This window comes from Thamnophis elegans, chromosome 4 (genome assembly GCF_009769535.1).
Source record: "Thamnophis elegans isolate rThaEle1 chromosome 4, rThaEle1.pri, whole genome shotgun sequence".
Taxonomy (NCBI): Eukaryota; Metazoa; Chordata; class Lepidosauria; order Squamata; family Colubridae; genus Thamnophis; species Thamnophis elegans.
Window position 1 is genome coordinate 82,442,123 of NC_045544.1, and position 144,179 is coordinate 82,586,301.

The 144,179-nt window shown below is 37.3% G+C and overlaps 1 protein-coding gene across 1 annotated transcript; it reads left to right on the plus strand.

Annotated features, from left to right (window-relative positions):
* Positions 1–27,992: 27,992 nt before the first annotated feature.
* PLB1 (phospholipase B1) lies at positions 27,993–105,420 on the plus strand. The gene is made up of 42 exons (XM_032216054.1): positions 27,993–28,061; positions 28,257–28,323; positions 30,217–30,275; positions 31,750–31,823; positions 33,655–33,698; positions 35,457–35,565; positions 38,411–38,462; positions 39,496–39,576; positions 42,932–42,997; positions 45,823–45,923; positions 47,734–47,815; positions 49,512–49,616; positions 51,410–51,505; positions 53,250–53,321; positions 54,631–54,754; positions 56,564–56,622; positions 59,117–59,190; positions 61,364–61,407; positions 63,894–64,002; positions 65,868–65,919; positions 66,458–66,538; positions 68,696–68,761; positions 69,576–69,676; positions 71,183–71,264; positions 71,554–71,658; positions 73,207–73,302; positions 73,715–73,786; positions 75,989–76,066; positions 76,503–76,563; positions 77,617–77,675; positions 78,031–78,098; positions 79,049–79,092; positions 80,887–80,986; positions 84,062–84,113; positions 88,654–88,734; positions 90,467–90,532; positions 91,437–91,531; positions 93,230–93,311; positions 95,186–95,290; positions 97,528–97,623; positions 102,866–102,940; positions 105,202–105,420. The coding sequence occupies exons 1-42, from the start codon at positions 28,035–28,037 to the stop codon at positions 105,418–105,420; spliced, it is 3,381 nt and encodes a 1,126-aa protein (XP_032071945.1). The 5' UTR covers positions 27,993–28,034.
* The last annotated feature ends 38,759 nt before the right edge of the window (positions 105,421–144,179 follow it).

Consider the following 144,179-nt stretch of genomic DNA (forward strand, 5'->3'; position numbering starts at 1 on the left):
AAAATCTTTATCTTATCTTCTCAACTTAATGTATTTTCTGTATATAAATTCTTCATATATTTCTTATCTGTTCATATAAATTCTTCATATATTTTCTGTAATACTCCAATCTGAAAAATGATATCTGGCTGGGAAACAAAATCAGCCATGACTATTAATCCAATTTAGCATACAAGAAATAAGCACAGAAATACTTTTATCCATATGTTCCACACAGCTGATACATTTGCACCGATTTGTAGTTTGCAACAATTACACTTAGACATCATTTATTAAGTACACTGAAGACATATGCATATCACCAATATTCATTTTATGTTGTAGTTGTAAAATATCTCCACTCCTCTTTTAAATTTAAGACTGGAAAGGCAACCCCCAAGGAGCAAAGCTATTATCATTTCTCTGAGAAGCAGAAAAAAATCAACTGTTTCCCAACTTGCCTCCAGAAGTGTGAATGCTCCAACATTGGATGTTTTTAAGAAGATGTTGGATATCCATTTGTCTGCAGTGGTGTGGGGTTTCCTGCCTAAGCAGGGGGTTGGACTAGAAGACCTTCAAGTTCCCTTCCAACTTTGTTATTTTATTCTATTCTAGATGGAAGAACATAGCCAGTTTTGACTGATCTCAAACCTGGGAGTTAATAATTGCATGGAAGATAACATAGGAAGCAAGGTTTAATCTGGAAATCTGGAGTTGCTATGTCTAAGAACTTATATTCCATCCACAATTCATATAAACAGTGCAAACATTGCAAGAAATTAGCTGTAAATCTATAGATAAAGGTTCCACTCGCACATATGTGCTAGTCATTCTTGATTCTAGTGGGCAGTGCTCATCTCTGTTTCAAAGCCAGAGAGCCAGCACTGTCTGAAGATGTCTCCATGTGGCCAGCATGACTAGATGCCAAAGGCGCATGGATGTTGTCACCTTCCCACCAAAGGTGGTTCCTAATTTTTCTATTTGCATTTTTACATGCTTTTGAACTGCTAGGTTGGCAGAAGCTGGGACAAGTAACAGGAGCTCACTCCGTTATGTGGCACTAGGGATTCAAATCGCCAAACTGCCGACCTTTCTGTTTCGATAAGCTCAGCATCTTAGCCACTGTGAGAGAGCAGGCTGAACTAGAGTAGGCCTCAAGCCTGAACCAAACTAGGGTCTCATGATATTAAGCTTTAGCTGTTCATATATAGAAATTGCAAATATTCGCTTTTAGGAAGTCTGCACATAAAAGCTGCTGTAGCAAAAGTCTCTATTTTAATATATCTGCTGGCTTGACTGTAAAAACTGTCTGAAAGGACACAATTTACTTCCTCAAATGTATGCTATGTTGGCTGTTAGCTGACTATGTATTATTACTTCCTGTAGACATAATTTTACTGTAATTCAAGGGAACATCTTGGGGGGTGTATCCAAAGTCTAGCAGTTGGCTTAGCTAAAAGCTAAGGACTATAAAAAGGAATTTCCTGATGTCATTTGGGGTTCAGGCCTTTGTTTCTGGACCTGCGCAATAAACTATTCCTTCCCTGAAGAGCTGGCTTGCGTGTCCTGTTTTTTTCTACAACAACTGAGCCATCACATTCCTTTTAAATCTACAGGTAGATCTACAGAAATCTGTATCTTGGTATCTACAGTTATCATACAGGTTTTCCTCTTCTTTTAAATTCTTAGGAGACATAGAAATGTAATTCTGTTTTGTAATTATGTGACATTATAAAGCAGAAGATTGTAAATACAAATGACCAAAGAAACATACACTGAGAAAGCAGATCTGCTTCGATCTGATTTCCCATAATAACCATATATAAAAAATGGGAAATTGCCAAGTATCGTAGGCTGCTTGTTTAAAGAGTAATTGCTCCTTTTTATTCTTTCTTTAAGAAATTATGAAGTACATAAGACTCTTCTTTTTACCCGCGGGACATTGAAATGTTAATATTTTATCACTTTGCTTTTTAAAGTTGCATTTTCAAATGAGACAAGGGCAATACATTTTATGACAGCTGAGTCATCTGCTCACCAAGTTATAAAAGCTGGCAGAAGAGAAGGCAATTTCTTGGCCACAGAATCATCATTTGGTAAAGCAAAGTGAACACCTTTCCAGCCACATTCATTCAAAAAGGAGCAAAGCATGAAGAAGCTGAAGTTCTTCCTCTGGCTGCCCTTTTTCTTAGGTAAGGCATTTTTCCTTTATAAACTTTTCCAGACATAGTTCAAGGAGCAACTCATTTCAGCAACTCATCTGAAAGCCAAGACTGATAAGAACATCTCTGATGGTTTACATGCTGAAGCAGAGAAAACATAACTAAAACTAATCTAGGGTAGTTAAATAGATAATATATTTGAAAGGAGCAACTTTATATTATAGTGCCAAGGTGTGTTTTGTGCTGACGACAAATGTAGGGACATCGGAGGGATAGTTGTGAAGTGTAGCTTCCTAAGACAGATGTTTTCCCCATCATGATTTTGGATCGCCAACCAGTGTTGGGATAAAATGCAGAAAATGCCCAGGGGCATAGCGTTGTTTAATTTATCTTCATTATTAGCAGTATGAAAAACCAGGCAAGCTTTCATCTGACTAAAATAAAGCACTGAGTAGCTAGTAGCTGTAGACCATATTAGAAAATAAAGTAATGTTGTACAAAAGCAGTTTTTCATGTGTAAAATTTGGCCAACTTAACTAACATTATATTTAAAGTGGGTGACTCAAAGGTGCTTTTCCAAAAAGCAATTGGACCTTCTTGAGGTTTTTTTCCTTGAAAATGTTTCGATTCTCATCCTGAAGAAGCTTCTTGGATGAAAAATGAAATATTTTCAAGAGGAAAGAGAGAGGGATGGAGGAAAGAAAGAGAGAGGAGGAGAAAGAAAGAAAGAAAGAAAGAAAGAAAGAAAGAAAGAAAGAAAGAAAGAAAGAAAGAAAGTCCAGTTGCCTTTTGGAAAAGCATCTTTGGGACAATCATGACCTGGGATGACTGAGAATCTTCGTAAATATTTAAAGTAAGTCTTACTCATTTAAAATAATATATGCATTAAATATATCATAAATGTGACTGCCAGCCAGTCCTTCTGGCTGGTTGAGTTTCAGTACTATCAAATGCTACATCTGTGTACTTACATTAAAACTGATGTGGTATCTCTTCAAAGTATTATTAATTTTATTGTACTGGGTAAATACTAAAACCGGCAGACACAGTCCTGGTAAAAGTTTGATATAGTTCTGCAATTAAGAGGTTGAGAGAAGTTCATAATAATCAAATTTCAAAATGTTTGTTGTGGGCAACCTCTATTTTTACACATTCTGTGCAGTTGTGCCCTCCCCTGCGAGAAAGAGCAACAAGATCAAATGCAAGTTCCACTGATACTTTTTGTGTAAATGTTTGGTATTTTAATTAGATGGTGTTATTGGAAGCATTTTTAAGAATGCACAAACCAATCATTAGCAAGTGTATCTATTGAAACCTGTCCTGTTATTTGTGTAGAAGCTGAACGTTTACAAACACAAAGCAATCATATGACTCAATCACTATGAATCAAAAGAAAGTCGCTGGAACTAGGAAATAAATTAAACAAACAAGTATCTTTTTTCTTGAAGTGACTGCAGCTCATATTCTGACAACCAAGGATAAAATGAAAGAAGAAATTGAACTGGACGTAAGTTATTGTTTTTGTACAATTGCAAGATGAAAAGGGATTTGTAACATCACTCAAACATGATCTGTCATTCAGATGTGGCTATTTTTGAGCACAGAAATAAAGCTAGAAAAGACAATGTACTCAGGCCTCTAGCTTTCTAGTAATTGAATTTGACTGGCTCAGCAGATGAATTAATTCCTATTTATTAGCCTCTACTAATTAAGCAGACAATCTAATTTAGGCTTGTAAAGTAGGTACATATACCACAGTTTTTCCCACTCAAAGCAGGTGCATCATTATGTAGAGTAAATAAAAAAAAGGAAAGCAATGGGGAAGGATATTGTTCATATTTGGTTCTGAATTTTCTGGTTACCCTGCTTTGTTTAATTAGTAGCTAGCTCTCTGTGCTAAAGAAAGATACAGTTGCTAGTCCAACTAGCTTAGTATATGAAATCAAGAGAATCACAATGTTTTTCTCATCTGAGATATCAAAGTGGTTTAGGTGGACCTCGTCTATCTAAGCTTCAATTAGTGGTGGGATTCAGCCAGTTCGCACCACTTTGGGAGAACTGGTTGTTAACTTTCTGAACAGTTTGGTGGACTTGTTGTTGGAAGAAACCATTAGGGCAGAGAACTGGTTGTTAAATTATTTGAATCCCACCACTGGCTCCACTATCAGATCTTGATTAGTGAAGAGAATCAGAATCTTCACTGTGCTTAGAATATCAACTCCATGCTGCAACTGTTCTTGAATACTTAACAAAGGTCACCACATTGAATAGGCAACTATGAATTCTGATTTTAAGACTTAAGAATTTATTTTTTCCCCAAGGGGTCTCCAAACTGTTCTAAAGGGTGGTTAAAATTACTACAGGCTGTCTGGTACCATAATACATTAGTATAAACAAAACATGGATTAGAAGGTAAAAACCCAAAAATTCCCTTGTAAAATAAACAATGAAACATTAAACATAAAAAATGTAATTATTTGGAAAGTATCAGGATATTGATGATGAACACTGTGCTAGCAGACAAAAAGGCATGGTGCACAGTGGTTAAAGTGTAATATTGCAGGCTAACTCTGTCCACGGCAAGAAATTTGATGCTGACTGGCTCAAGGGTGACTCAACCTTCCATCCTTCCGAGGTCAGTAAAATGAGGTCCCCAATTGTAAATTTGTAAACTGCTTAGAGAGTGCTTTAAAGCACTATGAAGTGGTACAGAAGTGCTATTGCTATATTTGATAAAGAATGTAGACAACCATTGTACTGACATGTCCATGAAGAAACAGTCTTTTAATGTTTTAAGTGACATGGTCTATAAAAAAAAATTTCCTGGAAGAGAGGATGAGCTTTCTTATTTTAGTGTTGTGGATCTGATTGTCCATTATAGCATACTGAGTGTCCTTTCGATCATATCGTTTTTCCTGCAGCCTCTAAGGAACTACAAGTTACAAAGTTCTCATCAAACTTCATCTTCAGGTATTTGTCCCAAGGAGCATATTCAAAGTAAAAGATAAGTTATCTTATTGAGCATAAGAATGTGGCAGTCAGGTTACTTATGCCATCCAAGTCCTAGATAAATCACCAGGGGAAAAATACAGTTCAGACCAAATGAAAATGAATGAAATAATGGATTGTTATCCCTTAATTATATTTTGTTTTATTAGGATAAAATATTTCACCCTTATTATTTAGAATTATTTCACTCAAATGTTATCTGCTTTGCACATAACATTTAAATGTCTGTGTGCACAAGCACAACATATACATATATCTCAGAGGTGACATTCAGCAGGTTCTGATCAATTTTGGAGAACGGGTAGTGGAAATTTTGAGTAGCTCAGAGAACTGGTAAATACCACCTCTGCCTGGCCCCGCCCTCATCTATTCGCTGCCTCTCAATTCCCAGCTGATAGGGCAGAAATGGGGATTTTCTTCTGGAATGGGGAGGGAACAGAGATTTTACAATATCCTTCCCCTGCCATGTCTACCAAGCCACACCCATGAAGCCATGCCATGCCCAGCAAGCCATGCCCACAGTTCCGGTAGTAAAAATGTTTGAATCCCACCACTGATATATCTACTTTTGGAATAAAGCAATATGCTTGTATAAAAGTAATTGTAATGTTTTGGATTTGCTTTTATTTTAATTTTATATAGAGATAATGAAAACTACTGTCATACTTGGTTAACTGATAGCCTATGCTTTATTTCTTCAGCTCACACACTGCGACCATCAGACATTCAAGTAGCTGTTGCTATAGGAAGTTTGGGAAATGTGAGTATAGCAGTGAATTTTCTGGAAAAGGGATTGTGCAGAAGTACAGCAGTCTTTAACCAGATAGAAAACTTGCTAATCAATTGAATCAAAGCAAAGTTGCCAACTTATGAGTTGGCTCCTGCTCCTGCTCCTCCTCCTCCTCCTCCTGCTCCTCCTCCTCCTCCTCCTCCTCCTCCTCCTCTTACCAACTACTTGATCTGCAACATTCCTAACTTTTCTCTACCTATAAATCTGATAGTTTTTTCTTTAGTGAATTAATGACATCTCAAGTTCCGTTTATCTAAATGGATTTATAAAACTTCCTGCCTTTCTCCCATGCTTTCCTTTTTTCAGGCATTATCTTTTTCTGTAATATTGTCATGTATTAAAGTGGTAGAAAATCTTAACTCCACCATCTGGTATGTATTCTGCTTTAATTTTCCTATTCAATACAAAGTTTTTTTTTTTTTTTTTTAGATTTTATTAAGAATTTATATGCCGCCCTTTTCCCTGGAGGGACTCAGGGCGGCTTACAATAATGAGGGGAAGGGGGTGCAAGACAAGACTTAAAGGAAAAAAAATCGTGAATAAAAGAAAATTATCCATAAAAACACAACATTCATTCAACATTCGGGCGGGGTGAGAGTAATCCTATCCCCAGGCCTGACGGGATAGCCAGGTCTTCAGGGCTGTGCGGAAGGCCTGGACTGTGGTGAGGGTACGGATCTCCACGGGGAGGGTGTTCCATAATGTCGGAGCTGCAACTGAGAAGGCTCTCCTCCGCGTAGTCGCCAGTCGGCACTGACTGGCGGATGGAATTCGGAGGAGGCCTACTCTGTGCGATCTGATGGGACGCAGGGAGCTAATTGGCAGGAGGCGGTCTCTCAAATAGTCAGATCCACTACCATGGAGCGCTTTATAGGTGGTAAGTAGGACCTTGAAGTGCACCCGACGATCAACAGGTAGCCAGCGCAGCTCACGGAGGATTGGTGTTATATGGGCGAACTGTGGTGCGCCCATAATCACTCGCGCGGCCGCGTTCTGAACTAGCTGAAGTCGTCGGATGCTCTTCAAGGGCAGCCCCATGTAGAGCACATTGCAGTATTCCAGCCTAGAGGTCACAAGGGCTCGAGTGACTGTTGTGAGAGCCTCCCGGTTCAGGTAGGGCCGCAACTGGCGTACCAGGCGAACCTGGGCAAATGCCCCCCTGGTCACAGCCGACAAGTGATGCTCAAAACTCAGCTGTGAATCCAGGAGGACTCCCAAGTTGCGGACCCTGTCTGAGGGGTGTAAATTTTGCCCCCCCAGCCTGATTGTTGGAACATTAGCCAAATTTTTGGGAGGAAAACACAACAGCCACTCGGTCTTTTCCGGGTTGAGTACCAGTTTGTTAGCTCTCATCCAGTCTTTAACAGCCTCAAGGCCCCGGTTCATCACGTCCACCGCTTCATTGAGTTGGCACGGGGCGGACAGATACAACTGCGTATCGTCCGCATATTGATGGTACTTAATCCCGTGCCTCCGAATAATCTCGCCCAGCGGTTTCATGTATATGTTAAATAGTAGGGGGGACAGAACCGAGCCCTGCGGCACCCCATAGGTTAGGGGCCTCGGGGACGATCTCTCCCTCCCCACCAACACCGACTGCGACCTGTCCGAGAGGTAGGAGGAGAACCACTGTAGAACAGTGCCGCCCACCCCCACCTCCCGCAGTCGTCGCAGAAGGATACCATGGTCGATGGTATCGAAAGCCGCTGAGAGGTCGAGGAGAACCAGGATGGACGCGTGGCCTCCATCTCTGGCTCTCCAGAGATCATCGGTCAATGCGACCAAAGCGGTTTCAGTGCTGTAACCGGGCCTGAAGCCAGACTGGAAGGGGTCAAGATAGTTAGCTTCCTCCAAGGTACGCTGAAGCTGTAAGGCCACCACCTTCTCAACAACCTTCCCCAGAAAGGGGAGGTTGGAGACTGGACGATAGTTGTTAAGAACTGCTGGATCCAAAGACGGTTTCTTCAGGAGGGGCCTCACCACTGCCGCCTTAAGCGCGGTGGGGAGGTGTCCCTCCCGAAGAGAGGCGGTAACAACCGCCTGGATCCAGCCTCGTGTCACCTCTCTGCTGTTGGTAGTCAGCCAAGAGGGACACGGGTCCAGTATGCAGGTGGAGGAACTCACAGCTCGCATAGCCTTGTCCACATCCCCAGAGGCAACATCCTGAAACTCAACCCAGAGATGGTCTACCAAGTTATTCCCCTGTGTCCCGGCTGGATCTGCGGGGGTGGAGTCCAGTTCCGATCGAAACCGAGCAACTTTGTCCGCCAAGAACTGACTATATTCCTCAGCCTTACCCTGCAGGGGGTTCCCCGTCTCCCTCCTATTTAGGAGGGAGCGGGTTATCCTAAACAGGGCGGCTGGGCGAGACTCGGCGGACGCTACCAAGGAGGCAATGTGTGATCTTTTGGCGGTTCTCAATGCCCAAATATACTCCTTGGTGCAAGCTGTCAACAGTGCTCGGTTCGATACGGACCTGTCGGACCTCCACTGGTGCTCTAGGCGTCTCCTCCGGCGCTTTATCTCGCGGAGCTCCTCGGTGAACCAAGGGGGTCTCCGCGAGCCGCTGACCCGGAGGGGCCGTAGTGGCGCAATTCGGTCCAGAGACTCCGATGCCGCCGAGTGCCAGGCCGCAGCAATAGTCTCCGCCGAACTGTGGGCGAGAGCGTCTGGAATGACCCCAAGCTCCGTCTGGAACCTAACAGGGTCCATCAGTCGCCTGGGGCGGAACCACCTGGTCGGTTCCTCCTCCCCACGGTGGGGGTTTGGCCTCCGGAAGTCTAACCTCAGTAGGTAGTGGTCTGACCACGACAGGGGAATGGTCTCATTTCCCCTCAGACCAAGATCATAACTCCACTGCTCCGAGAGGAATACGAGGTCGAGTGTATGTCCCGCCAAGTGGGTAGGGCCTCGAATTACCTGGGTCAGGCCCATGGCTGTCATGGAGGCCATGAACTCCTGCGCTCCGTCAGAGTGTTCGCCGAGCGAAGGCAAATTGAAGTCCCCCAGAACCATTAATCTAGGGAACTCAATTGCTAGCTCGGCTATTGACTCGAGGAGCGCAGGGAGGGCCGCTGCAACGCAGTTGGGAGGCAGGTACGTTAGCAGCAAACCCGCTTGACCCTTGAGGTCCAACTTCACTAGTAGGGACTCACACCCGGCAAGCTCCGGAGCAGGGATCCTACGAGGAACTAAAGACTCCCGGACTACAATAGCCACACCGCCACCCCTTCCCTGGGCTCTCGGCTGATGAAGCACCTGAAACCCGTCTGGGCACAGCTCTACGAGGGGGACTCCTCCCTCCGTGCCCAGCCATGTCTCAGTAATACATGCCAGGTCTGCCCCCTCGTCTACAATCAAGTCCCGGACGAGGGGAGCCTTATGAATAACAGACCTGGCATTTAGCGACAGCAGCCTGAGAAAGTCTCTTCATTAAGCTTTTTTATTAAAAAAAAAAGTAGGAACCAACTTTTGTTCCTTCATCTCAGCAGTTCTTCTGATGCAAATTTGCATTCTCTTTTAACTTCTTCTGCCTTCTTTTTGTTATTCATTTGTGTTCTTGGGGTTACAGATCACAGTACTGGACCAGGAACAGAATTTATTGCCACCATTGAATTCTCCTTCAACTGTAGACTTAGGAACCCAGGTCTCTCTCCTTTTTCTCACCTTTTCTTTCCTGGTAATAGTTAAAACAAATGTTATCATCTTCCTTTTTGTCTTTATTTCCAGGTGGGAGATTCTGGAAAGGAGGAAGGAGGCATTTTCCAAAGGTAGTACCTTTTGCTAGGTTCTGGAGATATGTTATTTTCCATTCATGTGCTCTGCTGAGTTCCAGATCTTTCTTTTAATAATAATGGAAAAAATCTGCCTGAGGCAGGAATCGGTATAGACGAAACACAATATTACAACAGGAGAGGCCATCAACACTTTCTACAGGCCCAGTAAATGGAGCAAATATATGATCAGTCCAGCTGGTGAGCTCTTCCAATAGAGGATATCTAAATAGTCAAATATATACCATAATATTAGAATAGAATAGAATAGAATAGAATAGAATAGAATGGAACGGAACGGAACAGAACAGAACAGAATAACAGAGTTGGAAGGGACCTTGGAGGTCTTCTAGCCCAGCTCCCTGCTTAGGCAGGAAACCCTACACCACTTCAGACAAATGATTATTCAACATCTTAAAGACTTCCAGTGTTGGAGCATTCACAACTTCTGGAGGCAAGCTGTTCCACTGATTAATTGTTCTAACTGTCAGGAAATTTCTCTAAATTGCTTCTCTCCTTGATCAGTTTCCACCCATTGCTTCTTGTTCTACTTTCAGGTGCTTTGGAGAATAGTTTGACTCCCTCTTCTTTGTGGCAACCCCAGAGATATTGGAACTTAGATATTAGGATAATGTTTCCTTCATTTCTGTCTCAATACTCAACAGGGGCAGTAATGCATATTGGATTAGATACATTGGCATATTGGATTCATTTTCGACAATGGTTTTTTTAAAAATGAAATTTACCACCACTCCTAAGTAGATTAACTAGTAGGAAAAGAGGTGCCATGGCCCAGGTTAAGGATTCAGATTCTTGAGTTCCAACTGAACGTGTGGTATGTCAGCCTCAGAAGGAATCACATGAGGCTGATCAAACACAGGCAATATTTGAGCAGCTGGAAGAGTCATGTGAAGTGACTCCCAATTGATGGACCTGATGTTTTGAGAAGAGAGCAGAACACCAAAAGTCTATTAGGCTTCTTATCAAACAAAGAAGTAGACTTTTGTGACAGCTAGATGCAGCTTATGTAAGAATCTGCTCTGCCTCTCTTCTCTTTGTTGGAAGCAATGTCTCACTTCTGGCTTGTATCCTGTTCTTGAATTTCTGACCCTCAGAGGGGCCAACAACCTTGACAAAGAGCTTTGAAACTTGGACTCAATTTTGAAGGATTCTTCTGAATGATCCTGTTTCAAAACAAATTTTGCTTTGTTGATACTTTTTTACTTCTTTGATAACTCTGTCCCCTGAAAGTAAAACTGATAATCTCCTAAAAGAGCATATGTGCTTAAATCTGAAACCCGACAGCAAGAATTTCTCTGGCCTTTCATTGGAAGTTACATTTTCCCATCCAGATAGCACATTGGATGATCAAAAGGTTAAGGTTATCTGACATATTCTATGTAGCATTTAATTTGTCCTCCTACATTGAATAACAGCAGTTAAGATTTTAATAGTGGAAGAAAAATAGATGATTGCTGGACTCAACAATAATCCCTTTTAGGAAATATAATTCTTTCCTAAACACCACAACATAAATATAGACATTAAATGGGGGTGGTGGGAAAAAGGCAAGGCCTAATACAAAGCTAATATACCCGGGATCCATTATTCTGTATGAAGGAATAATTAATTGATATTTCTATTTGTAGCTCAGAACAAGACTTTATTCAGGGAAGCATGAGAATACTTACAGGTATGCCTTAAATACTTAGAATTATTTTGTTACTCAATGATTAGAAAATTTGAAGAAAGGAAATGGTTCTCATTGTTTAGCCTCAAAGAGAAATGGTTTTCCCTCCTTGTTTAGCCTTGATCTTGTTTAGTCTTGTGATATTAGATAGTTAAAGCTGATGCCAGTCTTGTTGATAATCTAATCCAGGGGTGTCAAACTCACATCATTACAGCTGCGTCACATAACATATCAGGACTCCCCCCCCCTTTGCTAAACCGGGCATGGCTGGGAGTTAGACAGCCCTGATATAACCCATTCCTTTATTGTGTGCAGAAAATTTAGAACTTGACCAATAATTCAATTATGATCCATGAGCATATTGAAGATGGTCTGTTGGAAGCAAAATAACAATGCAATAATAATATAAATCCTATGCACTACTTTTACATTATACTCAGTTAGATTAATTGTGGTGTAGTTTGTTGTGTGGTATAATATTCTGTGAATTTAATTGTAAATGTGCGGCTAAAGGGTGGGGATCCAAACAGAAATAATTGGATATGAAACCTTAAATGTTTACCATTATTTGTGTGGTGGTTTGTAGAAGCTTTTGATGACAATGAATAGATCATATAATGGAAAAGGCTGAGAGCCTCAGCTTGAGCACGTCAAACAAATCTCTCTCTAGCCTTTGTTTCCAGACATAGTCTCCCTAGAGAAATAGTTTTACTGAAGTGTACTTTCTAAGCTCATTTGATCTAGTCCTGATATGAGGGGTCATGGAAAACAAGTCTTTATTTTTAAGTGACATTTGAAGGGGTATAAGAAGCATCCCATGATGTCTGCAGGAGGAGTGGCAGAACCTGAGGCCAGAGTTAAAAGAGGGGTCAGCTTAGAATCCACAAGCAAACTAAGTCCAACCTCCCTTGACCCTCCTTATTTAAATCCAAGCAAGTGTGTCCTGTTTGTTGAGAAGATTCTGGTGCATAAATTTGATAAGCATTAAATCAGTTTCATTGGACCTTTAAGTATGACCTGATCTTTCACACCTGACATTATCCTCCATTAAGTCTTTTTCTCCAGGCTGAATTTGTTTGTATCTTTTAATTTTCCCACATAAAACTTGTTTTTATTTTATTAATTTTTGCTCACCTTTACCTTCTGTCAAATTCATTAAAATGTTCATTTATATCCTTGGAAGTGCTGATGAACCACACACTACCACCTCATCCCCAGTTTTGCATTGTCTGTCAATTCATTATGTATTCCACCATTTCTTGGTTGAATTTAAGAATAGGGAAACTTTGACCCTTTAGCTATTGGTGAACTCAACTTTCAGCAACTCCTCCTACTGAAAAATTGTGCCCAAAATACAGTTAGATGTCATCCGCTTTTCTTTAATATGACGAAGAAGCATTAATTTGCACTGTGAATATGAAGCAATTATATTTATTTTGTCTATTGTACATCCCTTTAGCATCATTAAATAATATAAATCTCATTCTTAGCAATCTCAAAAAGCTATGCTTAGTTAAATTTGGTTAGTACTAAAATGAGAGGTGATTTGAAAATTATAGGGTTGCAAATTAAGAAGAAAACCATGACAAACTATTTCCAGAATAGTTTCATGGAAAATGACATTGTAGGGGCAGTGAAGTCTTCAGGGTTAAGTTCAACTCAAAGGAAATGTTACTTCATTATATTACAATTATCACTAGCCATGATAAAATTCCCATTCTAGTTTTTCTTCTGTATCCTTTTTTTAAACAAACGGTTCCATAATTTGTTGCCAAATGGTTTCATTGTCACATGTGCACAAGCAGTTCCAGAAAACTGAACCAAGTTTATGTCTTTCAGCTCTTATTAGGATGTACAATCCTTCTGTGCAATATTACTCTCCTTTGGGAAACAGTGAGGTTTTAACAAGAAATGGAACTATGTAAGTTCATGTTTTATGTAGTGGGCTGCCTCTTGTTCACCTGGTGTGATTGTTTCATTGATGAATGATGCTGTAGATGAAAATTACGCAGGAAATGAAGGACATATTTTTGAAATTGGAGTCATTACCTATTTATTTGTTTGCTGCATTTCTCTGTAATGCTTTTGCTTGCTTTTCTTTTGGAAAATTATCAGAAGCATTCTATATTAAAAAATAATTTATAGGGAAGCTAATTAAATAGGGAAAAACAAAGAAGTGGTTAAAGTCATTAAGATGCTAAGAACAACCTTTTTAAAAAAAATAACCAGGACTGTTAATAAAAAAGAAATTGTCCAGAGAGCCCTTGATTACAACTAATCATTTAGCAACTGTTTGAAGTTACAATCACCTAGGAAAAGTGCTTTAAAGCATTTCTGACTGTTATCAAATATCATGCTGTTGGTCCCACCCATCCATTTACCACTTTTCAGAAGCTTGGCAACTGGCTCACATTTTTGACTGGTTGCAGAGTCCCACAGTCACGTGACCATAATTTCTGATTTGGCCAAAAAAAAAAAAAATCCCCTTTAGTAAAAGTCCTTTAGACTTTCTAAACACTGAACACTCTACTCATTCTTTCTTCTCTTGGCTTCTGAAAACATCACTTAAGAAAGGGCCATTTGGTACTTTGAAATAGCCTGGATTCTCTAGATTAAAATTCATCTTTCTGACTGCAAAGAAATAATATTTACCTGCTTAGTCATTTCTCTCTTTGTTTTGTGACACAGTGATCTTTTGGATGAAGCAAAAGAACTTGTAGAGAGCATGAGAAAGATCCAGGTATGTATATTGTAACATATAATCTGCTTATATTTACTGTATTGTCTCTTGAATATTCAATGTTGACTAAAAGTATTTTCATCCTTGTAGCATATACATCTATTAGAGCCAACACGTCTTTCCTGTGCATTCAGGCAATGGTTCTACCAACATTTGTTGGTTTCTCATATCACACTGGTGTGATAGGATCAACCCTAATTAATTGTAACTTGAAATTCTGCTTTGGAGTCTCTGGGTGGAGGCACTGGCATTTTAAGTTCGAGTTAGGACACCAAAATGCTAAAGACACAAAGATATAGAAAACCACCAGTTAGGTTTATAATAATATTCTGTTGTCTTTTGCTTTGTCTTGCTTATATTATGATGGTAAAACCTTAAAAATTAATATATTTATACAAAAAAGCAGCATTTAACTCTTGGTCTTATGGAACTAGGGGACACATTCCTATTTTTCTTTTAATTCTGAAAATTTTTCTAATTTTTTAAAAGGCCAGCTTTATTTACCTAAAATGTACTAGGATAAAAAAATGGAATCATATATATTAACATCTAGTCCTCAAATGATGGGGAATTCTGAAGACCTTTAGCTTGATGGAAGCCATTCATATCATAGAAGCATTTTTTAATGAGAAACTATACTGTAGACACTTCCTTCTTATCTAGGCATCATTCAACTTTTTTCATGACAGGAACTTTTAGATTAGAGCCCCAAAGATGCCTTTTCAAGGGGGAATTCGACTTTCTGGTTTTTCTTTGAAGATGTTTTGCTTCTTATCAAGAAGCTTCATCAGTTCTGGGTAAGAAGCAAAACTTCTTCAAAGAAAACCAGAAAGTCCAGTTGCCTCTTGAAAAAGCACCTTTGGGACAATAATAATAACTGAGAATCTCCATCGACTTTCAGATTATAGTTTTTTTCCTAACATTTAAACAGGTGCTATTTTTACAAAGTTCATACTATGATGAAAAAATAGTTGGAAGAAAGAGTATTAGGTATGTTCATTTATTTATTAAAATAATAATAGTGGGAATAAAATATGTTTAAAAATGAAACACACTGCTTAGTACCATTATTGTAATCTGGCCATTCGGAAATATTAAGGACAAGTGTATCAGCTGTTCCCCTTAACCTCTTCAGCTTCCTTGTGATGGGTTGTGTTCTTTCCCCTTAGTTGTTTGACTATCAACATGACTGGAAGCTAATCACAGTTTTTCACCTGTGTTCTTCGCACAACTCTGACTCCCAGGTAAATTAGAAAAGTAATTTTGTTTATCCTTGCAGTCTGAGAAAGTAGCAGGTAACTAGCACTGATATCACAATGTTGAAATTCAGCAACAAATGATTTTCAGCAGTATATTTGGGTTTTTAATTTCAAAAAAATGAATAAGGATGTATAAATAATATATAAAATATATTTAAACTTATGCCTACTTAGCCCCTAAATTCTTTCATGCTATTTCATTTGTTCCACTTCTGATGTTCTCATTGCATTGTTGTCATGGCCTCTAAAGTACATTTTTAATTTTTTTTTAAATGTGCCAAATCGTGAATAGATTGTCTCTCTGCCTAATTTAACAAGTAAGACTTCACAGGACATTATGTAAACTCAATCACAAGCCTTGGAAAAGGTATACAGTTTTTGTCTTCACAAATACAGATTAAAAATATGTTCAAAATATGATGATTTTAGCACAAGAAAAATCGAACAGAGTACCTGTAAAAATATATATGCCCCAGTTAGAATTAGGGTTTAGTTCTAAAATTATTGAATATAAATTATTTAATGTAGGAAAGGAGACGGTTAATCCATAACCATCTTTGTATTGATTAAATTAAGAAATGGAGGATTCCCACTGTTTTCAAAACATGTTTACTTGAGATTCCTTTCCATCCTGGTGGACATATACCAGAGGAATATATTATTCTCAAATGTTTGATTTGGAGTGAAAAAAGTAGCATTGTTGAACATTTTCTCATATAAATTGCTTTATTTTGAACAGGATATTTCCCGCCTCAACAGCATAAAGAAACTTGAAAGAGTATTGGATTTTTTATACAGAGAAGTATGAACATTTCCCAGATTCAATAATTTTGAAAACTGGAGTTATTCCTATAGAAATGTATAGCATATGCATATGCCTATATCTGTGACAGGCTAGTGTAATATAGTAGGTAAGGGAATAGGGAACCCAGTTCTTATAGGCATGGAAGGCAGCTGGGTGATTTTGGGCCAATAATTCTCCTTCTTTCAACCCTAGATTGAAAAGTTGAAAAATACTTATTTATTTGGGGCTAGCAAAATAGAATATGGTCTATAACCTTTAACAAAGGACTTTCATCATAAAGATATATATATATACATATATACATATATACATACATATATATATATATATATATATATATATATATATATATATATGTGTGTGTGTGTGTGTGTGTGTGTGTGTGTATTTATCAGCACAAATAAAACATATATATATATATATATATATATATATATATATATATATATATATATATGTTTTCTGAGGTTTTCGCGGGTGTTAGTATGTAGGTCTCTAGTTGTTCGGGTTTTCTCCCGCGTAGAATTGGAGATGTCTTGGCGACGTTTCGACGAAGTCACATTCGTCATCTTCAGGCTGCTGCTGACTACTTCAGGTTTGGTGTTTCCACTACTCCTGGAAACACCAAACCTGAAGTAGTCAGCAGCAGCCTGAAGATGACGAATGTGACTTCGTCGAAACGTCGCCAAGACATCTCCAATTCTACGCGGGAGAAAACCCGAACAACTAGAGACCTATATATATATATATATATATATATATATATATATATATGTGTGTGTGTGTGTGTGTGTGTGTGTGTGTGTATGTATGTATGTATGTATGTATGTATATATATATATATATATATATATATATATATATATATATATATATATATATATATATATATAAATATAAATATAAATTATACACACAAATATATGCAGACGTACAGATATTCTTCTCACTGTTAGATTTGTCCCAAGATGGTTTATAGTGTAACAATAAATATGAATATGAACTCCATTCAAACTTTTGAACATGAAATATCGCTATTTTTACAATAAAAACCTGTAAAAATGATTTATAGTAAATCTGTTGCCCATGCAAAATATCCCCTGTGGGAAAAATGTTTGGTTGCCTAATTTATTCAAAATGAATTACAGAGGCAGTTCTTTTTCCAATGTTGCAACATGTATTGGTGTGCATGGAACATGCTTCCCCTTAGGCTGGGGAAAGTTGTTTTAGAGTTTACAGAAAGGGAATAAGATCCAGCTCAATCTGACACATTCTTCTCATTATACTCATACTGTCCATCACCTCTGTTGTATTTAGGTTTGTCTACAGATAATTGCTGCTAATATTATTTTACAGTCCAAAAAGCTTAGTTTCAGTTATGCCCATACATAAATGACATGTTTAACCCAGTGGCGGGATTCAGCCAGTTTCACCACTTTGGGAGAACCACTTGTTAAGTTTCTCAGCAGTTTGGCGAACTGGTTGTTAAAAGAAATCATTAGGGCAGAGAACTGGTTGTTAAATTATTTGAATCCCACCACTGGTTAAACCTAGATACTCTCTTGATCCACAACACACTAAACTTACACTAATCAAATAGGTTCGGTATATGCAACCTGCTCAGAAACCTAACCAAGAATAATACCAAACAACCTGTGGATTGAGGTGAATTTATTTGGTAGGTTTTCACCTGATTTAAATAAATTAGTGGTATGAATATTGTTTGAGTTCTTTCATAGACTAAACCAGTATCCATTGTCCCAATAAAACTTATTTTACCATTCTCTTCCATTCTGAAATAGTGAGCAAAGGTACAAGGTCAGAAAAGTTTATAGAAATGATTGGTGGTAGAAATCCTTTTCTGTAATAGGAAACTATTCAAATAATTCATTTGGCTATTTTTCTATCACCTCAGGTTCCTAAAGTCTTTGTAAATGTGGTGGATTTTACATTACTCCCAATTGCAACACTTTCACACAAAGATCAGAACTATGTCAGGTAACCCAAATTTCTTCTATTTATAAATTGAGACATTTTTCTGCTTCCATTTTAGATATGTATTGTTGTTTTCTTTATTTTTTCCCTAGAGGTTTGTCCAAAAATGCTCTATATGATTTGGCAATTCACTAGACAGTTAGGCTTTGCTCATAAACGTTTTCCCTTGGGGCCATTTTGCCTATTTCTTTATTACCTTAAAACGAACCACATTTGCATGTTGATTAGCACCTGGTAGCTGAGTCTTCTCTAGTGTAGCGCCTTTCTAGAATTCCCAGGCAGTTGAGGAATTCCTAAGTTAGGGATGCTTATTCTACTTTCTTAGAGATGCCAAACACAAGTTGTGTAATTTTCCAGTAGAAACCACAATGACTTACTGTGAATCATGATGTTGCATAAATGACAACTTACGCAGTTTGCATGATAATGGATGATTTTCTGTAAGCTACTGAAAGACTGTTTGATTACAGCATGGTGGAAACGTGTTTAACAAATATGATTTCCCTCATTCTGTCCGTCTGGACACTTTGCTCTGTGGTATCAGATATTGGACTATGATTGAGTAGGTGCAGGTTCAAAGCTATTCAGAGCCATAGAAGCTTCTCCATCAAGTTAGAGCCAGTCACTTTCTCTGCAGAGGAGTATTCTTGTGCTGGAGGAAAATGAAAGGAGAGAGAACTATTTTGCTACATTAAGTTCCTGCTTAAAGTAGCATACATAAATGGAATGGAATAGTACGTAGCATTCCATAAATGGAACAAATGGAACAAACATGTATTTGTGATAGATTGTTTTACTTTAAACATAAATGACTGAAACAAAAGCAACAAAAAATGAACCCCATAACATATTTTCTTCTAAGCAGAAATGAGTCTTAGAAGCTATAAATTGACATTAATTGTGCATGATGATGCCATTTCTTATGTGTACTTAATATAGCACATTGGAACATTTTTATCAATTTTGAGCATCTTGGCATTTGGGAATCTCAGAACATTATAAATAAATACCTACATAGGAGATAATACTAACAAATGCACTTTTATTAAGTAATTATCATGTCAGAAAATAATATCAATCCTTTAAAGAGGAAAAGTACATGCAAAATATTTTGAATGTGAAATGTTTTGAACTTGAAGCTTCCTATTTCAAGTAAAAACAGTTGTTCTGAATTTCCTGGATATATTCCCATTCTGTTCCCGAACCCTGGAAGTATTCCAAATTGAACAGCTCTTTGAATAATTGATTGGAATCAATGAAACAGCACTGGAATATTTCCAAGAAGAACACATCATCCAATTTTGAGATTGAGATAGTTTAAATTCAAAACATTTTGCACACTCCAAAGGAAAAGATAGACTAGCTGGTTATGCCAAGAAACTGTCTATTGAAAACACCCATTCTTCCTTTGCTAGATTTCAAGAGATTTCATGTTTTAAATGGATATTTTATTATGGCCTTCCATATTTTTACTTTGCTTTCTGTTGATATATTCTAGGAATATAGTTCCTAATTCATGCATTTGTTTCAAAGACTGTTCCAAATTGGATGAGTCTGTACAGAAATGGGTGTATCAGGTGAGTAACATATTAGATTTAGTGAAAAGAGAATGTGTCTCCCATTGTATATTACAAATAGACAACTTGTTTTTAGTGTTTCATATCCCTTTCTCATGGTATCATCCACTTCCATTAAGGAGTCTATCACGACCAGTTTGAGAGTGTTTGAAACAAGATTGTCACCAAATCACCATCAGTTGCCAATGATGAAATTGACTGCTAAATATGTTTGATTACTTAGAGTTGGCAAGAGCGTCACTGGGATGTCCTCATTTCTGAAATGCCTCCAGGATATGGAAAGTCTAGTATGAAATCCAGTAACTAGGTTTATGCTTTTCTTAAGAAAATGGATTTATGTAAAATGTTTCATAGCCAGTGGGACATTTTTAACAGTTATTAAGGAATAGATTATTTTCCTTATTTCATTTATATTTTGACTATGTACTTCTATTATTCAGATTTATTAGGCACGATAAATGGGTTTTATTTAAATTAGGAAAAAATTTATATATTGTACTCAATTCTCTGTAGTTTAAAAAGAACCTCTTTTTATCCCTTTCTATAGGATGCTTTGGAAAAGCTATTGGCATCTGAAAAGTATGCCCTGAAGAGAGATTTCACTGCATGTCTTCAAATTTCATTTGAAGAAGTAAATGTGCCGCTCGCAACAGTAAGAATTGCAATTTTCTTATTATTTCTGAGCCTTCTTCTCTTCTTCTTCTCTTTTCTTTTCTTCTTTGTTTTCTCTCTCCCTCCCTCCCTCCCTCCCTCTCTCTGTATGTGTGTGTGTGTCTGTGTTTGTGTCAGTATTGATTACTGGCAACTGCAGTTTTCTTGGTAGGATCTAAAAACTGGTTTGTCATTGCCGCCTTCTAGGACTGAGAGAGTATAACTGGCCCAAGATCATCCAGTAGGCATTGTACCTAAGGTTGGACTAGAACTCACAATTTCCCAGTTTCTATCCTGGGGCATTAGCCACTTTATATTAATGCTAAGCAATTCCTCCTATCTACCTCTCTCTGTGTGAGCACAGCAGTCAGCAAATAGGGTATAAAAGGTGAGGGTTTTGTCTCCATTTCCTCTGTCTCTGCAGTAGCTTCCATCTTTACACTCAATGTCCTGCCTTGCACCTTTCTGCTGGTGCCTGGTCTTGCACAATGCCTGTTCAGGAGTCTATGCGGTATTGGCTCATCTAGGAAGAAAGTGAGTGGAGCAAGCATTAAGGAACAGTAGGGCTAGCAACTGGGGGGCAGAGCACAGGGAAGGAGTAGTGTGGAGAAGGCTTCTACCAAGCCTCCCTTTTCTAGCAATCAGTGCTGCTACTGCTAGTCACTATGGTCCTGGTCTTCTGAAGTCCAACTGTACTACTTATGAACATCCATTCTTGTTTCAAGTCAGAGGATTTAAGGTTGAAAAGTTAGATTAACCATCAGAACATTAGTCAAATATTATTCTATGCGGTTCAGTTCCTCAACCCTAGGAATTCTCAGATCTTTATCTTTTAGAGCAATAGCAATAGCACTTAAACCTATATATCACTTCTTAGTGCTTTACAGCCTTCTAAGTGTCAACATATTGTCCCTAACAATCTGGGTCATCATTTCATTGACCTCAGAAGCATGGAAAGGTGAGTCAACATTAAGCTGGTGAGGATTGTTTATAGAGAACTATATACCTAGTTTTAGGAACTATAGCACTTATCTGCAAGAAGATTTGGGGAGAAGATCATGAATTCTAGGTGCCAAGTTGTCAAAACTTCACTGGGAGCACAATAGAAATGAATATTACAACCTTTTATCACTGCAAAAAATCAACACCTAAAAGGCTGAAAGTAACATTGATTCTCCATATGATGGACCGAAAAGCTTCCCTTTTCCAGATAAACAATTATGCAGATACCAGTAATTTTCTTGAAGGATTGTTTATAAATTAAACATAGTCATTTTCCTATTTTTCTATTGTTAAGGAAGATAATATAGATGTTAATCATTTAATTGTACAATGCAAAACACATATAGGATATGTGTATAATTTATGGAGTATATGTAATACATATCAAATGATATGTTTGTGATTTTTTTAAAAAAATGTATTCAGTTCTCTTCCATTCTTAATATGTTGCAGGTGAATCATGATATTGATTATTCAAAAAAGGAAGCACTACTGAAAATATCAGGGGGAGAAATTGCTGCTGTAGGAATAGGACTTTGGAACAATATGGTAAGAGGCATGAAAATATATGGAAGAATTCACAGTGTTTTTCATTCTAAGGAAAAGCTGCAGTAGCAATGGGCATAGCCTTTTTTTCATGATGAGGCCTTGAGATAGTTACTAATCAGAGGCATATCATAATGACTAAGCAAGAATTTGAATTCAGGTGACCATAAAGCAAATCTGTCCTTTTGACTACCTCCTTAGGTATAACTTCTTCAGCCTGATTTCTTTTCAATGCATTGTTTTTCAATTCAACAGTCTCATAAAGCAGATATCAATGACTTCTGCTGTAAACGATGAGCTCTAACTTTCTTTTGGATGTGGACACCCTTCACTTTAATGACCCCATTTATCTGATATGGTAGGACAAAAGTTAAATCCTTGAATCAAGGTTGCAATCTTGGATGACAAGAGCTGCACTTAGTTATCTTGATCGATCTTTCTTTTATCCATAAACACACATAATGATATCAAAGTTCTTGTCTCAACCCTCCATTTATTGCAAGTCAGATGCCCTGATAGGGGGAACAAAGGGTAGTATCCTAGATTATTAAATTTGATTTGCTTTTTTTTAAAAAAACATGACACTTGAATTCTAATTCTAATTTAAAATCTGATTTACATTTATTTGCACTGGCAAACAGATTGTTGAATCTCTCTCTCCCTTTTTTAAAGCCCAATTAAAAAGTTTGCAATCTACCCATTCCAGTATTTTAAAAGAAAAGCTTTATTGCTAAACTATAAACTCCACATTTCCCAAGTGGGAAATGTTTCATCTTTTGCTCATCTCTCCCTTATAAGCCACTTCTCATTCTTCTTTTCATAATTCTTCAAAGTTTCCCAATGAGCATCTATCTGGGTGTTTCTGTACTAATGGCTTCAAATAGTATTATTCAAAAGATGATGTACCCCTATCAGGCCTGGAAGCCATTTTTTGCATTGGGCCTTCAGGCCTGTCATATTTTCTGCTGTGGGAAAATAGGAGGGGGGATTATATGGAGTATGGGAGATATATAGTCTAAATAATATTCCTTTCTCTTGCCCTGCACCTTGATTGGTGTAACTGGGAGGCATCTCCAGTTGGGACGGTGCCTGATTGGACCATGTGATGGACCTGTGGGTGCTGGACAGGGACTTGAACTTTCACTTGGGTTGGGAAAACCTGGAAGTTTTCAGATTCGGGTTTTCCCAGATGTGCCAGTATGACATCTCTAATAAAATGGAACTTTGAGGAAACTCAAGCCTCGGAGTCTTCTTTCATTGGGGGTGTTAGAATCCTGATATCACTGTCCCATCTGTTGTTAACACAATTATTGGGGTAGGAGAAAAGCCAGGGAAACCGTGTAGAAATAAAGAAAGCAGTTGTTAGACCAAGATATTGTCCACAACATGCTACAAATGAGGCAAATTTTACAGATCTTGAGGCTACCCTTGAACAATTCTGAAATAAGAGGCAGAACACTACTTTAACATGGCCTAAGAACTGTTGTGCTTCACTATCCAGGTTCTCTTATTACCAGAAGAAATGATCAGGGGTCCCCCCCCTTTTATGTATTGTTTGCAAGGGTGTAACCATACAAGTGAAATGTCTGATACTGCTAGAATTATTTAAAAAAACATAAGAAAGATGACCTTATCAGGTCAGCATATCTAACAAGGTGGCTTGATGCTGCAGAAAAAATACTCCATAAGAAATAAAAATAACAGAATAACCAAATTCTTGTAAATTCTTGTAGACAGCATGTTTTTCCTTAGTTATTTATTAACTTTCATTTACTTATTTATTACATTTTACACCACCAGCCCCGGGGGACAAATGTCTTGTTCTATGAATATAATAGAGAAAAAAATAGAAAATTATTTTACATCTCTCTATATCAGTGGTTCTTAAACTGGGGTTAACATTCATTCATGTTAGGACCAGTTTAGTCAAGTACTTCAACTAAGAAACATCTATTTCTTGTATCTTCTGCACTCAGAGAAGCAAGGCTATTGCCCTTGTAGTAGGCTTACAAGTCAATCCTGCAAAGGAATAACTGGATGACTGATCAACTGAGCAAATCTCACTTATGGTTTTCTTTCTAATTTTTTAAAATTTTAGTTGACTCCAACTGGTCAGAAGAAGCCCTATCACTTCACAGAAGTACCTGATCCAAAGTGTCCTTCTCAGGTAGGAGAACAATATTTCCTAAACATAGCTTTAATATTATCTCTTTTTCCAGAGAAATACTTTCTCTCACTAGGGTGGGCAACATGTGTGTCTCTCTGGTTGCTGGTTGAACTACAACGTCTTGTAACTCCAGCTAATATTTGATGTTTCTGTTTCAGCAACACTTACAAGATTGGTTTCCACTCTTGCTTAAAGATTTATATCTAGTACCTTCCAGATTGTGGATAGTAGAAATTATTCTCCAACACATCTGATGGCCATTGAGTTCAGGAAAGCTGGTTAAAGAAATTTAATGCAGTCTTTAAAATCTGCATTATTTCTACATATAGCAGATAATGTTAAATTGCCTGGAGTTATTGGGTGGCCAATACATTTTACAAATACATAAAATAAATATAAAAATGTTAGAAGAATTCATTATCTGTAGACCCAATATGTATATCCAAAGTGATATACAGATAAAACTTTGTTTCTTCCCCCATTTCACAGTACACTTTTCACTAAAAAGAATTGCACTATGCCCATAAAACATGTAGCAAATGTGTTATAAATGTATATTTAGAGGCATTTTTTTTAAAAAGAGTAAATCTGAATAGATTTGCATGCACTTTTAGTGCATTTTAGTACATTTTAAATAAAAATCTATGTTAAGACAAAAAAGGACAAAATGGATAAAATGCAACCCCCAAAAAGAGATGCATCTCTAAATTATGAGTACCTATTCTGTAACGTAATTTCCTTTTTGGAACAAATAAATTGGCATATTGTATCCTTTGACCAGCATGACCTAATAACACTGCAATATAATCCAAAAGCTAATGAACTGTTATAATTAATCCTAAAGATTAAAGGAAAGCAATAATTTTCAAGAAATATACCCCTTGCTGGGGAGCAATTACAGGAGAAAACGATTATGTTTAAATCTTGATCCCATTTTTTGCAGAAGCATCTGATTGGCCACTGTGGGGATGCGATGCTGTCTTGTTCTGTGAAAAAAACTCCATAGCAACCATTTTGGGCATAACCATTCTGTAGCCATTTTGGACTAGCAATCCTCTGCAGATAGTCCTCAATTTACCACCACAATTGAGCCAAAATTTCTGTTGCTAAGTCAGATAGTTGTCAAGTGTGTTTTATGACCTTTTTTGTCACAGATCTTAAGTGAATCAGTGCAATTGTCAAGTTAGTAACATGGGTTGTTAAGTGGCTTCCCCGTTGACTTTGCTTGTGAGAAGGTCACAAAATGTGATCACTTCAGCTATCATAAATATGAATCAGTTGCCAATCAGTATCCAAATTTTGATCATGTGGCTATGGGTTTGCTGCAATGGTCAGGAGTGTGAAAAGTGGTTATAAGTCACTTTTTTCGGTACTTTGAACCGTCACTAACGGAATGGTTGTAAGTTGAAGACTACCATAATGACAGAACAATGCCAGGGGCCATCTCTCTTCGCGTTTCCCTGTGTTTTGTGTCAGGCAGATGTTTTACACTACAGAAAGAAACCACCAGGTAGTGTTTGTTAATCATGACCTGAAAGTGAGACAAGGCCAGCATCACTGGGGGATGGGGTAAAATTGGGGCTGTTTGATTATTCTAGTCATGAAGCAAATACAACAGGATGGCAATAACCACCAAGTGTTGTGATGAACATAACTTCCAGAAGAGGAGCAATGAATTCCAAATTCAGGACAACTGAACTTTAATGCCATGTCATTAAACACTGCAAGAACCCAAATTTTGGCATCCAGGATTGTAGCAGTTTCATTTAAACAAAAAACATTTTGTATGAGAACACAGGAAGTCAGGCAATTGCCTGCCTTGCTGAGAGTAATATACAATAACTGACAGGATCCTCTAGATTTTCAGGCAGGACTTTTCCAACCTCCAAAGAGATCCTGAGTTCTTCATGTGCAGAGCATATATTTTACAATTGAGCTTTGCTGCTCTCCAGCCATTATGGTCAGAATTGCCGCAACTGAATAGACAGGAAAGGATGTTCCAGACTCATGTCGATGGGCTTTCAAATGTGTCCCCAAGGACATTTGTTCATCAACAGGCATTGCTTCTTCATGGTGTTAGTGTGCCATTGAAAATGGAAGAAAGATATTTTGAGCTCAACTGTGCTTCCAGGTTAATGTACATTTTACATTTGCTATTCAATTCAAGGTAAAACAGAACTGCAGCCTGATTGTGTCTGAAAATTTATTATAGTTGCTTGTTTTAGCAAACCTGTCTCCTAGGGCTGGTGTTCTTTAAAAATAGAATAATAATGCAATAAAATAGAAACAAAATTACACAATTTTATTAGCACAATAAAATCACAAATTCGAGGTCCCACATGATAAAAATTAAATGCCGAGTCAAAGTAGTAAATATGAGGTTATAAGCTCAGTCATGGAATAAAATAGTGGTTAAGCCGTTAATGGTAGATTAAATGGCAAAGATCTGAAATGATAAGATTAGCTTGAATTTCCTGATGGGAAGGGTTCCACAATCACAGGGCCATCAGCAAGAAGCATTTCCTCTAAAAGTCTTCCCTCTGAGCTGAGCTTGAAATGAGTAATTGAGAAATTACTTCCTTGCATGCCTTTTGTGCTTCTGCATGCACAAGAAGTACATTTAGGTATTTTTTGACTTACTACCACAATTAAGCTCAACATTTCTGTTGCTAAGTGAGACAGTTGTTTAGTGAGTTTTGCCCCATTTTGAACCTTTCCTGCCAAAGTTGTTAAGCGGACCACTGCAACTGTTAAATTAGTAACATTTTTTCAGTGCCTTTGTAACTTTATATGGTCATTAAACAAATGGTTATAAGTCAAGGTGTATCTGTACTGAAGTCTAACACATAAAGAGCTTTATAGATCTAAATTACTACTTAGGCAATAATTGGAAATAAACCAAGTGTCACCACAAGTCACATAGGATATTATAATAGAGCACTTGATACCAGTTAAAATCTTGCCATCAAGTTCTGCATTCATAGGGGCATGTCAATTTTTTCAGCTTTCATTTTCCAAACATTAGGGTGCTCAAAAGTTGTGACATGCCTTGGGGATTGTAAATATACTTTTGTTACTTTAATGTAATTTAGATGTGCTTGGTAAGTAACTACCTAAATATCATAACTTTTTAACATTTTGTTTGTTGCATTAGCCATAATTCCTACTTATTCTGAGAAAGAGATGGGCAATACATAATTTGATAAACAAACTGACAAAATATTCCTACTATAGCCCTGTGTAGCAAGGCTGCTGGCAAGTCAAAGAATTCAGCAGCTGCACTTTCCTAGATTTTTTCTGAGAAATAATAATCCTGTAGGGGTAACAAGCCACTTTCATAGCCAGATTCAGGAACAAACTGCATTTCATTGAAGAAAGTTTCGTTGACAACACATCTTGCCTAAAAAGTTCACAAGGCTAATTTCAGTTACAATTGCTTTTTTATTACAATTTAGCATTTTTTCCTAGTCCAGATGAACTACTGTGTTTCACAGGTAAAGTGAAGAATTGTGGTTTGGAGAGTTAAATGTATAAGAGAAGCATTCTCTGTGTTATATTAATACCCATCTGAGTTTTATATGGCATGCTCTGTCCCTTCCCAAGTGTACCTCTTCTGTGTCTGGGCTCCTCTTACTGACCAGTAGCCCTGACTTTCTCAAAGATCTTGATCATCTATGGAGGAGTCAAATTGTAAACAATATACTTCTAGTACTTGGAGCTCTCTGTAGATTGATCATAGAGGTTTTCCATCAGTTGAAAAGATTGTTCTCGTGGCTTTATCTCTGGTGCCAAATGATTACTTAATTTAACTGCTTTCACTATCTTATCTTTTCAGGAGTACCCGTACATCTTCACATACAAGAATAGCAATTACTCACCTTTTCCTGTGATGTCATGGACTGAAGCATGTTGTCAAGTATGGAAAACATTGGTTGCACAATATTTTATTATTACTGATTGGAGATGAAAGGAGGTTTGGCACAACATGTTTCATGCCTCATTCTTTCCTAAGGAGGAACTCTACTTCTCCTATCTGTTCAACACATTCATCTTTCCCAGTACTGGAATACTGGAGACTGTGTATAATTCATTGTTCTGTGTTTCTTTTCAGAAAAGGAACTTTGGAACTACTATTCCATGTTCTGACCGTAGCCCCTCTAACACAGTTCCTGAGTCAGGTAAAGATTCTGTTCATGCAGTTATTATAGTCTGCAAAGTCTGGAATCTCTCAATATTTATTAAGACAAAAATGGGAATCTTATTTATCTGTGAACTTGAGGAGCTCAAGGCAAATATGTTGGGATCCACACAACATTTATCATCCACACTTAGCAGAATTATAAGCAAAAATTCAAGGTCTTTTGATAAACTTTATAAGATAGAAAGCATTCAGCATACAGGGGAATGAATATGAGTAGTTTCTATAATAAAGAATAGTTGTACTGAGAATGGGAGATTTTTTTTAAAAAAGTTTATTTCATTTATATTCCCACTGCAATCAGTAGTACATACAGTATCTGTACATACAGTATATATATATTGGTGATTTGAGTTTCATTGAAATAGTCATGCTGGATGTCCATCCATCCATCCAACAATTGGATTCTCATTTTTCTTATCAAATACTCATTGAGAAAATGTGATCCCCACCATAGAATACTCATGAAGAACTTGATATTTAATATGAGATATGAGGATAGAAAACTGAGTGCATAATGTCATTACAGACCACATTTAATATTTCAAGGTCTAATAAATTTACAACGCATTGAGGCTCATATTTTGAAAGCATAATCATAGGTGATTCCTATAGAAAAGACACAGAGAGGATTATCAGCCTGTGTTTACATTGGAGTTTTTCAACCCTGGGGCAACTTTAAGATGTGTGGACTTCAACTCCCAGAATTCTAGCCATGTTCTTCAGTTCTGGGAATTGAAATCCACTCTTCTTAAAAAAATGCCTTCCATAAATCTATTTGTAGAATAGATTAGTAGTTGTGTGGATTTAATACAAGTGTTTATTTCTAACATTATCATAGTAGACGAGGACCATCAAGTATGAAGATAAGGCCTTGACAGGTTGTGATGGCTGAAGATAATGGGAGTTGTAGCCCAGAGATATCACATTAAGGAAGGTTTCTTTATTAAAAAAAGAATGATCAATTATGATACAGTTTACATAGAACTGTATATGCTAGATATAAATGTTTTTCTACAGTAGTAAACTAAAGAACAGAGGTGGATTGCTCCCGGATTGGCCTGGATTGGGTGAACCAGTAGTAGCGGTTGTGGGAGGCTCCACCCACCCGCTTGGACGCTTCTGTGCATCCAAGCAGGTGTCTCTCCTTGATTAGTTTCTTCCATTGCATCTTGTCCTGCCTTCAGATGCTTTGGAGAATAGCTTGATTCTTTTTATTTGTGGCAATCCCTCATATTGGAACACTGCTATCATGTCTCCCCTAGTCCTTCTTTTCATCAAACTAGACATGCCCCGTTCCAGCAACCGTTTTTTATATGTTTTAGCCTCCAGTCCCCTAATCATCGTTTTCTAAGGAATATAAGATGGCTTCCTTTGATATATTTTAGGAATCTAAGTATTTGTAGGAATTTTCCCTTCCAGTTCATTTATTCTTTACATGTTGAATTGCTAATTATTCAAATGTGTTCCTTGCTTTATGTTATATATTGGTTTTCCAATTATTTTTATATAGAAAAAGAGAACTGAAAGGGTAATTTGTATAAAAATGTAGCTTTTAAAGAACAATCTGGCTTCCTGTGAAAAGTTTCTAAATAATTTGATGACTGCTAGAAACTAAAGCCATTTAATTTACTTGCTTTAAAAAAAATACACCATGCAAATTGTTTCTTGAGAAATAGCTAGGAAATAATGGAAATAATTAATTTCTTTGGAAGAAGAATTGGGGAGAATATGGTGTTTTGATTTGAAAGCTGAATTTCAAAGGTTAGCTGAACGTAACTTTTAAGTAACATCTCAAGTTCTTACAAGTAGAAATATATTCCAAATCCTAAAGATTTTCTAAAACTTATAGCATTCTTTTTCTTTTTTATAGTTCATAATTTGAGGCCAGGAGACATAAAAGTTATAGGTGCCCTTGGAGACTCATTAACAGTAAGTGTGGATCACCAAAGGTACAGTAGTCTATCAGACAGAGCAATATAAAAAGCATTTTTGAATTCTAATTTGAAAAAGGAAGAACAAATGATTTTCAAGGCCAATTGAATTTTCAATGTTTCCTTCTGCTATAGTGCCGATGATACTGAGTTATTAATCAACTTCAGACTAGAAATGCCATCTCTCTTGGCATTGTTTCCTATTTGTACATGGTAGCTAATATAGCATAATGAACACTGCAAACATTTTTCTAGCAATGAAAAATAAGCATCCTGACTGTGTAGTAAATAACCTGTCTGGCATAAGTTTATCCTCAGTAAATGGCAACTCTCCAAGCAATAAACAGACACATACAGATAGTTCTCAACAACCACAATTGAGCCCAAACTTTATGTTGTTAAGTGAGAAATTTGTTAAGTGAGTTTTGCCCCATTTTACGATTTTCCTTGCCACATTTGTTAAGTGAATCACTGCAGTTTTTAAATTAGTTACAACATTGTTAAGTGAATCTGGTTTCCCCATTGACTTTGCTTGTCAAGTTGCAAAAGGCGGTCACATGATCCCAGGACACTGCGATCCTCATAAATGTGAATCAATTGTTAAGCATCCAAATGTAAATCATGTGTCCATGGGGGTGCTACAATGGTGCCATTTTCAGTGCTGTTGTAATTTTGAACAGTCACTAAACAAATTGCTGTACATCAAGGACTACCTGCGTTTTACTGAAAAGCCCTGTGAAGTTTAGATGTGCTGCTACTTTGCATGCAAGACAGATCTGACCTGTGAAAGCTCTGTGTGTATGTCATAACACTAAAAAAAAGTCTGACATGAGCCAGCCGAGATACGTATCTGCCACTGGTGTGTAATCCAGACAGTAGCAATGCCAGTGTATGGGTGTTGACTATAACCCTTATTATTTCTTCTCTTTCACCATCTTCTCCGGGGAGCTTAGAGTAGTCTATAGGATTACTCTCAATCTAGTGGCAAATCCACAGTAAATTGTTTAGCTTTATCATTGTTGGGACTATGAACCTGGACAGTATGTCAATTTGGGACTGAGGCGTAGGATTAGTACAATACTTAAAGCCACATTATGTATTTCTTCTTTAAATTCATTCCTTTCACCTTGCATCCATTAATTTTAGGCTAGTGAAAGCATTTATTAGTTGGATCAAAATGGGTTACAATTTTGCATTTCTGTGGAATCAGTATTCTTGAGAGTGGAATACTATTGAATTTCTTGTAGGATTTATTTCTAATTTGTTTGATTCATAACCATCTCTTCACTTATTTTATTTTAACTAAGAATTCTTAAATTGAGCCAATTTGTTTGTCAATCTCCTTCATCCCATTATGAAGAGGCAAAATACTTTCAGATTTCTGAAACTCAAAGCTTGGGAACGTGTTCTTTGAATCATACTTGGTCAACAGGCATCCCTCTAATCATTAATTCTATTTTCTTGGTTATCAGTCAGCAGTTGGGGCTGGAGCTTCACCAAACAATCTTATTGAATTGCTGATAGAATATCGAGGTGTCTCATGGAGGTGAGTGCTCTAACCTAAGTACTTTTGATTATCCAAAATCCGCAGTCTGTTTTGTTTCCATGGGTGTTAAAAATCAGTTTGCTACCTGTTCATATAAACTATAAGAAGTACGTTTCTAATCTGTTTTGGAGAAATCCTCAAATTTTTATGCTTACAATTTGGCTAAATCTCCTCGCTAACAATTTAGAAGTATTCATAATAATAGGTCAACATAGATCAACTGACAATAGCAGATAAATGCTTAAAGAGAGCTATACATTAGTTCTGCTCAGAAAAGTTGCTATTGGTTATAGATTGAAATTGTAAAATCTGTACCAGTTTTTAATGTAAAATTTAGCAGAGCTGTTGGAAAGTCTATCCTGTATGTCCCTTGGAGACACCCAGCTGCTATTTCTATTCCTCTGGATAGGGAAGCCTTATGATTAAGCTTCATATAAAATTATTTGGGTGATTTGCCTTACTATAATCTATATACCAATACAACTCCTGTATCTGTAATCTTTAACTGACAGATCATTGCATTATAAGATAAAACGTTTTCAACCAAGAATCCTCAAGTGGGCTAACTTACAGAACACTGGACCCATTATTTCCAAGGGAATGAAATTTGAAATTTATGGGTGCTTCAACACTGCCACACTGCTGCAATCACATGGTCCTCATTTTCAAGAATCCTGGACAGTTTCTGGTCATTTGTGCAATCCCTCCCTCCCTCTCATCAAGCACAGTCACATATCCACCTGGGGAGAAGTGAGGACGGGAAGGGAAGGGAAGATTTATGTGACTTTGCCAGCTTCCCCCCAAAAGAAATTCAACAAGGAAGCCAACAAGAAGTTGGAAGTCACTCCTGTTCCTACTGCTTTTTCCCCTGCCTGTGATCATTCAGTTCCCTGTTTAGGTTAGGAAATACCTCTGAAACAATGACCCAATGGATCATGGCTTATCAAGTTTGCCTTTGAAAACAAAAAATGTAATTTTAGATTGAATCAATATTTAGGGGACAAGTGAAAAGGAGAAGGAAAGTGGAAGAACCGTTTCCCCCCTCTGCTTTCCTCTCCCACCTGCTTTCTCATGAGTACCAAAGTCTTAAGGTTGATATCCATGATGGAGTCAAAAGTGGCAAGCTGCTGGGATGAAATAATAGAAATATAGTTATATAAGCTAACAAGAAGCAGAATTCTTCAAAGAGGAATGTATAATATACTAAAAAATAATCAAAAGTAATTGATGGAAAACAGTCCTGCTCAACTCTGTATTCTTCTGTAGAACACTTCAAGCTTCTGATTTGGATGATCTTCAAATGTGGTACCTTTCTTTATCTTGGCACAATAGATACACAGATAAATGAAGCAATTACATAGTGTTTTTAAGGGAAACATTCAGATATTACTTACCGTAAAGATGCCAGATTTCTCATCATGTCCTATATAGCAGGTTGATATAGTTTATGAGTTCCAAACCCCTCAGCAGCCTTGTACTGAAGCCTGACAGTTACCTTCCATTTTATTTGGATAGTGATCCTAAGTAAAACAGCAACTGAAAACTGAAAATTGAACAGCCTTTGGGTCTTCAGATTCTGGGAAAGTGCTGGCTGAAAGCATCTGATGCTGTAGCTTTGCTGAAGCTGAATTAGTCAAGAATTCTTGGTTCTAGTCTGGAGCCAAGAACCACGAAGTGCCTTAGATAAATGGGGTGTTGAGTCTCAGGTCTGATTCCACAGTTCAAATAAAAAGAGATTGTTAAATGTTTGAAATATCACCACTGATTCCAAATATATCCTTCTTGTTTGCTTTCTTTTTCTTGTTTTCCTTACCTTGTCCCAACTCTGCAGCGTTGGTGGAAATGAAAACCTAACAACAGTCACAACGTTAGCAAGTAAGTATCTCTTTATTAGAGGTTGGCGTATTTGTAAAACTCTTTCATAATTTAGGGAGCAGACTTGAGAAAATGTTTAGCAAGTTGTTAGATGAAACCACTTTGCATTCCAGAATCCAGGACTGGTAGGAATATAGGAAACAGAAAGCTGCTGAAACTAAATGCTCTAATTTGCTGTCGTGTTTGCATTTATCATTTCGTAGGTTCTTGGTAGGTTCTATATAATTATTCTAGAGAAACCTGCAATAAGAATACCCCTAATGATTTAGGCTTCCAGGAGTATGTTAGACCTGGAGCAATCCTTTTAAAGGGATTGCAACCTGTCACCATAACACACTATATTAGTGTCACAGTTTCTGAACTGGAGATGTATTTCTTTGCAAAGATGGCAACAGACAGAGAAGCACAGCAGGTATACTTTACTATACAAGGTGATTTACAAAAGATATTTATATGGGCTAAAAAATGCTGGTGTCAAGGTTTCCTTCCACATCCAGTCCATCTCTCTCTACCCCTTTTGCTTCCTTCCCTTTCTCTTCTTCTTCCTCCCCATTTCTGATCTTGACAAGAGGGAAAGGGAAAAGTAAGGAAAGGACTGGGAATTATTGTAGTTTGCTCAGTATGGCTTCATCTTCTCCAACTCAGCCAAAATACCTAATGTTTCTCTGTTGAAGGAAAAACTTCTCAGGTTCTTTGGTCCATTTCCCCCCACCACACCCAAAAAAACACCCCAGGACCTTTTTGCCAGCAATTGTCTTTTTCCACATCACCTCATCTTTGGAGAAGTTGCCATCTGCAGCCAGCTGGGGCCCTTCTTCCCATTCTTGGACTTTGCATGGACTTCTTGGCCCTCTGGGTCTTCATTTCCTTTCTTTCAGGGAACCCCCTCCTTCCCTCCAATTTTTGGTTAGATTAGCAGCATGTCCCACATCAATTGAAGAAGTGGGTGTCCCCCTAGGGCTCTAGTCCCCACTTACATACTTATTTGTACTAATGGACTCCTAATCTCCTCATGCCAGCCCTGACTACTGGCCAGGTCAGCCCATTAGGTCTGTCAGACCAGCTGCCCTTCAAGACCAGAAGTGAACTGCTCTTTTCTTTTTTCCTTCACACCAATAACTGGCTCACACCAGCAAAACAGCAGACATGATAGAACACTAAAACCCATATGCCACTCATCCTTAACTAAAATAAATTGCGCGCCCAATTTCCAGTGGTGAGAGCCATCTAGCTCCCATCTTTATTTGTTCATCTAATCCATGACTGAATCCATACACTGATTCATCACCTGCCTGGCCATATAATCAGATAATGAGCAGATATGGATTTGGATATTATCAGTTTTTAATAGATCCTCTTAACATTTCTTGATAGCCTCTACCACCAGTTTCATAAAAATACCCAAAAGCATGATGACAAAGACAAAAGCATGATGAAAGCAAAGACTTTTAGGAGCCTACAAATGACAGTGTCAAGCAGAAAATTCCTAATGCTATTTTCAACAAATGTCTGATCACAATCATTATACCGTATAATAATGTACAATAGTTGAAATCTTCAGAATTGGTACTGCAAGATATCATGAAAATTGAGATATATTCCTCTATGTCCATAAACTTTTTTGTACCCATATTAGGCTAAACCCAAACTGACAGGTATCCAGCTAGAGTATATCACCAGATTAGTTTTGAGGGTATTTGTTGTTGTTGCATCCAAGTGAAAAAGAAATGTATATATCTGCCTGCCATTCTTTCCTAGACATTATTCGTGAGTTCAATCCTTCTCTAGTGGGCTTTTCCATTGGCAACGGAAAAGAGAACAAACCTAACTCTTACTTGAACCAAGCTGTGTCAGGAGCTCATTCTGGGTAAGCAACCAGAAAGTGGGGATCAATTAATATGTTTGTCTTGTGAGAGTAATTTATTATTTCAATAACAAAAGTATTATTTTAATAACACCTGAATATGCAGAGATAGAATTTTGTTTTTATTACAACTTTGTTTTTATTACTCTATTATTTTATTAAATAATTGTCCATTTTTGAAGAATTGGGGCAGGTTAGTGAGTGTCAAGTTTACAACTTGGGAAAGGGTGGTTTTAGCTACTTCACTTTTTTAAACGTTACAGTTGGCTCTAATTTATCACTGTAATTTTTCTGCCAGCAAAGAGCTTTATATTTCCACCTTTTAAATTTGCTTTACTATTTCTGCAGATAAACATAGCAAAACTTCATTCCCAATACCTTTACAACATGTAATTCTGTTTCTTCCATCTTCTTATTCTATAAGACTCCCTCCCCCTTTTTGTCAGATTGGAGGTATGTGTGTGAAAAAAGCAAAAAAGCAAAAAAAACAAAACAAAACAAAACAAAAAAACCCAGCAAACTTTAAAATCTCAGGCTTAAGGACCTAAGGGAGCAGTGCTGCCAAACTGCTTGCTCAAAAAGGTTTTTAGCTGATTAGATGAATCAGTTCTCAAGTTGCTCCTTATTAATGTAACAATAAATTTCAAATCCGTGTAATTACCTATTTTAATACTTATATTTCAACTTCCAGTTATCTAGGGCCATTTTAGAAGAGGAGTTGATCAAACATAAGGCATATTATGGTGTCTGCTGATGCAGTTCTGAGAGGCAACATTCTGTAGATTTCCAACTTAGGAAACCTGCTGTAGTAAGACCTGGAGACTGTCATTTCTTTTTACCTTACCTTATCTCCAGAAAGGTGATTGGAAACAATCAGGATATAGCTCTATTGTGAATATGCCTTCCTTTATGCTATTTAAACTGTTATTGGAGATTTCAGAGTGACCAGTCCTTTAGAATAGCTCTAAACCAAGATTTGCTGGCTGAAAGCTAGTGGGAAGGTCAGAATTCAATTCAGATTAAAATAAACATTAATTCCAAAACCATGGTTTGTTTAAAAGAGGTTTTTAATCTCTAGTGAAGCACAAATGAGGATGTCAGTGCAAAAGGGCATTGGAGCCTATAGTCTATCATAGTTTATAACAAGAGGAAAAAACATAATTTCCTCTTACAACTGGACCACAACAACATGTAGTGAAAGAAAAGCATTAGCCTCCTTGTGGATACACCACATAACAGCTAAACATAGGGCATAAGAAGGAGGGGGGAATGTTTAGAACCTGTGCATCATTCATCTGAAAATTAATTCAAGTTTAATCAGTTGCCAAAATTATACAATTAAAAGTCTAAAATATATTTGGTCAGATAACAAAAAAATAGCAACCACCTTTGGTGGGAAGGTAACAAGCATTCAGTGCACCTTTGGCATTTAGTCATGCCGGCCACATGACCAAGAAGACATCTTCAGACAGCGCTGGCTCTTCTGCTTTGAAACAGAGATGAGTACCTCCCCCTAGAATCGGGAACGACTAGCACATATGTGTGAGGGGAACCTACCTTTAGTTTAATTCTGCCCTTGGGAGTAGTGCCACAATCATCTTGGAGTACATGGGATGATAATTAACATTTATCACAGAATTGTGTTGTGGAATACCAATTCTGTGCCTGATGAGTACAGGAGACAATAGGTAAAGAGAACCTCAATACTGAGTTGGCACAGTGCTGATCAGATCCAAAGTTTATACAAAGACATACTGTAAATGTATAGAAAAGAGTACAAGCTGAGTTTAATTATTTGCAGCATTACCTACAAGTGAGGTTTTGCATTAAAAAAAAAAGTAAAGTGCTGGTATTTCTAACATAATATATTTGAAGGGTAGATGTGGGGGGGGGGGCGGGAGAGGAAAATAGCTGTAGACATAAATATATTATAATAAATATGATAGTAATAATAATAAGTAGTTATAATATTGGTGAGAAACTGTCAGGAGATATGTGAACTATGGATATAAGAGAGGCATACTTAAGCAGTATTTGACCATATGTTTTTCATTTGTGCATCATGTTAATGTGAGAACATTTATATTTTGAATTCTCTATTGATATTGTCACTCTGCATATCATAAAGGGCAGGGACAGCTTCTGGTGAGCATTATTAAATATCAGCTATCATAGCAAGGATTAACTATCTTTGAAAACAAAACAAATACCTCTTTTTAAAATAGTTCCATGAAGATGTTTTAGCAAGTATTTACAGTATCCTTGACAAAGAATCTTGTCTGAAACACATCACATTTTGAACCATAACATAGCATGTGGATTATTTTTCCTTTTTCCCTTTTCTTCTGTCTATAGCACTACAAGCAAAACACAGGATGCAATAAATCTACTTTATTTGGTAGAGACATTTTACAGAATCCTGTTGCAATCTCTCATGTAGAAACAAAGAGCAGACTCATTGCTCTGTATTCTGTATGTAGAAACACATACGGGATATACACCAGACTATACAAAGAGAGATCCAATCCGTAGGTGTACACAGAGAGATCCAATTTGTAGGTGCATTGCATGAAAGGTGTCAGTTGCCATGTTGCTCAATCAAAAAATTGGTTACATAAGTTTGATAAAGTAACCTTTTATGGGTCATTTATATTAGCCTCCTTGCCATTATTCATCCTTGTCCATACATTCCAAATTGCTTCATTGCTTCATTGTTTGCTTGAAAAATTCATCTGTGAAATAGGCTCTATGAATTACAGTATTATTTCTGCTTTGTGTTTTCAGAATGATAGTCTGAACTGCTGTGTTGCTCCCAATATTTGCTTGCCTCTTTTATTTTATTTTTCAGTGAAATGATACAACAGACCAGAAAGCTAATAAATTTGATGAAGAATGATTCTGTGAGTTTCTGCTGATATGAACTTTTTCAACAAACAATTGTGACTTTTTATTGTTGACAGAGGTTCTGTCCTTTTCTATCTTATTAGTGGCTGCTATCTTTAATTGTTTCACTGAGAAAAGAAATAGATTTGATTCTGTTTAACAATTTAAGGTCTTATTGGTAGCAACATACTACCAACTTTGGCTGATCTCAAAAATCTAGAGTTGGACTTGAATGGTAGACAATAGGAGATCCTAAGATCATAAGAAAATTACAGAATAAAAAAAACCTATTCTGGAAAGAGACAATGACAAACACCTGCCATAAACTATGTGATGTGTCTATGAAGTCATCTGGAGCTGAGTTTGGTTTGAAAGATAATTTATTTAAAATAGTTTTAAATATGCTTCATGATTTTTTGGCATTTCCAATTAATCAGGCAACATATTTTTGCAAAATTGTGTAAGGTAGTAAAACTACAGGAAGCAACTAGATGCCATCTCACAAGAAATAGACCACTTTTGATCTTGTACATAACAAAATGTCCCTAATTAGATTTGAAAGCATACATGAAGTCCCCACTCTCCTTAGTAGTTTTGTCCCCTCTGACCATTGAACAGGCAATACTGAAAAGTGAACCCTAGATTTCCATAGGCAAAAGCTAACATTTCCCACTGCAGTGTTGCTACAATACACTAGCATACTAATTACCATCAAATCAATTCAATATACTTCTTAAGTCTGGTGTTGTAGAGCCAATTTCATAATGAAATAGCATCCTAATGAACCAGGCATTCTTAGAGCAGCAGTGCTTCATAGCAAGTGGATTTCAAAGAGGTTTCTGTGAAAGAAATCTGTGATTTTTCATTTTGCATAACAGATTAGTATATTAAAACGACATTTAAGATTGCTTCCTTGGTTTCCTAGCTACATGCTGGTCTAAAAAAAACAAATTGACTGTTCTCCTAAAAATTATTCTATTAACTCTTTCTAAGATGTTAACGCAAGTATTTTTATTTATGTCTATTCTCTTCCTTTTCCTCCTAATACAGAACATAAATTTCCAAGAAGATTGGAAGATCATAACCCTTTTTATAGGAGGAAATGACCTTTGTGATTATTGTAATGATTCTGTAAGTTTCCATATATTTTACAATTACTCCTAATATATTTTCCCCAATTTTTCCCTCCCCCATTTTTAAAAAAAACTGTATGTGATCTAAATGCTTATTTCTAGATATGTTAGTAGGAATTTTCCAAGTGCTCAGTGATGTGTGTGTGCATGTGTGTGTGTGCATGTGTGCATGAATGCATGTATGTATATATGAATATGTGCATAGAATCTGTCCTTCACATGGCTTCATTTAATATTAGAATTGTTCCATGTAATATCATGCCTGCTGAATAACATTGGGGTTGACAATAGGACATGGTAAGATATTCATTTATTTCACAGGAAGCTATTACAAATATGGCAAAAAGAAATCAGAAAGATTCTGGTAGTATCTTTTCCAACTTGTATTAAATGGCATGTGTTTTCATGAGAAACCATAGACTAACACAGCTTGATTCCCATAGGATCACAAACAGGCAAACTCTCTGTCCTAATAACAAATTGAGGCTTAGACTTTACACTTTCACTCAAGAAGAATTACACTGGGATTGACTCAAAACCTGCTACTGACCCTTTCTTAGAACTTTTGTAGCTAACTCAGTGGAAACACTACATTGAACGGCAGCCATTCTTCACTGGTACGATGGGCATTTTAGAGAGGGTGATAGTGGGCCATTGCTGAATCAGTATTTTGAAGAAAAACAAGTATATGTCTCCATGCAGGGCCTTGAGGTCATTCAACCTGAAAGTGTTTTTTATCTCCTGTAATTTCATATCTTTGATAATTTCCACTGATTAGTATATCAGTGCTACTTCATTTTATAGATAATTTTCTGTTGATAAAGGCAGATGCCAACAGAGCTGATAATAAACAGGCAAGGTTTGTACCTTTCTTAATTAATGACAGTTTGGATCCCTAGATCTGCCATTTGTGTAACTTGGATCAAAACACTGACATTCTTTTCCCTTTTTTATAGTTAATCATGATAAGATGGTAGTAAAATGCTTATTTATGAATGCCTTCAAATGATAAACTTTCTTTCTTTTGGCTCTTATCAACATATTGAGAAATGTAATTAAATATGTATTTCAGGGTTGGTTTTCATAGATCTACTTTGGGAATGGTTAGATAGCATTTAAATGTTACTTCTAATTATTATTTTTAGCAAATTTTTAAGGGCTCCTGATTTCTCCAACCTTTCAAACTCCAATGTGTTATAGGTTTAATTCTATTTTGGTCATGATCCATGTCATGTGCAAACTGCAGCAAGATTGGTGGTATGGTACATATTTACATGAAAGTTTTGCTCAGCTTCTAATTTTTGAGTATTTTTATGCATTAGTTTCAGGATAAGCGAATTAAACAAATAAGAATAAGTACTACATTAATCTTTGCAAAAGGTCAAGTGAAGTAAATAAAATAATCTTATTTTTTAAAATTAAATAATTTTATTAAACATATTTCAACATTAAAAACAATACACTCGTTATAGTATTTCTGTATCGATGTCACTCATATTAACAGTAGTTATATAGATTACTATACTATGAATTATATACTCATTTAAATTATAACAATATTTACAGATATATACATTTCCCTCTCTTTTTAATATAAATCTTACATATTCCTTATATAGTAGCTTTACGTCTATCTTCCAGCCAATTGTACCATGTACTCCATATTTTAGAATATTCCGATTCTTCTCTATCTTTTAATTCCACGGTTAACCTATCAATCTCTGCACACTCAAGTATCTTTCTTATTATCATTAGATCGGAGAGGGTGTTGTTCTGTTTCCAATTTTGCGCAAAAATGATTCTAGCTGCAGTTAATATATGTAGTATTATGTATTGAAATTTTTAACTCATGTTTTCCCTTAATACGCCAATAGGAATATTTCTGGTTTCAGCTCCATCTTTTGTCTTGTAATTTCTTCTAGGCATTTCTTTATTTTGAGCCAGTAATCCCTGGCTTTGGGACATGGCCACCATATATGGTAGAAAGTTCCTTGTTTATAGCTGCATCTCCAACATTCAGGCGGACGCTTTGGAAACAACAGAATAATTTTATTTTAATAACAACCCAATAACGATTATATTCTAAATATACATTAAATATTATAGATGATCATATTTTGATCTGGTATCCTGGAAATTCAGTCCAAACTGTCCCATACCTGGTTTCTTTACATAGTAAATTTTAAGTAGTTCTCATATGTTCTGTGTCATGCTTTGCAAACACTACATCTGGCATAAATGACATGGAAAGGGGTCTGTTTTTGGAGCTGGGTGGTATACCTTCTCCTTCTCCTCTCCTTTCAGGATTTGCAGCTAGCATTGGTTTTCCCTTTTGCTGAAATGGTGTCAAGAGCTAGTCGGGCATGAACAGACAGGTGAAGGTTGAGGAAGCAAAAGCCTTTTCAGCTCTTTTCCTCACGGTCTGATTTTTGCCCTCTGTGAGGGAGGACAGAAGAGAGGCAGGTGATGCTGGTCAGGAAATAGCAAAGTAGATGTGGTGCAGCTGTCATATCTGGGCTTCAAAAATGTGGCTAACTGCTAGATGACAAAGAGATATGGTCAATTCAGTTTTCTGTCATCTAATGGTCATCCATTTTTGCATAATCTAGACATGGCAGTCATAGAATGGCTGAATGGAAGGACAACAGACAACACAGAGAAGTCTAAGTGAGTGAGAGATGTATGAGACTCATAGGTTATCTTACAGCTGTACCAGCTTTTCTTTTCTCTCCCTTCTCTTTCTTTTCCATACTCACTGCTGTCAGTCTGAGACATCAAAAAAAGAACCATGGTGATGCCATAGAGACTTTTCTAAAATTTCTAGGCAGAAATGCTCATAGAATATAAGAAACAATCTGGGCAGGGATTCTCTTTTTACAAAATAGTAATGATTGATTTACTATTTAGAAAATTCTGTTTGTCTCCAGACTATATTGTTCTTCAGACCGTTCTTTTCTGAGGGTGCAGTTTAATGGTTTCCTGAGGCAAGCCCTCTGAAATGAAAGTGATGTGAGGTGTTCCAGAGATGCTCCAGTTGCAAAACAAGTTTCATTTGGAATGTTTTGTTCAAAACACTTTGAACTGCTTTTTTTCACTGCCGATCTAACATGGTTCATATCCAGATAGAAACTCGTTACTACTTTTGATCCAATTACTGTGTCTGGGCGATTCAAAACAACTGGATTATGTCAAACATATCGTGGAAAGAAGGTCATTATGTCATTTGTGAAAGATGCATATTAGTATACATTGAAATTTTCAATTGCCAAATGTGCATAAATAGTGATGTGATAAGAAAGAGCAACTAGCAGCTTATTTTGCACAAAATTCATCGTTATCCTTTTCTTTTATAGATAAAAAGTTCTCCTGAGTACTACATAATGAACATACAGTCAGCGCTGGATTTACTCCATAAAGAGGTATCAAAGGGGTCTCTGCTAAAAGGGGAAATGATTGGGTGAATTATTAGAATCAAAAGTTTCTTTAAGACAATGATTTCCAAGTTGCAAGGATTGCCTGCAAGAATACTTCAGAGGAGTACTGTAACTTTATTGTAACTGCGAATATAAGGGGCCCAGATCTCATAAGGTCATCAAATATTGCAAAAAAAAATGTTCCCACTGAAAATCTGGTGAAATTTTGGCATTCTTTATTTCCATTTTTTTAAAAAATATATTCAATTCATTTGCATTTGCATTATTGATTCCTATTTTTGAAATGCTTCTCAAAAGTTTTTCAGAACTGCCACCATTTTAAATGTCTTTACAAACAGAAACTGGCATACCCATGTAAAAGCAGTAGCAAAGCTCGTTAAAATAGAGGGCAGGTAAATGAGCACCTTTGCAGAGAGTATTTCAGAGCAGATCCGAAAAGAGCAAAACTCAGATGGAAGACACATTCCAAAAGGAATGTGTGCTTAAAATCTTGGTATTGTTATAAGCCAGGGGTGTCCAATCTTGGCAACTTTAAGACCTGTGGACTTCAACTCCCAGAATTCCCCAGCTAGCTAAAGTTGTTAAGATTGGAGACTCCTGTTATAAGCCATGAGAGGGAAGGGAAGTCCCTCAGACACAGGGTTCCTAAGTCCTGAGTCCTACAAGTCAGACAGAGTACTTTGAATTGGATCTAAGTTTTCTGATTGTGATATATAGTCCTCAAAGCAGCCATAGGCTCTATCTATGGCTGTCACATGCTTTTCAGTATGCTCTGCCCCTCAATCTTTAATTGCACTTATGGATAAGCATGATTCAGATTAGCACTCATAGATATATATGACTGCCAACTGAAATCATTCATCTGGAGAGCTTTCCTTAGAGGTCTTAATAAAATCATTCAGAGAGAGAGAATTATATTTATAACTTTCTGTTTTCCAAGGGATCTTTTCCTTAAAACTTTGTCCACTGAAGCAAAAAATAGTGAGCGTCAATCTTCACTATTATGAAGATTGGGTTTAGAAGGTTTTTTGGCTTTCCAAGGATTGGACACACCATGGTATAGCATAGGAATTCTGCCTTTAAGGCAGGTGAAAGAGATAAATACAATGAGGCCAGGGCCAATATAAGGAGAGGCATTAAGGTAGCTAAACAAAAATATAAACATAAGGTGGAAAACCATCTAGCAGAGAACAACCTGAGGCAGGTGTGGCAGGGGCTGCAGCACCTAACCAACTATAACGGCAATACAATAAAGACAGTCAATGCCGAAGCCTCATTGGTGGTGGAGTTGAACACCTTCTTTGCCCGCTACGAGGTCAAGTGACCTTACCCTGTAGCCCCAGCCCACCGGCCCTCCAATTCTGAGCCACTCACCATGCGTGAACACCAAGTGAGAGCTGTATTGAAGGCCCTAAATCCCAATACAGCTGTAGGTCCAGATGGGGTATTGGGGAAAGTGGTAAAAACCTCTGCTGAATACATATACCAGTATGTATGTGGGAATGTGTGCTAGTTATTACTTATTTGGGTTTAGCGATTTCTTTTTTATTTATTGAGTTGCTGAGATGTATTCTGTGGTTTTGGAGGTGGGTGGGCTGCCCCAAGGGAGGCTCAATTTCATTGTATACATGTTGTGCATTGACAATAAAGGTTTGATTGATTGATTAAGCAAATCAACATAGAATGCTTAACTGTAGCAACAACTTCCCCCAACAACAAGCTATTGTTATAAACTTCCTCCTTCTTGGACTTCCAAGTTGCTGTTGCTACACAAATGTATCTTTAACACTCAGTCCTTTATACTCAGTCGTGTTCAGTTCAGTCAAATGCCCCAAAATCTATAAAATAGCACATAACTTTTGCCTTTTCCCAAAAATTCTTCTGAAAGTTAGGATAAATTACTGATAGTTAAAGATCAGGAGCTTTTTCAATGTGGGTGCTACTCTTCTAGTTGCTGCCAAGCTCCTGGCAAAGCTCCAAGTGGGACTCCCACTAGGATATGCTATTCGCTGTAGCTTATGGTCCAGATAGTTGAATCAGAGTCCCCTTGCCTGCTTGTAATAGCTGCCAATCTCCAGATATTGCCTGAGATCCAACCTAGAACTAGGGATGGGTTCCGGCTGCTGCTACTGCCAGAGACACGCCCCGCACATGCTTGATGTGTGCTACTAATTGCTTTGCGCATGCACAGAAGGCAAAAACAAGATGGCAGCACCTACGGTGCTCCCAAGAGAACCAGTTCAGATGCTTGGCAAACCTGGGTTGCTGCCGGTTTCAGGTCGCCAATTTACTATCAGTTCGGCCAAACCAGTCCAAACTGGTAGGAACCCACCTCAGCCTAGAACTAAGAAGAGGTTTCCTGACAATGAGAACAATTAATTAATGAGAGAGCTTAGCTCCAGAAATCCTCATTTCACCTCACCAGAAATTTTTAAGAAGAGACTGGACAGCCATTTGTCCAGAACGTTATGGAATCTTCTGCTATGGGCAGGGGCTTGGACTAGAAGACCTCCAAATCTTTGTTCCAACACTCTGTTTTAGCATTTGCTTTTGTAAACTAAGGGCCTGAGTGGGGAAAATTTCAGGGTGTGGCTCAGTTATCACAATCAGCTGCAAACACCAGCTTGGATGCTTGTAAGTAAAGTTGTGAGTTAATCAATGGATGGGAATATTGGGTGAGAAGTGTTTCTGCCTGGCTATAGTTACTTTTCCCAACTTCACTGCCTCATAGAGTCATCTGGCAGTTCTTATATACTACATTTGTAAAAGAACCACTTGGCTCATTCTCTTTTATGCATATCTCTTTCCAGGTGCCTCATACATTTGTGAACCTGGTATCACTACTTAATGTGATACCTGTGAGGAAACTGTATCAGGAGACGAGCATTTACTGCCCAAGATTGATTATGAGGTTTGAAATGAATTGATATTGTGCTGGAACTGGGAAAAATTCCCAATATCTGTGCTGATAATGGCTCCTCTTAAACTTAAGCAATTGCCTTTTATTCATTCTTATTGTTGCAATATGGAAATATAAACCGAATATGCGCTATCTAAATGTATAGAAATAGTCTTGGAAGAGTCATAGATTATTGGAGGGGGGTTGTCATCAAATCTGCTGCATAGAGGAGGGGTGTTAAACTCATGGCCCACAGGGTGGATGCATCCTGTGCTGGCCACGCCCACTCACATTTTCAGTGAAGGGGAAAAAAGTTGTGATACATCATGTGACAACATGATGCCATCAGTTTGATACCTTGCCATTGAAGATACAAAGGTTTACAGTGGAAGAGAGATAGGCAAATGCATTTCCCAATTATTTTTCTGATGGCAGGAATATTTTGAACAATCCATTGTGAGGCTTCTATTCATAGAAAAGAGCAATGACTCAAATCCAAGAAGTATAGTGTATTACAAAAAAGCTGTACTCCATGAAATCATATGTGATACTTACACAATTCAATCGGAGGAGTCAATATTGTTTGACCCAAAGGTGCTTTTTCAAAAGGCAACTAGACTTTGTTTTTCCTTGAAGACATTTCACTTCACATTCAAGAAGCTTCTTCAGCTCTGACCAAATGGTGGAGGATGGAAAGATTTATATTGCTTTCAGTTGTCTCCTCATTGGGATTCTTTCTGAGAGTCATGGAGGCCACTTGAAGGTTTATCTGTAATGCAAATGGGTGTGGAACCTTCTTGGAGCTGCTGAAAGGACTATGTTATATAGAGAGATAGGTGTTGTTGCATTTCTCCCCCTTTGTTGGGAGACGGCTGCTCAATCTTAATGTAGATAGTCCCTTTGACCCCTCTTTCAAACCAATGGTCCTTTCTGTCCACAACGTGGACTTTGCTGTCTTCAAAAGCTTTGCTGTCTTTCAAATACAGATGGACTGCTGAATCTTGTACTGATGGATTTGTTCTGTGGTGTCATGCTTTTGTAAAAGTGGTTGTTATGTTTCTCCAGTGTAAAGATCTGAACATGTCTCATTCATTGTACTGCAGTGCTTTCAGCAATTCCTAGAAGGTTCCACGCCCATTTGCATTATTGAGGGCACAGATAAACCTTCAAGTGGCCTCAATAACTCTCAGAACAGAAATGGTTCCTATCGGTTCAGAATGGTTCAGCTGAATTGCTAGTAACTTAGGGGCCTGGGTTGCGGGAACTGGCAGCAACCTAGGCCTGCCACGCCCCCAAACCGGCTCTCCTACAGTGGCGCCATCTTGATTTTTGACTCTGCACATGCACAGAACAACTTTCTTTGCAGAAATGTGTTTTTTGTTGTTTTTTTCATGTTTTATGCGTGCACAGAACTTTTTATGTTTAAATACGCAAGCACGCAAGATTGTTGCATGCTGAACCAGCAGTAATGCCATCAGCAACCCACAGTCTCAGAAAGAATGCTAAAAAGCAGATGAATGCAAGCAATATAAATCCTTCCATCCTCCACCATTCGATCAGAGCTGAAGAAGCTTCTTGGATGAAAAGTGAAATGCCTTCAAGGAAAAACAAAGTCCAGTTGCCTTTTGAAAAATTGCCTTCGGGACAACCATGACTTGCATGATTGAGAATCTCTATAGAAATATTATTTGAGCATAACATGCTTTTCACAGCATGTGTCATATGAAACATGGTTATGGGACATGAAAAGTAAAAAGTTTCATTTTTTTAAATGTCTGAGATAAGAATGGTATGGTCAACATGTGCCCTTTTTTCCCTCTAGGTCAGTGTGTGGATGTATTTTCAAACCTAATGATAATTCCTCTGAAATTGAGAAGGTGGAGTTTTTAAATAGAAGATATCAGGTAAGGGAAATTCATTATAAATAATATACAGCAGTGTTCTACACCTCATCCTTTTAAAAACCAAGCATGAACATATTAGGTATTTTTGCCATTTTACTAACTCTGCTTCTGGATTTGGTTTTAAGAATGAAAAACAAGTTAGTTTAAAAATAATAAGTAGTGACTTAAAATATCAAAATTACAAATATCAAAATATCAAAATTTGGTCTTTTTCACACTTTCATTTAAAAGCTTCTTTGCATTCCTGGGCCAACTTTAGATAATAATCACGTGAGCTAATTTTGATCAATGCAACACACTGCCCAATCCTATGCACATTTACTTTACAAGTTCAAAAATGGAAATACATCATAATTCCGTTAAGTACAAGTGACTGAAAGCTGCAATTATACACTTAACATGGAAATAGGCTCCATCAAACTTCTTTAAAAATACTTTGTGTTATATAATTGGCTAATAAAATACTGGCTCTCTTGAGAAAAGTGAGACGGTGTTTTTCTGACTGAAATTATCTTAACCTGTTTTAAAGCCTGTAAATCCACTGCTTCATTTTATTACATTACATATTTAAACAAAGAATAATGCAACAATTCATCCAATGTTAGCTAGAACAAACAGACTTGAAAAGGTTGCTGTGTGCTCAATAAATATCAAATGTCTGGTTAGAAGCAAAGCCCAGTGACTTGGGCTTTGAAATGTAACTTATTTTGACAGTCAGCAAAGAATAGTTGTCTGCAGTGGAGGCAAAAATACAGTGGACTACTGTTATGAAGGTACGGTTTCTTTTATTATTGGGAATCTGAGGAAAAGACCCTGTGGCAGAAATAAGAACTTGAAGTTGTGTAAAGTAGAGCCTCAAGATCGTATCACATATTACATGGAGATTTGTGACTAAACCTCCCTTTCAAAAGAATGCCCCCCCAAAAAGGGGGCATTCTAATTGTTTTGCAGAGCAATAGGTATGTGAAATTTTGTGGACAATTTTAATCAGAAAACCAGTCTCCCCCCCACCCTCCCTTTGAACTCTTGCAATTCCATAGGTCTGGACTATTTTCTATTGGAAAATACTCTTGTTTCCTCCTGGCTTCTAGTTTCAATGCTGCCATTACTCTCCTTTCATATAATCTCAAGTAAAATTCCACTTTTGAGGTTTTGGTTTTTCATGGATGTATGTTCGGAATTCATTTCAAGTCATAGGCAACAATGAAATGACAGGTTGGGAATCTTCTGGAGGATTTCAAGTGAACCCATATGTAGCTTTTCATCTTAGCAACTTTATTTGTGTCTATGCATGAGCGTGCAAGAGAAAGATAAATTGTAAATCACTAAATGTATGTAATACCCATGTACTAAAAAATCATGGATCAGATTAATTGTGGGATGGAAAAGGATTAATTTTTACTCCATGACCTTTGGTAGTTTCAAAGGATGGGAAACCATGCTTATAGGTCAGCTGGAGGGGGAAAGCACTAATGGGCTTGTGCTATTTATTGTGTGGTCCTGAGTTTCAAGGTCCATAAGAGTGTAGACAATTGGGGGTTAGATTCATATGCATTCCCCCTCCCACACACCTAAACCAAAGAAATAGTTGAACATTATTCCTGTATTTGGCATATCTTTGACAGACATATCAGCTTGTCATTTCACTGTTTAGCAGCTCCAAAAGGAACATTATAATGGGATTTTGTTTTGCTAGGAAGAAACTCATCGTTTAGTCGAGAGTGGAAGGTATGACACAAGAGAAGATTTCACTGTGGTTGTGCAACCAGTGTTTGAAAAAGCAGAGATACCTCAGACTCTGGTAATTGCAAATGTATACATGTACTACATTTTTGAGAACTGTAAATCATAGATGGGGCCTATCTAACTTAAATACCATTGAGTTCAATTATCTCCTTTACATTTGACTGTGTCTGAATCCAACTCATAGTAGTGAGATTGGGAATTACTTGGGCAGGAGAAGGATAGCAAAGCCATAATGGTTGCAAGCAACTATGACTTAAAGGGAAGCAGACTACATTGATACACATAACCTTAATTAGGTAACCCTCAGGTAAATGAAGTTATAGTCCTATGAAATTATTTATCTTGTTTTCTTCCCTTTAACATGAGATAGTTAACTCTCAGGAAAAATAAGGGACTATATTTTGAATAATGAATGAACAGATTTAAAGTAATTCCAACAGAGATAGCACATAATAAGCCATGAGCTGGCATACGCTAGCCTGCCACCGCCGCCGCCACCCCTTAGTCCATGTGGTGTATGCCAGCTTGCAGCTTTTGTGAACTGGCATACGCTAGCCTCCCACCCCCGCCGCCACCCCCTTTCATCCATGCGGCGTATGCCAGCTCACGAAAGCCACCAGCTGGAATACTCTAGCCATCTGCCGCTGCCACCCAGCCCCTTTTGTCCACACGTATGCTAGCTCGTGAAAGCCGCGAGCTGGCGTATGCTAGCCTTCCACCACTGCCGCCCACCCCCTTTTGGCTGCGGGCTGGCATACGTTAACTTCCCACCGCTGCCACCACTGCCCACCCCTTTTGGCCATGGGCTGGCATACGCCAGCTTCCTGCCACCGCTGCCGCACCCCTTTCGGCCATGTGGCATATGCCAGTTCGTGGCTTTCACAAGGGAAGGCGTGAAGGCCTTCCCTCATGAAAGCCGCAAGCTGCCATATGCTAGCCCCCCCACCGTCCCCGCCGCCAACCCCCTTTTGGCCATGCAGCGTATGCCAGCCCACAGCTTTCGCGTTGGATGGATGGAAACTGATCAAGGAGAGATTCAACCTGGAAATAAGTGAGAGCAATCAACCAATGGAACAGCTTGCCTTCAGAAGTTGTGGGAGTTTCATCACTGGAAGCTTTCAAAAAGAGACTAGATTGGCACCTGTCACAAATGGTGTAGGGCAGTGGCGGGTTGCAGGTGGTACGCCATGGTACGGGCATACCAGAGCCAGCCTGGAGCACCAGATACTGTTCCGGTACGGAGGGTCCACTCGCCCGCCCACCCGAGCTCCTTACCTGTTTTTTAAGGCTTCCTCACTTCTGCGCATGCGCATGGCACATACAGTGCCTGCGTGATGCTCCCCTGAGCAGCTGAAGCATCGCGGACGATTGTGGAAGCCTCACTGACAGGTAGGGTGCATGTGTGCATCACGCACATGTGCACATGCGCCTCACGTGTGCATGTGGGTGATGCCAGGGCTGTTCCAACCATACCGGTTGGAACGGAATCCGGAACCCCCCACTGGTGTAGGGTCTCCTGTTTGGGGGGGGGGGGGTTGGACTAGATGACCTACAAGTCCCTTCCATCTGCTGTTGTTGTTGTTATTGTTGTTGTTGTTATATAATCTAACTGTCAAGAAATTATTTGAAGCTTGTGGTGTACAGCATGTATTTAGACTTTATTCTGTATATAGACTGAATATCTTGAACTGGATAGTCATTTGTTTCCATTTTTACAGGTTTTTTCTGTCTCTCAAGTGAAGTGGGTTCTAGTTCTTAAAAATATACTCAGCAACTCATTTTTGCTTTGCTGGAACAAATCAGCAGATTTACCCTTATGGAAATAATAATGTCTGGTTCTTCCTTTAGAATGGGCTGCCAGATGCTTCATATTTTGCCCCAGACTGTTTTCATTTCCACCAGAAGCTTCACACCCAGGCTGCTCGGGGGCTGTGGAACAACATGGTAAGAAATTGTGCTAGGTGATTTTCTCTATCCCATTCATAAATCTCAGAATGTGGACATTTTGTACTAACAACTTAGTCTAAGAATAATTTAAAAACAAAGCAAAGAAAAAACTGAATGAGAACCTGATATTTATCTTTTACATCTATAGAATTAGCATTTGTATTATGCTGTAAGCAGGAAAAGTGAGATGATTGTACACTGAGAACTGAAGAAAATCTGCTAGGAAAAGGCACTGAAACTTTATAATGTCCACAATAGAAAAACTAACAGAGGGTACCCATCACGAAGACCATTGTTTTCTGATTATGGAAATAATATTCATTGCATAGGTAGTGTCACAATGGATTTTTAATTGGCTGTCCGCTTGCAGTTTATTAGGAACATAAGATTTAGGAATCCTGTTTTAAGATATTTTCATGCTACTTTTGACAGCCATTGTTATTGCCACTCAAACCCTCCTAATTATATACCAGCCTTGCGAGAAGGTGTGCTGCCAAGAATCCTCTTAAGTTAGGTGCTTTTCCTTCCGGAATGGGATAGCTCTTCACAGCCAATTCATCACAGCCAACTTGCCATGGTCAACTACCCATGGCCAATTCGCCACAGGACAACTAGCCATGGGACAACTATGTCAGAGTGTGACTATTTGGAGACAACCCAGGAGCAAAATACAGTAAACAGGTTTGTCCTTCAAATAGTGGTTTATCTACAAGTAATATATACATACATGTACTAGGCAAAGTCAGGCAATCAATCATCAACTACAGGATGAAAGCACACACACGAGAGAGAGAGATACACCATCACAGAGCCTCTCTTATATTACAGCCTCTTAAAGTTGTAGCAGTCAAATAACCCTGCTGACTCATTGCTACCATTGCATTATGCATTATAATGTTACAACATTACAGCAGCTGGTCAGCTATTAAATCATCATTACCCTGACAAACTCACTGTGGGACAATTCAACAATTCAATTTAATTATTTTAAATAATTTAAAAATATTTTAATTTTTAATTTTGTACATTTTATTTTGTCCTTCATTTGGCATCCTTTCTTTAATGAATCTATTGGATTATTTCACCAATATTAGTGTAACTCTTGTCCCATTGCAAGTTGTTCTGCAGCAAGTTGGCCATGGCAAGTTGTTCCACAGTGAGTTGGCTGTGGCAAATTGGCCATGGTGAATTGGCTGTGGCGAGTTGACCGTGGTGAGTTGGCTACAGCAATTTGGCTGGGGAGAGTTGTCATAGATCCTCTTCCCCAGGTAATAAATTGCAGAGTATAAAAATTAGAACTCCATCTAATGGTTCCGAGAGGTGAATGAATGGACTCTACACAAATGGGTAACTGGTTGCACTGCAATTCCAGAAGAAATACAGCAAAATATTTGCAATATTTCTTCTGAAGTAATAGCTCAGCTACTTAATTTGGAAATTAATTGTCCCACTTTGTTAAGCTTTACCTAGGGGGTGTAGCATCTGTATCGATCCAATCCTTTTGTCTGGAAAAGATCTGAGCCAGACTTTCTGCTGCAATATTATTTGCCCTGTGCATTATATCTTTAATATACTAAAAATTACAGAATTAGATAATTATAGTTCAAACTTCAATTGATTACCTAATTCTCTGAAGGCTCTGTGGATTACACTTTGTAATGATTTATGGCATACATTCCTGCATCTTTTGTTTTTCATCTCCTGTTCCATGCCCTATATCTTTTCCAATTATTTGTTACAGTTGGAACCCATTGCAGAAAAGACAAGAATACAAAGATTTGAACCTGAGATAACACTCAAATGTCCAAACCAGGTAAATGTAATTTCCAGTATTACTTTCTTTCCCATCCTTGCTGTGCATGTGAGATTAATATTGCCACCCCCATCCTGGTTTTTTTCTTTGAACTGTATAAATCCTACAAAATAGAAAGAACTATTCAATTGCAAAATTATCTGGGTTAGCCTTGACTGGATGCTGACACTAACATATGTAATAGAAACGAGAAATGTCCTACAACCTCACTAACATCAGTGAGGAACTTCTGTGCATAAAATGAGACATCCGAAAAGGTATGTGTATTTGGAAAGTGAGAGATGACTTGAGGGGAAGTGTTGATGTGGCTCCATCTGAATTCACTAGAATCCCTTACTCACTCCAAGGACCTAATACATCACTAGTCTCAGTGATGTCTGAAATCCTGGAAGGCAGATGGATGAGAAGGTATTCTCATGTTGGTCTTCTTTAGGTATTGCACCTGCATTGTCTGTCTAAAAATTGGTGGCTTTCTATATTGGCTCTTGGAGAATATACTGGTCTAGGGAATCATGATGGTTTCTAGAAGAAAGTACCACCCGGAGTTCTTGGGTTAATAAAACAAGATATCAGGACCTGCATGATTTGCTCTCTGGATTTTGTATGTGTGTGTGTGTGTGTGTTTGTGTTTAACAGAAGATCCTCTTATCAGACTAATCAAATCAGTCTGTGGTTCTGAAGAGCAGGTAACTGGCATGCCTCCTCCAGGGGTGGGTTGCTGCCGGCATTACTGCTGGTTTGTTTTGCACGCGCATTACTCGCTTTGCTCATATATGCACCTACCGCATGTTGCTTGAGCATGCGCAGAACATTATAAAATGAGTTTAAAAATGCTGGCAATGGCACGGGCAACCGGGGAAATTGGTTCAGGGGCATGGCCAGCCAACAGTCCCTACTAGTTAGGCAACGCAGTCCCAATGTCCACTATCAGTTCGCCTGAACTGGTGCGAACCCGTAGCAACCCACCTCTGGCCTTCCCACTCCGAATCCCATATTTAAGCAGTTAAACAGTTATTCATCCCACCAAATATCTGCGTACTTTCTTCTGAAGATCAACAGTAATTGAAATGGTAGGGGTAAATGTGAGAGAGATTTAGATATAAAGACCAATATGAGGGCAATTGACTTCTTCTACTTTTATCCTGTTAAACTTGCTGAGATCTCATAATTCCCTCCTATCTCACCTGGTTGTTCCCTAATCCGAGGTACAGAGGCCTACAGTATCTGGGTTATTTGTGAGACAGACTTCCCTCTGGAGGGCGCTTTGGGACCATCTTTTCACTTTAACTTGGCTATTCCTGTTCTGTAGGCCCAGCCATATTTAATGACATACAAAAACAGCAACTATACTTACCACAAGGAAAATACTCCAGTTTATGGAAGCCAGATGCTGTGCAAGGATAAAGCACCATCCATTGAATATCCTACTTCAGGTAATTTTAGCTGTTTGACACCAAACATCAAGAGAAATCACAAAGGACAAATTTAAATGTTGCTTTTCGTGCCAAAAGCTAATATAAAATATCAACTTGTTTCTCAATTTCTGAACATTTTTTGCTGTATTTTCAGCAGTGTCCCATACTTTTTAATAGATGAAGTTGCAGATATGATCCATGGCATCAACCATTAACATGGTGAGCAGGCCTGAATGAATATTGTTAACATCCATAAAAGAGAGTCAATTAGATCTAGTGGTGAAGGCACCAGCCTAGGAAACAGGAGAGTGTGAATTCTTGTCCTCCCTTAAGCACAAAGCCAATTAGATGACTTTGGGCCAGTTATTCTCTCTCACCCAACCCACCTCACAGGGTTGTTGTTGAGGAGAAAAAAGGAGGAGAAAGGTATATTGGACATGTTCACTAACTTGAGTTGTGTACAGAAATAATAAAAGTGGGATGCAAACAAACAAAACGATATATTGTGGTCACTGGGAAGGAAGAGCCTTTTTAAGGAAATTTGGATTGTTCATTTATGCAAAATATAAAGGTGTGAGACTCACTCTTATGCATATTTATCACTAAGTAACTCAAAAAGAGTTCGGTTGAACTTATTATGAGGTGTATACAAGATTATAATCTAATTTATTATAAATTTATGAAAACATCCTGATGATGTTGGCTGTGACTATACAAGTTTCTATTGTATTACTTACCACATCTTTAAGATTTCTCAGAAAGATTTCTCAGATTTTTTTCTGCAACATATGAGAACAGTTGCTTGCATTCTGGAATGAGTTTGCATATCTTGCTGAAATGCATTGATGCAATATATGTCCAGCTAGTTCATTAGGGTGCTTGCTCTTTCAATTGAAAAAAAAATCAGATATGGTAATTTGGGGCTTAGCTGCTGTAAATAGTCATTTCTAACTTTGGGACCTTATTTGCATTATTATACCATTTTTTTCTTAACAGTATGAATACTTTACATATAATCGTTAGCAACTGCCTTATTTAGTGACTGTTCAGTTAAAATAGCAATGAAAAAGTAACTTTACAACCAATCCTTGCATTTACAACCTGCTTAGGTCTGTAAAGCAAAGGAAGGCACTTCTGAAGTCCACAAGCATAGTTGTGTTTCACTTAACAACTTCAGTTTGCAACCAAATTGTTGATCCCAATTGTGGTTGTTAAGCAAGGACTATCTGTATTTATTTAGCATATTTAAAAACCACTAACTCCAATGGCTTTCAAGGAGAGGATAGAACCAGTGGAAACCATGAATTGGTAAAGTAATGCAATAATATCACATAAAAACAGTCAAGAAGTTATGTTCATTAACAGGAATGTTTGGAAGAAGTGGTGAGAGCTCTTTGGTGGAAGGGGAAACCTAAGTTGAAAGAAGAAGAAGCATTTCCCATGCCAAAAGAAGAATGGCCCTGGAATACGATGCTTTGAAACCAGAGGTGGGGGGAGGAGTCACGCTCCTAGTAACTTCAAAAGGCTAATATCATCTGGCAGTACCCAGAATCTGATGGAGTCATCACCAGCATTAATATAGAGGCATCATAGATTGATTGTGCAGGAAGTACAGGGAATGCACATCTTCTGAACTGGAACCATAACATTCAATGGTATCCTTCTCTGTAGAGAACTGGGTGTGAAACAAAGGTAACATTATGAAGACATGTCTAACAAAAATTATGAGTAAGGCTTTTTCTTGCTGAAATTAGCAAGAATTGAATTCTGCTTCCTGCAAGAGGTTTAATTACAATGTTTATTTTCTTTGTTCCTTTTGTTTCACAGTGCATAGCCTAAAACCATCTGATGTACGAGTAATAGCTGCCTTGGGAGATTCCTTGACTGTAAGAAACCTGCTTCTTTTGCCTAGGAAAGCTGCAGTCCCCTTTGTTTATTTAAATACAGAGTACAGGTCCATATGCTGGCTCCTGGGAGAGGCAAAGGCCGCTCCCACTGTGGAAATATAGCCGTAGGTTCATTGTAATTCTCAGCCCTAATGCGATCCCCCCCCCTCCCACTGACTCAGTGTGAATCATATCATTAGGGTTCAAGTTTTCATGTAAATCCAGCCTGGCTTTTTCAACAAACCTGACAGCTTTAATAACTTCATTAAGTAATTTAATCAGGTATTGATAGCAGCTGTTTTGAGTCCTAAAGGAAAACTTCATCATTCTGTTACTTTATCCCTGACTGCCTGAACTTGAGCAAAGTTGAAGTATCGGTATGAGTGGCAAAAGACTTCTAAGTAACTGTTATTTTAATATAAAGCATAACAGAGGCTGACAATAAGGAAAAAACAAAATCAAGTTGTTGGTTTTAGGGAAGGGTTTGCTTGTTTGTTTTTTTGCAAATGCACCAACTTTAAAAGTTGATTGTTCATAGCAAGAGTTGAGATTTCAGATAAAGGATCACAGCCCTTAAAATGCCAGGTATCAAAGCCTTATGAACAGGTGTAGCTCAGTTGTTTTGGAGGCATTCTAAATAATGGTAGGATTCAAATAATATAACAACCGGTTCTCTGCCCTAATGACCAGCTGGGTAGGCATGGCTTGGTGGTCATGTGACCGTGTGGGTGTGGCCAATTCAACGTCACTCAGGTCGATGGGCACTTTACCTTAGCTGTTACAATGTAATAAGGGCTAACAGGAGAGGCAGTTTCTGTAAGCAGGGCAATAAAGATTAGGCTAGAAACAACACCAGAATGTTTCCTTCCTGCCTTCCTTACAGGATTAGCCCTGTAAAGTGGGAAAAAAACAAAATGAGATTTCTTCCAATAACTGGTTCTCTGAACTGCTTAGAAAGTTAACAACCAGTTCTCCCGGATAAGTGCGAACTGGCTGAATCCCACCACTGATTCTAAGTGCTCATTTTGTGTAGCTGGGGTGGGAGGGAGAATTAAGGTGGCAGGATTTCCTGATTGTTCCAGAATGGGAGAGAAAAACAGTGTAGAAGATTTCTGGATGTGGCCTAAGTGAGGGGCACCTGTTCTGACCCCCCCTTCTTCGTTTAGGAACGAAAGCCAAAAGCCATGTAAGTAAAAAGGTTTCTTTTAATCAGTCCAAGCTCTTGTTGGCTGCAAGCCCAAATAAACAAAGATAATATCTCTGACAAAAGTCCTATAACTCACAAAACACTGCAAAACAGGATTCTATATATCAGGCCACTTATCCAAGTTAGCTTCTCTCGATATATGAATGCGAACGAGGAACGAGAACAAGAACGTTGACTTCTGCAACCAGAGTGTGGCACCAGCAGTCCCTTTTATCAGCAGGAGGGGATCTTGATCAGCATCAGCTGTTTGTAATCACCTCCTATAGTTACTCCGTTGTCCTTTACGCTGAGTAGACCTGCGCCTGCATGCATCCTGATACAACTCCCAAATGCTTTCATGAACATTCCCTTTGATCCAATGCTCTGCCGCCACCTGGTGGCCAACCAGTCTCTCCTCGCCCTGCTCGGAGTTGACACCCTGTCCAGGGTCCTCCACCACCTCCAAGGCCGACTCATAAGCCCCCTCGCTGTCGGAGTCCAGCTCCAACGGCTCCTGCCGGGCCACAACAGGCACCCATATCTAAATTGTGCCATTGCTTCTACCAGTCCTTTTCATTTTGTCTCTTTGTGGCACTCTATGGACTACCAAGCAGTATTCTGTTTTTTTTGTGCCTTATGCACCAACCTCATTCTGACTTCCCTCCATCCAGCTTCACTTGAATAAATAATGGGACAATAGTAGTACAAGAGCTGAGTGAACTGATAGTGTATCATTCCTCGATGAATTTCTCACTATATTGCTCCATTAATCTTGCCTCCTGCTCATAACAGTTCAAAACACCACTTAGTGCATCCATACATCTTGTTGATGGGACATGGTGTATACCTCCCCTATTTCAAACCTTTCAAAATGCCATGCAAGGGAGAGTTATAATAATAATGGCTGGATAAAAGTGCCAAATCCAACTAAACATCTGGCTGACTTTGTGACCACTTATAATAATAAATTTTGGGCCACACTTAGAAAATCTGTGCATTTGACAAAATTTCCATCTCAGTTACAAAAGGCCACACCGCTTGGATTCTCACATGTACTATGTGGATAGATTACCACAGTCTAGATTCTTGGGAAGAACGTGATGCATATGAAGGCTAACAATAGTTAAAGAGCTGGCATTTGTGATCTCACATTTTTAGGTATATAATTTTTATATAAACATGACTAAAAAGAGGTCAGATGCCTCTGTTGTAAGCGCCAAAGACTTAAGGGGATAGTTTTATTTGAAGAATAAAAAAGGAAAAGAAACATAAATGATGAAATTGTTCTTTCTCTTCTTTCTGAGATAGGCTGGTATTGGAATAGGATCAGCACCAAATGATATGTGGGATATGCATACACAATATCGAGGCCTGGCTTGGAGGTAAGTCTTTGGGCTCAAGTCATGGCTGGTTAAAGAGTTATTCATCCATCCTTGAGTCAGCAGAAAAAACTGCTACAATATTCTGCTACAATAACAAGCGCAGTAGATGGCACTGTTCTTGATTGCTTAATTTCAGTTTAGGAACTGATGAGTCCTTTGGGTTAATTTCACAGCTGGTAGGGAAAACAAGCACTTGTCCTTCTCTCTTTCTGGACTGGAGCCAGTTTAGATAAATGCTTAGAACATAAACAGGTTTATCCACCTGTCAAGTTACCTAGCTAACAGATGGTAGCACCTAAGACAGAACCAGAGTATAATGGGAGGCAGTTCTCCCAAAGCTTCTTGTAACACTGCCTTCATCCTGTTTTTATAACTTTCATTATTGCAAAGGATTCACAGATGAGTGCTAAACTACAGTGTGGCCTTGATCAGATCACTGCCAAGACATGACTGAAGCCGTTGCAACTGTCAGGCTGTGTGTCACTTATGAACTAGACTCCATTTCTTTTCAACCATGGTTGGGAATGTAACTCACTCATCGTGGATTTGCACCTCCTGACCCCCCCGCTTTAACCCATATTCCCTTCTGTGAGTGTTACCTGTCCGCGGGGTTCACATCATTTCAGAAGAGCCTTGGATCCATGTTTAGAAATAGCCCATCAAGCAATAGATGCAGGGCAAGAACTTTGTAAGAGCCCCGTGCCATTCCCCTCTGTGCTGCTGCTGTGTGCCTGTGACTATCAAAAGAATTGTTGCTGAACATGGGTTGAGCACTGTTTCAGAAAACCAAAATACACTCAACTTGACTATTTCTGAACATTTTGGGGGGGGGAGCATTAAACTATTCAGCAAGAAGGCCATTTTATTCATTTTGTACTTTTAAAGTTTCACCATGTGTTCTTTTTTTATTATTATTTTTTATTTGACATTTTCCAAACATTAAAATCACAATTACACTTTTACAGCTTTCTGTTATTGGTATTTCTTTTTTCTAATTTCCGATTTTCCATTTTCCATTCTATTACTTTATACATATTCTTCTTTGTTTCATACTTTCTCATTTTTACAATATATACATCTATATACAATATTTCCTTCTATTGCTTTCTAAATATATGCCATCTCTTTTCATTGTGTTATGTGTTCCTTATGCATTGATTTTGCATCTCTTTTCAAGCCAGTTATACCACCTGTTCCATATTTTGAGTACTCTGTTTCCTCTCTATCTCTTGGTTCCATCGTTAGTTTGTCCATTTCTGAGCATTCTGACACCTTTTTATGATTTCTGCATTTGATGGAATGGTTTTTAGTTTCCAACTTTAGGCATATGGAATTCTGGCAGCAGTGATTGTATGAAGCATTAAATATTGGATAGCCTTATATGTTCTATATCTATGGGGCAAAATACCAGTTTTAAGGAGTTTAATTGAGATGATACCTGAAAAATCTAGAGAGCTATTATTTGGTGATATGCTAAGAATACTATGGGTCCATATTCCTTTCCCTGTAGGGTTACAGTTTTCAGAATTTTCTGGAGGAGGTCTAACTCCTGGATCTCTTTATATTTGCTATGCTGGATCTGCTATGCAAAGGAAAGTTTAAAAATTGTCCATTCCTTCAAAATAAAGGTTGTCTTTGTTCTATAGAAATCAAGGTATCTTTAGAATAAGAAACACTGGCTATGTTATGTGAAGGTTTCTATTGGCCATTAGCAAGTTCAGTGCTTGCTCAGATCATACAATCATTAACTTCCCATAAACACTTATTCATTTATTGTCAGAGAGAGATTGGCCATGCCAGGAGGAGGAGTCAAGTGAGTAATTAGTCTGTATCATTATGTAGGCACTAGATGGCAACGTCCAATCCCCCCCCCCCTCCAAATGCTATTGAACCTTATCTAGTCTGGCTCAGATGCAAACTGTCTGTCTGGGAAGATTGCTGTGAGACAGGCATTAAGCAATACAATAACTAATGTAAATGATTGACATGTGGATCTGGCTATCTGTGTCTGACATTAATATATCTTGACCTGTCCATCCTTTCCTTTTCCTACTATTTATATCAGCATGTCTTGGTTCCAGTTATTGTTCTACTTAAATTGCATTTTTTGAAAAAGAAGTTGTCTTTTATACTAATAGGGGCTTGGTGTTGCATTCTGTTTTTCTCATTGCAGCATTGGAGGAGATGCTTCATTAAAGAATGTAACAACTTTACCAAGTAAGTCAAAGCTGCTCCTACAATTGTGCTATGAGAAAATAGTAAATGCTGCCTCTATTAAGAATGAGTGATTCAGTAAGGATGGAATCCATGACACAATGCAGCACAGAACTCAATGTTGCAGTTGATATCAGAGTTATTCTTAAAATTAGATATTACTTCTTGATTTGAACGTTTGAACAATCAAAATATCATCTTATCTGTAGATAGGAATAAGACCACTTTGGTTTTTTTAAAGGCTTTTATTATAGACGGTTAATTTATTTGGAGGATTTGAATTTAATAATAAATTATAATGAACAAATAATTTATTAGTAAATTGAAATCCTCCAATATTTGTTCAGTTTTATTACCCTACAAAACATCGAATTCCCACTGAATACAATAATATATAGTATATTTCCAAAAATAGTGAATAAGATGGGTAATATTAAAAAACCCACAATAATTGCTCAAAACAAAGCCATTTTTGAATTTAGAATGATACTTCAACAAGAAGAGTAAATAGAAAAGATAAAAACAAATTAAAATCCTGTACAATATCAGCTTCTCTACTTTGGCAACCTCAGATTACCAGCTCCAGGTTAAGTCAATCCTGTAATCTTCATATCAATAATGTGTGTGTAATATGTATGTATGCACATACTTTGTATATGTATCTGCTAGAACACACACCAAAACCAGGTAGAGCTGTATGCATTTATTGCCTTTAAAATGAAAATACAATGCTTTAATTTATGAAAGGCATTAATTTTCCATCTATTATTCTTCCTTTCACATACACACTACCCTCACACATAGAAACCCTCTACACACACACATACATATAAAATCCTTTTCTCTTTCCAACATGAACAGCAAAACAAGGGAAGCAAATGCCAGGAAGCCTTTCCAGATATACAATTTTTCTAAAAGTTCAATTGAAGACCTTTCTTTGCATCAGCACCTCTCGTTTCACACTCTATATATCCATGGTTTTTTTTAGTGATCATATTGTAAGCAACTCTGTTCTCTTTTCGCTGATGATGTAAAACTATTCAACACCACCAGCAATGCTGCTACCCTACAAAAAGACCTTGACTATGTGTCAGAATGGTCAAACAATTGACAACTCCAAATCTCAGCCAACAAATGCTCTGTCTTACACATTGCAAAAAAGAAAATCAGAACACAAAATGCAAGCTGGGTGTATATGACCTCATAGACAAACCCCACTCTGTCAAGGACCTTGGTGTACTCATTTCAAATGCTCTAAGTGCCAGAGTTCACTATAACAGCATTGCCAAAAAGGCATTAAGAGTTGTTAACCTAATCTTGCGTAGCTTCTTCTCTGGTAATATTGAACTGCAAACGTGGGTATACAAAACTTTTGCTAGACCAATTTTTGAATACAGCTCATCTGTCCGGAACCCACACTGCTCGCAACAGAATACCTTATGTCACCAGGCTTGAAATTTTGATCTTAGACAACTTAGAACTTTGCAGTCTTCAATCTGACCTAAGCATAGTTCCTAAAATTATCTGCTACAATGTCCTACCTGTCAATGAATACTTCAGCTTCAACCACAACAACACACAAGAACACAATAGACTTATGGTAAACGGCTCCAAACTTGATTGCAGAAAATACGACTTCAGTAACAGAGTAGTCAATGCCTGGAATGCACTACCTGACACTGTGGTTTCTTCCCAAAACCTCAAAACTTTAACCTTAGACTATCTACTGTCGACCTCACCCCTAAGAGGTCTGTAAAGGGGCGTGTATAAGTGCACCAGCATGCCTACTGTCCCTGTCCTAATATTCCCTTATATTCGTATTCATTTCATGTATTCATAATCATGTTTATACTTATATCTGTTACCTAATCCATGCTTGACACAATAAATAAATAAATAATAAACAAATAAACAAACAAATAAACAAACAAATAAACAAACAAATAAACAAACAAATAAACAAACAAATAAACAAACAAATAAACAAACAAATAAACAAACAAATAAACAAACAAATAAACAAACAAATAAACAAACAAATAAAGTTTTGTTGCCCAGTAATCCTGTTGTTCACTGTAGGAAACAAGAAAAGCTATAATTCAATAACGCAGCACACGTTTTACATGGATACAACCTCAGATTCAATCTCTGGCATCTCCAGTAAAATTGGGAAAGAACTGGAGTATTCCTGCTGATCAATGAGCTCTAAAGCATTTTCTGATGTTCATACATAACCCCAAGAAGTGCTAGTCATATACTAGTAAGAGGGACAATGGCCTTGTCCCTCTTACCAGCATATTCTTGAAAAGACTTTGAGGACTTATGACAAGATGTTTGGGTTAAGAATTTCATTGTGGGCTAACATATCGTTAATTTGGTCTGATACAATGCTAGCCCTATGAAAAACAGATCACTACATCTAGTAACTTTTCTTCTAAAGAGATCCTTTTCTTTTCTTTTTTTCTTCCATGATTTGCCATTTCTTCCAGATATCCTTCGTGAATTCAATGCTAACCTCACAGGCTATTCAATTGGTATTGGTGAATTTACTGAGGCAAATGCCGCTCTCAATTTGGCAGTTCCAGGAGCGCAGGCTAAGTATGTTTTTTTTTAATAGTGCAAACACAAAATTTGCAAAATGTTGCATTCTAGAATGTTTATATCTTCTTCAAGATTGCAATTTGGCCCAGCAGTTTTCCAGCAGCAAATTTTCCAGAATAGCTAATAGTTCATGGTGTTCTTGAGACTATCTAGGCACTTCTAACATGGATGACTGTTTCATTAGCCAGAAAGTGGAAACCTCTGTGGCCCCAAGGGCTGAATTAAATTTTGAAACTGCATATTTATTTTTTATTTATCTATTATACTGCATTGTTGACATACAAATCCATGTACTGCACATGTACATTAAATCTGTTTTCTTCTCTCCCAGTGTTTCTGAGAGATTTGTTAGGAATAAGGCACTTTCTGTCCAATGCTTCTGTTTGCTAATTTATGGTTTTTATTCTAGCACTGTTTAGAAAGACTGGTAGGTCCTGGAGAGCAGTCATACTCATTTTTGTTTTCCAGTAATTCTGCTTAAGGTTGTTTATTTCCTCATTGATTTCTCTGTTGATCAGAGAAGAACGTGCTGTTCCTGCTGCTAATGATAGAAAATCAATCATCTGTTTGTCTTGATCAGCTTTCCAGTAAGAAAAATAGGCGAAACTCCTCCACATGCTTGAAAGCTCACCTTTGCAGGATTACTTCACCTAGATGAAGTAACCAAAGTGACAGATTGAAAATGTCATGAAATGTCAGAAAATTATTTTTATTAAAATGTTTACTATTATATTCTTAATGCTAGGGATTATAAGATGTGTTTGCAAAAAATTCTGCTTCATATCCCTTCAATTTTGGGTGCTGTTCATCCCCTTCAGGGTGGAAATTGTCTTGGGACATGAAAAAGACATGAAAGGAATAGCACATCAATATTATCCAACACTTTTATCTTGGAATTATAATGTAGAGGTTTGTTCCTTTGACATCTCTTGGCTTTCCTTAAAAGTATTTTGAGACAACGTATTATGTCCGCTTGAGAAAGAAGTGGAGAATAATAAGTATTTTCTCTTTCCCCTTTTTCCAAAAGCTGCCATTATGTTCACTTTACACATTATATTATTACAGTGTCCATGAATTTGTTACTACTTTTCCTAGAAGTTATTTGCACTCTATGTTATATACTCAGGATAAAACAGATGGATATATATCCTGGATTTTCACCCACTAGCCATAAACATCAAGGAATTATTTTATCAAAGTTAATTATTTATCTCCACTGATATGAAGCTGTTTCAGGAAATATCAGGACATCCTTATGTATGGGAAATCTATGAAACAAAACAAATGAAGGAACAGACCAACAATTCACTTCAAATTCTGAGACCAAGGGTTACCTGCTCTATATTTTCATTTTTCATCATTATTAAGATGCTTCTATATAATAGCTTCAGGCAGTAAGTCAAGAATGAGGTGGCATGCTGCCTTCTTTCCTTCTTTCCCTCCCTCCCAAAAACACACTAATTTCTAATACTATTAAATGTTATGCACAACTGAAAGCAAAATGTTACCGTGTATATTTCTGCAGAGGCAGATCTGATTCGATAGATTCTGAAGCTCCTAGCCGTTAGACATGAGTCATCAACCATTTTTGCTAATGAATCACTCTCTTTTTCTGAGTACTATTTTACCTATCCCTTATAAAAGCAATATATGATTAAAGAGTTCCTTGGGGGGACTTCCAGACAATAGTTGTATTGTGCAATATCATAGTCTTTTTACAATGCTTTATTAGGGGAGCCAGAGTGGTACTTGTATTTCTGATTTTACTGTTGCTTTTTAACAAAGTTATCTTTTTAGGTATGTTTTCAGGCATCAGTTCTCTATCAACTTGATTCATCTTTTTTTCTTATTTTTGTCCATAGGGATCTACCAGTTCAAGTAAAGCGCCTTGTAAAAAATATGAAAAATGATTTGGTAGGTTGGAAACATTCAAGGAATTCATTTATTTGTCACTTGTGCAATGGCTAAGTCCATATGGTGCCAAGTGGAGTATCAAATATCCCCACAAACCTTTTTACCTTTTCACACTTGGTTCCAACTCCTATTTAAGATTTAGCTTCGTAGACTTTGCTATTTCCATCTATTAGGGAGTCCTTACAGTCACCTGGGGTGTATACATGAAAGGACTCTCATAATCTATGCTGCCTTTCTGGAAATTAAAAGGTCAATAAGAAATAATTTCAATAAGGCTACCTACAACTTTGTAGTTGTTTCTTTGATAATCACACATATCAAAAGTACATGTCAAAGAGGTAGTATCTGTCTCTCATGAGACTGTGGATTATATGCTTAGCAAGTAGCCCAAAATTTGGGGAACAGTCAAAATCATAACAATTTTGTGATTTATTCACAATTATAATAAATTGCATTTTAAACGTGTAGGATGATATCCTTATATTTGCATGTAAAACCCAGAACTGATATGCTGTATTATTTCATTCTTTTCATTCAGAAAGCCAAATTCAACACTGACTGGAAGGTCATAACAATATTTATTGGAATCCAAGATCTCTGCAACTATTGCAAAGATACTGTAAGTTTTTTGAATGTTTATAAATCAATATTTTAGTTGTGGGAAATTATTAACATTGCAACTTTGTACTAGAAAAGACAAAGTTCGATAACTGAACAACCTAATGACAACTATAGAGCTCAATTGGAAGTTGTAACAATATTTGCATGGTTCCACCACAAATGCGCGCACAACAAAAGCACGCCTGACTAAACCGCGGTGTCTAAAGCGCGGTGACAAAACCGCGCGACGAATGAGCGACTAATTAGCCCTAAAGCGCGCCGACAAAAGCGCGCCGACAGAAGCGCGCTGTAACGTAACCCTAAACCTAACCCTAAACCTAACCCTAAACCTAACCCTAAACCTAACCCTAACCCTAACCCTAAACCTAACCCTAACCCTAAACCTAACCCTAAACCTAACCCTAAACCTAACTGTAAATCTTACCTTAAATGAAATTGTGCTTCTGTCGGCGCGCTGTTGTCGGCGTGCTTTTGACATCGCGGTTTTAGCGCCGCGCTGTTGTCAGCGCGCTTATGACGTTCGCGCTTTTGACGGGTCACGTATTTGCATATTAATACCAGAGAGATTAGTTATGCAATCTCTCTGAAGTAATTTTCTAGAGTGAGGATAAAGCTTCAGGTGTAAACTGAAAGGTGATCACTTTTTTCTCCCACCTACTTTATTCCGTCCATGGTTTGATTGTAATTTTTTATAAACTCATGGCAATTAACTGATAAACTCTCTGTAATTCTCCTGGGCTAATTTGATGATTCAAAAGTGCCAGATTTGCACAGGGGAAAAAAATGAAGACAGCTGTCCTTGCTATGCTATCTCAGATTAGTTCCAGAAATATTAGAACAAGAAAAGAAAATTAGAGAATCTCATAGATTTTCAGAAGTTGCATAATGTAATTCCATCGGCTGGTATCAAGCCAATGTTTCTGACACTGGTATTCATTTACCATGATCAAAAGAGAATAACTGACATTTTCTTCTTTAAACTTTGGAAAATGACTGTATAATATCTGTTTCCCTGTTAGTAAATATAGTAAATGTATTTTTGCTTACAAATATACAAACTGACCTTTTTTTAAAAAAAAAAATGCAGATAGTTAATCTCTAAAAGTATGCTGGTTGAAGTCAGTTAAAAAAAATATTGCCCAGCCGTTGACTTATTTTTTCCTCTTAGTTAAGAACTGCCAAGTTGATATATCTGGTATACAGCTTTTTCTGTAAACTGAAGTCTCTGACCTTACAAAAACTAGCAACAATTCTAACCTTTGAGGATTGAGTAGAAATTAGCTTAAGTTATTTACTCTTTCCATTCTCTGCCTGAAGAACTAATATAACATTTTAACCCAGCTAAAATGAATGCAGTTACATCCCCCACTCCCCAGTATGAAAACCTGTACAATCAGGTGCCCTCTCATGGAAAATATTCTGTTGGAAGTAGTTATAATTTTTTGTGCAAAAATTTTGGATGGGCGAATTTAGCATTTAAATGCTTCAGGGCATTCAATAAGCCTACAGGCAGTCCACGATTTATGATCACAATTGGGCCCAAAATTTCTGTTGCTAAGTGAGGTGTTTGTTAAGTGAGTTTTGCCCCATTTTACGACTACGGTTGTTAAATGAATTACTGCAGTTGTTAAGTTAGGAACACGGCTGTTAAATGAATCTGGCTTCCTCATTGACTTTGCTTGTCAGAAGATTGCAAAAAGATGATCACATGACTCTGGGACACCGCAACGGTCATAAATACGAGTCAGTTGCCAAGCATCTGAATTTTGATCACGTGACCATAGCAATGCTGCAACAATCATAAGTGTGAAAAAAGGTCATAAATCATTTTTTTCAGTGCCATTGTAACTTTGAATGGTTATGAAATGTACTGTCGTAAGTTGGGGACTTAATTGAGGTATCCAGATGACTAAGTTTGTGCATTGTCTTTCTAGCACTGCTTTTAGTTAGGCAATACTAGTTCATTATTGCCTGCATCTTTGTCTGATTTACTTACAGCATAGTACTGTACATAAACCCCATATTATGTTTTCCAGTAGAGAGTCAATGCTCAAGAACAATCACATATTTTAATTCATAGAATCTGCAACAATTCACTTAACCTTTCCTTTCCTATAATCAGTAACAGCCTCTTTCTATGTCTCCTCCCAATTAGAACCACTATTCAGCGGTAAACTTTTCAAATCATGTTCAAGAAGCACTTGACTTGCTTCATACAGAGGTAAGTAGGTGGTTGTTGCTCAGATAACATCTGTTCATTTCGTCTTGCATAATTGTCCATTTTTTGCTGATTCTCAGTCAAAAGCCATATGTCGCACACTTTCAATTGAGGTCACATCTCACTCCATCTGCAAGGGGACTGCATTTTCTCAATACTCAAGAGCCATTATTTTATTTCTGTAATAAAATAATGTAATTCTTCTTCCTTGTATTGTCAACTGCAAAATGAGTATTACAAATACACCTATACGTGTATCACAGGATCTTTTCAGACCTAGTATAAAAATCCTAATGTTTTATTTTTACAGTCTCCTTTACACTGGGTTACCCTATGGCATTTTAATGGAGTATCCTGAAAATTGGAAAGGATTTGGAAATGTGGTTTTGCAGTTGCAATAATAAAAGACTATCTTGCATACAGGCAAATAATACAAAGCCAAGGAATCATATGTTTCAGTGTTTAATGGAATGTAATTAAATGGAAATAGGGAGACAGATTTTTTTGTACTTTGCTAAAATCAATAGAAGTGAACTTAGCATATTTTCTTTGACCTGAATAATTACTTTCTGGTCCCAATCTTTCCCGACCAGATCCATCTAGATAAATTGGGCTGTAACTCCATTATCTGTGATATAATGGAGTAAAAAGCATGTCCATGCAGAGATAGGAATGTGAAGAGAATGCAAAGGGAATCTGGTGAAACCTGATAGGAGGCAAATTAAATATGACAGCAGCTTTGAAACTACTATAGAACAGATGCAAGCTCTGTGTTACATATAATGCAATTTGGATAATTAACTCTTTTCCTTTTCAGGTACCTAAAGCTCTGGTTAACCTGGTGGAGGTGATGGATCTTCTCCCTTTAAGGCAACTGTTTCTAGATAGCAGATTACCATGTGCTGTGCACTTAGCAGAGTAAGGCCCTCTTGCATCCAAGCTATTAATTTATATAAAGACCACTAAGTATCCAATGACTAGTTCTGAAATTTAATGACTAAAAAGAATTGCAACATACTAATTTATACATGCAATATAACCAATTTCATTGTATACATGATGTACAATGACAATAAAGGCTTTGAAACTAAGGCTTACACATAGACTTTATGACCAATATAACACAGAAAAATAAGACTACATTAAAATTCAATGACATCTCATTTTGCTGATGTATTTTCTCTGCTAAATCATGATTCAGCATATATCTTTAAAAATAAATGAGATATTACAGTACTTGTTCTTCCCTGTGATTAAACTGGCTATTTTGGATCCAATACATTTTTCATTTTTTTTTTCATTTTATTAAGCATTTATAGGCCGCCCTTTTCCCTGAGGGGACTCAGGGCGGCTTACAATAATAGGGGAGGGGAGTGCGGGACAAAACGCAAAAAGGAAATGTGAATAGAAATAATTAACAATAAAAAAACCCAACATTCATTCAACATTCGGGAGGGGCGAGAGTAAAGTCTTATTCACTTATTCAGATTTCTCTTGCATAAGTGAGACCTGCATGCTAAGTGTTGCTGTTTTGCATTTCATTACTTTACGTTCTCCGTCCTCCCCATTTTTCTTCTGGCTTTACTTCTCCTTAACATTCAATGGTCATTGAACACATCTGGTTCTCATTAAATTGATTTGAGATCCTCACCCTGTTAGATTGTTATTTCTCAACCTCAGCAATTTAAAGCTGTGTGAACTTCAACTCTGACAATTCCCCAGCCAGAGTTGAAGCCCATACAGCTTAAAGTGTTGCTGAGGTTGAGAAACACTGTTCTAAAGAATTGCAGGGGGTGGGGAATTATTTTGGATTGCTACAGACCTGCTGATGCCTCCTGTAGAGCTTTTGCTATGTAAATTATAGAAATTGCAGCTTTATTCCAGAATAGAGAGAAATTTTGTACTCTAGATTTCAATTAACAAGTAAAATATCAATAATGACTCTCAAGAGGCTAAACTACAGCTAAATAATAGATATTCAGATACTTTTGTTGAACCAAAGGCAGAGATAACCTTGTGGGGAATTGTCTGTGTTTGCAGCATGACACTCCCTGGTTTTCCCACATCTTGCCCCTAGATAATAACTAGCACACAACAAGGTCTTCAGTGTTTTGGGAAAGAGAGGGAAGGTGGATTGTTTACTTATTCTGTGAGCATATTGCTTTCCTGACAACTCTTGCTTCATAAAAGGATAAGCCCAGAAATAAAAATGGGTAGAATCAAAACCTTCTGCATTTTAATAAGATTTTATCCACATCCATCATTAAGGAGAGACCACTACTAAAAACCTCATATCTCTTTGAAGAAATGAAGTATATAGATATCTGCTTCCTTACTGGAGAAACTGTTTACTTTATGACTGTATCAGCTTTTTTTGTTTATTTGTTCTATATATGCATTTTCTTCCTATATTTTCATATGCAGAGATCATTGCAGTTGCCTTCTTTCCCTTGAAGAAGGCTCATTAGGTCTCCTGATATTGGAGGAAGCAATCAAAGCTTATCAGGTAGGAGTGCCATGAATCAATACTGCCATTTTGTGGATTGTCTATTCTACACTCTTGTCATGTTGTTTCTAATATAACATTATGCATTACATTTGATGGTTATACTAGATAACATAAAGCTACCATGTCCCTCAATATGCTGTGTTATAATCCCAAAATCCAATTTCTGGATCTTTTAGATCATGAATTGTTTTGATTCAAAAGTAAAAGATCTTTTCTTGCTTGATTAATGGGAATTAGCCAAGGAATTGAAGGATGGATCTTTATATTTCTTATATTTCTTTCACAGAGCAAAATACAGAAACTAATTAAGAGTCACAAGTATGATACTCGAGAAGATTTTACAGTTGTACTACAGCCATTCCTCCGTAATATTTCATTACCTGTTTTACAGGTATGTTCTAGATTCCCGTTTACTTATTTTATTTTACTTTTTTTTGCTCTTCGGTACAAGAACAATTATTCCAAGGTAGGTTACAAAGCAATAAAACCAGGAACAACAGCAATAACAATATCTTTATTTTGTACAAATCAAGATTGTACATAATGTTCCCATTCCCTATTTTCCTACAATGACTATCCACAGAATCAAAATAAATTTAATGGGATGCATATATCTATGAGATCCTGAAAATGCAAATATAATATTATTTTGATATGTTTGAACTGAGTTACAGACTCTGGGAAACATGCTTTATGAAATCGTTCAACCATAAATAGAAAATGGCCTGTAGAAACAAATCTGACCTGTCAAAGCATTGCCTAAATTTCTGTCTTTGTTACAGTACAAATTCGTAGAACATTCATAATATAATCTGAGCAAAATCACATCATTATTTTCTAGAATATGGAATAGCTGGTGTGCTTTGGATCAATTTTCTGTTTTTCTTTGTATTATATTTAATTATATTTAATATATTAATTATATATTATATTACTTATTTGTGGACTGAAATTCACAGCATAAATTCCTAGCATCACTTATACTAGGCTGGATTCTGTGTTCCTTACATAGAATTGAGATTAGCTATATCAACACTGGACAAAGAAGACTGATAGCATAACAACAGAAATCAAAATATCCTGTTATCAGGAAAGGCACATTCTTACATGTATTACTTTCATATTTCAAAAAATTACAATAATTATTTTTCCATATTATGAAAAAAATTCATGCTTGCATCATGTGCTTTAACAATTTATGCATATGATGTCATTCATGCATTTTTAATACTTTAAATGATTGCTTTTTCAACATTTAGTTTTCATGAAATAAAAGAAAAATAAAATCTATTCTGCAAAAGTTAAAATTCAAATATGCTGGAGAGAGTTCACATTAAACCTCATTTTATAATGTAGATTAGGGAATGTAATGCTATAAAAACCAAGGTATTGCAAGATTTATATTAGGTTTAAGGGAATGTTCATTTAGAATGAATTGAGCATCTTTAGTGCTCTGTGATCTGAAGTCTTTTCACCTTTTAAATCTGTAATGGATCAGATCAATGACTTATCCAATATTGTACCCATAGTGGTCGTTCCAGCACCTACTGAAAACACACAAACAGAACATGATTGTAACTTTACTCATATGAACACTGGTACTCAGAGCATACTGTCTAACATTTCCTCAGATTAGCCAGAATTTTCCATCAGTTTGCCTAATCCCCTATTAAAGTTGTTTGAGTTGGGGTCCATCATCACACTTTTTGATGAGGAATTTCATAGTTTGATTCTGTACACTGTAAACTTTTGTTAATCTGTCTGAATCTCTTGTTGTACACTTCATTGAATGATTCTGGTTTATGACACAAGTAGAATAAAGTATTTATGTTAAAATTCTAGTTCTCTTTGAAAAAAATAAATAAGGGTTCTATTTGGCTTTGTAATGTTTGCATCTTTAAAAGCATAATAACAACAATGATGCTTTTCTCATTTTCAGGATGGGCGACTAGATACCTCCTTCTTTGCACCAGACTGTTTTCATTTTAGCCAAAAATCACATTCCCAACTTTCTAGAGCTCTCTGGAACAATATGGTGAGGCACCTACTTCGGGGAATAACTCAGATTTGAAATGGCTGTATTGTTTTATTTGGATAATGTGTACATTCCTACCAAAAAACAGTAAGCTGATAACTTACTATCAACACTAGTGAATCTGATTGAATGTCAATGCTAAGGACTATGATTTTCTCTCCATCCCCATTATGTTTGGACTTTGTTTTCTGCTCATCTTAACTGAATCTTGAATTGGGTAATTGCTGTATTTTGTTCTCAGAATTTTTTAGAATATCATGCAAGAAGATATTCTATTTATAACTTTTATATTTGCCCATTGCTTTTTTATCTCTTTTTTATTACACAAAAACTGTGAAAGCAGTAAATCAAATAGTTGCATGAGACTTTAAATCAAACAGCTACATAATCATATCTTTCTTTTACTCTCTAGCTTCAACCTGTTGGAAAAAAAGCTGTTTCCTTCGATTTTATGGATAACATAACACTGAGTTGCCCTTCTCCGGTAAACATAATATTGTCTTCTTCTAGTGCAAGGGTTTTGTGGGAATGAACAATTTGGGTATCAAAGCAACAGCCAATAATGTTTGAATGCCAGCAGTTTAACAGTTCATGCTTAATTATGAACAGATGTCCTTTGATGATCTTGAGTTTTGAGGACCAAGCAAATTTCCAAGTAACTTTTTGGTTGAAGGTAGAAATCCTTGGTCCTATTCCTCAACTATTAGACTGAAATTCTAGACAATTTTACCACAAAATGTAATGCAGCTTAGTTCTGATTCTAAATAGCATGTATAGGATTACACTGTTAATCTATAAATAAATTTATATCCTGTACTACATCTGTGTACTAGATAAAATAGAAATATTTCCAAAATAAGCTTACAAATTTCATATGGGTCTGCCAATTCTTATGTCCTTCACATCTACTAGGAAGAACTAGTGGTTTTAGTTCTGGAAAGTTCTTACCTCACTCATATACTTTAGTGGCATATTTATACAGATTAACATCACAATCCTGCCCAGGTTTATTCAGAAAAAAGATCCATTGCATCTTATTCATAGTAAATAGGCATAACTGCAGCATAATATAGATATTTAAAATTAAGGTTTTTATTTTATTTGACCTTACCAGTTATGGAATTTGCCCATCTTCTTTAATCTATGGGATTTCAAGATCAGAAATGGATTTGCTGTGTGCCTTTGTGGGATAAGGCAGCTCTGATTATTTTTCCATGTCAATGGAAAAATATCTTTGGATTGTCTAGCCAAACTATATGCAAGATGGCTAAACACTTTATGGCTGAGTAACATAATGGTTAAATATCAGTGTTTCTCAATGTTAGCAATTTTAACATACCTTGACTTATACTCCTAAAATTTCCAAAACAGAGGGTGAAATTCATTTTAAAGTTACCAAGGTTGAGAAACATTGGACTAGAACTATAGAGAATTAGCTTCATTCTGAATCATGAAAGAAGACTGGATGCCTTTGAGTCTCACACTATTTCTCAGCCCACACTAAGTCTCCAGGTGTTGCTGTCAGGGAATAAAAATAGTGGGCAAAGTGCTATTCATGATGTGTTGAGCTCTTGGAGATATAACGAAACCAACAAATAATAAGTAGCCTCCTGCACAACATAAGGCAAATGGACCAAGCAATATTTTTTATTTTATTTATCTGCATGTTAGATGTAAATGCAATTTGTTCTACATCTGTTAAAATTTGTGATGAGTTTTTTTCCTGCGAGACATACTGTACAGTTTAAAATACAACACAGTAAAACCATGACGATAAACTGGTTTGTACTGTACTCCTTTTTTAAAAAATGAGTGGGGGAATAGCACTCTCTTTGGGTTACAACATTTGATGAAGTCGGATAATCTGAAAAGTGTCTCTGTAATCTTTACAAGGCAAGGGTATTTGAGTGAGATTTACAGATTTGTTTGCATCTGTGCAGTGCCTACATTTGAACGTTGGAAGGAGCCTGGAAGGCGTCTTTTAAAACACTTCATGCACAAAGCAGCAAATCATTCTGAGCAAACATTCATATCTGACCTTTGATAAGTGTTTAGGGAAATGGGATTCTCCATACTGGTAGCAGCAGAAAGTGAGCATAGCTTGGGATTTTTCTGATTTTCGTAACAGATTTTTCTGTTATGAAATTAATGGGAAATTGAGGGCTTGCTATATCATGTAAGACGTTCTAATATAGACTTCAAAATATTATTAGAATTTGGATTATTAAACTGTCTGTAATTCTAATTTTTCTCTCTACCCAATTTTATGTGTCAAATAAGCCAGCTATCACTCTTTCGCATTATTTGTGCATTATCTCATGAGGTGATGGCTCTTTCTGTCACCAAACAGCCAACTTACAGCATTGTGCAATATGAAAAGATGAAAAGATATACACATTTTTTCACACACAAGATTCCAGACAATTGCATTTTTCATCTTAATACTTATTTGAAGTAGTCTCATTATGGAAGCTAATCTCAGTTCAAAATTTCCAGTTTGCCTTCTTTATATAAATAGGCTGGTTCCAAAATAATCTCCTTTTTTGTGAGAGAACCATTATTTGCAGCATTGCTAGACTTGCAGACTTAGCTGCGGTCAAGGGGCTAATCTAGTGGCTTGAATCTATGCTTATGTTTTTCTGTATTGAAATTTTGAAGCTTGGCGTTCATGTGCTTTCTCTATTAGCAACAACCTTTCCTGCGTACCTTCAAAAACAGCAATGCCACAAATCCATCAGAAAATCCTACCAAGTTGCCAGACCAGGTAATCCCTTTATTATTTACTGTGCATTATTTCTCTTAGCATATTCATGTTTTCTGGTATCCACAGGATGCTTTCACATCCATACAGTTTTGTAACAACATTTTTGGAAGTGGTAGGCCAATATCTCAAAAGTAATTCAGTTGGCTTCATGCTTAACAGGGGCCTAGAATTCAGGTTGCTACGCTCTTATTTCAGCATCTTTAACCAGTACACCAAACTGTTTCTCAATTGTGGGCAATAATAATGAACAAGGCTGGATGTAATTCTGACCCTGATATCCCAAGGATGACTCAGTAATTTCAAGTTCCTCTCTTGAAGCATAGAAATAGGATGTAGTTGTCCCTTTGAAAAACAAGTTGTTTCTAGATTTCTTGTAGTTTATTACAACCAATAGGAACAATTTCCAGTGATATGCTGACTGCATTTTGTTTTTAAGAACTGGGGTAGCAAACTGCCATGTTCTGTACAGACTGAATCCAGAGAAGTCCCCACATCAGGTGAGAAATAACTGCTCGTGCAGTAAAAATAATAATTTAAAATAAGGTATTTTCCTCCTCTCTCAGTGCAACTTTTATGTAAAATTCTGGGGTTTGGGGAGAAACAAACATCTGTAGTTTTTTTATTTTATTTTTCTATTTTTATAATCTTAAGCAATCTAGAGACTATATTTTTCAGTTCATATTTCATTATCAATGAATGTTTAAAACTTATTTTATCTTAGTTATATAGTAATACTGTATGTTCAGGGTTGGTACAGGTGAAAGTAGAGCATACAATGAGATTCCTTAAATCCCATTGACAGTGGAATGTCAGCTGCCTAATAATAGCAGGATGGTCCCCAAAGAGAAAATTAATTGCCAAATTGGGCAGCAAAGATAGTGAAGAATCTGGAGAACATGAGGCATATTTAGGTTGTAGTTTAGCACACTAGGCCAGTGCTTAATATTATTGATCTGCCTGTTATATTCTTCTCTTTTTGTACAACTCAGTCCTATGTAAGATTAAATGGAAATAGACCCAAATTCTGTCTAGTAAGACTTATGCCCTGGTAAGGATATTGGAGTTATAAACTTTAGAAGTACTTCACTTACCTTTTAAGTTATACCTATCACTACATGTTTAGCCTATCAGGATATTGAACTGGGTTTGTCTAGTCTAACAAAAAGAAGAACTAAGGGTGACATGATAGCAGTCTTCTAATATTTGAGGGCCTGTCACAAAGAAGAAGGGATCAACTTATTTTCCAAAATACCTGAGGGTAGGACAAGAAGTAATGAATGGAAACTCATAAAAAAGAGATCCAATCTAATCCAAATTTCCTGACAGTGTGAACTAATCAGTCAAATGGTTTGCTTCTGTAAATTGTGGGTGCTCCATCACTGGAGATTTTAAAGAAGAGATTAGAAAGTCTTTTGTTTGAAATAGTATAGGGTGTCCTGCTTGAACAGGGAGTTGGACTAGAAGATTTTCAATGTAATTTCCAAATGTTATTTTGCATTCTGTATATGATATTCTCCCTCAATTTTATTTCTGTTTTTTTTTTTTTTTAGTGCACAGGCTGCAGCCAGCTGACATTCGAGTGATAGCAGCACTTGGTGATTCAATGATGGTATGTCCACATTTTCAGTAATATTGTTATTCTAAGAATCTAAGAATGTCAGCTTATTAAAATGACATCAAGCAGAATATTAATCCTGAATGTTTATTAATTGAAAATTTATAATAGGCCATTATAGCTGGAGCTATGAAATGTGGTATGCAACTTTCAGTATCCAAGTAAAATGGTGAATACCTGCCTACTTTCTTTAGTAAATGAAGGTTTTCTAGAATATTCCTCCATGTTGCTTTTGGTATATTAATAGTATCACCTCCTCAGCGACCATTACCCAGATGTTAGCTTTTTGATTGTGTAAGAAATAATAAATTACTGTTGATTGCATTTTATTTTTTTCTATTTTTAACAGATTGCTGAAGGTGCTAAAGCAATTGGTTTGAATGATATCAAAACAGCTTGGAGAGGACTTTCCTGGAGGTAAGTGTTTTTGCCCCAAATTTCATCCATGTTCTATTAAAAGTCTTCTCCAAAACTGCTTCTCTCAGGTGTGTTAGGACAGCAAGGCCTAGAATTCCTAACTGATAGTCCTGTTATCTGGAGGGTAAAGTTAGATAAAGCAGAAGTAGAATATAGAACCAAAGGTTCATGGTTGAAAAGTTCAGGTAATTATAGATATGAAAGAAATAAAAAAAAGCTGCATTATGGAAAAGTTCTTCCTACGTCATATTTTCAAGCCCAAGCATGCAGTTTGATCTTTCTCAATCACTTATTAAGGGATGTGTTAACAATGTGCTGCCATCTGGCAATCTTTAGTGTGGCTTACATTTCTATCACAAACTGAATAAATAGCTCCTGATCAAGATTTTAGATAATTCCTAAGTCATTAAGCCTCCACTAGGAGTGACACAAAGCAATGATAAGAAGCTTGCCTAATCCTTATATGTATGTAATAATACTTACATTAGAAATATTATCCCCAATTCTCATCTACAGATTTCCTTCCTTGCATATCTTTGTGGAATGCTGATCATTTGGTCAAAAAAGCTCAATTCTTAAGAGAATGATTGTTATTATGCTGGCATTTGGAATAAAAATACAGTGATATAATGCCTGTTATTAAATTTGTATCTTGATATGTCTTGGTACATTGAATGCACAAAAATAAACAGGGCTATATTTTGCTGTTTATGCTAATTGTATGTGTTCTCCAATTGTTTCTTCAGAAATTACGGAAAATATTTGTTATTTAAAATAATCTGAAAACTTTGAAAATAAAATTTGTACATGCCTAATAGTTTATTTTGGAAGATACCGTATTTTTTCCCCAAAATCTATCTTCTCTTTTCCACAGTTGTTCTCTCTGACAGATGGTATGTGCTGGAGGTAGTATTAACACCACTGACCAATTTTTATTATTCTTTTTCAAGCACTGGAAGTGATGGAAGCTTAGAGACTCACACAACATTACCTAGTGAGTAGCCCGAAATACATCAAAATACAAAATAGGAATAGACATAATTAAATCTGAAATGTATTTGAACTGTGAATTATTGCTTTCTACAATATAGCAGATACTGTATGTGTGATGGGGTTTGATGTTTGCTGTCCTGTTTCTAAAGGCTTCCCAGTTGTGTCCTGACTTCCAGGATATGCTCTGAGTTACTTCCCAATTTTACTCCTCACTCTCTACCTGCCAAGTTATTTTATGCCATGTCATGGGCTTGTTACTTGTATTTGTCTTTCCCCCTCAATCACTAGGTTGGCACATGCTCTGTAAGGCTGTGTCCTTTCCTGTTGTTTTTCTTCCTCATGGAAAACTTTATTTTCCATGAAAGGATAAGTATGTTTCTGTCTTCATGGGCAATTTGGGAGGGAAAGATTGGCAGGACCTGGGGAACTTGTTCTGTTCTTATGGTAGGTTATTTATTTCCCTCTGTGGTTGCATTGCATTTGTGTGAGTTGTTGCTGCCCACTTCCCTTGTTCTCCCTTCCATATAATCACAATGTCTCACTCTGTAGGAATTCTGAGAACTGTAAATTTCAGGGCAAATGGAGGAATTGGTACCGTCCAATAAAAATTTGAAGAAACTATCTCACAAGTATCCCATAGAATTTTATACTTTTCGACTTTCAAAACTAATAGATTCAAAGAGGTCTTCAATAAAATATTAGACAGCTATTTGTTCAGGATGGAAAAAGATCTCCTGCCTTGGGCAAGGGACTAAAAAAGAAGACCTGTTTCAGCCCTATAATTGTAGAGAATTTGGTGGAGATACATTGCTGTCTCTCACATTCTAATAATTTCAATCCTATTTTGCTCTATATGTGAAGATGTTTATGAATTTTCACCCATTTCTACCAGTCAAATTTAATAGACACCATTATTTGTAACATGAAGAGACCATGTTCTATCTGCTTACCATGTAGCCATTCAAATGAATTTCCTCTCTGAAACAGAGGTGACCCTTCTCATTTAGTAGTGTAGTGATAGATAAAAACATAGCAATTCAAATATAGAGTTTTACAAACTAAGTACTCCTAGCTATCTAACATCAACTAACAGTCAGAAGACATGATGAAAGTCCTTAATTTCATAATACATGGGCAGATTTCAACTGGGAAACTGTGAACCTCCTAACCCAAGTCAAGTTCAAAAACGCTAGAGAATTTTTAGAAACCTGGCCTTTGGACAAATCAGTCATCAACAGGCACATAGAGATAAACAATATCTACACATCATTCAAAAAAAGACAAACAAAAATAAAAAAGGAAACTAAAAGATCAAAACATTACCTTACTAGTAATCAATAGCCAACTAAAGAGAGATTAACAGCAAGATTAACATTAGACCAAAAATCAAGAAGCAAATAATACCCCAATCATGAAACTACCAACTCAGACAAACAGTAAACAATAACCTGACAAGGAACTACCAAGAACACTACAAGCGACGCTGACAGGGAAGCCACTAGTATATAAATAGAGACCAAACTCCACTCATTTCCAGCATTGATAATGATATCTGATTTAGTAATGAAACTTCTAAAGAAACAACCAAGCTCAGAGAGCATTAAGAACCCCATAACTATATTTTTTTCTAATAACTGTTAAGAATAATTAAGAAAACCTTTGTCAAATGTGAACTAACTTTCAATGATTGTAAGGATTCAGAACCTTAAAAGCTTTAAAAATCAACACTGGGAATGAGATGCTGATTCTTATTTACTGAAGAAACACTGATGTTGAATTTCTTTTTCTCTGTCAGACATTTTGAAGAAATTTAATCCAGGCCTCATTGGTTTCTCCACTGGCACCCAGAAGGAAACTGCTGGGTTCAATGTAGCTATGGGAGAAGCCACAACCTGGTAAGTTCCTGTGGGAGATATTTGAGCAAGGAAGTCCATGACTGAAATAGTGCTGGAATATTTAGCTTCACTAAACCAAAGCATATTCCAAAACTGAGGGCTTTTCTTAAGATTAATCATCCCACTAGTTGTGGGTTATAATCAACTGTCCAGAATTCAGCATGCAAAAGTATCACCTGAATAAGACTTTGGACGAACTCGCTGGGGAATTAGAAGATTGCAAAAATCCAGGGAGCCAGTTACCCACCACATGAAGTCATTTAACAAACTGATAAAAATAATGTCCGAATATATTATAGAACAAAGCAATTTAAAATTCATTTAGACTCCTACTCTGTTCTTCATCCAAGTTCTATACCTACAGTACCTCTGTCACTATTATTTAGTAAATCATCCTGAAAACTTTGAAGAATGCAACATAAAAGTCTTAATACATTTTTAAAAGTCTTATATAACATACTTGAACCAGATTGTGAAACAAACTGACTTCCATTAACCCAGTTCTTTCTAAAGTTTTGCCATAAGGAACAGAACAGTAGTTGCTGTCTTCTTGTTTTTATTTTTTTAGGAGATCTGATGATATCAAAATGACTATGCAGAAGGCAACATTATCATACAAATATCACAGTTTTTGTTCTAATGCATAAAACAAATACATATGTCACACATGTTTGATCATTTGCTTTCCTGTCTTCTCTATTGCCATTGTCTATGATCTCATGCTATGGGCTAACAGTTCCTCAGATTTTTCAAATCTTATGATTCCCATCCTTAAAGCAGCTCTGTGTTGTCCCAAATGTATTTCTGTTCTCTCTGGTTTTTTTCTTAACTACTTCATTTGGTAAAAACTGAATCCTGGCCAAACTCAAGTGATTTCTATAATTCTGTCTGCCTTGGAAACATTTGAGCCAGTAGATGCCAGTTCTGGTCTTCTAAGCGGTCATCCATTGCTGGGCTGAGAGCCAACAAAGCAGAATTAATTCTTGGCAGACTCATGTTGGTATAGCACTGCAGTTTTAAGATGTGAGTCTTACCTCATTAAGTCCATAACTGCATGTGTTTTTCATAGGCAATTTAACTAAATTATTCCCCCATACTTTTTTCTGCGTTTCATCTCAATCTTCCTATGATATTAGTCTGGTGTAAAAATCTAACCATAATCTTATACTGTTCAATCTTTTATAGTATTATACCTGTTCGCATGCATTTGGCAACCCTAGATGAGGTTCCCATTTGATCACTTTGTGCCAAACACTAAATTGATTGCAGAGGGAATTAGAGGTTAGACAGCATGACCGTGAAAAAGTCACTGTTTCCAAATACAGCCTTGAGAATGTAAAGCTTTAAATTTCTGTGCAGGCTGCCAGAGCCAATCCTTCCACAGAATAATTGATCAAAGCTTCTCTGGTCTTTGACAAGAAGGAAGGCAGGTTGGCAGATGGATGCTGTCTTGCAATATGACTGTTCACCACGGCATCCACTGTTTCAGGGAATATATATTGTTTGCTGGTTTTGTTTATGAAGAGTTTCTTTCCCTATACACACAGACAAATATTGCTCTTGGGATGATAGCTCATAAAATAAAGGGAAGAAGCAAAACCACCAAAGTGAATGACCTTTGGGGAACTTAATTTTTGTAAATTCCCAGTTTACAAAATGATAATTTATTCATTAAATTTATCTCCTGGCTTTCCTTCAGGAAATTAAGATGATATATCGTCCTGATCTTTTTCTCCCAACAACATTTCTATAAACCAGATTGGGCTGAAAAACAGTTTAGTTCACAGTTGCCCAAAGCCCACTGTGGCACTCGAAATTGAATTACCTTTTAACCTTAATACACTTCTTCAACAAGCAAATACCTATCATCTTTTAAATAAAACCTACCTTTAAAATATCATATAATATCATTACTTAAAGGAATGGGGGCACTCCAGTGGTGGGTTGCAGGTGGAATGCCCCGTTACGGGCATACTGGAGCCTGCCTGGAGCACTGGGTACCGTTCTGGTATGGTGCTCTGGAGGGCCCACCCGCCTGCCCAAGCTCCTTACCTGTCCTTTAAGCCTTTGGCACTTCCGCACATGCGCATGGCTCGTACAGCGCCTGTGCAATGCTTTGCCAAGCAGCTGGAGCTTCACGGAGGCTTGCAGAGGTGTCACAGGCAGTTACAATGCATGTGCGGGACACGCACATCCATGTGACCGATGCCAGGCACGTTCCAACCGTACTGGTTGGAACGGGATCGGAACTCACCACTGGGGCACTCATTGCTTTTTCTATTATCAATTGTTAGTGGTGGTTTTCACACAGCCAGTTAGAGCAGTATAACAGACATACATTCATTGTAGTCCCTCTAAGCCGTGCCTACCTATATCCTTAGTCTGGTTCACAGATAATGCTAAGCATTGATGTGTTTTATTTTTTTTCTAGCTTAGCATAAAAGCAATGCATCTGTTATGGCATTGCTGAATGTAAAAACCCAATGCTGGTTCAACAAACCATAGTTTGAAACCCTTGCTTTGTACTTCATAGAGTTGTTATAAAGATAAAAGTTGGAGAAGAAAAGCATCCTGAAAATATATTTCAGGATTTGGAATCTGAAGCAGAGCTAATTCGGTTTTCACCAGGGCTGCTGTAGACCCCAGAGCCAATTCTAATCAGTGATGGAAAATTACATAAATGTGATCATTCAAATGCATAAGTAATATATGTTAAAGCAGAGAAGTCATGCAAAAGTAAAGCTCCTATTTTATTATGTGAAAAACAGCTTCCTGCCATTTTTCATTTCATGCAAGAGGACTCACAACTTTCGTGAATTACACACTTCCCAGATACATTGCTTATTTCAGAATGTTGGTTGCACAAGAAGGTGATTTATTTTCATCTTTGTTGTTTTGGTAATGATTGTTGACAGCTGGAGAATGATTAGAAGTAACTCTTCAAGTCACACTATGAACTTCCTTTGGGAAATCCCATTTCATTCCCACGATACAGCTCACTCATAGTTTATTGGTTTCATTGAGTCTGCAATTTCAGGGCGTTTGTTAGACATTTTTTCTTCTTTGTTTCTCTAGGAATATCTCAGCCCAAGCACATGAATTGGTAGAGCTCATGAAAAGGAACCCAGTAAGTCTATGCATTTTGGAAACCTGAAGAAAAATCTAGAATCTTCTATGTTAAAGTAGTTTTCCACATAATTGCACACTTCAAGATAATAGTTATGGTCAAGATTCTGAAATCATTATAAAAAGGTTCTAATTCCCTTTTCATGTAATATAAATTAATTATTGTATTAACAATATAACAGGTTATTGTATATTATGATACTAAGATTATATTTTCTGCTGAAAATATCCACAGATAGTCCTAGAAGATGGTAACAAATAGGCAATATTATCTTATTTATTTTTATTTAATGTTATCGTACTTTTATTATTTTTATAAATAACTTGAGAGGAAAACATACCTAATATTCTTTATTTCGCCAATTTTTATCACAACAACCCTATGCCGTGAGTTGGGCTGATAAAGAATGACTGGGCTAAAGTCACTCAGTGACTTTCATGGATAAGGCAGGACACAAAGTTTCTTGTTTCTAGGCCAGGACCTTATCAAATTGATTCTCCCAAGTCAATTTATCTGCTACTTTTTTATTTTTATTATACTGTACATTAGTCACCTTTTTATTATACTGTACATTAGTCACCTTTTTATTATACTGTACATTAGTCACCTTAAGCAAAATTTGATTACATTTAAGGCGTCTCTTTTTTCCAAGTTTTATTTTTTGAATCTACCTTTTTTTACACAATAAATACACAATAGGTGTATTTAAAAATTAATATTACATAATAATATAGTTTCTAGCCTGGAGCCAAACACTAGACCAAACTGAATTTATGGGAAGAATCATGTCACCTAATGTAAGATGGAAAGAGACAAGGAAGAATGCCTTTCTTAACCCAGATATTAGAATATGTTTCTGAATGAAAATAAAGCATAACATGTATGTCAATTTAACACATTGCAAAAGAGCAAAAGAGATTTATTCCTACTGCATTCCCAAAAGTGCTATGGTGGGATCTCTAGATGTGGTTTGGCTGTGGAAAGCAGCCGGGATGCCAATGGATCAATGAAATCAGTGAGGACCAAAATTTTACTTTTGCTCTTTGGATCCAAAGAGATCTCTAATCATGAGAGTTTTTCATGCCAACATGTAAAAAGCCACAAAAAAACCAAAAAAAAAACCAACCACCCCAAAACAAGGGGTGGGGGAGAAGTGGGCAAATTCTAGCCCATCCTTCTAACTTCAGTTCTTACTGCATGACATGGCAGGATCTTTCAATCATCATAAGTACTACCTTCCGATTTGTGTCTGATTGCAGTTTTACATTATGGAAAAGTAATAAGCTGCAGGCATGTCAGAAACTGAAGTAATAATATTGTTTTGTGTAAACCAGGTGCAAACTGAGTTTTCTTACTGTAGAAATATGCCCCCTCTCTACAGTATTCAGCAGGGGAAGACAGTGGTTTAGCTTGCTTTTCATGTTGTTGCTTATTCTCTGTGCTTCTTTGAAATCTTAATTTCTTCAGTCACTCTGTCTTGCTATCCATATACTAATCTTTTACATTCTGTACATTTCACAGGTATCCATTACACTAACAGGTCTTAGAACCTGGTCAAAACTTCTGAGCAAGTGTATAAGTCTTTAAATTTAGATTAGGCCTGGTTTCCTTTCTGGCTAATATAAGGCACTTAGGAAATGTTGTAGAAAGGGAGAAAAAAGAAAGCTACAGGATTGCTGGAAGCTTTGCTGTAAATCTGACGATTGGGGAAGGTGGGGGTTGATTGATTTTTATTTTCTGTATGTAATTTGAATTTTATCTTAATTTATCCTTGTGAAGATTAATCCTATCTGAACAGAATACACATATGCTAAATAGTATCTGCATAAAGGGTGCTACAAAACTATTCTTAGTATAGGGACCATAAGAAATGGGGACAAAAAGTGGCACTTTAAAATGTCTGACATTGTGCTGGAATCCGTGAGGGAGTCTACTTTGTAAAGTTGGCTCCTTCAAGATTTGCAGTGCAGTAACACAACTTTCAACTCTGCCTGGATAAGTAGTTTCAGTACTTATCAATGAGATAGCTGAGATACAAAGGACATAGGGCACTATGAGAATGGTAAAGCAATGCTTTAATGCAAAAAAACCCCACCCCATAACTAATTCACTTTGAGCATGGAATTACCTCAATCTTGATTTCTCAAATTTAGAAACTTCTTAATTCTACTATGCATGCATTAAATGAGAACATGAAGGACAGATAAGAAACATGCTCTTACGTTGTCTGTCCAACTTTCATATAACTTGTTTTCCCTAGATCTCTGAATGTCAGAGGCATTGCCAGATTTTTTTTAATACAAACTATTTACGGCTGATTAGAGAAAGAGGAAGAGTTGAGAAACATCCTGCCCTTCATCCATTTACTTTGAGAAAGGAACCTGGGAAGGCTTCCAGGAAGGGAAAATGGCAGAGAATGCCATTTTGATGCCTCTCAAAAAAAAAAAAAAAACTAATGCTAAAACAAAGAACTGGGACAGGGTGGTAAGTCTGGATCAGCAGAGCTTTTCTGGACAAGGAGAAGCTGGAGAAGATGCCTCTGGGTGCTCTGGAAGGCAATTCCTCCTAAGGAAATCCCTAGGTACCTCATGAATAGAGTGCCAGGAGCCAAGTGAAAAAGATCAAGCTGACAAACTTAAGCAGAGCCTGTAAAAGACGCTCGTTCACCCAAACACCACTTCTGAGAAAGGGATCTGGGCTTGGGGCCTAATGCTATCACTCTATTGGCACATCATTTTGTGCAGCTCTGAAACAAAAAGGCAGAGCATTTCAAAACTCAGGACTTGGTTAACAGATGTTGAGAGCTTTCTACATAATTGTACATTTGGTTATCTATGGCAGCATCTATCCCACCTGGGCTGAGCTCAAAAAGTTAATCAGGATTAGTTTGGGATAGCACCTAGGTGGAAAATATTAGGCAAGAGTGGAATGATGAAAAAAATATTCCCAGAAGAAGGCAATAACAAATCATTTCCATATTGTTATCCACCTCCCTCCCAAAAAGCACATGCAAGTGTTCATGTTGTCAGAAGGAGTGGACTTTTGGACTAGCAAAGATATGTAGAAAAAGGGAAATAATTTTCCTTTTTTTCATTTCTATGTCTCCTTTCATCTCCCTCTTTCTCCCTAACTCCACCTCCTCTTCTTTCCACTCTGTGTCTGATTATTCCTGGGAGCAGCTGAGTGGAAACATTGACATTTGAACAAAAGTCAGAATAACTGCTGGGTGCCCAGAGATCATGATCCCTGATTACAAAACAGAAAGAAGTGATGTCAAACACTGCAGGCATCCTTTGAAGTAAATGCAAGACAAAGTAACAGGCCAAGGAAAGAAATTCAATTAATGAGACAAGAAATCAGCAACATTTACAGTGATTTCCAGGCCAGATTTTCCAGCACTGCTTGCGATATAAACTTGTTGCTCTAAAAATAGCTCTGTCCATTCCTTTTTGTCTTGCATATTACAAAACTTTTTCCACAGAATTACAGTCCTCAGCGTTTCCAATAGTTGCCTGGTCCATGACGTTAGCTATATCCCAGTCTCAGGAATGCAAATGGACCCTCTACCACAAAGCATTCCCCTTCCTTCTTTCTAGAATTCCTGGCAAGAATTCTCAGTTTTCATTACCGAAGAAATGTTTCTGCATCTCCTTCCTTTATTTGTAAACCAACATGAAAGTACTACAGTCTTTAAAAACCCAATCTCTCATATCCATTGTGAATTGAAGCCTCTAGTATGGAGGAACCCAGAGAAACCGTCTGACTTTTCTTTCAAATGCATTGCCATTTGTCAAATATAAGGAAAACAAATCTGGCATTATTTCTTCTTTGGTGACTCTTGGCTGCTGTCTCCAATGTTCAAGCAGACTACCCCTCTCCAGACAAAAGAACACATTTCAGCCTGTTTATTTCTATAAGATCCAATGAAAACATGTTAATTTCATGGATTTTACAATAGCCAGTGGCAGACATGTTGTTGTGTTTATAGCCAGAATTAATGATTTCCCCATTCTCCCGTGTTTATAATTACTATTTCATATATTTTGATAATCAATATCAATTTCTATAAGTATAGGGAAACATTGCAGTTTCATTCAGTCCATCCTGTTCCACATGCATTGCCTCCATTTCATATGGAGGGTTTCCCAGAAAGAGAAATGTGGTCAGCCAATGGGGAACAATTGAAAGGTTCATTTGACTAAATGAAAATATTTGAGGTTGGACTAGAAGAACTGCAAGGTCCCTTCTAACTCTGTTGTTCTGTTCTATTAATGGATGATTCACAGAGTCAAAGGCTTGAGAGCAATATGTGTTACTGATAAATAACATTATTAAAGTGAAACAGATAAGCTTTATAAACCACTTGAAATAATTTCTATTTCCTTGGAACAGACTTGAGGCCACAAGTTCTAAACATGACCAATAACAATCTCTATAGTTCCAAGGAATAGATTTGAGGCAAAAGCACTTATCTCTTATTATTCACAAAGAAACTCTAACATTTATAATATTGGATCCCATTTCCTTTATTCTTCATTAGGACCTGAACTATGAGGAGGACTGGAAGTTGGTTACCATTTTCATTGGAGTCAATGACCTCTGTCAACACTGTTTAGATAAGGTATACAAGCAGAATACTCGTAGCTAAACTGAGAGAGAACTGATAATTTATTAATTATTTTATTAATTATTTTTATCTCACTTTTATTACTTTATAAGTGACTCAAGAAGCAAACATGCATAATACTTCCTTCTATTTTCCTCGCAACAACTATCTTTGAGTTGGGTTGGGCTGAGGGAGAATGTCCGCTCCAAAGTCACCCAGTTGGCTTTTCATGCCTAAGGTGGGGCTAGAACTCACAGTCCCCTGGTTTATAGGCCAGCACCAAACTGATTTAGCTATTTTCAGACATTCACAAGAATCCTCTGTTTATTTGCAAAGTAAAATTTGAAAAGAGAACAAATTGAGAAATCAAAACATATGGAATACTTTTTTAAAAATAAAATCTCTGAAAAAAATCAAGAGAAGTAGCTGTTCTGCTACAAAACAGAAGAATCTTCTACAATGCTGAAAACCAATTTGGATTAGTTAATCATTTTTGTATATGTACCATAGGATATTGAGATTCTATAGAATAAAAGTACAAATTTATTTTAACAAAAATCATTTTAACAACAATCATTTATTTTAACAAAGATCATGTTGGAAAAGACCAGCAGAGATTCAGATAATAATACTTAACTTTTCTGTTTGTGAACTTTATTTTCAATGTATAAAATATGTTATGCACATTTCTGAATAATCATGAAAGCCTATTTCAGATTTTGAATATTATTGCAGATTACATATACTTTCTTTCCTGACTTACACAAACATGATTTTGTTTTCATACGAGGACTCTAAATTGGCTTACATTCCTTTTAATTGGTCGAGGCAACTAAACTGCTTTCTAGCAATTTTATAAAACATTAAAATATTCTTCCCATCTCTGTTCCCTCCAGATGTGTTTTGCTGGTGGGCTAAGGCTGCATGAAACCAATTAAACAAACTATATAACCCATAAGAATAAGAGCAAAAATTAAACATGAATGGAGAAGCAAAATACATAGTCAATATTTCTATTGAGCACTACTGAAATGCAAATTAAATAATATTTTTTACTCTGCCTAGAAAGAATAGGGCTGCAATACAGCGTACCCTGTATTAGAGCACATTCCTTTAGGAAGGAATTTTAAAAGAAGGATTATTGTGAAAGGAATGCCTTATCTTGAATTGATAGTACTTTAACATTTTTAAGGAGATAGGTATAGGGATGTAGTGGCTAAGATGCTGAGCTTGTCGATCAGAAAGATCAGCAGTTCCGCAGTTCGAATCCCTAACACTGCATAATAGAGTGAGCGCCCCTTACTTGTCCCAACTTCTGCCAACCTAGCAGTTCGAAAACATGTAAAAATGCAAGTAGAAAAATAGGAACCACTTTTGGTGGGAAGGTAACAACGTTCCATGCACCTTCGGCATCTAGTCATGCTGGCCACATGACCACAGAGACGTCTTCGGACAGTGCTGGCTCTTTGGCTTTGAAACAGAGATGAGCACCGCACCCTAGAGTCAGGAACAACTAGCATGTACGTGCAAGGGGAACCTTTATCTTTAAGGATATAGGTAAAAACTGGATCATCAGATTGTTATTATCTGTGATAATTATAATAATGCCTCATAAATACATGACATTTTTGTGAATATAAAATATACTCTTATATAGAACTCAGTCGAATCAAGCTGTTTCATGGACATTCCATATGGGTGAGCATTAGGGATTGTCATGAATAATCTCGTATTCTATCTTCTGCAGGAAGCATATTCAGTGGAAAAATATGTAAACCACCTCCAGGAAGCTCTTGATATCCTTTACAAGGAGGTAAGAGCTTGAGACACTCTAGATAGTTGAATTCCTGCCACCTCTATTAAATGTTGCTTACTTCCCTTGGCATTTCCATGATTATTTTCATTCCTATCATTCTATCTAAGTAGCTGGCATCAGTCCAAACATCACTGAAGGGTCATCCGGTGAATATGAAAACTAATGGTGAAGAATATGGGTGGAATTGTAATATGAGGAAAATGACACCATGTTACTATATTTTCTTCAACTCAGATAACATGAAACTGGTTCCCTAAAGTGTACTGTAAAAATGAAGACCTTTCGCTTGAGACAGCAGATGGCAATTTGTGCTGGTTTTGTGAATTTTCAGTATCCCAGGGTTTTTTTAATTGGTATTGAGTTATGGATAGTGGTGAAATAATTCAGGAAAGGATGAAGTAGAGTTTGTTCAGTGATCCTAGGTCATAGTCAGTCTAAAATTCCCCAATTTCATCGTTATCTTTTAATTCCACTTAAAATCCTGAGCAAAAAAGAAAATCAAAGCATACAGGTCCAGTTCAGCCTGAAAGGAGGCATCATGCAGCTTATTTCCTGGTAGTTCTGTTTTCCCCTTCCCTTAGTCAAAGTAAGTGGCTTAAATGTGTCGTCTGTTATGCCTATTAAAAAAAGCTTTGAGTTGCCAAAATTCTACAGTTGTCATTAATGCCTGTAGAAAAAGCATTGCATCGTAGCTGAATTTACGTTCTGGTTGATTCAGTTTAGCTTTAATGTAAATATCATGCATAACATGAAGTGCAATAGCTCACTGCAGTTCATCTTTTCCTACTTCCTGGTAGGCCAGGTAAATTCAGAACTAATCTGTGTATAACCTTTTTGTGTTGTTTGTTGACTGGCTTGTGCTTTGGGGGATCAATAAAGCTAGTTATTGTAATTCTTGCAGCTCCCTCGGGCCTTTGTCAACATGGTGGAAATAATGGAACTCACTGGACTGCGTCAGATAGAAAGGGAAGAATCCAAATGCATCCTTCCAGGGGTGTAAGTAAGCAGATCATGCATAGCAGCTGTACTGAATTCTATTTTTAGGGTTAATCTGTATCTTTTCATTCATAAAGCAACCACAAAGAACTTATAAATCTGTGCTCTGTCAGATACTATTGGATTTGGGAGCTGTGAAGCAGCAGATGCTCCAAATATAACATTGGGTTCAGTTTTTCTGTAACTCACAAGGGAGCAGCTTCTATTGATTTCTTTTAGAGATACAGCTACTTCAGAGAGATAACTTTGAGTTCTAGGTTTTTTGTTCAGATAATAACAAAACTGAACACAAGCCACAAAATTAGAACAGCACCAAAACATAGACTTTAAAAGTATCTTGATTAAGATATTTTCTATTTCTTATCTCAGTAACCATGTCACAACAAACTCATTATTTTTGCTTGGTGCTGTGAAACGTTTTGTTCATATTGCTAGTTTCACTCTTCAAGGTAAAAACAATGTGAAGCTTCAATATTTTTCTTGGAAAGTTCCCTGGGTTTTGGATTTTCTAAAGCAGGGGTGTCAAACTTTGATTGAGGGCTACATCAGGGTTGTGTTTGAGCTTGGGTGGCCTGGGTGGGCGTGGCCATCTTGACATCATCGTGTCGGGGGCACCTGTGGTGACCCAAGTGCTCTGCCAAAAACAGGCTCCAGAGCTCCATTTTCGGTTGTGACGGCCTCCTGCAACCCTCTGCCAGTGAAAACAGACCTCGGGACGGCTGCATGTATCCCTCCCAAGCTCCCTTTTCACTGGCAGAGGCATTGTGACCGAGTCCTTCTCTGTTTCCAGGGTGGCCTGCGGACCAAATCTAAGCACCCCATGGGCCAGATCCAGCCCCCAGGATTTGAGTTTGACACCTTTGTTCTAAAGCATGAATGTCAAACTTACTGTCACGTGACGTTTTGTGACATTTTCCCCATTCATGAAGCCAGGGTATGGTGTGGTCTATGTGTGACGCATCCGGCCCGTGGGTCGCCAGTTTGACCCCCCTCTAATTTAAAGGAGGGATCAATGGTTTTTCACATATTGATGACAAGCTCTATGTAGCATTAACCAATCTAGCCAGTAATGAAGAATTCTGGGAACTGTAGTTCAGCAACAGTTAAAGGTCCAGATGCTGGTTAGCCTCAAACTCCAATTCAATAAGTCACACAAAATTCATATCAAACAACAATAGATTTATGTGCTAAATTTGCTACATGTAGACTGACATCTTTAGTTATAGTAACAATGTACTATCTTTAGCCTAGAATAGAAGCATATTCTTCTGGTCAGTATGTTATTAAGCCAACAAAGATCAAGAACTCCCATTGTCATCCAAACACAGAAAATGATTTATTTATTTATTTATTAGACTTATATACCGCTTCATAGGGCTTTCAGCCCTCTCTAAGCGGTTTACAAATTTTTAGCAAATTGAGTCAGCAACTTGCCCCCACAGTCCGGGTCTTCATTTCACACACCTCGGAAGGATGGAAGGCTGAGTCGACCTTGAGCCGGTGAGATTTGAACCGCTGAACTGCAGATCACAGTCAGCTAAAGTGGCCTGCAGTACTGCACCCTAACCACTGCACCACCTCGGCTCTTCAATGACATTGAAACTGACATGGATCAGCATATATTAGTATTTTTTTCTAAACTCTTTCAATTTAAATTGGTTTGTACTCATCTTCTCTTTCAATGTTACTCACTTTTAGGAGCCTTTGTCCATGTTTTCTAAATCCTTGGGATAACTCTTTCAATCTGCAAGAAATGGAGATAATTAACAGAGATTTCCAGGTAAAAAGGTTCTTATTTACTTGATTCCAAGACCTCAGCCATGCATTCTTTCAAGCAAACATCCTAGGGATGAAACAAAATCTGTTATGAGTTTTTTAAAAGGTGATAGTGTGATCTACCAAAATAAAACTTATCATATCCACATGTAAATAAAATTCACAAAGAATGAGATTATTAAACCATTTCTCAGATCAATAATGCACTGCAAACAGGGCATATCTGAAAATATTACATGGAGGAGGGAAATGAATTTGGGACTGTTGACTTTAAAGACAATAGTGTGTGCGTTGGCTTTATGTGCAATCTAAGAAAATGTAGAACATTTGATAGAACAAAGTGGTCTTTGAAAGTGGTATTCATATGGAATGGGTTTAAATTGCAGGTAAAGGTTCGTTCTCCGAACTTGTGGGTTGTTTCCGAACATTTCATTACCAGGCTAGGTAACATCTTCAGTGGAGTTTAGGGGATGTCAGTGTCAGTGTTCTTCTGTTTATAAGAGCTTCAGGTGTGGATGTGTCAAGTGAGGGCCTTGTGATGGGTCAACTGTGAGTCTTCAGTGAATCTTGTGACTGGTCAGCGTCATAGAGAAGTGAACTGTTGGGGGGGTTGCGTAGGTTGGTTGGTGCATGCTGTCTCTGGTTGGCTGGGCAGTTGATTTGGATTCTGAGGGTTTTGTAGATTGGTTGTAGGTCAATGTGCTTGCGGAGTGCCAGGTTTTGGTGAACTCACTAGCGTGGCGGATGATTTTTGTGTTGCTCCAATCAAACTGGTGCTATTTGGTGTTGGTGTGGGTAGGGTTTAGATTGTCTTGATCTCCCTAATACTATATATGTGAATGATTTGTTTATTTTCTAAGCATGGATACTAGAAAGTAAAAAGGCACCATTGATATATGGGTGGTTCTGGAAAATCTTAAATTAATTAAAATAAACAAACAAAAGTTCTTCAGAAAGAAACCTAAATAACCTAATTATCACTGAACATGCACTGAATACTGATTAACTGCTTTAAGAAATGGGAAAATTAACCAGGAAGATCCAAAGGTGCTTTTTCAATAGGACTTTTTGGATTTTCTTTGAAACCATAACCTGAATGACTAAGAATCTGTATAGACATTTAACCCGGAAGACAAAACAGACAATGCCGGGAAAAGGCAAGGAATGGTTGCAATAGAAGCGTTCTGCAGTGCATGTATTGTTTCAGGTTCTCTCTGTAGCTTGAAGTTGGAAATTCTCAAGAGTGATGGTTTCTTGTTCCAACAGTTGCATTCTTCTTCCATATACATTCGCTCGTGACTCATATCAAACCCCGAGTTCCTTTTTCCCATTATCTTTATTTTGTGTACCAATGTCTATGTTTTTAATTTTTCTAAACACATAACTTGCAGTATGATTTATGCCAGAAATTTAATGTGACATGTCATCTGATAACACAGTTATGGAAAGTCTTACTTGAGAACATCAAAAGCAGTATCTTTCCATTTGTCAGAGAGTTATAAGAAAAGAAGACCTTTGACATTCAGGATTGTAACTGAAAATACAGTCATTAGGCAAAGCATGTTTTTTTTTTAAACAAATTATTTCAGGAACCAAATTGGGTAGTTTTCTTTGATACTACCCTGTTTATACCACTGGTTTTGCTTTTTTTTCTGAGACGCTACAAAACAGAGGACAAAGTAAGTAGAACCATCATTCCCCACCAATGTCCCAGAAAGAGTACAATTTATTTCTGTTGATCAGAGTTGAGACACCAGAGCATCTGTATGAACTGAGTTTAAGTATATAGTTTCTAGAAGGTAGGTCATGTTTGAGTTAGCATTTGTTAACTCGAGCAAAAAATGGCCTTGAAATTTACTACTATTCATTTCCAAACAGATTAAAAGTGCAATGCTATTCAACAGTGGCCGTTATGATCAACGGGAGGATTTTGCCATTGTTGTGCAACCATTTTTCCGAAACATCTTCCTACCACTAGACAGTGTAAGTTGCTGTGTGTTGTTATTATTATATCCCGATTTGTTTTATGCTGTACAAGACAGATACACAGGGTGAGGATTACATCTTCTTTATAACCACATTATCTGCCTTGTCTGCAAGGGAAACTGCAAAACAGAGGAGCAAGAAAGCAAAACCATCATTTCCCACCATTATCCCAGAAACACACTTTAGTTCTGTTGATCAGGTTTGAGGCCACAGAGAATCTGTATCCATTAAGTTTATGGATTCTAGAAGACAGGAATTAACTGATTCTGGCTTTCAGACACAAGGAACAATGTTTAAAGATAATATGTTACACTACATATGGGGGCACACACATATACAGAGAGAAACTACTAATTTTAATTATAAGAATTAACTAGGTAGCCTGAAAAATAAGTAGTTGAATTAAAGGGAATATTAAAAAAATATTTAAAAATAAAAAAGTACTGACCTAATATGCAAGGACTTATGTGTGAAGAATTAGGGCAATGCACATTGCAATATTTTAACAAGCCCATGAAAATGATAACCGAGTTTAAGACATACATATTTTATCCAAGTGCATTCAATTAACTATCTAAAATAAATCTTTCCAGTTTTAGCATCCCATCAGTTTAGCCCTGCTTTGTAGTTTCTTCTCTATTATTCTATCATTTCTCAGTTCATGAATTGAAACTGGAAAGCTAAACTGCTGAAATAGGTTTTAAGAAGATGTCAGGTGACAAGAAACCTTAGTGCTGGTAATTAGCCTGAGATAACAAGCTTCTATACTAGTATTCACTTTATGTTGCAGTAATTGGAAGGAATTCTCAAAATTAACAATTTATTAGCAATTAACAATTTATTAACAATTTATTTATTATTAGGCCTCAGAAATTATCCATTAAAATAACTGAGCCTTGTCATTTTATATATTTAACATCTTCATTACAATATAATTTTTTGTGGATTTAAGAGCGAAGTGATGGCACAGTGGTTAGAATACAGTGCTGCAGGCTACTTCTGCTGACTGTCAGCTGATGGCAGTTCGATTCTCACTGGCTCAAGGTTGACTCAGCCTTCCATCCTTCCGAGGTTGGTGAAATGAGGACCCAGATTATCGGGGGCAATATGCTGATTCTATAAACAGCTTAGAGAGGGCTGTAAAACACTGTGAAGTGGTATAGAAGTCTAAGTGCTATTGCTACTGCTAAGTCCACTGAATTTAATGCAAGAACTTTTATCTCATCTTTTCATTTTTGAACAGGAACCATATTTGCTTTCTATCCCTAGACACTGAGAGCCTCTGATTACCAAAGTGTCCCAGTGGATTAAAATAGGGCAAAACATTTTAATTAAAACCAAAAATATTGAAAACATATTTAAAATAACAGTTAAAAGTTTGTATTAAAAGCTTTCTAGAAGTGAACAAGAAGTGCATTTCAAAGAGTTTGACCTCTCTTCACCTGAAAAGCTTACTGTAGCAGGAGGGACAATTCTTCAACGCACCTCTAATGACTCTGTGTGTGTGTGTGTGTGTGTGTGTGTGTGTGTGTGTGTGTTTGTTTGTTTGTTTGTTTGTTTGTTTGTTTGTGTCTGCTGGGAGTAGGAATCCTACAAAATGAGGCAATCTTTCAAAAGCCTACAACTAAATCATAGTCAGCTTTAGAGACAGCTATACCAGTGCTTTATCCTATTCATGAAGGTCCACCTATGTAATTTGTGAGAATTGATGCTGACTTGGCAGCACATAATCAATCAAATGTCAGTGCTAAATTTTCACTCAGAAGTAAGATAAATGCAGGGGACTGGATATGGATTTTAATCCTGTATTAGGAGCTGGAAAGAAAATACCCTCCATCTTAATATAGACATCCTCCCCCCCCCCTTTTTTTTTCAAAATAAGAAAAAGCACTGTGGTGAGTGCATCCTGTCTATTAAAGGTAAATATTTATCAAAATTACCAATTGGAAAAGATGGTCCCCTGGACTTGAAGCATTGTAGCCCTACACATTACAGGATGTGAGGTGTGTGTGTGTGTGTGTGTAAAATGAGAAAAGCCAATTGACAACTGGTGGTTGCTGGAACACCTATATTTATAATCCTGTAGTTTATCTTGGTAGGTAAGATTTGACTAGCAAATCTTGGCTCAGAAACAGAAGACATGGAGCCAAAATGTACATGAGAAATGCCAGAGACTTGCTAACAAGGAATAAATGATTATCTGAAATGGAATAATGTTTTGTATTAAACCATAGGAAGGGAAACCAGACCTGAGTTTCTTTGCAGTGGATTGCTTTCATTTCTCTGAGAGAGCTCATGCTGAGATGGCTGTGGCAATCTGGAATAATATGGTAAGTGAATCATAGGTTCCCTGAATTTAAAGGGAACTCATCTAAGGCTTAGCCTCACATCATCTTAATGTATTTTCCTCCTGTCCTTGATATTAGAAGAGACTAACAGCCTACATATTATTGCACCTCAACAGTGAGCCTGCTCAGTGTTGCTGCTCTTACACAATTCAGTGGGGATTGTTTCGGAACTGGGATTAATGGAATCCCTATCATTATTTTCCCTTCCACCCAGCATCTGGCTGATCTTTAATTTTGCCAAAAAATACTCTGGATGGATGGGGGCCATGTTTCATCTGGGGAACAGGTGACCTGCCTTTCCACATATCTTCTCCTTTCCCAAGACTGGACTGGAAAAAACAGCTCCATATCTGGAGAGTTTCCCCACCATTCCCACCATGGCCAATCACAAAAAGCGATGGGTTTGATGTAACAACTGCTTCCATTCTTTTGGGGGCACATCTTGATGGATTAAACGTTCAAGTCATAGGATTGAACTTCTGGATAGAACCTTTGAAAACACACAATATATATTCCAGAGGAATTTTCATAAATTTCTGTGGGTAGAATTGAGATAAGTAAAGTTAGAACATCAGCATGTCTATGAAAGAAATATGAATAGAATGACTATGATGATCACTGAGTGTTGTATCTTATGATTTATGATTGTATTTTATGATTATGATTGTGATTTATCATTTGTTGCTTGTATGTATACTGAGAGCTTATGCACCAGACACAAATTCTTTGTGTCTAATCACACTTGACCAATAAAGAAATCTATCCTACCCTACCATAAAATACCAATCCTTTAATATGAATTAGTGTCAGCCTTCACTAACACGGTATTGTTTGGATGTGCTTCTCTTTAGTTCCCATTATCTCTAGGCAACACAGCATTTAACTACAAGTATACTCCTTTTCATCAACATCCCTGGAATTAGGCCATTATTTGTTTTTCTTTTCAAGATCTACCAATATCAAAAAGATGATCTTCCTTTCAACCTCTTCTGAAATTGCTGAAAACTGTGACAGCATAGTTTCCCACCATTCTGAGACAGGAAACACATGAAAGTATTTTTGTAAAAAAAAGAAAGAAAGAAAGAATGAGAAATACTCCTGCTCATTGATGTGGCATCATTCATTTGTTTTGGCCTTCAGCCTCACAAGTATCTTAACTGTAGCCCTTGGCCAGCATAAAAGTTTGCTTACACCAGCTGTAAAAAAGTCAGAATATACCTTTAGAGAATAATTGAAATGTCAATACTTTTTAGAAGGCTTTAAGTCTAATTTTTAAAAAAGCAATATGATTATATTATATAATTACTGTATACTATATAATATGTTTATATTATAAGAAGCCATGACCAGATTACAGAAATGGCCCAAGGTGCTTTTCTTTGCTTTTTGAGGATGTTATGATCCAAGAAACTGTTATTTTCCAAGCTAATCTAAGAATAACTCAGGCAGAGAAACGTTTCTTTTTTCCACCCACCGGTAACCACAAAACCACTATGCCCTGGGATCTTGTTTCTGCTTTGTCCTTAACCAATGAATGACAGACTAACAAAGTTGGAAGGGACCTTGGAAGGCTTCTAGTCCAACCCCCTACTCAACCACAAATACCTATACCATTTCAGACAAATAGTTGTCCAATTTCTTCTTAAAAACCTCCTGTGCTTTGGAGCACCCCCAACTTCTGGAGGTAAGTTGTTCCACAGATGTGAGTGAGAGAATCATCCTTAGGAGCAAAATTATTATTCTGATACCATCCAGTGACAACTTCAAAGTGTGCAATACTTTAACACTTTAGACTTTGACACCCATTCCTCTGGAGAGAAGTAAGCCATCTCCAGTAACTGGAAAGAGATGGAGGATATAAATCAGTGTTGAAGACAGCAAATGTAAATAAGAAATGCCAGTATAGTTTTCTACCAACTCAAATCATTAATGAGGAGTGACTCAGAATGTAGGATTAAAAATGCCATGGTTCAAAAATTTATGAACTTTTGTCCTTTAAATCCCTATTTAAAGTTGTTACATTTTCTTGAATTATTAGAGTGTAATTAATTTCTTTGGCTAGTGACTTTCCTAACTTTGTGCAAGAAGAAAGAACAGAAGAAGTTCTTTTTAAAATAATTATTCCTCTCAAGGTTTTTCTGGGTCAGGCAATGTTAGGATATCTGGTGGAATTCTCTCTGAAGTCCTTCCAGTAAAGACTGCAGAGGGAGTATGCCAAATCAGCACATTCTCAGCTGCTTTTGCCAGCCACTTTTCTAAGCTTCACATGATTTTTTTAAAGTTTGCTCTGGTCTGTGTCAATGAATGGTGCTGTCTTCCTGGGAAAGCATAAGTTCCCTAGAGCAAAAAAACTGGGATAATAATTGCATAGTAATTTTATTAAATGCTACAATAAAGGATAAAAATAATACATTTTTTTAAAAAAATACAAAAATACAAAATACAAATAATATAAAAGGAAAGGAAAATAAAAAATAAGACAAAGAAAAGAAATATCTAAATGATTTTCCATTTCATCACAATTGTGTAATGCAACACTTTCTCTTAAAATACAGCAAATAATCTCTTCTTCCTATATTTCATCTCTTATCTACAAACAATCCTTCAAACAATCACCTTATTCAATTCTGATCAGCAAGAATGAATTAAGAATTACAAAGATAATATATCTCTTTTAACCTAGATCAGATAAACCAAATTTATATTTCTTCAGTTTATGTTGACTGGTAGGCCTGGGAAATATGTTGAATTTCATTATGGAAATATCTTTGGTAGTGTTTGGGAGCACAAATGCATCATCTATCTGTGAGTCATTAAAGAAGCAGCCTTTAATGAGTTTCTGCTTTCACTACTGTTTCCCATTCGGTCCAAAGCATTGCACAATTCTTTTGTTTGTTAACTTCTACAATAATGATGAGAATCAGCATGACCCAATAGAGAGATGAATATCGTAGATTTATATGCCTTATGTTATTGCATCTAATTAGATATTGCCAATATTCCAATATTTTGGAAGGCTCTTGAAGAGTGTTCGAAGGCTTCAACTAGTCCAGAATGCAGCCGCGCGAGCGATTGTGGGTGCACCTCGGTACACCCACGTTACACCTATCCTCCGCGAGCTGCACTGGCTTCCCATTGGTCTCCGGACACGCTTCAAGATGCTAGTCGTTACTTTTAAAGCCCTACATGGTATCGGACCTGGTTACCTGAAAGACTGCCTCCTGCCAGTCACCTCCCAAAGACCTATTAGATCCCACAGACTAGGCCTCCTCCGGATTCCATCTGCCTGCCAATGTCGGCTGGTGACTCCCCAGGGGAGGGCCTTCTCTGTGGCTGCTCCAGCCCTATGGAACGATCTCCCCGTTGAGATCCAGACCCTTACTACGCCTTCCGCAAAGCAACTAAGACCTGGCTGTTCCGGCAGGCCTGGGGCTGTTGAATTATCCAGCCCCATCCGATGTTATGAATGTTGCTGAATTTTTAATTGTTGTTTTTATTTTTGTACCCCCTTCCCTTTCTTATTGTTAGCCGCCCTGAGTCTCTTGGGAGTAGGGCGGCATACAAGCCAAATAAACCTAACCTAACCTCTTGCTAAGAATGGAATTAGGGAGTGTTTTTTTTTAAATGAAAAGGATGCATTATATTACTGGGTTATGGAGTTTAGGATAAACACCCTAAGGAATCAGTAGTTTGGGACTAGAGGTTATACTTCTGTCTGTCTTCTATACAAAGCTGAATGGGAGGAAAACAAAGTTAAGAAAAAAAATAAGTTATTAATAACCTATTCTTCAATCTTTATAGTCAACCAATGACAAATGAGGATTAAGAATATTAGAGTAAAACATCATAGCAATATCTCAAAAGTGCTTTTTCAAATGACAAAAGAACTTTGTTTTTCCTTGAAGACATTTTGCTTCTCATCCAAGAAGCTTCTTCGGTTCTGATTGACTTCTGTGGGTACTGAAGAAGCTTCTTGGATGAGAAGCAAAATGTTTTCAAGGAAAAATAAAGTCTTTTGAAAAAGCACTTTTGAGACAACCATGACCTGGATGGCTGATAAGACATATCAGATATGTATCCATAGACATCATAGCAATATGACCATATTAAAAAACTATTTTGCCCTAACAAAGGTGAGGATATATGCCTGGTCCCAGTGGAGTTCCCTGATTTTAAGTTCATTGTGACAATGAGAACCAAGAAATGGATTGACTCTGCATCACACAAGCAGTTCAGGAAATAGAGGCAGAGAAAAATTTCCATGATTTCATAGCTTCTTTTGCTGCTGCAGCCCATCCAAGCTAAAGTCTAGCCTGTAGGGCTGTTGATAAATGTGTGCTAGAATTGTTTCCTCTTTAAGAGGAGGAAGCAATTAAGCTCTCTCCAGATCAGAAGGGAGATGGAAATGAGAGTGGGTTGCAGACTACCTGAAGGCCTTATCATTTTTCTTGCTCTCATCCCTGTCAGGGATTCTAATCAAGTAGCTGGGATTCCATCTAAATAAAACTGAAAAAACAACAATAAAGCAATATTTATTGCTTGTTGGCATTGCCAATTTCATTCCTCCTTTATGTTTCACTGCTTTTGGAGATGGGTGCTGAATCACCTTTTGGCTAGCAGCCAACTAATTCCTGTATTTCTGGCTATTTTTGGGAAGCTAGGATACCACCCTGGCAATTTATGCTCACTTATCCTCAAGTGAATCCATTAAAATAAGGGTCAGGTTTCACAGGTTTGACTTCTTTCCATTCATCTCTAGCCAAAGAGGCTCAACTATAGATACTTCTTGTCACAGAGAAGCTGACAGTGTTATAGGGGACATATATTCTAGCCCCCCTACATTCATTTATTATTTCACCTTGTTAATTTGCTACTTAGCATGAGCTTCACAGTTGCTTGTAACAAGCTATTTTTATTCCTTTGATGTAGATTTCTCTTCTGTAGGCTTTTAGTGTCCTGCTTTCCGGGGGTTTGTACGATTACTCAAGTATAAAATGTTTTGCCTTTATCCATAACAGGGAGCCTTGCTAACATTTTTATCTCATAATTATGTAAATACAGTCATATATTAAGAATTCAGAAAAGCAAAAGCAAGAATAACTGAGTGCTGAAATATAAAGGAGCAATATATTATTTTTTAAATGTGACTTTACAGTGTTAGTATGTGCCCATATAAAGGTTATAGGATTCAGTTTCACTTGGAAACTCTTTGTCTCTCTTTCAGCTGGAGCCGGTTGGCTATAAGCAGTCATATAAACATTTCACAAAGGAAAGACTGAAGCTCAAATGTCCAACCTCAGTAAGTAGCAAGTTAGCTCCTACTCTAACTCTGTAACATGAACATAAAAGCACAAGAAAAGTCCTTCTGGGTGAAAACTAAAAACCATCTGGTCCAATATCCAGACAAAGCAGATGCTTCTTGGAAGCTGATAAGCAGGACTTAAGCCTTTTTCCCACATGGAACCATTAATTCCAAAGGTAGCACATATTTACAATATCCTGGCAACTATTAGACTCAGTAACTATGTTTTCACCTCACAATTTGAATCTGCCCAACAAGCCCCTGTTGAAAATTTTCTAAATGATAAACTAGATTTGATGTTTCTTGTATGGGAGTTCCTTGTGCAGGATTTTAAAAAATAATAGCCAAATCAGGCTGTTTTCCTCTTGCTCCTCTTTAAAATGCCAAGGATATTTGCTGGAAGTTCATCCAGACCAAATCTCCCATTTAAAAAAATATCAATTTTATTGTTTTTTAATAAACAAGACAAAGAAAAAAAGAGCAAAGCACAAAAAATGATGATAGAAATACAAACATTGTCAAAGAACAAAAGCACATATAACAAAAAAAAGTGAAAAAAATATGACAAAGGAAAAAACAATATATGTCATTATAACAAACAATTACCATTCTATATATACTTATCTAACGTTATCTTAAATATTCAAGTACAATATGCATATATTTTAATTTATGTAGCTTCTTTTTTAACCTATTGTATACTGTATAACCTGGGGACACGGTGGCTCAGTGGCTAAGACGCTGAGCTTGTGGATCAGAAGGTGAGCAGTTCAGCAGTTCGAATCCCTAGTGCCGCATAACAGAGTGAGCTCCTGTTACCTGAGTTTCTGCCAACCTATCAGTTTGAAAGCACATAAAAAATGCAAGTAGAAAAATAGAGACCACTTTTATGGGAAGGTAACAGCACCCCGTGTGCCTTTGGCGTTGAGTCATGCTGGCCACATGACCACAGAGACATCTTTGGACAGCGCTGGCTCTTCAGCTTAGAAACAGAGATGAGCACCACCCCTAGAGCTGGAAATGACTAGGACGCATGTGCAGGGGAGCCTTTACCTTTATAATGTATAAATAACTTCCAGATTTCATTATACTTGTTCATGTAAAATGTCCATCTATTCAGAGGCAATCCATTCATAAATGACAAAGTCAATCATGTCTTAATCCATTGATTTTTTTCATTTTTAACAGCCTCCAGCAATTATTAAATTGGGGCAAATTATTAACACTTTCCAATCATATTTTTCCAATTAATATTATCATGCCTGGTTTTTAGAATGTTTCTATCCCATATAGAAGAATTGCATGCTATAACATTTCCCTAAAGTTGTAAATCTTTCTGAATGAGAGAGGAAGAGACAGATTGAGTTCACAGACTACAGCAAATAGTCTAAAAACACATGTCAGAAATATATTTTAAGGAAATGGGTAATAACGTATAACAAAATGGGGAAAGAAGCCTGTGCAAAAATATGAGTAGAGCATCAAAGAGAAAACAATGACAGTAAGCAGAGTTAAGACAGTAGTGAAAAGAGTGGACAATTACCAGGCATCAATAATAATAAAAAATCCTTACCTGTATTTCATTTGGGTTAAAATAAATTGTAATTTTATTAAAAAGTGCCAAACCATCATGAGATTTATGAGGTATATAAACAATCTGATTGCCTAAGAAATTTAGATAGTACCAAGACTAGTATACCTCTTCAGGTCATACTTGAATACTTCTAATGGAGCCACAGATAGATCTTCCTTTTCAGAAATAAAACATCAGGAAAGGAAGGATGCCACAGAGCTGGGAAGGATTAATGAAAAAAGACCTGGAATTTGCTTGTAAGCAGGATACCAATAGGACCTGGTAGAGATAGGGAAATCTGCTACAATGAATGAATGAAGGATGACAACTGAAGAGCAAATGAAGAATAGATCTCTTGGAACTGAAAGGTTTAAGGAGTTCTGTATACCATTATGCTGACATAAGTATAGGGATTGAGGATAATTTCATTAACCACTTTTTTGCTCTAAAATCATTTTCTTAATAGATTTAATGATGTTTACTTAAATTTGCAATGTTTACTTAAATTTGCAATGATGTTTACTTAAATTTGCATAAGTCTCAATGGACAGGAGAAGTTCCATCCCCATTTTATTGCTTCTCTATTGAGAAGAAATGTTTACTCTCTCATACCCTCAGAATAGAACAACCTGTAGTAAATAGATCGTTCTCTAAAGATTCTGTAAATGTTTTCTTTCTGCTGCAGGAATACCCATATCTTTTCACATCGAGAAATAGCCAAATATACAATTCGGGACTTGAAACAAAGTCCAATGGAGACAGTGTGCCTTACTGGGCTGTGATTATAGCGGCCACAACTGGAATTTTGGCAGGATCCCTGATTGTTTGGGGTGTGATGACTCATAAAATCAACAAACACTCAAGGGCAAGATATGCAGCAGCTGAAGAGAAGACAACGCTGTAAATGTGCATCTGAGCCAAACAGGTTTAACATATGCTACCTCTAGTGACATGAAAAAAGCAACATGGAAGCTTTACACATGCTATTTTTAACTAAAGTTTTCCATCTAAAAGTGGAAGAAATGACCTCATCCCATCTTGAATAGCCAGACCTAGTGAAAGCTAATGCTCTAGCAGTTATTAAATGTGAAAATATAAAGAGATCTTACCTGGCAAATTTATTTATTTATTTATTTATATATATATATATATATATATATATATATATATATATATATATATATATATATATATATATATATATATATATATATATATATCCTTTTCTGATAAATGCAGTACTAACACTTTTTCATAACATTGTAATTATATCGTTCTGTGCCTTACAATATTTTATCATGTGTCTAGATCACATTGGCTCCCTTAGGGATCCTCTTGCCATCTCTCTAGTTGTAGTCCTCTCCATATTTTCTCTTAGCTCAGAAGGTAGACCTGAAATAACTGCACAATGGATTTGGAATAGTTGTTTCTTGTGCTCTCAACATGAAAGCATCTTTTTTTTTTGGTGTAACGAAGATGCCAAGTTTCCAGTGATACTAATTTGTCCACTGTGACAGGGTCTTCCACTGGATTTATAAGATTCAATAAATGCTATCATGCAACCCTTCTGGGTTCTTCCCCCCCCCCCTCCACCCCCAGTCATTCATTATAGATATCATTTCGTTTTGTTTTCTCCAGCCTAGCTCTATTAGCAAAATTTCCAATTGGATAATGGCACTCCAATGCTCGCTTTCATTTCTTCACCTGTTGATAATGCTTGCCTTTCTAAACTGCCTTCAAGAAAAGACATTTTCCCTTCTTCTCTTGAATATCATAGTCAAAGGCAGGGTGTCAAACTCGCAGCCTGTGGGCCAGATATGTCATGCACTGCCATGTCGACCCCCAAAGGGAGGGGGGAATTGCGATACACATGACAATGCGAGTTTGACACCCCAGTCTAAGGTTTTATGATCTGCTTATGTGTTTGCAAGCTATACTTTTTCTATAAAATGTTTACCAATATCATTATTTGTAATTGCTTTATTCTGTATTTACATCCTATGTTAGAGATAAGGAAAGGGCTAAATATATATTGGTAGTCATCTTTCTTCACTGGCACAGAGTTTCTTGCTGGAGAAACCAACATGTTCCTACTGGTGGAATGGAACAGAGAGTTCTTTTCCCTTGAAATATAATACTAGGGTATCTAGAGAAGATATAGTAAGCTGAGCTAGAATGGGCCAACTTGTCGTGGGACAACTTGCCATGGCCAGCTCACCACAGAACAACTCATGTAGGACAATTCAACAAATACAAAAGTTAAATTAATTTTGAAGAAACTGTGGCCAATAAGAATAAAATAAAATCAATCCAAAAATACATGACTAACAATAATTTCAATGAAAATGAGGTCACCAATAATAACAGTAACAATGAGATGATTAACACAGATTAACACAGTTGAGTTGTCCTGTGGCAAATTGGCCAAGTGACAAGTTGTTCTTGCAAACAGAGAAATGGGTTGTCCACAAACTTCACTGAACTGAAATGCTGCAAAGAAAATACTTTTATTGCAATTTGGAATATAGTGCAGTTGATGCAAATAAACCTTAACACCATTAATATGGTAAGATCACAAAGAGTTGGTGATGTTTTAAATCTGGCATAGACTAAAAAATAACCGCTTGAGTGCTCTATTTGTGTATGTAATACTCGATTTCACAACTGGGCTCTAAATACAGCTAATTGTTTTTAGCAACTCATTCCCAGCTTAATTTGCCTTGCAAAAGCATGTGCTACTCTTACGATTGTAGGAAGAAAACAGTGTAAAAATATAAATGTATTCTGTAAACATGGATTTATAGAAATTCAGCAGTAGAGATGCACTGTGTTGATTGGAGATTAGCATTAGATTATAGCTAGCCAGGAGACAGCATCTATCCAATTTTGGCTGATCTAGAAAAGTTATGCACAGTGGACCAAGGATGGGGAGTTACCAGAAATCCCAAGTTATAGGTTGGACTGGGAAATTGAAAAAGGCTATGACAAATCTCTTCCACATTATTTTGCCGATAAAATGAGTCTTCGGACATTGAACTTACCTTGGAATGTTTAGAATCATAGACAAATTTGCACTTGTCTTTTCTCTTATCACGAAAGAGATTTCATTGCAACAGTGCTTAGATTCACAATCCAACACACCAACCATCTTCATGCATCAATTACAGAGCAACAAAAATCTAGACAGCACCATAAACCTGGCAAGAGATTTTAACCTGTTCCAGATTGCTGTGCTAGAGAATCTCTCTCTCCAAAATAGCCTGGCTCCATTACCACACAGATATGCCTCCTGCAGTACATACCAAATGCCAGTACATGGATGATCATGAGCAGATATTAAATCTGCTCATATGTGAGTATAAACAAACAAATCCTGCTAATCTTGAATACATTTTTCTCTCATCCTAGCACACACAAACACACAGATCCTGCCTTGACTTTGCAATCTCTCATTCTGGCAATACTGCTAGGAGGCAATATCAAGTGGACTTCGATTGATCTCAAAAAAATAAACCTAGTTAAACTTGGGTATTATCTGGATGCGAGATCATCAGGAAATTCTAGAGCTGTAGCTGAGACTGGGACATTAAAAAGCATCTGGAAAGGAGGCGGAAACAGTTGACATCTGTGCTATATTCAAGAAAAGGAGATCGATGTGCCCTTGCAGTCAACAGGAGCCAAGCACAATCCCAGGGAGAGTTTGCATTATCTCTACTACTACTACCACCACCACCACCACCACCACCACCACCACCACCACCACCACCATCATCATCATCATCATCTTTATTCTGGCAGCTAATCAAGTCTTTTTCCATCTGGCCCATAACATTTTACAAAAAGCACAGAAGCCTGGTTATTTAATAAATACTTATATCTCGCCCCAAATGGCATGTTAAAAAATGAGGCAATAAATAGAATGCAGCATTTGGTTGATGGAAAGGTGACAAATCCCCCCCAAAATAGATTCAGCTTTTCCACTAGGCAGCCCCAGCTGGTGGGTGGCCAGGGGTCCTTGAGTCTAATGCCTTCTCTCTGCAGTCATCGTTAAGGAAAAATAATGTCATGAGTGAGGCTGCCAATTAGACTGTGTAGCTGAGCCGCATTTCACGGTTGTCTTTGTTTACAGTCAACAATTAACAATATAATTGCTTTTGGCTTTTCTATCCAGTCTTTGTCAGTTGGTTTCCAAAACACTTTTGCAAATGTTGTTGACCTTTCTGCTGGGGCTTCTCACCATTTTGCCTTCTTTCTAGCATACACAGTAAAAAAGAATGTCAGCAAAAGCAGCTCTTACTCTTTGCAAATATGCACTGCTGCCTATTGTAACATTCCTGCGAGTTTGCTTTAGAGGGATTTGCTTTACTCATGGGAGGGGGGGGCATGGGGCAAGATTCTTTGAAAGGGGAGGGAACTGCATCCTTTTCCTTGCAGTGGGTGTTTATGTAGTAGCATGCATACTCTATTTCTCACTGTAGGGAGTTAGCACCCACCCCTCTCCTAGAAAAATGAAATCCTGGGGAATATTGAAAAGGCAGATTATAACATTTCCCTGGATAAGAAATGGAGAAACATGCTTTTTAGGCAGGAAGCAGACTTACTCTCAATAGCCCCCACCTTTGCCAATGGGCCATTAAAAGGTCTGAGTCAGTCTATTCTACATTACAAAGATCCCCCTTTAGCTCCAGGGTGATGGGATTATGGCATGATAGTATTAGCCTTTACCCATCTCATGACAAGGCACCTGGGAAGAACCAATGCTCAACCAAACGTGGACTCAAAACACAGCCTACAGAGTTGCCCCTGCATGGCCCCATGGGAGACTGACAACCAATCAGAATACAAGCTCAGGTTCAAAGACCAGAGAGGACACAAAACCAGGAACTTTCAGCATCTGTCTCCTTTTCTTCTTCACCCAACATCTGGAAGCAATTGATTCCCCCTTTTCTGTTCAGGAACTTAAGCCATGTGGTCCTGTCCACCATTAAACCATCTTTCCAAGCAACCTCCATGTTTCCAGTGTCTTTTTCCCCACTTGGAACTGAACCCAGAAGGACATTTCTTCTAACATCACCCTCAATGAATGAATCAATGAATGAATGAATTCAGCAAGATTCCTGGCAGTTTACAAATAAGAGTAAAAAGAGACCTAAGTTTACAAAGTAATAATAAGGCCAATACACTCACTCACCTGCACACAGTGGTGAGGGACAGTGTATTGAACAATATGGTTTTTAAAGGCTTTTATAAATGGAAGCAAAGAGTTTGCCAGCCAAACCTCTGGAGAGGCTATTTCAAGTGCCAAGGAAGAGAAACTGAGTCATTCTGTCTCCTCTGAACCTCCCCATCAACATCTTTCATATTAGGACTTTCTGCATCACTTGCTGGAAGAAGAGTAAATTACGGAGCGGTTCTACTTGAAGGAGGCAGTCCAAAAATATCAAAGAGCCAAGCTATAGATGCTAAAACCAGTACTTTTGAATAATACCTGGAACTTATCAAAAGCCGGTGAGGTGACTGGAACTACAGTTTATGGAGCTAAAATGTTTTTGATTAATGTTTCCTTTATTAAAATAATCCCTATTGAAACTGAAGTTATGATAGTGGAGGGATTACTTTTTATTCAGCCCCTTCATATAAATAAATATTCATAAGTTGGTCCAATAGAACTGGGAAAGCACTTAAAGCTGTCCTAATTCTGATCCCCCACCCCTTCTTGGGTTTACTGTATGTTAACCATATCCAGCAGGGGTGCCATTTAGAAAAAGCAGTTGGGAGGAGCCACTGCTCCATCTATTTTTTCTATGTTTAATTGCCTATAATTTTGCCTTAATGCTTATGTTTCCCGCCAACTCCCAGCTTAAGTTGATTGAAAGAGAATTACAATAAATGGTAGAAAAGGGATGTGGCAGAAATCCCTTTGCTTTTTACCAAAAGCCAGCTATATGAGGTATAAATATTAAGCTGAGAAGGACTTCTAAAACTCTGGTAGCTATCTGCTTAAGTATTTACCTAGGAGGAAGACAACTGAGTACAATACAATGTCATTTTAAGTAAATATGCCTAAGACTGTTTATCACAGACCTTCACGTCTGTTTAAATATCTTATCCTATTCCAAATTCCATTGCATGGGCTCATTCAGAGATATTTTAAGTGACACTAATAGCACTCAGCAGTTGGATATCATTACTCATCCAGTAGCTGGCAAAACATGGTTCTTGCTGATCTTGGCAATCATTTAGATTAGGCCTAATTAGTTGTTATGACCCAGGTGATCAAGGCAGGCCAGGCCTCTAGAGAGTTCTTTATTTCTCTCAACAAATAGTCTAGCCAAGGACTCCTACAATGACCTATAAAGCTCCATACCCACACTACCCTGAAGGCAAACACCCTCAGTCTCCCAAAAATCCCCCCTTAGTACAAAGAAAGCCAACAGAGTAGAAGCACACTTACAGGGCAAGGTCCAAGGTTCAAGTTCAATCCACAATATAATGGCAGTCCTCAGGACAAGGAAAAGATCCCAGGCCCATGCACTGTCCAAAAGCACAGTGAAGCCACAACAGAAGGCCTGAGTCCAAAACCCAATGCGAAGAGCAATATTCTAAGCGAGAGAAGGAGTCAAAGACGGGGGAGTGTAAGCCAAATCAAACAATTGTTGGCAAAGACCAACTCCCCATGGCTTCTCCTTAAATTACTCCCCTCCAGGTGTTCCTTGGGAGTAGGGGGAGTGACCTCCTCCTCAGTAGCCTTGCAGCCCTTCTCTAGGCTTGCCTAGTCTCCACTCCCCTTGCCCTTGAATGAGTGAAGTAGACAGCTGTTCTTCATCAGAGGGGATTTGCTGCCTATCAGCACCACTGCAGGTCAGCAGCTGATCCTCTTGTGTGTCTGTGCAGGCAGGCAGCACTCTGTCTGGTTGACCACCTCCCCAAATGCCTGAGGGTCCAGGGACAACATCATCCTCAGCCCCTGGGCTCTTCAAACATCCAAAAGTGCCTTCTCTTTCGGATAGTCCCACTTCCAACTCCTCCTCCAAACTGGGCTCTGATGGGGGCATGACATTAGTAATAGAGACCATCAAGATGCCCTGGGGCTGTAGGCAGGAGAGGCAATTTTTAAAAAATTGCTCCAGAAGGCAGTGACGTGATCCACATTCATATAATTGCTAAAATAACTCTACAGATGTGTCCATGTAGTCATCAGGAGAGTGGCTTTGTCCTAGGTAAGTTAGTTCAGTTTATTTGTTTGTTAAATTTATTTGTCACCCCTCTCAGCTTGGGGCTACTCTGGGTGGTTTACAACAATAAAAAGGAAAAAAAGATTTTAAAATGTAAAAATAAAATAGTAAAGAAACAAAACAATAAAAAGCAATGGAAGCACAATGATATAAAATTAAAAAGAGGAACAGGAAGTTCAGAGTGGAGGGTGGGGCCAGCTAATTAGTCCAGCAGTCACCTACAGTGATGTACTCCCCTATTGGGTCCCCAGGGCCACCAACAGAGTCCGGTTTTCAGGTCCTTGCGAAGGGATGGAGGAGGGGAAGCCTCACCTCGGAGGGCAGTTAATTTATTAAGACAAGTTTAGCTCCATGTGACTGTATGATCTTGACCAGAGGTGATATTTAGCCAGTAGCGAAAATTTTGAGAGTGGGGAGGGAATGGGGATTTTGCAGTATCCTTCCCCTGCCACACCCACAAAGCCACACCTACAGAACCGGTAGTAAAAAAAAAAATTGAATCCCACCACTGGTCTTGACCTATCCTCAATAATAACATAACTTTTCCAAGGATGTATCAGTAATTTCTTAGATCCCTTCTATCCATCCATCCATCTTTTCCCCTTCTTCTATTTCCCTCAGCCTTGTCAAGCATAAGTATTTTTTTCTAAACTATCTGATAATGTTACCTAGTTTGGTAATGAAATGTCTGCACGTGAGCCCCCAAGCTCAGAAAGCACCAAGGATCCCACATTCCAATCCATCATCTGTTTACCACATGCTTTTAATGGTTATCTATTTGCTGATTATTATCCTGAAGTTTCAGATTAATTGGATTTATTCTTATAGTCCATGCTACTCTCAGTAACTGTTCCCAAACCTACTAGTTGGAGGTATTTATTTTCTGCCTGTTACTTCTTCTGAATAGTATATTTCCATTTGCAGCATTTACTTTAACTGTTCTGAACCTTGTTGTCACTGAACTGTTTGTTCATTAAATTTAAATGCCCCCCATCTCACTCTACAAAGCAATTCTTTGTAATTGCTTCATGCTCTTGTCTACGTTTAGCAGTGTTTTCCTTTTATTTCTCCTTATGTCTCCAGCCCACTGTCTACCTTCATTTATTCTTGAATCCAAGAAAATAAAATCACTCTCTTCCATCTTTTTACTTTGGGCTAATAAAGTAGTAATGTGTACATATTTCAAACTAAGTATTCTGTCCTTCAATTTTTAATTCTAGGGATTATTTGTTCCTATTATTCATTTCGAAACAATTATTTTGATTGACCAACATCTCTTAGATCTGTATAATTCAACAATGTCACAGACTTCAATCATAATTTTCCCCAAGTAATATAGATGGGCAGTTATGGAATGTCCACATTTTTAATTCTATAGAGTCAAAGGCAGGATAGTTGCAACTACTAATGATCCTGCCCTATTCTCAGAGTCTTGATATCTCTCTGTGAAATCCAACTAGAAATTTTATTATACTGAACTGATGGTTTAGATGCCATGCCAAACATCATCACCATTTTTATTCTATATGACAGAAAATAGTTAGTCCCCCCCCCCCCCCCGTTTTTGGGAGGGACTGTTCACCATATTTTCATTGCCGAGAGTGGAGTTTTTGGACTCATCTACATTAAAATGCAGCCAAACAATGTGCATGAACATCCTATTTTTCTTCTTTCATTGCCATCTGAAGTTTTTCTGGCTTCCCACACTCTTCCTGAACCCCAAGAGAAACTTTTGTAAGGGAACCCCTTGATATATATATTATATTCGGGTCTTTTCCCATGTAAGATTGAGATTGTCTTGGCAATGTTTCGGCAAGGTCTCACTCACCATCTTCAGGCTGGGTTTTGGGCTTAAAGTGTGGTCGGAGCTGCCGTCTTTCTATACCCCCACCAAGATTTATAGAATTGTTTACACACAGGAACTCTTGCCTCTCGTCACGGCTAACCTGAAATCTCTTTTAACTAATAACCAACTTCCCCCAGGCATCCTGCCTTGGTTTTTCTAAATAATTCATCTGCGCTACACTCTAGTCTATATAGGCTAACAGTGATTAAATGTTCTGAAAAATGAGATGTAAGCAGGTTCATGGAAACCCCATAAAAATAAAAAAAGGAGGTGAGTCATCTAAATAGTCCAATGAGAACTGAGAATGGCTGGATGACTTGGGAGATTTGGAACTGGAAACAAAGGGAGAGAGAAACTGAACAGAATAGAGTGTCATATAAGACAACATTGCGATTGGCTGATGGGAAATCTGAGCAACAAGCTTTTCACTTTGCAATGTTTTGTTATTGGTCCTTCTTAGATAAATCTCAATTCTAGAGTAGGCAATCTACTGTCCACCAGATAGACCTCCCTCCTTATAAGTGAACTTGGCTACGGCTGATGGGAATTGCGGTTCAACTACATCCAGAGAGCCGTAGATTGCTGATGCTGTTATTAATATTTACAGGAAATGTTGGTTTCTGGGGATCCAGTTCACTGGATTCTCTGTTGTTTGTTCAAATGATTAAATCCCCAGGCACTGGTTACTGCCAGTGTCCTTTCCTGTAGTAATTTCTGGAGAGGTACCACACTACTATTCATTATTACAGTAGTTTCTAATTATGTAAGTGGTTAGCTTGACTGACCATGGAGGGTTGTCACTGCTTCCCACTTAACTGAAATGGCTAATTGAAAGTCAGATCACTCTGGACAGTTTGCTTGCATAAAACCAGGGGTATCCAAAAGGGATTGGAAATGCATTAGCTCATCTCCTCCTATGCTCCCTCCTTCCTTCTTGGAATGCATCCAGAAGAAACACAAAAAAGGGAAGGATAAACAAGAACCCTTCTTCCATTCCAGGAGCGTGTGCTGACATCAGCTCCTATGAACCAGCATTTTCATCATTGCAGAAAGATTTTTCAGTCCTTTACCCTTACTTAGTCATTTTCTGTACTCTAACATGGGAGCTCAGGGGACTATAAACAGAAGGACATTTTTTCCACAGAATCAAAACTATAATAACCACTAATGATTATTCCTAAAATGTTCAGACTTGCTGCCCTAAAAATTCATTTTGCCTCAAATGTGCTAAACATACAGTTAACAGTAGGTAAAGCTAACCGATAAAAATGAAGAGAGAGAAAAGGGCAGGCATTCTCTCTTTCTATTCCATAATTAAATGGACACAAATATTTTTCTTTTTTGCCTAATAGCAAAGCAGTCAACACTTGTAGAGTTTTTTCCTCTGAAAAATAAACTGAACATTGAAAGCAGCCTTATGTTGTGTTTATTTTAGCTCATTTCAAGTAGGGAGCTATGCCCCTCAATTGTTGCTGGACAGATAGCCATGAGCAGACTGCGGGTTGTAATTCAACAATACACGAAGAGGCACAGCTTCTCAAGTATGGGGCATAAGTAAGCTCTGTTCCTGGATTCCAGATAGTTATCTCTTCAAATTCTAATGAAAATACCAAGTGCTGAAGCATAATCGCTCTTCATGCAAAGCAGGCATTCTTGGCAACGCAAGACTTTTTGGGGATTGAGCTGATCTAAAGATATTCCAACAATAGAATAGCAATAGCAGTTAGACTTATATACCGCTTCATAGGGCTTTCAGCCCCCTCTAAGCGGTTTACAGAGTCAGCATATTGCCCCCAACAACAATCCGGGTCCTCATTTTACCCACCTCGGAAGGATGGAAGGCTGAGTCAACCCTGAGCCAGTGAGATTTGAACAGCCGAACTGCAGAACTGCAGTCAGCTGAAGTAGCCTGCAGTGCTGCATTTAACCACTGTGCCACCTCGGAGTAGACCTCAGAGTAGACTATCCAGCGGAACATAATACCATATGATACTGCCTCTCCTAATTATTTGCCATACATATATAAACCCCACTCAAATGGGTGTGGCTACAGAGGATAGTTCAATGGTAATTGATTTTACCTTTTCAATTCTGCTGATGGGAAGCAGTAAGAGTACCATACTGGCCAGTGAAGCCACAAAGGAAAAGGGTATGGAGTATAACTAAAACTCCACTTTATATCTGAAAACTTTACCTATCTTTGATGAGAGTTCAATGCTACGGCAAGGTTGAAAAAGAAAAATGGCTCAAACATCAAGTCCAAGTAACAGCTGATGATAGCTTTCTATAGCTACCATCAGAGTCAGGATCCCTGATCATATATAGAGCCAAGGTGGCGCAGTGGTTAAATGCAGCACTGCAGGCTACTGCTAGATCAGCAGTTCAGCGGTTCAAATCTCACCGGCTCAGGGTTGACTCAGCCTTCCATCCTTCCGAGGTGGGTAAAATGAGGACCCAGATTGTTGGGGGCAATATGCTGACTCTCTGTAAACCGCTTAGAGAGGGCTGAAAGCCCTATGAAGCGGTATATAAGTCTACTGCTATTGCTATTGCTATATATCTGAAAAAACGTTTGATCATGCAAAGTATGGCTGCAAATCTTCCCTTTAGACATCAGCCAGGACTGCAAAGATATTTATCCAGCCAACTGAAGCTTACCAGTAATAGCAAAGGATTACTTTACACAATACCTTAGAAGCCACCCCAGTGGATTTAAAGACAAGGGTGTGTGTATGATAATTTGGGTTATCAGCATTGCAATCTGATCCCCGATAGCTGTCGGGCCTATGATTTAGTACCATCCTTCAAAACAGCAATTATAACAATAATTATTATAACTGAGCTTGCCCATTTAGGGTTTGGATATATATTTATGAGCCACAACTTATCCAATGGGTTTAAGAGTTATTTTAAAAAACACAAGACCTGTTCTTTGTTCTCTTTCAGATTTTATCTCTTGTCACTTCATGTTTGTTTTGCTGCTTCCTTCTAAACAAATGAGGAACTCTCCTGACCTTGTGGCACTGTGCCTTAATCGCAGGTCTGGATGTACTTTGCATTTATTCATCCAGAAGAGGGAAAGATCTGAGTTTGGAACACACTGGGTTTTATTTTCAACAGAGCCCTAGAGATTGCTCTATTGTGCACGTCCTGAAACACACCAGAGGGCAGGAACAGGAGATCAATACTAAAGGTGACAGTAATTGCAAGCGGGCTACAGCTGACGTAAATGCTTTCAGTTGAGCCTGTCAGCTGTTTTGGCGAGGCAGCCTGATACAGAAAGTGAGATGTTTTCTCAGCTAAATGCTTCTCTGGGTTGCTCTAATCAGACTCCATTGCCTTCCCTGAGACTGACGCTTCTAGAGTTCTGTCAAGTAGGAAAGTCATCTCCATATCCTTGGTTGGTGTAATCTGTGCTTTGGGACACAGATGCCAACTGCCATGAAGATCTGCAGTTCTGGAAGCAAAGATAGTGCTGTTGTGTCACATTAAAACAAGTAGCCAAGTTGTTGTTAATGCCTTGTATAACTGATAATGAAATTCAAGTAAAATTAAAAGTGGAATCACCCCATTTAAATAGGGGTGAATTTAAATTCACATCCTTTCTTTGCATTGGCTGGGGCTGCTACTCCTCATTATGTCTTTGTATCTCACATATACCTTTCTTTACGGGTTAGACTGAGAGATGCACAGAGATGCTCTGATTCTTAATTCTAAGTTGTTTTCTAGATTCATCTCTGTCTTAACATTTATTAGGTTTCAACTCTCATCAGATTGGTCCTACTGGGAAATGTAATTCAATGAAAATGTGAAGAAGTGAAATCTCAGAGAAAGGACAGAGGATAATGTTTCCTTCTTACAGCAGAATTATATCAGCCAATGTACTGTAGTACATTAGATTACAATGTCCACCATACATTTAAACATTCTCATTGGTTATATTTACTATGAAATTGTGGTTGGACTTATGTTTGAACCAAAGGCTGACAGCTGTTGTAGTACATTTAATGTAGGAACATATACTACTGGGATTTTCCCCCCTCATCTAAACAGTAGCTGTGGGAATGGATTATCTGTATAAAATTGTATTTTGTTTTCTGTTCCCTGCAGGTTATTGTCCCTGAAATTATATTTCTCTTGAAAAACAGCCACACCCAAACACATAGCAGCTTGTAGTTGCTTCTAATTTGGTCCTTAAAAGCATGTGGAAATTTAACACATTCAAAGCACCACTACTAGTAAGGCTCTATTTCATAAAGGCAATTGAATCCCAAAGTGTTTCAGGCACCCTAACACTGTTAGGGTATCTTGAATGGTTTATATGCAACTCTACAAATATCTTACATAATACATTAGTCACCCATAGTGTTAATCGTAGGGTGTGTACACTGACTATAAGTTTAGATTACAAAACATGACTGAGAAGATCTGAAGATTTACTTTGAATCATACTAGGGCCATTTTGCCACTTGCACCTAATCACAGGGCAATTATTTCCTACAATCTTTTTTTTCTGATGGGCCCACCTAATATAGACCATGAGTGAAATAGCTGTAGCTTCCCTTAAATAAAACCAGCCCAGCAATTCTAATATGCTACAAACGTAGTCTTCAGTTGAGTATCAACTAATAGGTTTTGTCACCTATTAATGTGGAGAAATTCAGGACGGTCAACCGTTCTCCAGCTGAACAGACATGGGGCTCTGAAGAGCCTCACATGAACCCTGTCTGACAAACTAATTCTGAGATCCTTTTTGGATCAGAACGCCCCTGGAGAGGGGCAAAGAAGAGGCAGCATCTCATTAGACCCAGAGGGAGGCAACCAGTTCCTCGCAGGTTGGAGATTTGCTCTCTGAATCAGAATATGGGTAGCAGCATGACAACATGGCTGCACAAGAAGCTGGCTTCCAGCCAAAGCAATTGAGCAGGAGTGTACAGGACAAGATCAAAGACTGGCAAGAAGATCTAATTAACCCACAGTCATATATCAAAAATTGGAAAAGGCAAAGAATCTTGACAGTATAAATAATATTAATGGACAGTTCTGGACTTTGGCAAAAAGAAAGAAAGAAAAGGAAAAATTGAGGGTTGAATGACTAGCCTCCCAAAAAAGACATTTGCTTGAAACAATTTGAACAGAAAAGGAGAAAGTAAAGAAGTGATAAACCTACTCAAATACAAACTCTAAATTTGGTTTTGGATTTGAAATAGAAACCAAACATACCGAGGAGATTTGCTTCATCCAAATTTCCTCTAACTAATATATCTTAAGCAACTCCAATTAATGAGAGGTGGAATGTAACAAGGGGAAAAAATCAATAAAAAACACTGTTTTCTCATTGATAACTGATAACTTAATCTTGCCTGTGTGGGAAGATTTAATTAACTAACTGCCATAAATCAGAACTTGGAAAAGAATGAGGCGAAGAAAAACATACCAGAGTCTGGTTGTATGCAAGTTTGTTCCAATTAATATATTCTGAGCAACTATAACCAATGAGAGGTAGAAGGTAACAAGGGGGAAAATAATAATAAAATCAAGAACTGGGAAAATACTTTTTTTTTTTCCTTTGCAACAGATCAAGAGGGCTCCCATTTCTCTTCCGCTTCACATTAACTGAATAAGCTAATTAAAGGTGGACCAGAACTTTGAAATAAGAACTGTATAACTAACTGCAATTTTGGAACTGGACATTATGGAAAGGTGGGAATTTGAAGAACTACATAACATTATAAAAATATGCATAAATAATAAAAATCAAGTCTAAATAGAATCGTGAACTCAGAGAAGCAGGAACTGAAGGAAGAAATGAAGGAAGAAGGGGGGAGGAATAATTAAGGGGTAGAAACAGTGGGAAATAAAAAGCAGACAAAAACTTCATTGGGTTCGACAGTAGTATAGGGAAAATTGAAAAAGGGGTATGTGTCCCAACAAAAGGAAATAAAAAGCAGACAAAAGTTCTTATGGAAGTTGACAGTGGCATAAGGAACACTGAAGAAGTGGGTTACACCTCAACAAAGGGAAATATAAAAGATGTCTTTGGGTTTGACAGTGGTTTGGGGAAAATTGAAGAGGGTGGACTTGTCAAAACAAAGAAAAGGGAGAAGACAGGAGTAGAGAAGTGGGACAAAAGGCTTACTAGGAAAATATCAGACAATTAGAAATTGTTATATGGGGAAATATAAAGCTGAGATATGTGGTTTACTACTAAACATGACAATAAAATTGAGTTGCTAACGGTTTGTATATGATAATGGAAAGATAATTAAATAAAGATCAAAATATATGGAATATGGACAAATATGAAACTGTAATGGGGAGATTGTAAAGCAGAGATTTGTGATGCACTTTTATACATGATAATTAAACTTTGTTGCTAATTGATTGAATATGACAATTGAAGGACAATTAAGCATGGGTTAAAATATACAAAACATGGACATATATAGAACCTCTAAGATGATGAACAAAGTGAAATGTGTACTGCTTGTTATTCTATATAGTAGATTAAGAGAATTGTAATGAACATTGAACAGTAAGGATTGTTATTTAAAGTCAATTAAGGGTAACATAAGCCAAGATATAGAAAAATGGAGAGAGAACATGAAATTTACTCACAATGGGAAATTATTGAGATTTAAAGAGAGAATCACAAATTTGGGGCATATAAGGATGCATAATTATATAAATATAATGATGAGAATAGCTGGGAATTGTAACCAGGTCTATAACTTGGCTAAAAATATGTGGGGGGGGGGGTAAAAACACAATTACTATATATGTATACTTTTTTCTTTCTTCTAAAAAAAGAAAGAGGAAGATATATGTTAAAATTAAATATGCATATTGAAAAATGGAGCTTGCTCAGAAGCTGAAATACACCAAGTAAATGAGATGAAGTGTGAAGTAGAGGAGAAAGGTAAGGGAAGAAAAGAGTGATAGAAAAGAGGGCAGGGGGAGGAAGAGGAGGAAAGAAAGAAGGAATGGAAGGGGGAGAGAGGCGAAGGAGAGAGGAAGGGGAAGTAAAGAAGAGAATGACAGAGGAAAGCAAGTAGAGAGGGTGGAGGAGGAGAGGGGGAAGAGAAAGTGATGGATAAGGTACAAATATGGTGTATGGAGAGCAGAAGAGCCAATAATTGTTTAATTGTTTTTGGGAATTGATGGTAAGGTGAATTGATGTAAACATTTAATAATATAATACAGTGTTGGCTATATAATAGTATACATGTGGTTTATATGTTATGAAAATGAAAAAATAAAAAACTTTATATAAAAAAATGTGGAGGAGATCAAGAGGCTGTCACTCAGTGAAAACAGAAGACATAGAAAGAGGATTGGGAAAGGGATAGCAATTGCCCTGCTAATATAGTTACTGACTCAAAAATGGAACACTACTGGGACAAAGATCCAATTCTGCAGATTGCCTATCTAACAGATGGGATGTATAGGAAGTAAGGGTTGTGACTGACAACTGGGAGAATGCTATCAATATTTTTTTGTAGATAAACCAAATGATATAACGATGTGGCCAGCTTGCAGCCGCCAGCTTGCCCACTACCAAGTCGCTTCTGCCAATTCACAAAGCACAAAGCAGTGGCAGGCAGGGGCTTTCCTGGTGGAGGGGAAGCCAGATGGGCAGAGGAGTGAGCAGGTGGGCAGAGCTCAAAGTGATGGCACCTGCAGCCAATGGCTTCCCATATTTATACATCCCATCACTGTCGTTGCTGTACCAAACTTCAGGCCATTTGGAGTTGGCTACAGTGGGCAGGATGGGCAGCGGGAGGCAGCAAAGGCCAGGAGCATCCCATTTTCACATATACCCCTGCCACTGCTACCGGCCATTCAGCAGCAGCAGTGTTCAGGCTGTTCAGTAGTGGTGGCGGGCAGGGCAGATGGCGCAGAGGCTGTAGAAGTCAGGTGCATCCCATTTTCACACCCCTGCTACCGAACCGCTGCTGTGCTGAGCTCTGGGACAGAAGTGGTGGCAGTGGTGGTGGAAGAACATGGGATGCAGTCAGCTGCCGCTGCCTGTTATCCCCCAAACTGCTAAATGTCCCAAACTCCAAACAGCCCAGAATTTGATGCAACAGCAATGGTAGCAGTGACAGCAGTGTTTGTGTGTGAAAATGGGAAGTCCTTGGTCGTCACTGCTACTATGCAGTCTACATCCCTGCTTGTTTGCCTTCCTTTCCCTCCATCTCAGTCTCTGCAGCTCTGCACTCTGCCCAACTGTTCCCTGCCCACCCGGCTCTCCCTCCAGCTGCCTGCAGCAAGTTATCCCTGTTGAAAATTTGGCTATGTTAAGTTGTCCTGCAATGACTTAGTGGTGTGAATTGACAGAGGTGATGAGCTGGCAGCAGTAAGCTGACCAGGCTGAGTTGGCTAGGCCAAGTTGTCCTAGATATGCAAAAGGTCAGTCCTTTTTCTCAAAGAGCAATATAGCTGAAGTTATAGTTGATTTTATTTATTGTATAAATCTTTCTGGTCTGACAAACAATCAGTGGGGCTAATAACATTTAAAATCCAAAAATGTTAGGGTTAGAGTGTTGTTATGTTCATTTTGTGTTGTTGTTGTTAGAGAGAATCCAATTTTCTGCAGCAGACCCAAGCATCGAATTACTGAAAAGTCTCTTTGTTCAACTTTGGTTACTTTAAGGCAATTTCTTTTTGCCTCATTAAGCCACGACGAGGTTTGGCTGAATGAACTCTAACTTCTATAATCTATTTATTCAGGATGTACTTCCCTGCTTGGTGGCTTTTGGCTGTGTTTGCTCATTTAGACAGAAGGCTGGTTTAGTCTGCAGTGCACCCACATTTTTTGGAGGGGGGAGAATGCCTATATTTAAAAAAAATCCTCTTACTTACAAAGTAGGACTCGTGCAAGTTTTGAATGCTATATAAAATCCTACTACATAAAAAGGCAAAAAGGTTTGCATGGCTCATTTAACAAAGTCGATGTTAACATATGCTTTCTGTTATATCCTGCAAATGTTTTGCTAACTGAACCTGAACAAAAGAAGCCTTGCTGTTGCCAAATTTGGCCAGAAATGCATTTAAGTTAGACTTTTCACACCAGTGTCATGTTTCAGTAATTTGTTTCAACCTGGAGAGAGATATGGATTTATTTCATCTTGTTTCATTTGTCCCCGTATTCAGTTCTACTTTTCTGTTTCTATCTGATTTCCTTCTCCATCAGGGTGTACTTAAAATAGATTAGGCTACAATATGAATCAGATCGGTCCTATAATATTCAATGTATGCAGAGGTATCTGGCACAGAAGATTGATTTAAGGCTTTTTGACATGTTCCTCAAAGATTTGTGCTAGATGAAGTTGGATTAATATAAAGTTAATTTACTACAGAGACCAGGTTCATATAAATCACTAACCATTAATCAAAATTTATGAATTAGAATGGTTTAGTTCGTACATTACAGTACAAAATCCACCTACACAATTAAACGTTTATGTTAACTGCAACATGATTTTCTCTTGAAAAAGAAGATCTTGTGGCTATAAGTAAAATGCATAGCAAAACAGTCTTTATAACTGTGCTTAGTTCATATCCTCTATGTCTTAGACCAGAGTTTCTCAACACTGGCAACCTTAATTTCAGCTTTCAACTCCCAGGATTCCTCCACTAGCAAGGGTTTATTTTAGAATAACAGTTTGAAAACATAGTGGGGGAATTGAATGTTTGGGAACAGATAAAATATAAGCAACCTAAAACAACCCCAAAACATGCGTCTGCAGAAATTGTTTATCACTTTTGAAATGGAAGGCATGTATGAATTTGTTTCTTGAAAAAAGAAGGATAAACCCCTATTTCCACAGATAAGAATTTATTTCCTTGCAAACAATTTCTGATATTTACTTGAGGAACATTTAATTGCTGAAAATCCAGAACAAGCAAACCTATAATAAAGAAGACAAACATAACTCCACCATAGACACATTCAGTATACTACTGCAAATAAACTGAGAGTGGGCTCAGCAAAGACCCATCAAGATATATGTGATAAGATTTGAAAACCACTTCTGGCCTAATGTTTCATACCTGATGCTTGAAACAGAAAAAAAATGAAAATGTTATCTTAGGTTGTGATGATTAATTTTGTTCTTACAGAAGTGGCTTGTATCTATCAGAAATGTGAAACAAAAGGTTGAGGATGTTTACTGTACTTTCTATCTACTGCACCAAAAAGAGCCAGAAGCCACTTTTTTCTGTTTCTTTACTCTTTTTTCCCTCTCCCCCTTTCCCCTCTCCCCTCTGATCTTTATTTCCATTTGTATTTTATATTACAATAACTCTACCTTTTTTAAAAAAAAGAAAGGTATATGTGATGTGTTCCACACAGAGAGAAGTGCAATCCTTATTCCAAGAATTAAACAAAGCTGCCTTTGTCAAATTTCCCTTTGTTGGTGATTGTTTGAATTTCTGTATCTCAGGATTAGTAGCTCAAATTGGACCTTGAATTTTTTCTTTGCTGTTGTTCCATATGGAAGACAGGACACCTTTGCAGGACAATGTGCCATATTTTCCATCCTGACCTATACAAATACATCATTAGGCTTAGTGATTTCTTTTGCCAGCAGAATATATGCCATGCAAACATTCACAGAACTATGTGGTAATTTAAAAGATGAATATGTTTTGACTTTTGACAATTAACACATCTATATTTCCAACATATCTTCCTTCTAGAATCCACCTTATTACAAATTTTCCTTGGATCTAAAAAAAATCCTCCAAACCCTAGAACATCCATATTTTTTTCTATTGGATTAGAACAGCTACACAAATATCTCCATAAAACAGAGGTGATGCAGCACACAGCTGTTCAACAATTTATTTTGGCCAGCATTGTTTCAATACAGAAATAAATGCTTTAGAATTCTTTTCTATATAGTTCATCCCTTTTAAATAAAATGCTCTACAGCTTTTCCTTAATAACCATCCTCCCCTCAAGCTCGCAAAAACAACAACAAAAACTCCACAGTATCATAAATCAAATTTTCCAGATTGTCAATTCTATCCGAGTTGAATAGTGTCTATACATGTGTTCAGTTGTTATATTCTAACTGGCAGATATGCCAATACACTCTGTACTTCACCAAACATCCCCTTCCTTCTGGAATTATATATCTATGTTTGTATACCTTTGAATCAATGTTGACTCTTGCCAAATCCCTGCAGTTTTCTGGCAAGATTTGCCACCTTGTTAGGGTTGACAAGAGAGCAATGGCCTAAGGTCACCAAGCTGGCTTTGTGCCTAAGCTGGCACTAGGACTCATCATCTTCCAGTTTCTAGCCTGGTACATTAAACACCATATCAAACTGGCTCTGCTGGAATTATTACTTTCCCCTTTGTCAGTGTCATCACCTGGTCAATACCATAATAGATCATAGATCATAATAGTAGCAAGAAAGAGAAGAACTGCTGTTATATTCTGACACCACTCTAAAACTGCACTGGTTCACCTTTGCAATATTTCAGCTTTATACTGAATCCTCTCTCTTTCTTCTCTTTTTAGATGGTTGTGGTCCTTTATATGGAGCTAAAAGTCTTGGGTATTTGGCAGAAAGGTGAAATTGACTACAAAGTTTATGAAGAAAGCTCTTGAAAAAAAGTGTTTGTTGTTTTGACCTATTTCTCTTTTCTTTTCTGGGTACATCTACTCTCCATCTCTATAAACGATGACATACTATATGTCATCTTTTTTTGGCAGGTGGGTGTGTTACTTTTTTCTACAGGGGTGGACAAGATATGTGGGAAAAGTGATAAGCCTTCTGTGCCACTAAGCCTTATTTATATATTTATTTGTCAAATTTATGGGCTGCCTAACTCTAGAATGAGTCTGGGTGGCTTTACAAGATTAAAAGTGGAAATTATACCTAAAATGGGCATAAAAACAAACCATGGCATTTTTCCATACAGGTAGTCCTCGACTTACACAGATCATTTATGACTGTTCAAAGTCACAATGGCACTGAAAAAAGTGCCATGATCATTTTTCACATTTATACAACTGTTGCAGCATCCCCAAAAGTCATAGGATCAAAATTCAGGTGCTTGGCAATGACTTAGATTTATGATGGTTGCAATGTCTAAGGGTCATGGGATGTCAAGGTCTTTCCAAAAGGCTAACAGGGTGAAGTTAGCTTCACCTTGGGTAGAATCAGAGGTGGGTTGCTGCCCGTTCAGCCCAGATCGGGTAAACCAGTAGTAGCGGTGGTAGGAGGCTCCACCCACCCACTCGGATGTTTCTGCACATGCGTAGAACTGTTGCATGCACACGCACGAGCAAACTGGTAGTAAAAAAAAATGGAAATCCACCACTGGGTAGAATGATTCTAGAGGGAGGGAGCCCCCCTGAAAAGGCATATTTTATGGGTCCTGTCTCACTGATCTGTTTATCAGATGAAACCCACAAAATATCCCTCCTGTTGGACCTCATGGGATACCTAATTATTTGGCCACCTGACCTAACTCTGAAACAGCACAGAGTTTATAGACCTTTTCTGTAGAGGAATCCTGCTGGTATAAATAGAAGTGATGTGTCAACCAAAGTCTGGTTAAATTCAGAGCTAGGAACCAGATAAGACCAGTGATGTGTGACCAAGGAGAAGCACCTGGGCTATTGGTGCTAGTTTAAATGGCAAGTGAAAAAAGAACTTATAACTTTTATCTAACTCATTGAAAAAGGCTTTGATAATTAACTTCATTTTGCATAACACTCTGTCTCAAACTATAGTAGGACAAAGCCATATGACACTGAGATACTGAGTAAGAGGACCAGAACACTACATACCAATTGGTCTAATGTAATCTTGCTATCCAGGATAATAGAGAATATCGTCTCATTCTGTACTATAAGATTTTCACTGCTGGTCTCCTTGGTTTCTCTTTACCAGAAAGGAAAGCATAATTTTGTTCTTTACAGCTGGAGCAAAATATCTTGAGTCCACATGGTTAGATCAGAATGCAACAATTTTGCTGTAGCTATGCCTTCCAGGGCAAAGGAATGCTGCAGGAATTCAGCTTGTTTTTCAGTTGTTGGGAAACAGAGCTTCTTCTATGAATAAAAGGAACAACTACTTGAGTTGCTATAAACCCAGTAAAAAGTCACTGTAAACAAAACCAAGGTTCTCCAGGAAATACTTTCGTTGAAAGACATCAGGAAGTTCTCAGGGAAACCAACTGTGAATCTAAATATTTTTCCAGGGATTAAAAGCAGCCTTCTTTGTTTCAGGATTGTCTAATAAAAGAATAAGTGACACCTGGTAATAACCAACAATATTTAGTGTTTAGATATGCTTTCAAATGTTGAAATTACTCCGAGACATTGCTTAACTTGCCCAACAGAGAACAGCTGCTTCTTGGGGGTGTTGTCTTTCTCCCACCTTCAGTAAAGCAGTAATCTTTCTTCAATATTCAAGATTAATGCCAGCTACAGTAAAGAAACATGTAAAGAAAACTGTAACCTTGATTGTTATCCACTAGTTTAGACTATAAGGTCATTATGCATAATGTCTGCATAACCTCCATATGATTTGAGTAAGACTGATAATGAAATGCTAAATGAACGTTTGGGAGCTATTTACACAAACACCCAAGGAGCTTGTTTATACTGATTCTTATCCAGCAGGAGTGCCAACATGAGATCGAAAAACAAATGGATATCATATCTCTTGTGAATCTGGGACAAAATAGGTACAGACTGAAACTATTTTTGTTGTATATACAGAAACGTAGGAAGGTGACTTATACTGAGACAGAATATTGGACAATCTATTATTTACAGAGAATGGCAGTTGCCCTCCATGATTTGCAGGAAGAGACCCTTTTTCATTGTAGATCCTTGGATTTGAATTTGTGACTTTCTAGATGCAAGGCATGTACAATATTATGAATTGTTGGCCTTTGTAGAACACATCCAATTTTTCCTGTCTAAATAAAATAGCTGGTAATGTCAAATCAACTAGAGTCCAAAATATAGAGATTAGAAGACCCTATGTATATTTCAGGATCATATTTAATATGTGGAGGGTATATTTGTGCTTTCCACTTTGTGGTTCATAAAATCTTTGTACTTCTGAAAATAGCACCCCACACTATAGTCAACTTCACTTGTTCAGTCTGGCTGAAAAAAACTAGTACGTTTGCAAGAAAACCTGTAATTTATTTTTCTATACTTTTGCAGCTATTTTGTATTCCTTGGAACTACATTCTGATAGAGTTTCTCCCGATGAGTAGCCTGTGCTACTGCAATCAATAACTGTAGTAAGGCAAATAATTAATGGAAGGACCGCTAGTGTTTAAGCCCATAATTTACTGTTGACTTTAAAATACAATGCATCATAGGGTTATGGCAAGCTTTGTTTCATAGTAAGAACAAGATTTTTTTTTTTTGCATGGGCTGCAGAATGGGAAAAGTCATCCTAAAAGTTAGGATAGGAACAGAGTATTCTTGAAATGACAGGAAACTAAAATGGTATGAAATTTCTTTTTCTTTTCATAATTGCCAATCCCTATCCAGTCTCATTGCTTCTCCAAGGTAATGAGTGGCAAAGACTAGCACATTTTATATATTTTAAGGGTACTCCTGTGGAAATACTGCTTTAACACTAGCATAGCAAAGAAGAAATGTGTCTCACATAGAGTGAGAGTGAGGCAAGAGAGCATAGAAAAAAATAGGATACTTGGAGATCCAAAATGAATAAAAATTGTAACTGTAACTGTGAACAGCTGCTTAGAATGGTTCTGTTTGTTTCAAGCACACTGTTTAAACATGTCATTCATACATTTGGTGTCAAAATAATGAATATAAATAAAAATGATTGATGTGATTGTTCATGATATAAGATTAAGATAATCAAAGACACAAGAATGGTTATAGGTGATATCACTGCAGAAACATTAAATTATGAATATGATTTCCTCATAGAATGGTTAAGCAACTTGTTTAATATGCATCTGTTGATGGAAAAATCCTGTTATTCCCTTGTACAAGAAAATAGTTAACATTAGTCAATTCAGAAACTATTATATAGAGTCATTAGTTTACCTAAAAATATTTTGCAGAAAAATGATTGAAAAGGTACAAGGATTGGCAACAGGCAGTATTTGGAAAATGAAATTTAGCTTTATGCCAAGCAGATGTACAGACTAACTTAATAATTTTCTAGGTGTAGTCCAGATTTTTATATTAAGAATAACAAGAACTTGAGAAACAAAGTTTTTTGTGCATATGTTGATATACTGCTTGGTGACCTGGCGGGGAGGAGGAGATGGCTGTATATGAGTGGCAAGCGAGCGCATGAGCAGTTCCATTGTATAAATGGCAGGCATGTTTGCCTGCTGCTCACAAATGGAGCTTTGTGTGTGAGCAAATGCACCCACCACTAATACAAATAGAGCTGTGAATGCGCACTCACCCATCATTTGGGCGTCTTGGGAACTCCTGCTGTAGACACACCATGTGATAAAGCAAATTATAGAATATTCGATCGATAGATAGATCGATGGATTGATAGATAGGATAGATTAGATAGATAGATAGATAGATAGATAGATAGATAGATAGATAGATAGATAGATAGATAGATAGATATAATGGCATGATTTTAAAATGGTTCAACACTAATCAGGCTCTAAGACAAGTATGTGTATCCTATATAAATGTATATGCAGTATTTATGGTGACATTAGATGTGTATTTGTTATGAACATGAGTATGCATGTTTGTTTCAAATACAAATTATTGGCAGTGAATATGAGATATATTATGCTACAAGGTGTATGGACTTTGAGGTATTAAAAACAAAGATAATTGATTTTAATAGGGGAAACAGATAAAATGATTGCAAGTTACACATAATGATGAAAAAGTAGAACAAGTAGCTATGTGTCTTGATAAAACATTTACTAAAGATAATAAAATAGATTAAGAAAATTTTAGCATTGTAAATGTTAATTAAAAGATAAAAGTTTTTTTTTAAAAAAATTATTATTAGATTTTTTTGCTGCCCATCTCGCCAAGGTGATTAATGGATGGTATATGGTCTGCTGTAAAGTATGGACTTTTACCCAAGCATCAAATGTAGGTGTGTATAATAATAAGAAACATTGCTGACTGTAGTGGGAATGGATTGCTTAAGAATATGATTCACAGTAAAATATAAAATAAGAGCAGGCAGGTTACGGAACAGAATAAATGAACGCAGACTAAGTACAAAGCATGATTACTATAAAATAAGAATGAGGATTAACTACTAACCATGATATGAATGAAGGATGAATGGGTTGAGAATAAGTGGAAGGTTGATGAGTCATAATTGGGTGGAGTTGATAAGATCCACAAAAAGAGATGTGTTAAGAGAGAAAAGGCAATATATTAAATGAGTGCATGAATATTGTAGAAACAGAAACAGACAGAAAAGTATTGAACAGTACCTTAAGTTTAACTCTGTTTCTCTATTTCATGGTTATTTTCTTTGGTTTATTATTTCTTTCTCCTTATCTGTGGTTTGCATAATTTGCTTACTGCTAAAGGGAACAACATAATGGATATGTATCTTTGCACGTAAGTACTTCAACTGATGATTTATTGTCCAATCTATTTAGTACCTATCAGAAAATATCATTAGGTTTTTACTTACACTGTGCAGATCTTGAGAGCTGGATACTTACTATGATTGATTTCATTAGAATGAATATGAAAAAAATCATTATTTTTTTTTGCTCTAACTTTTCATTTTGATATGTATGGCCAAAAACTAATGCTGACATTACTTCAAGGTCTAGAAAAGAGGGAACATTTCAAATTTCCACTGAAGAAACTGCAATTAGCGCCATGGTGTTTGGTATAACAGTCAACGTGTAACATTAACAGTTGACTTTCAAGATACCCTGGCAGCTCTATGCTATGCTTCCTGCTTTACAGATTGAATTCAACATCTGACAGTGAAAGTTACCATTTTAAATTTTCACTATAGCAAAATGGAGTCTGAGCACAGGTGTGCAATAAACATCTTCTGAAATGAGCAGGAGATTCTTGTTCACAGTATGGACAACAATTGATAAGCTCCAAATGTGGATATTAGAAAAGCTGCTCAGTGATTTAAATACTGTAAATCTCATCTATTAAATACTAAGACTATATATTATAATAGACATGCATACAGGCATTAAATAGAAAGCCAATATTTTCAGTCAAAATTTTACAGTATGATGCTGTATTTTGTTGGTATGTGAGGCAACAACCTGGTAAACACCCAGAATTATCCTTCAGCCCAGAATAGCTAAAACTAACCAAGATCTTGCTGTTCTTGGTTATTGTGGGTAAACAAAACTCGGGCTTGCAAAATAAAGCCAGTTTTCATATAAGTCCATTTTTGTCTAAAAGTCTCTTAGCACTTCTAGACTATTTCTGAAAGTTTTCTTTCAAAGTGTGCTAGTTTTTGTATTGCCTGCCCTGTGCCAAAGATTCCCTATCATTTTTGTTTTCACCATGTCATTACAATGGTTTTTTCCCCCATTTAATTCTTGGATGTCAGGATGTTGCTAAATGCTCAGGAGACAGGAAGTTAGAAAACTTGCAGTGCACCTTTCTTTACACAAATATATTGCTGTACATAGAATAAATGATGGCAAAGTGAAAACAGCAGGTGATGTTAGGCTTTGTCCTTATACACTGAGATCTTTTAGGTGGTATCCTTTCATCACAATGTGTCAAGCTTTCTCTGCTTGAGGCTCCTCTTGTTCTTTATATTCACCTAATTGAATGGAATCACTGAAAGTACTGTAATGGCAAAATGCTGATAATTTTCACTTCTTTTGGACTATGCCAAAGACACCCAAACATCATACAGAAATAAGCCAACATTGGTAAAAACTAATTCATCTGGTTTAATTTCATTTCAATGTATAAATGCTGTTGTAACTTGAAAAATGAACTATCTTCACAGCATCATCCAGTGATAAAGGCTAATCAAGGGTCTTCTCTACTAAAATTAATGAATATATTTAGCATATTTTACAAGACAAATTCCACTCCTTTTGAACTCCTATGTAACAGAGGACTTTTCTAGGACCACACCTGTCATTTGAGGGACATGCCAAGTCCCACACTCCCAAAGTAATTGATAATGTTATCTACATGTCATAAATATAGTTTATGAGTACTCTCCAGTTAAGTACTGCATAACTTCCTCTTCTGTGACATGAAACATTACAAATTGACAACAATACCTGGAGGTTTTTGGAGCAGCATTAAAGGCTTATGGAGCCATATATGAGTCTGGTGCACCTTGTCTATCTAACTATCCCCCCCAAAAATGTTGAATTGGATGGTGTTTATTTTCAAGTAACAGTGCATAATGGTCTACTATTACTGGTAGCTACTGAAAGTAGCATCAGTATAGCCAACTATGGAAAAGGAAGAAAAGAAAAGAAAAGGTTCTGAATGGTAGATAAAAAAAACTTCAAAGATATCACTAATCAGTCAAGAAGAGATTGCTTCTGTTTAGAGAACCAAAAGATCATCATCTGTCAGATAAAATAGAATCAACACATACAGTAGATCAGTAGCAATTGTGACCAATGAATATGCTTGTGAACTGTACAAGAAAAGGGCAATGGATATACAGCTATAGCAACATCTCCCAAGCCTAGTTTGATACATAAGTTCTCTTCATGTTCCAGTTTTATTTCTTTCTGCTTCACTAAAAAGCTGCTTTGCCCTTGTACTTTTCCCAGACTCCTTGTGCTTGGCATGCTGCCCCAGAGTTTAATAAAAGCATTTATCTCATTCAACTGGTTCAGGATATTTGGCAGCTGTTAAAAATGCTCCCTTCCCCCTCTTCCCTGACTCCCATTGCCCAAGATAAATAATCCAGAAAAGCAAATGGATGATAGTTAAGATGACGATTTCAGAATTTGTTTAGAACAAGAGAAATGACTGCCAAGGACAGAAAAGAAGACTGTGGGTCTGAAAAAATGAGTATTGGACGCAACAAAGCAGGGCTATTATTTTATTCACAAAGGTCACTCACTTTGTTGTTTTTTGTGCTAAATTGAACATTCTGTAGGAGTGCTTGGAAGAATAACAGCTGGTTTATATGAACAGTAAATTATGTGGTAAACTATTCCTGGGGTTGAGCTATACAGAATGAGACCATCATGTACAATCTAAGTCTGCAAAATGTTCCAGGTTCAAAAATGCATTAAATACATTATTTAATCCCCATCATTAAAAAGATACAGGGGGATGGAGAAGAAAAAGAAACAGGATAGTTCCACTCCATATTATATAAAGTGCTCTGTCTGCCGTGTTCACTTCTTCTTATGAGGTATCCACAAATTATTACCCACCAAATTATTGCCATAATCACTTTCCCAGTTATTCTAAGATAGATGGATACTTTAGAAAAGAGAGTGGACAATCCTCAGTAGGGAGAAATCATTATTTTTATTGTTCCAACATGTGTGTGTGTGTGTGTTAGAGAGAGAGAGAGAGAGAGAGAGAGGGAGGGAGGGAGGGAGAGAGAGGGGGGGATTAAACTATTTGAACAGAAGTACCTAAGAATCAGGTGTCAAACTAGGACTGAGAATCATGTTCAAATCCATCCTAAACCATGGTGTTCAGTGGATGACTTTGGACCAGTCATTTTCTCTTAGTCCAAATAATATTATAGGATAGTGAGGGGTGGAGGTGGAGGATGGACACATACCCTTTTGAGCTCCTCCACTAAAAGAGAGATGTAAATAAAATAACATTAAAAAAACTCTGCTACATCAGACCAAGAGGACCCATCTCTGTTCAACACTATGTTTCTCATAAGGACTAGCCAACTACATGCCTCTGGATTGTAGGCCAGCAGAAGATGGAGAAAGACCCTACTTCCTCCACTGTTTCCCTGTAAGTAAGATTTAGAGAGAAAGTTCAACCTGGCGGTAACATTGAATCTGAAAACTAAGAGTTTTTAAATAAACCATGAATTTATCCAATCCTGTTTTTAGACCATCCAAATTAGTGTACATCACATTTTTGTGGTAACAAATTTGACAGGCTAGTTATGCACTGCAGAAGTACATCTTCTAAATTTCCTCCCAATCAGCTTCCCTTAATGGTTCCTGATTCTAGTCTTTTGAGAGAAGAACAATATATTTTCCTTTCTACATTCTCCATACTATCCACAATCTTATCCTTAATCAAATCTCCTCTTCAGTTTCCTCCTTTTCAAGTTAAAAGTCTTGAAACCTTGTTTGGATCTTTTATCCTAAGAATCAGTCACCCTGACACCCTGATACTTTTAGTTGCCCTTTTCTATAATTTATGTAAATCCACATGCAGTTTCAGTCCCCATACTTGAGAATGAATAAATGAACGAACGAATACACACTACCATGGAATTTGTCATTTTTCTCAACTGCCTGAATTGATATTTTCATTGATCTGTTCAATGAGTTGACATCTTCATTGATGTATGCAGGTATTTCCTTCCTTAATTACCGACAGCCCTGAATCCATCGATATATCTGGGAATGTAAGAGAAGGTTGCTGCAATATGCAGCACCATTCACTCACTTAAATTGAACTACATTTGGTAGTTGGTTTACCCAATTTAAAGAAATCCTTCTGGAATTCTTCACAAATGCTTTTGGTTTTTGCTACCTTGAATAGTTTAGAATTAACATGAAGTTAACCAAGATTACTTTGCATAACTAATGGAAAGCCAATATGCAGCATAGTGCAAATATAATAGGGGAAAAGTAAGTTTGATATTCTCCATAATAGTATTACATATGTATCAGTTGAACTAGGAACTGTACATTCAGGAATAACAGTGCTCTTTGTCTTTTTTAAAAATTATCTGTGTACATTGTGCAGTGTTTGAAGAAAGTTTGGGCATTAGCTTAACACATGATCTGCCTCTCTCACTAGATTGCCAAAACAGATACATGGGAAAGAGCCTGGGGCTCTTGGGATAAAGATGTAAGAATGTCTGGATTGCTCCTCTTTTGCCCCCTATTTGGAAAATCAAATAATAGACCATTTCTGCTTCTTGAGCCACAACTATTGGTTAGGCAGACCCATTATGCCCTTGCACTAATGAGGATCCATTAAAAAAAAGATTGATGCTGGCAAAGCTTCCTGCCAGTTCAAGGATATTGCTATGAACTGATGATGCAAGAAAGATGCAAGAGAGAGAAATGAACCAATGGGAAAGTATCATTATTATATATATGTAGTACTTAATGTTCATACCAACTACAACTGTAATAGCATTCATTTAACGTTCATATGGTTCATAACGTTCATAACTAACATAAAATAAACAAAGGATGACATAAAGGTCTAAGAGAACAATACGAGAGGAAATGTTATGCTTGTTCAATCTCCTTTATGTAATTATTCTAAGTATAAATGCATCAAATCACATACACTAAGAATCAACATACATCCTTAATAAAATTTCAGAGTGGTTTCTTTAAAAACCTTAACTAGAACCTTTTTCTGATTTTATATTTTGACTCAACTTTCTTGGTTTCTATGTCTTGTTCTTTTGGGACAATGTCTAATCTGAAAGTCTTACAACCGGACTATTTACTGAGTAGTGGCCAATTTCCTCATATGGTCCCCCGGTTGTGCACCTGAACACAACTACCGGTATCTTTCTCCACAGGTTTTCACAGCAGACTACTGAGAAAGGGCACTTGCATTAAAGTGCATTTCAAACAGCAAAGACCAAGAGCAGCATTTAATCTGCACCAGAATCAGATTCCCACTGTTCTTCCAACAGCTGAAGCAATGCTATAAACCAGAGGTAGACAGCATGCTGCCCATCAGGCCCTCCCTTGATTTGTACCAAGCTCTCTGCTCTGTTTCTATTTAAATTACAATTTTAATTAAAGTAAAACAGGAAGCCAGGGTGCTTAGAGGAAAGCACTAGCTTCTAGAATCAGATTTATATGCAGCAGTGCCTATGGGTGTCTCAAAACTCTGAGAAAGCAAGAGGTATACTGAGGATATTTTGCTTTTCGTAAATGGATGCTTTGTGACTAGTTATGCCCATCATGGTAGACATTCTGCGAACAGTCAAGTTCCCCATAGCAGCCATTTTTAAAATGCAACTATCAAAAATATTCTAAAAATTTCAACAGGACTTTTGTCTAGAAAGATTTCCTACCCATTATTAGGGTTACATAATTTTGATTTGAGGCTACTTCTCACTTTCCCAAATTTTTGCTCCATCCAGGTATTCTGATCAGGTCAGATGGTACTGAATTAAACCCTTTTTGTATTTTCTCTATTATTAAATGCCCACATTGTTGTACCACATTGTAAGAAAGATTTACAATGTTAATTCATCTGAACTTGAAAGTATTCCAAGGCTCTGTCTTAGGTCCAGTACTTTTCAGTGTCTTCATCAATGATTTAGACAAAGGGATAGAAGAAGAGCTCATCAAATTTGCAGACAACACTAAGCTAGCAGGAATAGCGAAATCTCCAGAAGATAGGCTGAAGATACTGAAGGATCTACTGTACCCTATCTAACAAAATAAAATTCAATGTGAGAAATGTACAATTCTATATTTAGATAAGGAAAACAAAATGCCCAAGTACAGAATAGGTAATACTTGGCTTAACAGTAGTAACTATGAGGGGGATCTTGGAGTCCTAGTGGACAATCACTTAAATATGAGCCAGCAGTGTGCTGCAGCTGCCAAAAAAGCCAATGCAGTCTGCATTAACAGAGGGATAGAAACAAGATCATGGACATGAACACTGCACCCTAGAGTTGGACACTAGGAAGCAAACCTTTATCTTTAGTTTAATGAAAAGAACTGGGGGTGACATTATAGCAATGTTCCACTATGTAAGGGGTTGCTACAAAGAAGAGGGAACTCATGCTATTTTCCAAAGCACCTGAAGATAGGACAAGAAGCAATAGATGGAAACTAATCAAGGAGAGGTCCAACCTAAAACTATGCAGGAATTTCTGACAGTTAGAACAATTAATCAGTGGAATGAATTGCCTCCAGAAGTTGTGTGTGGTCCAAAACTGGAGGCTTTTAAGAAGAGATTGGACAGCCGTTGGTCTGAAATTGTATACAGTTTCCTGCTTGAGCAGGATGTTGAACTAGAAAACTTCCAAAGTCCTTTCCAACTCTGTTATTCTGGTATTAACTATTTCAGGATAAGGGGACGTTGGTCAGGCTTATTAAATCACGACAGAAAGCATCCAGGTTGCGATCTGGGGTCCACAATTTCTTCAGTAATAATATATGAAGCTGAAGGGAAGATAAAAAAAGAAAGAATTGGGAAAATAGAGCATTGGACATTCATTTTATATTTGTATAAATGAGAACTGCTTCTGAAGGAGCTTCCTAACAAAACAAAATATAAGAATTAATTATCTGGACCAGAAAAAACAATGCATCAGATTGTTCTCTGTTCAATTTTCCCCTTTCTTTACAGATATTTACATCATAATTATATCTTAGTTCTCCATAATTAAACCTTTTCCACCCCCAAATTTGCCCACAATTAAATAAAATCTGGGATTAGAGAACAGATAAAAATCTCTAGTCACTCAAAGTCTTGGATCAATCAACTTGCTTGACTTGACTTGCTTGTACCCAATGCATGCTTGTAAGGAGAGAAATATGTCATAATGCATTAAAATGTTATTATTCATTTATAGAACACTTGGACCCCTTAAATCAGTTGCGCCACTTAAATCTGAGGCAGCATACAACCCCTCAATATCTGAGATTAAAACATTACAAATACAAACTCTACCCAGGTCCTGCCACAGATTATATTTCCTAATGCACCTTTAATAAGGTGGTGTTGGGGTTTGTTTGGGGTTTTTTTTCTTGAGGGGGGATGCCAGGACAAACCCATGTAGATTTTGTGGTAATGTGTTCAAAACTGGTTTGTCACTGCCTTTTTTCTGAAGCTGAGAATAAGTGACTGACCCAAAGTCACACAGCTGGTTTTATGCTTAAAGCCAGGATTAGCATTCAGAGTTCCATTCCCCACTATCCTGTCAAAGCTGAAGAAGCTTCTTGGATGAGAAGCAAAATGTCTTCAAAGAAAAAAGCAAGAAAGTTCAGTTGTCCCTTGAAATAGCACTTTTGGGACAACCATGACCTGGATGACTGAGAATCTCTACAGACATTTAGCTATACAATTTGGGATGAACACCCTTGGAATGGTATGGGAGTAGGAATGGATTTGCAGAGAGAGAAAAATTACAGACTACGTGAACCAGCAGCACTACTCGGGAGACCTTGAAGACACAGATAAACCTCCAAGTGCTTCAATGGGGATGTCAAACTAGTGGCCAGTGGGCCAGCGTCACCCACTGACCACACCCACCCTGGTTTAACAAAGGGGAGGAAAGTCACAATATGACATTTGATGACAACATGAGTTTGACACTCCTAGTCTAAAAGGATGCAAATGATCAGCTGTCTGCAAGGAATATAAATCCTTCCATTCCCCCCCCCCCCCCATCCTGTCACAGCTGAAGAAGCTTCTTGGGTTAGAAGTGAAATGTCTTCAAGAAAGTCCAGTTGCCTCCTGAAAAAGCACCTTTGGGACAACCATGACCTGGCTGACTGAGAATCTCTTCAGACATTCAGAGTCTGCCAAATTCTAGCCTGATGTTTGTAACCACTATACCAAAACAATTTTGGTAAAACTATATATTTCCAAGAACTAGAACTAAAGTAAAATGACAAACTGCAGTAATAGGTGGGTAATAATTGAATACCAGCAATAATACAATAAAAGCAACATTGAAATATTATTCAATACAAGTGCTGGGAAAATTAAAAAGAAGTTTCTTCATTTTATTCATGATCAAAGACAGCTATAAAAATAATGAATTTTAAAGTATAAATTCAGGTAAGAGTATATGTCTTCCTATTAGCTGTGTAAAAGGCTGGTGTAAACCATTAAAACAAGCCCAAACTACAGATTACAAACTAAAGTATCAGTCAGTCAGTCTCTCTCTCTCTCTCTCTCTGTGCCACACACACGGTTTCAAAAACAGCAAATTACTATCAGTAGTAAGTAAGTCTTTCTAGTGATGTTACTGCAGAAATAAGAAGCTACCATTACAAAGATCCTTTCTCTTGTGATCATTTACCACATGGCATCTGTAAGCATATTGGAGTTTTTGGCAATACTTTGATGTATGAACTTCAAAATTCCAGAATTTTCTATCTAGCATGGACATTTTTAAGAATTCTGGGAATCTGAATACCACACAACTGAAACAAGCAAGTTGGGAACAGCTGACTGACTTTTGAATCAGTCTCTCTTCAACTTGCAATACACACACGATGAGTTAATTAGGAACTACAGTAACCACAACTGATTACAGTAATATGTGAAGACAAAAATGTCAACCTGCACAGTTCTTAGAGCAACACAATTCTTCTTAACTGCAACATCATGCAATAAAGAAGTAAAATAAAATGATAGCCCCTTGCTTTTAGTAAACTGGACATTTTTCTGATTATTGATAAATGGATATGGCTGGCTTTTATGAGGAGAAGCTAGACAAAGCTTCTTTGTTTTTGTCTAGAAGCACCCTGAAATCACTGAAGGAGAAGTTATAGCCTGTTTGCAGTTTTGCAGACAAGATACTTTCCTCAATAGCTGTAACCATGGTTGCACATCATCTGGTGGTGGTGGGAAGGGAGATATACTTTATCTGCACATGTAAGGTTCGTGATGCTGCCTGAGTTTTTTCAGCTTTTCAAAGATGGCAGATTCACAGATGATTGCAATTTGGCTTCAAATTATTTGCAGTACATTTAAGAGTGAAAAATTGAGGTGATGTCAAAATTTGACCATCAGTGACTGTTTGTTGTGCTGAATCCTGAATGAAGAGAAACAGGAAATTTAACTACAAATTATTTCAGCCTCATTTCTCAAATGAGCATTTGATTTAGATCTGCACAGATTAGGAGGTGACTGTTGGAAATACTTCCAAATTCTATAAATTCTGTTTGTCTAGGAAAAATTTAAAACTCATATTTTACCACAAAAATGTAAAAAAAAGTTGAAAACATATTTTCTTTTGCCCTTGGACCTATTATTTGAGAGTGCCCAATTAAACTGATTTGGTAGCAGATTCAGGAGATGACAAAAGCAGTTCTTTTAAACAACCAACAATTATTTTCTAATAGAATTCACTCCCATAAGATGAGGTGCCTTTATATTTGTCTTCAGATTTTGAATAAGTTCAGTGATCCTCATTTTAATGAATCATGCCTTTAGTAAATTACCTATTCACTTTAACTTTTAATTGTACTTAATTAATTACAGTAATTTCTTCTGCTTCACAGACTGAATAGAAAAAATACTATTGTGATTATCTGCATGTCAAAACTTGCCTGGTGAAAGCTTAATATGCTTGCTTCATTTATCAACAACCTGGTTATTATGCTAATTATTATGTATATATTGCCAAACAGTAGAAAGAATTATTATTTTTCTAAAACACTGTAGGATTACTTTTTATATGAGAGGCTTGGAAAATAATGCCATACCTGAGTCATATTTTAATGGTATATATATATATAATTCAGGTGTCCCTGTGTGCACACAAAGGAAGGGTTTAATCCAAAATTAAAATCTCGATTAAACGAAGGTAACCCACTAACATCTGACAAAACCTTTATTAAATTACCTATTCATTAGCAAATTACCAAAAAGGAGAGGCAATAAAAAGAGTTTAAGTGGGCTTGTGTAATTTTCAGAAGCAAGGTAATATGTTCATTGCTGAGATTTAAACATAATTATCAATAATTGCATTCTCACTTTAGTTGGAAAAACTATCTATGACAATGTGTCTGCTTATTTAGTTCTTTCCACATGGTGACTGTTGTTAGGCAGCTGGGGGAAAAAACCCTTGTGTTTTATGTCTAGATTCCCCACCCCCAATGATTTATCAAACAAAGCCACCCAGAATCCTCATTCAAGGCATAAATGATTGGGCTCAAATCATCCTACTTCTGACATACTATTCAATACCCCAGTTCTCTGGAAAAGGCTCTAATGCTGGAAATGGTGGGAGAAAAGAAGAGGATGAGGAGCAGCAAAATGGACAGTCTGTGATGGAATGTGACTTTGCCAACTTAGAGATTTTCCAGAAAGAAGTTTAATCTATAATACAATAGCAGAGTTGGAAGGGACCTTGGAGGTCTTCTAGTCCAACCCCCTGCCTAGGCAGGAAACCCTATACCTTTCCAGACAAATGGCTATCCAACATCTTCTTAAAGACTTCCAGTGTTGGGGCATTCACATCTTCTGGAGGCAAGCTATTCCACTGATTAATTGTTCTAACTGTCAGGAAATTTCTCCTCAGTTCTAAGTTGCTTCTCTCCCTGATTAGTTTCCACCCATTGCTTCTTGTTCTACCCTCAGGTGCCTTGGAAAATAGTTTTACTCCCTCTTCTTTGTGGCAACTCCTGATATATTGGAACACTGCTACCATGTCTCCCCTAGTCCTTCTTTCTATTAAAATACACATATCCAGTTCCTGCAACCGTTCTTCATATGTTTTAGTCTCCAGTCCCCTAATCATCTTTGTTGTACATCTTTTCTACATCGTGGTGACCAAAACTGATTGCAGTATTCCAAGTGTGGCCTTACCAAGGCATTATAAAGTGGTATTAACACTTCATGTGTTCTTGATTCTATCCCTCTGTTTATGCAGCCTAGAACTGTGTTGGCTTTTTTGGCAGCTGCTGCACACTGCTGGCTCATATTTAAATGGTTGTCCACTAGGACTCCAAGCTCCCTTTCACAGTTACTACTGTTGAGCAAGGTACCACCTATACTGTACCTGTGCACTTTGAATAACATACTGTAGAAAGCTAGTACCCACCCCCAGAAGAATGAAATATTTGGTGAAATATTAAAAAGACAGAATATTATATTTCCTTAAAGGAGAAATGGAGAAACATGCTCTTGGAGACAAAAAGCAGCCTCCAAGTCTTTCTTAATAGCCCCCAGCAGATATTTCTGTGCCCATTAAGAAAGATTGGGCCAGCCTATTCAGAAAGCAGCCCAATCTCCCTGTCCCCCAAGCAGAAACTGAGGAGGCACATTTTAGAAATGCAGATTCGGTAATCCATTTAATACAGGATATTTTGAAACTCCCTACAAATTTTGTATTACAATAATTAAAGAAGCAAAACATGAGTTTTAGAGTCTGCAAAATTGTTTTCTAACACATATTCCTTGCACATATTACAGCTTGTCTTTATATTGAGAAGGCCACCCTTTTTAGTTTCTCTTGTTAAAGTAACAGCCTAAGCAAAGAAGTGACTACTCCAATGTAGGAAGCTACTTGCTTAATCATTCTGGAGAGAATTTCAGATAAAAAGTGCTCCATGCAATTTGTTAGCATAAAAAGCCTAGCATCATGACAGTTTTAAAGCAAATTGTGACATGATGAATACAGTTAAGTGCCTTCGTTCTAATCTAATGTTTATGCCAACCTCACCACCTGCATGTTTTCATTTCTTAATAGAAATAGCTTTTGAAAATTACTTTGAGGATGAACATTTAGCTTTATTAACTTCCCTTGAGCCCTAAAATGAAGCTTATATTTCATTGTATTTGAATTGTTTTGGTTTTATCACAGGCTAACCCAGCTGTACTAAGTAAAAAAACAACCATGCCTGAAGTAAAACTTGTTGTATTGTGATCAATGATAAGCAGGCAGAACTAGAATTTACTAGCAAAGTGCCACACTCACTATAGTTTAGGCTTTTTATAATCCCAGGCATTGTAGCCTCTGTTATGATTTGAGTTCCAATTAGCTGAAAAATCAACAGTTGTGACCTGCAACTTGTTTCTTCCAATTCATCAGAAAAAAGGGCCTAACAGAAGGATTAAGCCTCTGGTGACAATGCTGTGAGAAGAAATTTAAAAATAAAGGCCTGAACTTCTTCAGAGCTCTAAGTATCCTCCAGTTTCTACAATTTTTATCCCAGCATTGTATTCTCATGTATTGAGCAGAGGCAGACAGAGGGAAGGGGGGAAAAGTTAACATAGTGTTTATAATTGAAATCTATAATATTAACATTTTAGGATACCCTAGTCTATGTTGATGTAAACCTGATTCCTTTTTCCTAGCTATAATCAAGATTTTGTATGAAGTCACGACTAAGCAAGAAATCATTAGTTGTTAGTTTAACAGCTCATTTTCAGTTACTGCTTCTCTTTCTGATGTGCTATCATTACAATTGTTGGTATGGGTATTTTTCATTACCCTAGTTCATTCTTGTGGAGATTCCTAGCAACATTACTGTTTTTTAAATAAATCTATTGTGTCAATAAAAATATAGTGCATTTTAAATTATAAAATGGAGCTTATTACAATTTTACTAGATTTCCCCACACATTTAACAGCATGCTGTTGCCTCACAATCTCCTCCCAAAAATTCCTTAAATGAGAGCTTGGAAAAATAGAAACTCTCTTAATCAGCCATTGAAATCCACTATGCATGGATTAAAAGGGTTGACTTAATCCAGTGACAGCTTTTTAGCATGAGCAGCTAATATATATTAAATCAGACTATTGGTCCTATCTGGTTTATCATTTGCTAGACACACACTAGTAGTGGCTTTTCCATCATGACCTAGAATTCAGAGGTGTCCAACTGTGGCAACTTTAAAACCTGTGGACCTCAATTCCCAGAATGTGTCAGCCAGTCCTATTATTTATAATAGCAGTCAGGAGCTTCCATTATTCCAGTTCTAGAAATCAGCAATTTGTATCTGATTTGTGCATGGCTATCAGGAGCTCACAAGCATCTACTGGTCAAGCCCAAAAGCCAGAAAATAGATAAAACTGAATTAATTGTATCCTTCCATCAATGTAAAACAGATTTAGGGAATAGTCATGCTTATAAAGAACATACAGAATCCTGGAAATTTTTAAATAAATTTGCAAGATCAAGGCTGCTGTACACATTGTCTGAAGGACTGGCTAGCTAATGACGGGAGCACAATTTGTGGATTCCTCTCTACATGGGTAGTTTAAGAAGTGCAGGTCTAATCAACTAGCTAAACCTTGATTAAATGAATTGCTTTAGCAAGCTGCAGGAATTAAGCTATTAATTTAGCAGATTGTAAGGGTTCAGTGTTAAATCCCATTCCATCTTGCTGCCTGACCATGAAAGAGTTTTAGCTTGGTATAAGTCTCAGGACAGGAACTTAAACATTTAAGGGTTAAATTTAAATGTCTTCACATGTTGTCATTCTCTTAGTCTGTGTACTATTCCAAGTCACAAAAATGTATATTATACCGGTAGTCCTTAACTTACAAAAATAACTGGAACTGGAAGTGGCAGTGAGATACCAAGTGAGGTTGTAGAGAAGTGACTCATGCCCAATTTTACAATATTTTTCACTATGATCATTATATATGATTATTAAGAGAATCCAGATTCCCCATTGACATCATTTGGGCTGGGAAAATTGCAAATGGCAATTACCTGACCCCAAGATGTTGTATTCCATGCCACTTGCAAAATGACCT

What these genes read in the sequence shown, in the direction of transcription:
- PLB1 (XM_032216054.1), top strand. Translation starts at nt 28,035, where the DNA reads ATGTCATGGACTGAAGCATGTTGTCAA. An exon ending in GGGGGCTGTGGAACAACATG is followed by an intron (nt 51,506 to 53,249) that starts GTAAGAAATTGT and finishes TATTTGTTACAG; the next exon opens with TTGGAACCCATTGCAGAAAA. An exon ending in CATTGAATATCCTACTTCAG is followed by an intron (nt 54,755 to 56,563) that starts GTAATTTTAGCT and finishes TTTGTTTCACAG; the next exon opens with TGCATAGCCTAAAACCATCT.